Source organism: Sander lucioperca, chromosome 24 (assembly GCF_008315115.2).
Source record: "Sander lucioperca isolate FBNREF2018 chromosome 24, SLUC_FBN_1.2, whole genome shotgun sequence".
NCBI lineage: Eukaryota > Metazoa > Chordata > Actinopteri > Perciformes > Percidae > Sander > Sander lucioperca.
This window is the reverse complement of record NC_050196.1, coordinates 12,251,799-12,395,977: the sequence shown is the minus strand read 5'-3', so window position 1 is coordinate 12,395,977 and position 144,179 is coordinate 12,251,799. Positions and strand designations below refer to the sequence as shown.

The 144,179-nt window shown below is 40.2% G+C and overlaps 5 protein-coding genes across 19 annotated transcripts; 2 read left to right on the top strand and 3 right to left on the bottom strand.

The window, feature by feature from the left end:
* Positions 1-32,290: 32,290 nt before the first annotated feature.
* Positions 32,291-36,886, bottom strand: LOC116044804 (homeobox protein engrailed-1-B-like). Of its 2 annotated transcripts, none has more exons than XM_031292283.2 (2): positions 36,018-36,886; positions 32,291-33,037 (listed from the first exon to the last, which is right to left on the bottom strand). In XM_031292283.2, the coding sequence occupies exons 1-2, from the start codon at positions 36,547-36,549 to the stop codon at positions 32,703-32,705; spliced, it is 867 nt and encodes a 288-aa protein (XP_031148143.1). In that variant the 5' UTR covers positions 36,550-36,886; the 3' UTR covers positions 32,291-32,702. The 2 variants fall into 2 exon arrangements, with proteins under 2 accessions (XP_031148143.1, XP_031148145.1); XM_031292285.2 differs by having other exon boundaries at positions 32,291-33,025; positions 36,018-36,884.
* A 15,083-nt stretch (positions 36,887-51,969) lies between these two features.
* LOC116044824 (complement C1q-like protein 2) lies at positions 51,970-55,555 on the bottom strand. Its single transcript, XM_031292325.2, has 2 exons — positions 54,641-55,555; positions 51,970-54,002 (listed from the first exon to the last, which is right to left on the bottom strand). Exons 1-2 carry the CDS (start codon positions 55,238-55,240, stop codon positions 53,823-53,825), a joined length of 780 nt encoding a protein of 259 aa, XP_031148185.1. The 5' UTR covers positions 55,241-55,555; the 3' UTR covers positions 51,970-53,822.
* A 5,717-nt stretch (positions 55,556-61,272) lies between these two features.
* Positions 61,273-73,804, top strand: LOC116044614 (metalloreductase STEAP3). Of its 7 annotated transcripts, none has more exons than XM_031291943.1 (11): positions 61,273-61,353; positions 62,252-62,494; positions 64,127-64,393; positions 64,521-65,045; positions 65,171-65,332; positions 67,891-68,174; positions 70,683-70,773; positions 70,983-71,087; positions 71,375-71,492; positions 73,424-73,486; positions 73,622-73,804. In XM_031291943.1, the coding sequence occupies exons 1-11, from the start codon at positions 61,288-61,290 to the stop codon at positions 73,693-73,695; spliced, it is 1,998 nt and encodes a 665-aa protein (XP_031147803.1). In that variant the 5' UTR covers positions 61,273-61,287; the 3' UTR covers positions 73,696-73,804. The 7 variants fall into 7 exon arrangements, with proteins under 7 accessions (XP_031147803.1, XP_031147796.1, XP_031147801.1 ...); XM_031291937.2 differs by lacking the exon at positions 70,683-70,773 and adding an exon at positions 62,047-62,103 and having other exon boundaries at positions 61,290-61,373; positions 67,891-68,163; XM_031291938.2 differs by lacking the exon at positions 70,683-70,773 and adding an exon at positions 62,047-62,103 and having other exon boundaries at positions 61,336-61,353; positions 67,891-68,163.
* A 1,153-nt stretch (positions 73,805-74,957) lies between these two features.
* LOC116044839 (secretin receptor) lies at positions 74,958-81,188 on the bottom strand. Of its 2 annotated transcripts, none has more exons than XM_031292365.2 (13): positions 80,955-81,188; positions 80,779-80,878; positions 80,236-80,349; positions 79,613-79,719; positions 78,442-78,551; positions 78,221-78,353; positions 77,875-78,028; positions 76,969-77,029; positions 76,791-76,860; positions 76,442-76,533; positions 76,004-76,142; positions 75,860-75,901; positions 74,958-75,769 (listed from the first exon to the last, which is right to left on the bottom strand). In XM_031292365.2, the coding sequence occupies exons 1-13, from the start codon at positions 81,021-81,023 to the stop codon at positions 75,584-75,586; spliced, it is 1,377 nt and encodes a 458-aa protein (XP_031148225.1). In that variant the 5' UTR covers positions 81,024-81,188; the 3' UTR covers positions 74,958-75,583. The 2 variants fall into 2 exon arrangements, with proteins under 2 accessions (XP_031148225.1, XP_035854683.1); XM_035998790.1 differs by having other exon boundaries at positions 80,236-80,322.
* Positions 81,189-81,449: 261 nt separating this feature from the next.
* Positions 81,450-100,423, top strand: cfap221 (cilia and flagella associated protein 221). 7 transcript variants are annotated; one of them, XM_035998769.1, is made up of 25 exons: positions 81,450-81,669; positions 83,086-83,263; positions 83,491-83,591; positions 84,089-84,175; positions 84,294-84,389; positions 84,617-84,717; positions 84,905-85,008; positions 85,979-86,138; positions 87,973-88,102; positions 88,453-88,567; positions 88,783-88,894; positions 89,249-89,336; positions 90,832-90,921; positions 91,445-91,540; positions 92,016-92,103; positions 92,391-92,482; positions 92,807-92,887; positions 93,633-93,740; positions 93,884-93,976; positions 94,113-94,198; positions 94,366-94,432; positions 94,709-94,809; positions 98,450-98,569; positions 98,675-98,785; positions 100,191-100,423. In XM_035998769.1, the coding sequence occupies exons 2-25, from the start codon at positions 83,134-83,136 to the stop codon at positions 100,318-100,320; spliced, it is 2,487 nt and encodes an 828-aa protein (XP_035854662.1). In that variant the 5' UTR covers positions 81,450-81,669; positions 83,086-83,133; the 3' UTR covers positions 100,321-100,423. The 7 variants fall into 7 exon arrangements, with proteins under 7 accessions (XP_035854662.1, XP_035854667.1, XP_031148158.1 ...); XM_035998774.1 differs by having other exon boundaries at positions 81,478-81,600; positions 93,890-93,976; XM_031292298.2 differs by having other exon boundaries at positions 81,478-81,600; positions 98,480-98,569.
* Positions 100,424-144,179: the final 43,756 nt, after the last annotated feature.

The window sequence follows — 144,179 nt, the reverse complement described above, 5'->3', positions numbered from 1 at the left end:
CTTCCAGCTCTAAGGCTTTACAGATGTCACTCTCAACTCCTCTGCTGCTCATTGTGCTGCAGAGGAGCATATAGCCAAAAAAAATCCAAATTGATTTAAATAATTATGGGCATGAGAGTAAATTCAAACCCACCAGCCACTACAGGTACACACACTTCTCCAAGCAGTACCTGCATCTGCCCATCATATAAATATCCCATTTATACTTGGGTCGATCTTATAGGTATCAAAAATCAAAAAAGCCTAATTGAAAAATTGATTGAAATCCGGTCGTCCAAACCATCTTGAAAGTTGATTTGAGATGCATTTTAACCAGATGTTGAAGAGGTGTAAATGCGTCTGTCTATCCAAGTCACATGCATAACTTTTTCTCCTCCAACTGCAGCCTTTCCCTTGTCACATTAAACAACTGGAAAAAGCGACTCCAGCATGCACTGGTGCAGAGAGACACTGACAGAAACTGCACCATCACCGTCTGCAGAAGATCAAAGTTAAACATCTGTCGCCTCTTTATCACAGACTCCATATCAGCTCTGGCCAATAACAGTGTTTGCTGTGGTTATGAGTTCTTCCCATTCTGACTAACACTAGCATCCTCTGCTAAAAGTGTGGTTACCTTTTCATAGCAATTATGTCTGAGGTGCCCTTAAGCAAGGCCCTGAACCTCTAATTACCTCAGTGGAGAGCTCCTTGGTGGAGAACAAAAGACTTTGAGCAAAAGAAAAACTTTGACAAAAGAACATGCAGATTCAGCAAACGTTTCCAGTCTGAGCTAAAGGTGTGTTGCTGTGTTTTCCTCAGGGTACTGAGATTAAGAAATGGGACTTTCGCCAGTGCAATACAATCATTTTTATAAACCATGGTGAGGACTGTCAGAGCTGCAGGGTTCTGCTCAGGGATGATAAAGCGGGATAAGGTGAGAGACCTGACCTAGTAGCCCAGAGGAAGGGGGGGACCATCATTAGTGTGGTACCAGGAAGGTTGTACACTTGACCTGACAGCCCTCGTTGTCCAGATAAGAGTGAGGGATGAGTTTCAGATCATCCTTCCTTTTCCTCCTATTTTCTACAGTGTCCACTCTAAAAACTTTGCCACCAGGTATAAAAAGAAACAGAAAAATAAGAAAATGTAACTGCTCAGATTCTGGCCACTCTGGCTGCAATGTTTAACTGGCTCAACACTTCTTCATCTCTCTCCTCCTCCTCCTCCTCCTCCTCCTCCCCGCCCTCCCTCCCTATCCCCGGCAACAGCACAGAGTCTTGTTAAAAGACTGATGTCTGCCCCAGTTTAACTAATTAATCTTTCTCAACTCAAGAGTGTTTCCTAAAGGCCCCGCAGAACCCATCAGACCAATGAGGGATCACACCTGGGTTTTATGGCGGAGATGCATCACTTTACGTCAGGTGACAAGAGAACATTACACAGAGAAATGCCTGTGTTGGATTTTTTTTTTAATTCCTTTTACTGAATATCTCTGATATTCTACAGTGCTACACTCGAGTTTGGGTTTAGAGATGCCTGAGATCAGATATTGATGTATATGAGGTACTGTTCTGTTAATCCATGTATTAGTATACTGATAATTTACATGATGAATTATATTTACATAATCTGTGATCTGTGCTTAATTTAAGTACAATTCTGAAAATAAATTCTATGGGGTGTCTGGTGGCCTTGTGATTAAGATGCATAACATATGTTATGATCACAAGGGTTTGATTCCAGCCGGGGACCTTTGTTGCATGTCATTCGCCTTTTGTTTTTCCCATTGTTTCCTGACACTTCTCTGCTGTTCACTGTCGAAGAAAAATACCTGGACATTAGCCCGTTTCTACAAACTGGTATAATTTTGATCTCAAGTTACATACATCTGTCCAGCCACCTTTAAACTGCGTGTCGCAACAGCAACTTTGACCCGGGAAAACGTGAGCAGATTAACCCAAACGCTATATTTTTCAGCAAGACATCCCAAGGCATACCCAGATCAGCTTAGAGAAATAACCCCTCTAGTGAGTTCTGGATCGGCACCTTGGGTTTTCATCCTGGTTGGTTTTGGCCAGGTGGTGTCCCTAGTAGGTGCGCAAACCACATCAATTACTTTCTCAAAAATCCTTGTGTGAAATAACCCAGTACCAAGTTGTATCGAAACTTCTCCAGTCAAACGATACCTACATTTAATCCTTTATGTACCCAGATCTATAAAAAAAAAATCACTATTTGTGTGGTTTTTCTAGCAGCCAATCACCGCAAGCTTTCTTCGATTTAATGCGACTTGTGATAGGCCCACTACCACAGCAGCTACAACCTATACAGTCTGTATGTGTCTGTATGGGTTTGTAGTGAAGTCGAGCACAGTGTATTTGACGGATTTGCCAGTTCAAAGTACTGAGATTCCACCATCCAAAAGTATGGCTAAACTACAGACCTTTGGCGTCTGATAAAAAGAACTGTATAACAAACTGATGATGGGTATCGAACGAAGTAGAACAAAAAGGTATCAAATGAGGTACTCCATTGGTATCAGTATTACTTTAGGGGAACTGGTATTGGTACTGGTATCGTAATTTATAAGTCTCACTGCGCAGAACCCTCATCTTGGCTGCTTGTATGTGCAATCTCATTGCCAAGGCAGGAAGTAGTATCCTATATGTAGCGGCCAGTGGGGGTGTGGAGGTCAGGGTGGTGGATGTGGGTGTAGCTCCTATGACTTTCATGAATGAGAACTGGAGTTTGTGTCCCACAGACCTGTAATTAACCCTGATCTTTCCCTAACCTTAACCATACCATAGTTGCCATGTGCAGATATTACAGAAACATTGCCATTGGAAAAAAACACATTGTATTGTATCTATGTCATATCATATCATATCAGTGTTGTTGTCTGGCGGTTTAGACCATATGTGAGAGTTGTAATAAAGACTTCATCCCCATGGTCTGATACAACAGCCTGCATTACTGCAGCCAATGTACTTAACCAGCCATTAATCTGACTTGGACAGGTTTCCTCTTGTAAAGACATTCTTCATCTGACAACTCTGGAAAAAGAGTACATAACGAAATACAATTAAAATATTAGCTTAAAGCCTTAAAACTGCTATTTTATGTCTAGTATTGTGACAGTCTAACTACAGCAAATTAATCATCATGGTTACACGTGCAATTTTACTTACGCCTTGGCACATCAGATTGGATCTTGGCTGCATTGAGTTCCTCCTGTATAAAGGAAAAAAACTACAGGAAACACTTCTGTCTCCTTGGGAACGTAAAAGATAACAACAAAAGCTCCTCTATTTTTACACAACTCTCATTTATATTGAGCATCAAAAGTGAAACCCCGGCCAATGCAACCTCCTCTGAGAGGATTGACAGCTCATTGTTGCATCCTATGTTGTGTGATGGATTTTTTTTAAAGGAAATCTGCTGGATTGCTTTATAAAAAGAATGCTTTTAGTGTTTCTGGCAGCAGAAAAGACGTTTATACCCTGGACGAGTTGCAACATCCCATCCCACAAAAAAGAAGGGGATTTATGGGAAATGTCGTCTTAATGCGGACAAATCTCTAACACTAACAAAATCTCTGTCATAGATCATCTCAACCATGATCTCATTTGTTTGTCACTATACCCAGATGTTACAGGTAATTTGACAATGATATATTTATGTTATTAATTACTAGCATTAAAATCTGACCTTTTGAACATGCAGACAGTAACAAATTATGTCTTTTTCATCATAAATCCAGAATACATAATGTTGCTTCATTGTCTGGGCCAGGTAGGACTGTCTGTCTGCAGGAGTATGAGCTCTTATGTCAAAGCTTCATTAAGTCCTGGTCCATGCTGATTGTTACCAGCTGTACTCCAACATACTGTCTTTGTGTGTGTATACATGCATGTTCATTGGTTTGTAGAGTCAGTGGAGGTTGGCTGGTGAGTGAGTTATATCCTGCAATGATCCATTGAAGGTCCTGGAGAGGAGGGGGACAAGATACTCTTGATATGTCCTACATACCATGGAAATGTAATGCCAAATAGCATCCCTTATGATTTTTTTTAGAATGACATGATATAGAATGTAATGTCAGTGTGGGAGCAGCAGTACAGTAGGAACCCAGACTTTCCCAGAGCGTTTACGGATTTAAGCCACAAACTCTCAGGTCACAGTGAGGCAACTACTGAAATTTGGGTAAAGGAGAAGTAATAACAGGAAGAGCAGATACATTTACTGGTGAACTTGGCCCAAATAAAAACATGAGAAAACTCATGTTCTTTATTTAATAAGTGGAAATGTCTACATTCTCTATACTTGTTTGACTTCATCTAAGATTATATTTTTATTTTAAAAACAAATAGGGAAGAATTTAGAATTAAATATGTTTTTTACTTTCGAATTTAAGATACCTCCAGCCAACTATTGTATCTGTCATTTATATGAATGTAACATGCATTTAGAAGCATATTGTTTCTGCCGAGATGCTGAAAAAAGCACAAAGTACTTTGTGGTCTGGGAACTGGAGCAGGAAAGTGGTTTAGTGGTTTGACCGTTAGGCCACAGGTTCAACCCATCACCAGCTCTGAGTGACATATAACCCTTTGTTGGCTGTTAAGATAAGATATACACATGCACACATGTTTGCACTTTAAAATTAAAGTTTTAAAGAAAGCCATTTGACAAAAGAAGGTTTCAGTAGGCACATTGAAAGAGGATACTGATTTTGCGAGTCACATTGGGGTGTCCTAAAAGCATTTTAAATGAGAATACATTTGGTCCCAGAATGGATCCCTGGGGCACTCCAGAGTATACCGGTGTGGTCACCAATGAAAACAAAGCATCTTCAGTTTGATAAGTACGAGTTAAACCACTTCAGGGTAGTTGTAGAAATAGACACAGAGCTGAAGTCTATTTATCGGAATAAAGTTGTCAACTGTTGCAGACAGTGGTATCAGAATGGAGCTTTCACCTGTATCGGTGCTTTAAAGATTTTTGGATTTCTGTGCATTTTTTAGTATTTTAAAATACTGTTTTGTCACACCAGGAAGGGCCCATGGAGTTAAAACTCATCTGTGGGGGCATGAGCAACAGCGAGTGTGTTTACATACTCACTTGTATCCTGGTTATGTTTTACACGTGGAGATCTTATCCTGGTTTCAGAAACCAGGATAAAGCCTTATCCCAGTTTTGAGAAATCTAGGTAAGCTACCTGGAGTACTAGAAAAACTGGAATAATGTAGAATGTAAACACCTTATCCAGGTCCAAGACTCAAAACTGGATACTACTGTGCATGTAAACGCATTCAGTGTCTGCTGCTAAATTTGTCTAAAAAAAACAACTGTTTGAAATAAAACGGTTTCAGTGGATGATTCGATAGGCGTTGGCTGGCACGTTTCAGAACTCAGTTCCATGTTGATTTAATAAAATCACACCTCGTCCTCAGTGGGACTCCCACTCTCTCACGGTGGATTGATCCTGACCCTAACTTGACTTCCAAAGTCAATAAACAGCTAGCACATGCTGATGAAGGAGAAGTGAAACTGTTACTTTTGGCTCCCTGTTCTCTGCTTTGATGTGAAATCACTAGAGGACCTTGGCTGATAGACTAAATATATACAGACATCTGCACCTCACTTCATTCGTGTTTTATATTCTTTGCAAACATGTTATTTTTTTCTTTTACCCGCAACTGTGGAGAGAGTCATGGTAGGCTAATGAAAATCGGCTGTCGCTCCATGATTGATTGCACGAACAGCCAATTGGAACCCTGCTTGCACAAAATTGGTTTCATGTAAACCAACAGTGGCACTGCTGCTTCTTCATTTCATTAAATGTACTAGGGCTTCAATCCTTTTTATCCATCACTTGTATTGAATGAAAGACAGCCAGACAGGATAGCTATAGTATAGATTCAAAACCATGTGTGCAACAGTGCAAATAATTCCACTTTTCATCAGAAGGATGGAGAATAGAAGGGAGAAAGAGAGCAGAAAAACAAAGCATGTGCCAGATGAATTAGTGAAGTGTATATCATAGAAAATGACTTCTTTACAAAGCGAGGGTCATGTACCTGTGCTGGATTTAAGAAGCTTCTATGAGTTATCATGCTATCATTCCGCGCTGTCAGTGCCTTTATTATTTGGAGGATCAGTGACGCTTGTATTATATTTCACTCCTTACTCCTTTCGGGAACCTTCCACTGCAGCCCTGCTGAGCCCACTCATAACTGGGGGAGTTTTAGGACTTCATAAGTTTTCCTACAGAAAAGCCACAAGACTGATTTATCTGTAATCTTATCCTATGTCTTTATAAAAGCCAGATCTGGTGCATTGCAAACTGTGCAGTCAGGCTCGGAGATATATGATATAAGCTGCGGAAATGACAGAGTCCCCTTCTAAGTAACAGGGGTACAACTGAAGAGATGAGCTATAGTAGGCTCTGTATGATGGGCAAAAAGAAAAGACACTGTAGGTTCTGTAAAGGTGAACAGTCATAGGACAGAAACTGCACTGACGTAGAGTTGATAATGTTTAAATAATAATGGTTAGACCCAGAAATTGTCGTTTTTGGAAGGTTACAGAAATTGTTGCTCGCTGCCTCCCCTAATCAGACGTTGGAAAAGTGTGGGGAGAGGGTATCCTGAAACTATTTGACCACCCGACAGGCAGTTCTGATGGCGTATACTGGCCCCTTATAGGCCCAGCCAGTAGATCGTTGATGTGATTCTTCTCATGTTAGATCAGTCTGTAAAAAGATTTTTTCCCCTCACTGTACACTGAAAAAAACTTCATATGACTGCAATAATAATAAGTTGTGTCCCTCCATTTGTTTATAACAGTCATACATGCCGTCTGCATGGATGAATAAATGAGTATCCAGCACAATGCTTTACGTACAGCGTATGAGCAACGTGTTGTCATCCTACTGTATGCTATTGCAGTGTTAAACATAAGATCTGCAATGAGTCTCTATCAAAAAGATATTGAAACCGATGAGACAATTCATTACACTTCATGGTCATTAATTAAGGCTTTAATGGCAAAATAAGTTATACAATCCATCATTGATGCAGCCTGTGAAAAGAAAACACTCTTCTTCCTTCGCATTATCACTTTCCCCCCTCATTGTTGCTCTTACTGCTCCCTCTTGTACACCCGGTGCCAAATATTGCATACAAATTGTGTTGCATATCATTGAGTTGGATTTGGTGAACATCTGCCTAATTGCTTTACAGCACTAAACAAAAAAAAAGGGTTTACTTTGCAGTTGATAGACTATTTTATTCCACTTACAATATTCTGACTGTAGAGTTTCAGCATCAAAGTGGATATGTGTTCTTAGCTTGTATCTTTTCGCTTACTCTTTAACAGTGTAGACCAAGCGAAAGCGAACAAAATCGATCATAGTGCCTGTGCCACTGTTTATGTGACTTTGTGCCAGGCAGCACTACATGCTTGTCTCTGTAGGTATTGTCTTTTAAAAGGGGAATCCCAGAGTCTGGAATAATGATATTCTTCACAAATTTTACAGCATTAAAAGACAAAACGTTCCCCCTCATTTGCATAATATTCTTTTTTTCAACTTTTGTACCATCCCTTTCCTCATGTCGCCAGTCAGTCCCATGTCGCCTGCTAACCCACAATGCCTTGTGAAGCAATTCACCCGCATCCAGAGGGGCGAACTTCTCGTGGGACCTCACCACAAAACAAATGAAATGTCACCAGAAAAGGGCTGAGATACTGACGGAGCGCAATATCAACTTCAGTTGGTTTATGGGAAACATGGTCTTCATTTTAAGGGAAAATGCAGCACGTACAGTACGCTGTTTAATAAAACAAGAAATTTGAATGATATTTGATCCTTGACTGTCAGTTGGTATCATGACCTAGTAATATTTTAGTATAAAGAGAGACAGGAAGAGAAACACATGCAGACAGGGAGCGAGGAAGAGAGCACACGAGAGAGCTGAATGGAAGGGGAGGGGGGAGCTGTAGCGGGTCGGAGTATCACCGCAGCGTCAAAGCCAAAGTCAGATCAATTTATGCTGCTAAATTCTTCAAGGCGTCTGCTGAAAGCTGGAGGGGGGCTGGGCAGCGTGCTTGTTTACCGCTGATGAGAGATCATTTCAAATTCTCTGTAGCAGGAGTCACCTGATAGTCACTCATACCAGCATATGAAATATTGGGGCCACAACGATCACAGTGGGACTCTAATGACATATCAGTCTGCTGCAGTAGCGAGGCTACTTGTATACCTTGCGGCTGGATGGGTCAATTTAGATCACGTTCAGAGTATAAATTAATCAGGGAGCTGGGGGAGAGAGTTTCAATTAAGGAAACCTGGATTGAATTGTGCTTGTCTTCTCATGAACTTGTATGTAATTTATTAATCTATCTTTATATGGACAAAAAAAATGACCTTAAATCATTTTCCCAGCATCAAAAAGAAGTACCATAATTTCCATTATGAATGCATGCATCTGAGCAAAAATATATAGTGCAAAGCCTAAGCTAACCCACGACCGAAATCCCAATCCATAAATGCTGTTTTAAAAGAATGCATGAGAAGCGGTGCGTCGACTTATCCCAAATGCAGATGTCAGGGCAGGCTTTCTGCTTATCTGATCTGACACATAACATGGCAGATGTATCTGAGCAGTATATGGCATGAGACGGGATATGAAAATGACTTTCTCATTTAAATAGTATTTGTAGTGTCGACCTTTGTGTGTGTGTGTGGGGGGGGGGGGGGGCTGCTGCTGGAATATGCTCTCCTGTCTTGGGCGACAAACAAATTGACGTCTGTCAGCAGACTGTGGTTAAACTGAAAGCTCAAGGGAGCAAAACAATTGTGTTCTGAGCGTTCAAAGTGTAGTTGGTGTGTGACGGCATGTAAGCTTGGCAGGCGTCCGGTTACAGGGTGGATGCTGCGGAGGGTTGTTTCAGAGCAGTGACTAGTAAAGAAATCAGGGACGGACTCATAGTAGAGTCATTGCATAGAAACACACTGCAATAACTGCAACATGGCTGCTGTGACTAAAAATGTTAGGTCAAAAAAGATTGAAGCATTAGAAATTAGAAACATTTTGATGGGATATTCTGAGCATCAATAATGTCAAAGAAAACAAATCTTGCTCTATGTGGCATAATCATGTTCTAAATTTTGGAACTGCACTTCCCATAATGCTTTGGGAGATGCAAGCAGGATATGCAATGTGACCAGTCGTTGGGCTTGGTGTGGGTTACACCAAGGGGGTAAGCTTCTCCTCACAACGCGTACCTCCTTTGGTGCCATTTTGATGCTAACAAGCACTCACCCCCCGTTAGCATCCCATTGACTGCCATTCATTTTGGCGTCACTTTGACAGCGAATAACTTCACATCTGAAGCGTTTAAAGACTCTATTTGTCCATGGTTATTTCTAAAGAAACACAACAATGTATTAAAGGCTCCATTACCTTGTATCTCACGTTATGGCTCCGTAGCAGACGTTTTTGTAAAAATAGGCTAACGATTGTGTCATAACCACGGGACTTACTGTCGCATAGTAGAGGAATTACCGTGTAGTACAGGAGAAGCTCGCAGGCAGTTTTGACTTACATTAGCTGTTTAAGTTTAATTACTAATGTTAACTAGCATTTTAGTTAGCAATAATTAGCCTGTGTCCATGTTATCTCCTTACGTATACCTGTACGCTCTCCGTCTCTGCAAGATTGGGAATGATTGAGATTTCTCTCGGCACAGCTATCAGATCACTTCCAACTTTCAGACAGGTTGCTCACGTCACATTTACGTCGTCTCTCTCAGTTGGAGGCTGCGCAGTAACGCTCGGCGCTCACCGGAAAAGTGCTTCTAATATCCTTCACTGGTCGTCCAGAGCAACGGGATCTGTTGGTCCATTCTATATACAGTCTATGTATTACACCTTGAACCCTGACTTTAAAAAATAAATTGACCAAATCAATGCAGCAGAGGCTGATCTATCATGTATTTTGGTCCCTAATATGTGTCAAGCTTAATAAAAAAAAAAAAAAAAAAATGGTTGCTCCACTTTACACAATGCATCTTTCTTTAGGGCCTTCCTCTAGAGTCCTACAAACTCCACTCTGCCTGTTAGGCTTTCTAATAATCTCTCTGTGCTCAATCCGAGAATACTCCATTATGAGTAAATTTCTCTTGACAAAACTTCTCCAGAGCCACAGAATGACTCACTGTCTTCAGAGTTCATTTTTATTTTCTTATGCGAGTGGGTGTTTCACATGTGATCAGCTTCATCTCTGGAACTAGAAACTCTCCAGATAGTTTGTCCTACCACCTCTTTTTATTACACTTGACCAGCAGAATGTGGACTAAAACACATGTTCCTGATCACAAATCAGAGTCCATTGACAGCGATTTGATGAAGACGCAAACAAAGTGTCGAGCTGAAGATGTGAGTGACGCCGGGACTGGGCGAGGCCGTCCCGAGGGTTTGGCTCGGCTCTGCTGAGTAACACACACTAAAGAAGACATCGCTCAGCGCTGGGAGCACTGTGTTACACAATGATGAGAAGCCAGAGAGGGAAAATGGAGAGAAAAATAAGAGCTAAATAGAGAGCCCGAGCTGATGAAGAGGGGGAAATGAGAGCTGGTTAGAGACTGAAGACGTGAACTCTGGCTGAACCCCCCCCCCCCTCACTCTGGCGGCCTCCGTCGCAGCCTCAACGGGATGAGGCATTTGGGTACAACTCCGAGAGCCTGACATCAAACCGACAGCAAGACATGATATCTTATTTTCCTGAGTCGCGCTGACACAAATTCAGCTCTCCACTTATTATTTTCTCATGCCTGTAGTGAGAGAAGAAGTAGCGCACGGAAAGAAGAACTCGACGACAGTCGTCTCCCAGATGTTCATGCAGTTCCTTCACTTTTATTTCAAATAATTTGCAGATAGTTTTCCTGACGGAGGATAAAGACGTTCCCCCTTGTCAGAACTCTTTGCTTTTGATTGAAAGAAATCCTTGACCCACGAGTGCCTTCAAATTATGCCGAAGGAACACGATTGCATGTGCATGCAATTGTATCTGTCAATCTCTGCGTGAATGTAAGACATGTGGACAAGCCTTCACCATATATATATAATCCAGTATGCGTGTGTGTTAGTGAGAGGGCGTGAGAGAGAGAGAGTATTGCAGCTTCACGTCATTTGCAGTCTAAAGAGATGAAATTCATGTTCAAAACATACATCGCACCTAAATTGCCGTAATGGGCGAGAGGTGCCGATTGCCTAATCTGTAACATCTGACAGCGACACATTTTTCAATTTGGCTCACGCCAATTCGAAAGCAGGCGCAGGGCGGTATCGAATTGTCCTGATCCTGCGCCAACATGTCACCTTTCTGCAGCTGTGCTCCCTTGCCTCGCTGACAGGAGCTTCAACAATTAAAGCTGAACAAATAAATGGCTATCACATCGCACAGGGAGGTGAAATTGGCCCACTTCAAGCATATCAATCAGAGCAGATGTGTGTTTAGATAATGGAAAGACCACAGCAGGGCATGCTCCTATCAAGAGTTTCAGAGCTGGAGTGTCCACTCGAGTGTTTTCTAGAACAGCTGCTTCACTGTAGAGAGAGTATTGCAGCAGAAAGTAGTTTCATCAAAGAATACTTTAAACTGGTCGGTTATTAATATTCAAACTTTCCAGCAAGACAGCAACAGACTAATGGCATACGTCAGGTTGGTTTTTTGGACTTTTTGAATGCCATTTGGAATACAATATTAACAACTGATTATCGAGATGTATGTATGTGCCATGGTTGGAGAAATTACTTTATACTACCCTTTTTGCCATACAGTGTAAGCTATGCCGTTATTATCTCTGGCTGTATCAGGTCACTGTGAGAAAAAGTAAGATCAATGAGCAAGACCACTTTATGGTAATATTGGATTTATTTTAAGATTTTTGCATTTGTTTAACAAAGTACCATGATCTGTAAGGTATTTAATTTGTTGGAGTAGCCAAGAGCAGACATTTCTCTCTGGTTATTTTAATTCATAAACGATGGATTTTTTGTACTACATATTAAAATACATATTAATAGTGTAATATAAACTTAAATATAGCCTACTGTGCTAGGATTTTATCACTAATGCCCACTCCTTCGACCACTCCCTGCAATATTTTTAAGACTTTAACCTGCATTCATTGATTTCTTTTGGACACTTGGGGGCAATGCAACAATTTGTAAATATATGAAATAGTATTATCTTATAAAGTTGATATGTAGATTGCGTTCTCAAACAGTGGGCATTGATATGGAGTCATGTTTCTGCCAATCTGATCAATTTAAACTACATAGTCTGGTGCCATTTTTCTCAGGGTTCATCACCTCAAGTGACCCTGCATTTCAAATCCTTCTCGTACATGCAGTACTTACATTTCTGACTTATATGCTGCTCTCTGCCGTGGCCACAAAGTATGTTTGCCATCCAGCTTAAGTAGAAACAGTTAAGGCCTAAGCAGCAGCAGCATCTTCGAGCGCTTTGCTTTACTTCCACAACTGCACATTCCAAATGGAGTCCCGGCTGGGTAAGAATGCGCGTGGTGCTTGCCAAAAACGAGGAGAATTAGCATAAGTGCCATGTTCGATCCATCAGAGGGGGACTCATATGACTGCTGGTCCTTATCCCATCCCACTTTTGGCCTTGTTTGCGGACGAAGTAGTGAAATCAGAGAGAGGGAGAAGGGAGAGGCAGCCTGTTTAAGTTGATATTTGCTTTCAAAGTAATTTGGAGCAGATTTTTTGGAATCAGTGAAAGGGCTTCGTTGTAATTCCCTTTCATGATCATCTTCTATCTCTGAAGTCACCACGGGGCCTAAACAGCAGCATAAGGATGCCAGATGGATTAGAGGGCTTCTCTCTTTCTCTCCCTCTCTCCATCTCTTTCCATCGCAACATGTTTTGTGTACAGGGATCCAGAAGGCATATGACAGAAGACCAAATCACACTGGCTCTTTCTCACTGTCACTCTTTCCTTCCCTCAAAGTAACTTACTCTGACATGTGTTTTTTTTTTTTGCTCCTGGGGCTTGCTGAACTGATATCCTCCTCCACATAGTGACTTGCTTAAATAGTCGCTGGAAAAGGATGACAAACAATTGCTAGGGGGCAGCTATTGGTTTGTATTAGATCTTTTCCTTTTTGTTCAATTTATGAAAAACAGAAAAGCATGTCATGCTTTTACGGTGGACTCCAGTGCAACTTTGATTTCTTATGGCTGACTTGAAGTCCTTCTAAGCTCTTATCGTGTGGTTTTGCTGCTCAGTTAAAATATAAATAATTTCTAAATATTAACATTTAAACATTGAATGACATGCGTGCAGCAGCAGGAGTCAACACTAATGTCTCCGCCATAACACGCATTGCTACCAGCCACAGAGAGGGTTACCCGGTGGGCACTGGGGTTAATTCCTCTTTACCCACAAACTCTATTTTAGACAATGGATGCCAGGCACACTTCCTTTAAAACAATAAAAGCTGTTCCACTGCTGCATTGCATTTGAGGAACATAAGTGCTCATATGAGAATTGAAGAAAAATAAAATCAATAATGAAAAAATCTTGAAAAAATGTTCCACTGATGTGTTTCATTTCAGCACTTTTAAAACTATATTTAAGCTCATAGTTAATGTTCTCTTTCAGAAACAACACTGACTTATTACTGATGAGCTGTGTCGTGCGTTAGATTGCTCCACATGGTGAAACATCCTCCCCCTGAATGACAGCTGGAGGTAACATGTTAGGTGCTATCGTGGAAAAAGTGGAGCGCCCCGGGTCGGAGTCATCTGCCTGGGATCTGTTGGGCTGGTTACGAGGATCCTCATAAATATCTCTCGCCAGCTCATCAGCTGCATTGCGCACCATTTTCCAGCCCAGGGCCTGAGCTGTGGGCTGGCGGAGACGAGCTGTGATGGATGCAGTGTGGCACGGTCACTCGCAGCGCTGAGGGCCACACTGATAACACCAGAGTGTGTGTGTGTGCAGGCCAAGGACAGTTCTAGTTTTTTTTTAATATATTTAAAGGAATAATTAGACATTTTTGGATACACGCTTTTTCGCTTTCTTGCAGAGAGTAAGATAACAAGACTGACACCACTCTCATGTTTGTACGCTAACAAACATGAGAGAAGCTAGAACGAGGAGGCGATAAGCTTAGCTAGCATAAAGATTGTAAGCAGGAAAAATATCTAGCTAGCTCTGTCCAAAGGGAAAGAAAAACACCCATTGTTGTTTTTACATTTTAGTTTTTGTACCAATGAAACAAATAAGATATATCAGATTAATAAGTGCGAGGTGCTGGTTGACAGATGTGTGTATATATATATATATATATATATATATATATATATATATATATATATATATATATATATATAGTTTCCAGTATTTAAGCTAAGCTAGCCGGTTGCTGGCTCTAGCTTCATATTTAGCGTACAGACATGAGAGTGGTATCAATCTTCTCATCTAACTCTCGGCAAGAAAGTGAGTGAGTGCATATTTCAAAATGTTGAACTTTTGCTTCCTCAGTTGGAACATGCAGTACCAAGTGTATTAAGGTTTTGTAACTTATTTCATGAAAAACATGCAAATTTTCAAATCGTTTGGCAGCAGGAACATAAGGGACTGGAGGGTTGCCAGTTTGAATTTGCTTAGAAATTGAGGGCGGGGGGTATTGCATGAGACATGCTAGTCCCTCGCCGTAAAAAAATACTAACACAAAGCCCTTGAGCAAGAAATAGACCCATGGAGAAGTCCTGAGTGTGAGTGCAATGCAGGTATTTCCTCAAAGCTGTTGCTGTGAAAATGAATATCCTCTAAGCTGACATTCCTGTTTAAATGCAGGCTTACAAAGGGAGAATGTTAATGCGACAACCACTGCATGCTTGTGTCGAAATGTATTTGCTGCAGAGACGTCTCCCCGGACAAACGTGAAATCTTGGAGTTGGTTGCCATCCTTCCTGTCATGCTGCTTGTAAAAGAATTATTCGCTGCAGTATCAGGCCAATGACATTACAGCTGTTGTTAGCTGCAGTGGTCACACACGCTCAATGAGAGGTTTGAGAGGATCCTGTTGCTTTTTGTCAGGCTTTGTGTTGGCCTAGGTCAAATGGCGGAGCACTGAAAATGTAGAAGATTAAATAGCTTGTAAGCCCAAATTGTTCGAGTGAATTGGCTGACAGCTTGTGCCAAAATAGCACCTGCGGCCAGTTTAGCTGCATGGATGTCAATAAACTGCTTGTCTCTTTTAAGGCTTACCATGTTCCTGCGAGGGAAATAAGCATCAAATTATGAAGTGGCAGTAGCTTCAAATAAAAATAAAAATAGATTGGGAAGGTTGCTCCGTAATCTCTGGCGAGGTTTTCCATGGTTTGCCTCGTCCACCACCACCTCACACCTCCCCGGCAGCTCGGCCTCACCAGGTGGTTTGACTTTGCAGCCACTTTTCCACTTTGAGGACTTAATGCAGACACACAGGCCCATCTGGATCTTATTAGGCCCATGGCTCAGCCACCTAGGCCCAAAAACATAACACCAGCTCAATCAGCTGGTGCAGGAGGCCTCCAACGGACAGGAAGCTAACTGGAAACCATCGAGGGTTTTAACGTTGCTTCTGGAAAGACATCCACTGTTTAAATCAAAAATCTTAACGGATTTTACAAATACCTTTACATTTTCAGCCATTTGGTCCATTGTGGATATCAAAATATAGATTGTAAAGTGCTCCAAAACACATGCACTTTGTTGTAATGTAAGAGGTACTTCATGTCCCATTTGAGGCCATTCATACACACATGTAATGTGATATTGAGTCAAAGTCCATCACTGTGGACTGCTCATCTCCTTATGTGTGAAAGATCAAGCTTTGTGCAGATGGTCTTCAGGTCAGGGAGGGCAGTGCTCTGTCTCTCACTCTTTCACTGCCTTTCTGCTGTGTCACACCCACAAATACAGGCTGCTTTAGCCTCTTGCTGACCTGGCCTTAGCATGTTGGCAGTTCATATAGCATATGGCCCTCCTGGTAGTGAGTTTGTTTATGCATTTATTTTCAGTTCTGCTGAAAAACGAATGCAATATATTAAAATAATCAAGTTAAAATATCTTGTGTGGCCTTATTTTGGAGATGGAAGTGCCAAAAACTTAAAAAAAAAAAAAAAAGAAACAAACATGAAGCTAAGCATGTAGATATGTTCTTACGTTGTTACTAACTTTGTATTTACGTATATGCATTTAGTGAACACAACTGGATTTTTATGATGGAAATATTTTTAAATTTTAGTTTTGGAAATTGTAGCCTATTAGATTTTATAAGTGATTCCTTAGTCCAATTTGGAGGTGGCTTTCTTGTGGGTGTGAATCAACACAGTCTGGTCTGAGTTTTTTAGCAGCTAAAGTCTGCTCCGAGGGCCTTTAAAGGCTCCGAGGGTCTGTGAGGTCACTGAAGGCTGAGTCGGGCTGAACAGAGAGACATCTGTCCAGGCCTGGACGGATTTCACGCTTCTGGACGTCCAGATGATTTAGGCCCTCCAGGACTACCTGCTGGGAGCCTCTCCTAACCTGTCTAACCTGACACAGATGGATCCCCACGCCAGCACTGAACACACACATGGAGAAACACACACACACACACACACACACACACACACACACACACACACACACACACACACACACACACACACACACGTGAGGGTAAAGACGAAGCAAGTGTGGACATATAGGAGCAGAAACATACATACATACAGAAATACTCACATACACACACACACACACACACACACACACACACACACACACACACACACACACACACACACACACACGTACAAAGCATGTACACTATAAATAAACATTTTCCACAGACAGCCAAACTGACGTATGTCATACCACGCAGGCATTACTGAGTAAGCACAAGTAGACATAAAAGAAGATTAAAGCTTGATGATCTTAGAACTTTAGATGATCTCCTCTGGACATAATAGCAGTCAAACATTGATACAGTCTTTTAATTGGTTTTGAATGCAATTTAATTGTCTGATTTGCTGTATTCGTCAGATAGTCAATTGCTGTTAAAGAATCGACTGATTACGTATGCCAATTACATCCAATCAGTATTTCAATCATCATTGTTCAATTTCAATACAATTTCAATTAGCTATATTTTGACAGCGCATTCTTGTAATTTATCTTAATGGGAATAATAAACAGTGTAGTCAGTGATAGTGACTTTATTTATTTTCACAGAACATGTTAAATAAGGCAGAGTAGTACTCCTAATGACCACTAACCTGATCTAAAAGTTTTTTTTTTAACTTTTGACTACTATAACATTAGTCTATATCGACGACGATTCATTTACGGGATTGCTCCGGTACCGCCGGAAGATCCGCTGGATGTCCGTCACCTTCCGCCACCTTCCACTTTCTTTTTGTTGCCGTTCTAAACTCCGGTGGATTTCTGAGGACTATCGTTAACTGCTCCTCAGATCTCTGCAGGGTAAATCCAGACAGCTAGCTAGACTATCTGTCCAATCTGAGTTTTCTGTTGCAAGACTAAAATAACCTTTGAACGAGCATATGTTCCACCAAAACAAGTTCCTTCCCGAAGCTATTTTGCAGCGGCACCGTTATTGCGTCCAGCACATAGTGCCGCCCAAGACGATTGTGATTGGTTTAAAGAAATGCCAATAAAATGTTTTTCTCCCATACCGGAATTCTTTGTGGATTCGCCAGACCCTCCTTTGCAGTGCTGTGGAGGAAGGTCTGGCAATGCGAGACTACTATACAGTCCCTCCAGAAAAAACGCGATTATGCAATCGCATAATTCAATGCATAATCAGCCAAAGTCCGCATATTTATGCTGATTTCCACGCAAAATATGCGGGGCTTGCATGATTTCATAATCCCGCATTTTCATTGCAAAAAAGTCACATATATCTTAGCAGAAAGTTGAAAAATGTTGCGTTTACTTCACACAAGAGCAGTCATTTTCCCCTTTTACCACGGGAACATTATGAAGTGACGTAATTACGCGACGTGAACATCATCGAAAAGCTGCAAACCCCGCGATGAAGCCATGATGAAACCGCAGTTTTTGCAAGTTCCCGCAATTTTTGCAAGTTCCCGCAATTTCATCGCATAAAATTGCATAAATATCCCACATATTCCATCGCATTTTTTAAGAAAACGTGCCGCATAATCAAGGATTTTTGCCCGCAACAATCACAAAAAAAATCATTTTTCTGGAAGGACTGACTATAACATTAACATTAGCAATAACAATTCCGTTTTCCAGAACTTCAAAATGTTTATATTGTACAGTAATGTTTTCTATTACATTTCTATTGTATTTTCATATTTGTTCTTATTATGGCTCTTACAGCTTCACTGGCTCAAAAATACTTCATTAAATGATCAAAACCCTAAGCGGTTAGCATTTTATGTTTTTAAAGAGAAGTTATATTTGATATTTAGTCAAATCAAAAACCACACATACAAAAAAAAAATGAAGATTCTGATTTTCTTTTAAAGGCTAACCAAATTTGTCCAGTGGGACTGACTTCCTCGTCCCAGTTGTCTCTCCTAATTCTGTAAAGCGGGGTATAAACTTTTCTCTGTGGAGTGGCATGGATCAGCAACATCTGGCCAGGACATCAGGGAACGCCTCTCTTTCTCTCTAACACACACACACACACACACACACACACACACACACACACACACACACACACACAGATTAGGGCACACTGGTCTCAGACGTGCACTCCAGTGAGCGTGAGGCTCATGAACATCTGGCTTCCCAGACTTCCCCTACAAGGAATCAAGTTTTTGGTGTTTTTAACCAACTGCCTCTCATTTCATTTCTGGTTCTTCTCTACTGTCCATATATGGACAAAAGCACTGTTGTCTTATTTAACATCCCTTCCTTCTACACTGCAAATAATATTTTATATCATCATTTCAGAGGCGTATGTGATTTTGGTAAAACTTTCTAATTAGGCACGCTTTTCTAAATGCCGACTTGATCAATAACATAACATTTATGATTGCAGACTCCATGGCTTATTAGAAAAGGAGGAAACCTTAACCTGACACTTTAACCTAATGACTTTATTAGCAGATTTAAATGATGACTTGATTGTTGTTAGCCTTTATTAATGACATTAATACTTATAACTGCAGACCTGATGGCATTATTGACTTGACTGTTAATGAGCTTTTTCAGAAGCTGGCAACTCAAAATGAGTTCTTACTAATATATACCTACACAGCATTAGTGAATGATTTAATAACATTAATAAAGACATTAGTTGCAACTTAGGAACACTTTATTGATGGGTGTCTTATTATAATAATGGTTGAGTGATTATTTTTTTTTGTTACAAAAATAATTTTCAACTGTTTACGAGACAGCACTTCTTCACGCAAAAATGATTAGAAATTCACATGTTTTCATACTAATCGACCAGCTTTTGTTGTATTTTCACTTGAGTGTATACAAGACTATAGAGTACCACAAATGCATTCACCCCCAATTACTCCCCTGCTTAATTCATCAGCTTAATCTCGTTTGGAGTCTGTGGGGCCTATTTGGGTTTCTTTGTGAAGCGAACGAGCCAAATAAGCAGTGTGGAAGCGAGCTGCTGTGTCGGTCTCCTCGGGGAGCGCCTCGCTTTCCCATCAGCCCATCAGGGGCCTGTTTCTACACACATTAGTGGTTAATTATTATCAGCCCGCAGCCATAATGAGCGCTGCATCGACCTGTGGCTATATGTGTGTAGCAGTAATATTACTTAATGGAAAAAAACAATCAGCCAGCTCTTCCCATTGAGCAGCTTAAGGAGTTTGCACAGATAACAGTCGATTTGGTTCGAGAGGAAATAGCAAAGAGAATTTGTTGTGTTTGTGTATATGTAGAGGAGCACTAATGGGGATTTCTTCTTTTCGCCAATTGCAAAATTGGCCATTTTTCATTCTAAGAAAATAATCAAGAATACTAAACTTTGTAAATGTTCATACATATTCTACAAGCATGAATATACAGCATGTTGTCAATTGTGTGAATATTCTATGCGATGAGTTGCAAGGCTGTCAGCTTTACTTTATTAAGTAAAAGTTTACTTTTTACTTTTTACTGCCCGACTTATTACTCTTCACTCAGAGCAGATTCATTGCTGGTGTTAGTGTAGATGAGAAACGATGAGAGAAAAATGAAAAAGGTTTATAAAATCAACATAAGTTGAGCCTCCTAAACCCACTTTTTAGATACCAAGACTGCCCTGCTTGCCTTCCTCCACAGATCTGTGACTCGGCTCAGTCAAAAGTCAGTGAAACTTCAAAGAAGGCAAAATGTGGCCTGACTTAACACTATAATGAAAAACTCTGGCTTTTCACATCTGTCTTCAAAGACTGATCCAACCAAGAAAAGATCTTTGCAGAAAAAGAAAACAAATGCAAAATGTGACTTCAAATGTAGCCCTGCATGCTATTATTATTATATCATTTGTGAAGTCAGGACAAAGTTTCTGCCGACTGACTGTGAACGTGACTGGGCTGCTCTTCACATGCCAGTGATCCATTACGGCTTAGCTGCCCATCAACACCCACCGACTTCTATTCAATATTATGACTAATATCATCACGTATTATTATTATTATTATTATTATTATTATCATGTTCAAAATCGAATTTGGTAAGAAAAGTATTTTTCTCCATTTTCAATTTAATTTGACCTTTTTTATTTATTTAGGTTTATGTTTAATGATAGGCAGCTGTCATATAAAAAGCCAAAATGTAATAACGATAATATGTTCAAAATAACAACATAATAAGTTCAAATAAAACAAATATTTTACTCAACTTTGCTTAACTTGACCAGTGGAAAGTACATTTACTCAAGTACTGTAAGAAAGTACAGTACATGTACAATTTTGAGGTACTACGTGAGTATATCTATTTAATGCTACTTTATACTTCAACTCTGCTACATTTCAGAGACAAATAATAACTTATTCCACTACTTGTAGTCCACATCATTAATCAGACAGCTGTAATAACTTCTCACAATACCATTTTACAAAGTAAATACGAGAGAAAAGTACAGAAAATGAATACAAATGTGTGCAGCAAAAACTTGAAACAGGTTTTTTTCCTTCTCTCTTACCCCCATCACGACCCCTCAGATTTATTTTGTGGCCCTTTGGAGGGGCCCAACCCCTAGGATGGTACACACTGGACTAAACTATCTTACAGTATGCACTGATGCATCAGCATCAACAATCTAATAGTAATATATATATATATATATGGGGGATGTATTTCTGCAGAATGAGTACTTTTAATACTTTCAGGATATTTTGCTGATGATGCTTTTACTTAAGTATATTTTGAACTTAAGTGGATCTGAGTGCTTGTCCCACCGATGACTTGGCTCGATTATAAATACAAACCCCCCACACTGACATGCTTACCGGTATCACATGTCCTTCCTTGGCAGACTGTGCTCGTTGTCACCCCCCCCCTCTTTTGAGTTATACAAAGAAAAAGGCGTAACAAGAATGCTATTCTTACACATGGCATGATAGAGCAGCGTCACACTGCTCTGAAGTCTGTATTTGTGAATGCCTGTGGAGACGTGGGGGAAAAAAAGCACATGTACACACACACACACACACACACATGTGTGTACAAGCTCAGATTCCCGTCCACCAACCAAAAATGGCTGGCATTTAAATTAGCCTTTGATTGTTATTTACAACACACTTGTCATAACACTGGGGTCACGTTCCTCTGCTGGCGCTGTATTTAGCTATTAAGAAGCCTCTGAGTATTGTTGTCATTCTTTACTGAGACGCTAATGCTAGGAGCGGGCTAGCCTCTTACTTTGTGGGTGGCAGCGATGAGCAGTTTAACAATCCGTTCCTAACATAAACCATAATAATAACTTTTCTTTCTTGAGACATTTGATTTGATTTTTTCTAACTTGTAACAACCGAAACAAAATATCGTTTATCAGTTTGTTCTTTTAGAGTGTTGCTCAAGGGCACTTCAGCGAATGTTTTGGGTTAAAAATCACTCTAAAGTCACACTAAGTTTTGTCTCTGTGCGTCTGGTTCCTAGCATATAATAGCATTGCACGAGGTCATCCATGCACTGACACATATCTGATCCCTGAGCAGCTGTTAGCGTCGGCTCATCTTCTGTCGACAAACATCTGCGCTTCATCTCCACATTTGACGGGAAATACAGTGCTTCAGCTCCCTTATGCTCCTCTCTTTTCTCCCTTCTCGCTCATTCCCGCTTTCTCTCCGATGTTTGTTTTTGCCCTCGCAACCATCTGCTCCTGATGTTATCTGGAATACTGAGTTCAATGCACAGAAGCAGGCTGAGGCGAGAATTGAAACACATTTAGTTGACGTTTGGATCTGAGCGTCTTGAGAATGCCCCCCAAAACCGCTAAAGTTAAAAATGTTATTTGTTGTGTTGCAACTTCTTGGACATTGTGTCCGTAGGGACATCTTTCACATACACATGTCTTCCACGTCTGAACTTTCACCCCTTTTGATTTGACACTGCCCAACATGCAGGTGTTCAGCCTCACACCTGTTAGCAAGAGGTGGGAAAGCAAAGACGCACAACAAGAAATACACATGAGTGCTCCTTACACCAAAACACTGAAACGCTGAAGACTCATTTTGTGGTTTAAAAAAATATATCCAACTACAGATGATTCATTACCACAGCAAAGACACTGTATCATTTGGCTGAGTATTTGAGTAGCGGTTGAGATTAGCATTCCAACATTACATGACAACATTATCAACATTTTACAGTGGCAGATTTTAGCTTAAACAGGCCTCTTCAGATGTTAAAAGAAGCTAGTGTTGTTGCAGCAGACACCATAAAAAAAAAAAAAAAACCTAACCTAAATGTTGTCATATGTCATTTTACACTTAAAAATTGACTTGTGAATTGCTTATATTGGCCGATAAGATCAGCAATGTCTGACATAAGTAATTAATTAGCCTAATTAATTAAAATGCTAGATCACTTGGAGTTTGATATTCTGTGAGTTCATCTTCTATACTGTTTCATCAGTTATCACCAGATTTGTTGGACAATGTAGAAGAAAGCTGACTGATGTTCCACAGGTGTTATTTTAACCTCATTGTATTGAAGCCTGGCACTGTGAAACTGACAAGCTGAAGTTAGGGGCCGTCTCAAAATTGCATGCAATTTTTTCCATCAGATTTGTATCTGGACCTCTTTCTTTTGAACACACAACTTCCTTTTTCAAAATATGGGCAGAGCGCTTATGGGCTTTTTTTTCCTCTTTTCTTTAAATCACAAACACCTCCCGTTATTACAGTAGATACACAACTTCCAGTTTTTAAAGTAAAATAATGCTATGTGCCCCTGACTTGTGTTATCCCACAGTCAAACCTCTCCTTTCTATTTTTATCTTATTCCACATATTACTATACAAATCATGCTTTATTATCTAATTAGAACACTAAAACATTTTGCTTAGCTACCTTATTTAAATATTATGTTTTGTATATCTTGTAAAAAGTTCAACTTATACATGTAGGATACATGTGGGGAGTGTAAATGGCAGTATAAGTCTATCTACTTTAACTACTGTACTTCCTGTGTAGGCCCTGCCCACATCTGCTATAAATCCAAATTCAGATTTTTCAGACATAAACAGATACAGATAGTAGCATTGGGTTACACCGCTAACTTTTATGCATGATTCAGAACCTCCAAAATAGACAGATGAACCGCTCCTTACGTGTAACAACATAAATGCATTTGCTGCTTTACTGTGTAAATTTTAACTCAGGAAAAAGTAGAGATAAAAATATAACTTTATAACTTAAACACGTATACATGCATGATGTGTGTGGTGTCGCCATGGACGAACACTGGGTTTGTAATATCTGAAATCATAACTGCAAAGGGGCTTCATTGCATAATGGGCACACGCGCACGCGCACGCCCACACACACACACACACACACACACACACACACACACACACACGTACATGCCGGCAATACAGGATGATGAAGATGAAACACATGCACACTGAGAGACCGATGTCAAACGCAAACACGCATGCATGCACGCACGCACGCACGCACGTGCACACACACACACACACACACACACACACACACACACACACACACACACACACACATCCAGATGGACAGACATACACAGAGTTATGCTTTAGATGGTATGTAACAGACCACACATTGTGACGGCTGTGTGTTAAAACAGTTATTCACGGTCTCGCATTCTGCTGCCCAGATCCAGAGATGAGTTACCCTGGTAACCTGAACATCTGGCCTTTGTGTGTGTGTGTGTGTGTGTGTGTGTGTGTGTGCGCATATAAATATTAAAAAAAAACTATTGCACTTAAAATCATATTATGCTTATGCATGAATTTACCTAATTGTCCACTAAATCAATTGCTCTCATGCAGCAAATTGGATAAATTGTCATAGGTGCAGCAGCCAGAATATGGGAAGCTTTACAGTCTTTTGTCAAGCGAGGCTTCATAAATAACTTAGACTTCCTCCTCTGGACGCCCGCCAGTGTCTCTTCGCTATAATACTCACGAGCTTCGCGGCTTTCTCCGAGCAGCCGACTGCAAAATGGACTGCCTGCTCTTGACCCCTGGTGGAGTTCAGAGCCATATTTAAGGTAATATTTCTGTAAGGAAGAGCTAAGCATTCGGCCACCCTCCTTCCCACTGCTCTGTGTGTGTGCATGCACACGTGTGTGAGTATCACACATCAGGTGGAAAATGGAAGCTAGCTGTAGTTAGCCTAGCTTGCCAATTTAGTGTTAGCTGTTTCCCTTTCATGGGTGCAGATTCTAGTGATGGCAAAAGACCAGACTGTCAAAACTCACAGCACCGGGTAGTACTGTGACCTGAAATGGTCCAAGGGGCCAAGTATGAGCCGGCAACGTTGACCCCCGAAATCAAATATAATGACATTGTCAAACGGTACCAAAAATTCACACCCCTTGGGAAACACTAATGTAGGGAGTGCTATTAATGCAGAAAATAAATACAACCTAAATGTTGTCTTTTTAATAAGTATAGGTTTGACTAAATAATACACTTAGTACAGTCAAAACAGAACTTAAGGATCTATGTACTGATGTCTCAGCAAACATGTATTCATTTAAAACAAACACACACACACACACACACACACACACACACACACACACACCTGACAGCGAAAAGTCTTCCCATACACCGGGTGGCCACAGAGGCCCCACGCACGGATGACATCAGCGCTCAGCCTGGAGAAGGCCATGACAGCCGTATGTAAATTGAATATGACTAATGGCTTCCCTGCATCACCTCCGCGCCGCCGCGATGAAAGACACGGCGCGGGACAAGGAGGAGAGGGAGATCTGCACAAGCCCATCCGCTTTTGAAGTGTGAGAAGAGGCTGAGAGGGTAGCAACCAGACAGACAACCAGCCATTGTTTCATCTTTTTTTTCTTTTTTTTTATGATACAAAATGAGGCCACAAATAGTAATTTAAACTAACTAAAATAACATACTAAAACAGCAAACAGGTCAAAGCTAGTGGGCCGTTGTCACTCAACACAGAGCTACATACTAAAGTGGACATGGGTGGTTGTGGTGTCTATGTTCTCATCACTTTGCGGCCGAGTTGACCGACATGACAAAAATGCCGTGCATTGCCTTAACAGCAAATCCCCTTACATACATGTAAGGGGGCAGCAGATGGGAGTAAGTAAAATTCTCATCGATGACCATCTTCTTTACAGTTTTTGGTTTCCTCAAGTGTAGTGGTTCACACACACACACACACACACACACACACACACACAGAGTAGAAGAGAGAAAGTGACAGAGGCAGTGGGAAGATAAAGTGCTTCCACATGTGGAAGGTATGAAGAAGAGGCAGAGGTGCATGTGACCACCCATACAACAGGGGAATCCCAGGTGTCCTTGCCTTTGTTCTCACTATGTTTCTGTGCGTGTGCGTGTGCGTGCATGTGTGCGTGCGTGTGCAGGCCAACTCACTATGAGAATTAGTGTAAGATGTAGGCCTACATCGAACACATCATTGTATGGCCATTTACATTCATAATGTCCTTTGTTTTTCATTTCTTTTTTTTAATGAATAATTCACAATTCTCATGACAATAATTTCACATATCTTTCCCTTGTACTTCTGCACCTCCATGTTGTTTTTGCAATCATATGTCTCACACTGATTATTGTGCTGTGTGTGATGACTTCTTTTGACCCAGATGAAGCAGATTAAAAAACCCATCGCCAGCGGCTTGGATTGAAGTGTTGCCTGCCACATAGCTGTGGCTGGAGATGCACCGTCATTTCCTGACGCATGCTTTTTAATTAGAGCGGAATAACTGTCCTCAACTGTGCCGCCTTCTCAGTAGCACGCTATATATCGGAAAATTACATCCTTACGTTCTGGAGTTGGCGGAGGAAGTGTGAGTTCACAGGGACCCAAAAATGTTTTCATCCTTATGTGACATTGATTTTAACATTTGATTTATGTTACTCCAGTGCTTCTTAATATGAAAAACAGACTAAAAACCATTGGTGTAAAGCAACTAAGTACATTTAGGTACTGTACTTGAGTACAATTTTGAGGTACTTGTACTTTACTTGAGTATTTCCATTTTATGTTACCTTATACTTCTTCTCCACTACGTTTCAAAGGGAAATATTGTACTTTTTACTCAACTACATTTATTTGATAAATTGAGTTACGTTACAGATTTAAGTTATAAATACAAAATATTATCAACAAATAGGAGATGATATATTATTATTATAAATTAAGCAATTAGCCCCACCTTTACCAGTTGCAACATTAAAATCATAAGGGCATAATTCTATAGTTATAGTCCAATAGTTAACATTAATTATTCGGAAATGCGCCATTCTGCATAATGTTTTGATGCTGATACTTTTGTACTTTTACATGACTAAAGGTTTGAATGCAGGACCTTTACTTGTACCAGAGCATATTTACGCTGTGGTATTACTTCTACTTGAGTAAATGATCTGAGTACTTCTTCAACCTCTCCTAAAACAATCTCTTCATGCAAAACTCCATAGACAAATTGCAGTTTTTACAAAGAAGGAAACCAGCCTTTGAATGGACAATGGACCCTTTGAAAAAGGAGGCTTGGGGAGCTTGACTTTATTACCCAAAAAAAGCATCTTCATATTCATAGACCTTTTGTTTTTTATGCAGTTCATTTCTTTACACAAATTCAAAAGTTTCCTCTCTCTTTTGGCCTGAACAAGTCAGTTTGCATTACATACAGTATGTTAGTGATGCCCCCCCTCCACCATCTCCACACCCCACCCCCGCAAATCACCCCCTGTCGGGCAGAGTAAACAAGTGGCGCTGTGTATATCCTCCATGTAATCTGGATTTAGCTCGGTGAGATCACGGCTGTTGGAGCAGAGAGCCCCCTGGACGCTCAGCTGCATTGTGGGAGGTACCCTCTCAATGCCACCTGTGTGTGTGTGTGTGTGTGTGTGTGTGTGTGTGTGTGTGTGTGTGTGTGTGTGTGTGTGTGTGCGTGCGTGTGCGTGTGTGTCTGTGTGCGCACGCGTGTGTATGAGTGAGTGTGCGTGTGTGTGTCGGAGATAGTCCAGTTGACAGCCCAAAATAAGTCATGAGTAAGAACTGATCTGTGTACTCCTGCAAACACTCAGTGTTAAATGGTTTGAAAATCATTCTGCTGATTGGTCTGACATGCATGCTGCCCTCACACACTGCAAATGTTATTCCAAGCCAAGTGCAAAGAGGACTTGACCCCTCATTGGTTCACAGCCAAACCAATAATATTTGAACAGAGTGGTGAGCAACACTCCCTCGTCATCCCCAAGTCAGAGCTGGGATTTATACTTTTTTTCACATTATATTTTCCTTTAACCTTTTAGAAAATTCAGCTGCATTATAAAGTCCCCAACTCAAGGCACGGTAACTACATATTTGGTCAAAACACTGGACTCTGACCTTTTGGCGTTTTTTAGAAAATAGAAATTATTATGCCGTAAAAATGTATACTACAGATAGTTGATTCAGAGTTACTTTGGCATTTTGTTCAAGCTAACAGGTGCTAACTGGCTAAATTTGGTAGCAGTTGTTTGAGCTTGCTATGTTAAGACGCAGGAGGCTCGTGATTGGCTGAAAGGTGAGAGTGACAACACCGCTGCCATGAAAAGTGACATTAAGAAATAAAATGTGTCATTAGGAAATAAAAGCTGTACTCTGTCTGACTGAAGAGTCTGAGCCCAAACAACTGACACATTCCATTGTTTAATGAAACAAGTGATTGCTGTGTTGCATCATCCAGCCGGTTGAGGCGCATAATGTCACTTGCTTTATTTTCTAGATGTTAGTCCAGGGGGGAAATAAATACATAAATAAGAATAGCTTATTCTTCATGCAGCGTGCTTACTTGCGACTGCTTTCTGTTTGTGCACAGCGTGGCAAATTGTGCGATTTTGTATGCGGTCGCAAATCCAAAGGGCAATCTGATGTGGGACCAACTGGGCACCTACAGTCCTTTAGGAAAAAAGTTGAAGAGACACGAGGACCTCTCTCTGTCTCCCTCCCTTCCGCTCCCCTCCTCTCCTCTCCCCTCTCCTCCCATTTTGGAGGCAGCAGCTGGGAAGGAATTACTCTAAACTTCTCTACTTAGCACCCACCACCGTCACAGGGTAGTGATCTAAGAAGTTTTGTTAAATGGGTCTCTGTGTGTGTAAGCACACGGTCTCCTTTCCTGCCTTTCTGCACATGCTTGTATATCTCTGCATGGGTGCATTTCAGTGTGTGTGTGTGTGTGTGTGTGTGTGTGTGGGTCTTTGTCTCTGTAGCTACGATTGTTTTCCCCTCAAAAAGCTTTTCTACTTCCGTGTATTTCCCAGCAGTGAGCATCTCACAAAATAAACACTCTAGTTTGCCTTTTTTTTTTTTTTGATTGACAGGTGGTTAGTCTGCAGGATGATGGGAACCCCAGTTTGTGTACTGTGTATATCTTATAATGTTACAGCTGGAAAACCAAAAAAACATGGTGATATACAAGTTTGTCTGCTGTTGCTTTTTGTGCCTCTCAAATGTTCTTTCCATATGAAAAGAATCGTATTTAGTTCTTCCTACCTTCAGGTCTGTAGTAATGCATGGGTTACACACCTAAAGCAGTCTTTGCTGCAGTTTGTGGATATTATATAACATTGTTCTTGGTTGAGGCTGATAATGCTCGGTTTTGTGCATGTGTGCTACCTGCTCTGAATCCAACTCTCTCCCCTTTAAACGGCAGAGATTTCCAGTGTGTATTCTCCTTTTATTGCTTTAATTTGCATATAAATTAAATCCATATTGTGCCTGCGAGGCAGACTATGCTAACTATGCAAACGATCCCTGGCTTTTCTTTGTTTTACAGATAAACCCTCGGCTTCCTAAATGACAAGGTGGGAGGGGGAGAGAGAAATCCTCTCGCTGTTTCATAATTGTATGAATTTTAAATACATTGTTATGGGATCCTCTTCCGCATTCACAGCAGGGAATGAAACTATCATTATAATATTAGAGCTGTAGGGTTAGCTGACCGTGAAGAGCCAGGCAGCCTCTTTACCTCTGTTCACACATGCAGGCCAGATGGCCAAAGAGACTAGATTTAGAAACACATTAGGCCTGTGTGTGTTTTCTAAACATAATGAATCTCTTATTTAATTCCTGGAGACAAGAACGTGCATTACAATTACTTTAAAGTGTCTTTTGTGCAAAACACCCTTTGTGGTGTACAGCATTTAAACCTATAGTTTATTGTTTCTGTGGCATATAAATACACATTAGACCCACAGATATTTAATGTTTAGATTATATTAGATTTTGTGTCAAACTGAAATCAAATCCTATGAATATGCATTCATACATTTTGTGAATAGTGACATTAAATTATTCCTAATATTGCTGTAGACCCCCAGGAAAGCCCCAGGACCCCTGGAGGTTTCTACTGCCGCAGAGATGCTGCAGGAAAGCCTTTATTAGACAGTTCACCTGCACCAAGGCTTGGCTCTGCTGCTGTCTGCTATTCAACATGACAAACAAGAATCCATGCATGAACTATGAACTATTTAAACAAAATATAATTAGCTTTATTATGGCCCAAATCATGTTTTTTTTTTAAGCCCATTGTTTACTCATTTTTTTGTAATTTAAGCTTTTTTCTTGACTGTTTAATTCCATTTTGCACCCATTAACATTTGCAGTATTGTCTACTGATGGTTGCTTAATGGCATCTTGAGATGTAGGCCGTCTTCATAAATAGACTGAATAAATGAATAGGGTCATTTCTTTAAAAAGATGAAACGTTAATTAAATCTGAAACCTGACGAATAACCTGTCTATATAAACTAACAGCAAGTCCCTGGTTGGCATTATTGAAATCAATTATTAACATGCTATGCTGTGCGCTTATTAAATCTCTGCTCTATAGGCAGAGTTGAACACAAACGCAGCAGCAGCAGCACTTGAAATAATTAAAAAGCCTGAAACGCGGAGGCCGTGAACTCCTCAGCTGCAGACCTCTGCAGGCTTGTTAGCTCTTAATTAAATAATCAGATCTGTGATCAGTTGTATATAAGCGTTGTAACAAACAGAAATCATATACATCACGTCAGTCTGTGTGGCTGGTTTGGAGCACAGTTGTGTGTGTTAAAAGGTTTGCCTCGGGTTGTTCAGACGACACCCTGCCACTTCAAACGTGCTCCTAGTCTTTAAAGCATTCATTTTTTTCACCAAATAAACAATAACATCAAGATAAGAGCTCTCTTCTGGCATATTTATATGTTAGGGGAAAAAATCTGCATTATATTATCATGGCACAATTATTAGAAGATTTCAAAATAAGTCCTGACCTCATGGGTCATTTGCATTTTAAGTGTATAAGAAATTGTATACAAAAGTGTATACAAAATTACTTGTTAGGAGGGACGTTTTAGGATAACAGGGGGCTGGGTTGGGACTTCATATTTGCCTAAAAATGGGAAGGATTGCTCCCATACTGTACATTGAATATTGGTCAGAGCTGAACTGGATTTAGGCCTAAGGGAAAGTGAGGGCAAATGACAATTATAAAAGCACCCCTAGTAACTGACCTATAATAGCCTCCTAAATATATGTCTTTTACCACATTGCTGGAGATTATGGGGATTAAAATGGACTGTTTTTCACACCAGTAAAATTAAAATTACGTGAGTGTTTGTATATGAATGTGGTGTGTTTTCCCCTATACCATCCCCTTAAAAAAGAAATAAATAAAAACCCTTCCGTGCCTTGTTGAAATATTCAATAACAGTTATGCGGTGCAAACAACTTTCACATAATCAGACAGTGCTGAGACCCTTAACTTTGTCTGCTCTTGCTGACCTCGGAGTACACACACACACACACACACACACACACCATGTCACAGAGTTCACACCCAGGCTCTATCAAACCTGAACCTGAGGTCACATAAGGCCAAACAGGCCACATGTATCCCGTGTTTCTCCCTAAAGCAGAAAGACTGAGAAGTACACTGACAGGTTTTTTTAGTAAATGTATTCATTTCAGTAAGGCTCCTATAGTCTCTGAGTGAGAGTTTACCAGGGATGTTGAATCTTGTAAATGCCCAGAATATATTAATAGGTGAAATGTTATCCATTATGGAGAAACAAGCAGTGTCTGATTATAGGGATACATGAACTGTGAAACAGGAACTGTGGGATTCCTTGTGTGTGTGTGTGTGTGTGTGTGTGTGTGTGTGTGTGTGTGTGTGTTATATTTTTGTATTTCTGTCTCTGCCCCATCTCAAATAACAAAATAATAAAACATTTAAGAATCCATATATGTTTACTATAAAGAAAGAATTTAAAAGCCTGTTATAAAATACGGGTTGGTCCTTTAAAATTACTGCGCTGAACTATATGTTGTATGTTCATATATAGGCATGTGGGGAAGTCCAGTTCACGCTAGTTCTGTGGTAGAAGTGACAAATTATAATACAAAAATTATAATAAAACATTTTCTCCTTGTTCATGTAAATTATGGTATTAAAAATAAGTTCCTCTAAACAAATGATCAGTCATATTGAATAATAGGTTTTAACATTTTCCACCAAAAACGATGTTGAAAACGAATGAAAGAAAGAAAAATGTAGTCCATATCTACCGTTCTCTTTCTTTATTTCAGACTACATGTGAACATATTAAAATCTTTGGCTTGTTTTGAGTCTGCGGACTGATGTGTTGAAGGAAAATGTGGCGCAAATATGGGGGACCACAAAAACCTATCGAGCCAATGAGACATCCTAGAAACAATGAGACAGACAGAAAGGAACCGGGTGAGAGATGAAATTAAATATACTGTATACAACATGATAACTGTTTGGCTATATAAACTTTAATAACGATCGTTCATTCATATAATTATGTCCGTATACTGTTACCATAAACAGAAATCTGTGTTTTTAAATAGCGTCTCCCTCACTTCCAGTTCATTTTTTCCCCCTCTCCATTATGTCCAAAAGCCAAACGAGTCAGGTGGCGGCCCTCAGCAGCAGGGGAATGTCCGGGCCACGTTATTCACTGTCCTCCTTGTCCTCCTGCACGGTGGTCGTTGAATGGTTGTACAGTCCTTGGGCCATGAGCTGCAGGGCCAGGCCGTTCTTGTAGCCGGTGGCCTTTTTAATCTTGGCCCTCTTATTCTGGAACCAGATTTTGATTTGGGACTCGTTGAGGTTGAGTTCCTGGGCCAGGGCCTGTCTCCGCTGCTCCGTTATGTACCGGTTGGCCTGGAACTCGGTTTTCAGTCTCTGCAGCTGCTCGGCTGTGAACGCTGTCCGGGGCCGCTTGTCCTCCTTGGTGCTGCACTTCTTCTTTTTCAGTTTCCGTGTCCTTGGGCCTGGCGTGCAAACAACAATGGAAATAAAATATTTATTCTACTGCTGGACCACGAGCACAGTGTTACACACGAGGCGCACTGCTCCATATGATCACATGTGGGTTCACCAAAGTGTCCTGATGGAAATGCTCTATAGTTTCGATCATTTCTTTATTTTTCCACTATCTGCTTGACTCTTCTTCAATATAATATGATCCAATTTCGATTAATTGAGTTTACATCACCATGCCATTGGCCTGCCTGGCATCGTCCTGAAACTAGGATATAGGAACCATTAAAACATAAAGCTATTCAATGTCGATTATTTTATAACCTTTAAAACTACACACATATAGCTGCTAACTCACTGCAGTGTGTAGGCCAACATATAACAGAAACGGCGGAATCATTTTATGTTTTTAATCATTCATATTAAAATAGGCTATATTTTAATACGAATGGCGTTTTCCTCCGCCCTGCACGCAACAGCGATGTATCATTGAGGTTGCAAAGCCATACACTGACGCGTGATTGTTAACAACAAATCAGCTAATATTAACCAATAGCCATTGAAGTTAGGCCTCTTCAGGTCATATGTGTGTTTATGACTTACTCTGATGTGGAAGATAATTAGCAGAAGAAAGACACAATGCCTTCATACAGACAGTGTCCAATTACACAACTATCCAAATTAACTTTGGCTCGGCAATTTCCTTATGATTTTTAAGAGTTGGTTTGTTGCGAAGGGGAAAGGGTCGAGAGAATAAATGTTGTCCTCATAGTTGGAATAAACGTGTGTGAGGTGTTGGTGTCTGGATGTGGTACAGGCTACATTAGATCCAGGCGGGCCGTTGTGTAAAGTCTAGTTCAGGCCCGTGACATCTGACTGGATCCCTCGCCAAGACAAGCAGCAACCCGCTGCCACGGTTCAGATGGAATAAGCTGCTTTTAACAAAAGTCCCATTGCAGACTTCGCAGGTCCACTTCACCGCCGTTTTCTTTGCCAAAAAAAAAACAAACTTCCATATCCTGTTTTAGGCTACAATTACTGATATCCATCGTTGATCCAGGCGCAGGATAACTTTATCATAAATGGCTGTAGGGCTGTGCTGACTTGTGGATAAATGTTGCCGAAATGCATGCATCGAAAACAGCTCATGTAAAAAAGTGTACCGGTAATCTAGTCACACAGCTATGGAGCAGGATTTGCATTGGATCGGTTAATGTGGACATGGTTAATCTAACTGTCCACATTTGTGAGTGAAGGCGGTGATTTTAAGATGCTGCAGGTCATGCATTGTGCAGCCAGAGCCCAGTGATTTAAGATGGTTGTTATTTTAATACAATAGCCACCACACATTTAAGAGAGATTCAAAGAAAGCAGTAGGCTATAAACGTTATACTATCCTCCCTCATGCCGTGTAGATCAAGGAAAGCTACAAAAAAAATCAAATTAAACGGGAGGGCATTTGCCTTTCATCTCTTATCACTTTAACACTATCATGACCATGAAAAGCACAAAGCCATTAAAAACATCATCACCATCAGGGATAGGCTATAGCCTAGTGTAAACTGCCACGTCATTATTTTTTGTTTTCAAACATGCATAGCCTACATCAACATTATTCTTCATAATTAGGTGTAAACGATGAGGTCAGTCACTTTTAGAAAATTATACTAACGAGGAATTCGGACCTCATTCCGTGCTCTTATAATTGTTATTATTTAAGAACATTTCTTTCAGCTGTAAATGATCGAGCTAATGTATTTTAACCCTCCAGTGATGTCACCAAGCACCGAATGCATCGTCTGGACCAGCTGACATCAGCTGGCAGTCACAAAACCATTCAGGTTCAAAGGCAACAGGATTTGGAGTGAATCAAAAATTAGTATTTAGTAATAGCCTATTGTTTTGTATACTTTCATTATTTTTTCCAAAAAAAATTACAACAATGGCGGACATCCTGACCCACTCCAGTGCATCACCTTTATTTAATATAGTTTTAAAACGACGTAAAGTCTGAACACTGGAGGAAACCATTTAAAAGACCGCATTTAAAAATGAGCACTTCATTTCATTTATTTGGGTAAAATAGTGTATTGTAGGCTGGTGAGGGTGATGCTGTGACGTTGTTTGATAGCATTTCAAAAGTCATATCAATTTCATATTTGTATGATTGAACTATTGTTTAATATTGCCGTAAATTATATTGATATAAATGATATATTGATGATATTTCTGTGCGTGTTTTGAGCCATGTAGCCTAATGCTTTTCGTCATACATGCAAAACTAATTTTAATTCAAACAGAGGAGTAGCCTACTGCTAGTTTAGCTATGCTATTTACCACAATTATCACCTTTCAATATATTTTATATCTATTTTTGGGAACATTGCTGTCTATGCTGACGAAGAGAGAAGGTCAAAATACGTCTCATTGTTCTTACCCAACGAAAACAAATGTGCACACAGACGCATTATTACTTAAAAGTTGAAAGCACAATGTGATGAATTTGCACATTGAATTGCATTGGAAATGATGTCGATTTCTAAGCTGACTTATTGTCTATGCCATTAATAAATACCCTGTAACAAATATGAGACACTCTATCGCAATAATGTGCTTCTATATTTCTATCTGTGTCTTTGTGTGTGTTGGTGTGAGAAAGAGGCGTAATGGGAATTAGTAACAGTTTAGACACCTTATGCTTCCCATGTACACTCTATTTTTTATATTCATAATCATTTTTATTTGGTAATGTCTGTTTGATATTTTATTTCAAAATGGCTTTTATAATGGCTTTTTAAATCCTCGGTTTTAATTAAAGCCACACTGGGAAGTAGTATAGGCTACTACAGACAAATACAACATTGATATGCCAACCTTAAGTTCCCTCTCATAGAATAACTGTGAGGTTAATATCCACTAAGGAGTTTAATTATACTTTATAAGACAGGGAAGTGAACTCAACACCCATCAGGCGGTATTCGGGGACTACTACTAGCGCCTTACCAGATGAAGGACGGTCCGAGTACCGTGTACAGTAAACCCAAGCTGGCCACAACATCGGCTGGCTTTCTTTCGTTATGGCCGGAGATCCTCCATTGCTGCCACTCACAACCATAATTGACGAGGGGCTGTCTGCGTATCTACCGGACCCGTTGCTCGCCGGTTCGCCCTGTTTCAACGAGTTCTGCTTGGACGAAGGCGAGGAGGACGTGGACGACGAGGAGGAGGGCGACGAAGAAGTGCTGTCGCTGCTGCAGTTGGAGTCCAGGCAGAGGCTGCCGGTGTGCGGCGGCGGCCTCGCTCCAAGCGGGTTGACGTTTTCTCTGCCCGGCGTCCGGTCGCGGTAGCTCGGCTCCTTTCTGCAGCCGAAGTCCGGCCGGAGGATGTTGTCTATGAAAAAGTTCGTGGTTCTGTGGGCCTGCTGCGCGGCCTGGTGGGGTAAAATCATGGGAGGGGATGGGAGGTTTGGCGACAGGGACATGCTCTCCTCCTCGGTCGAGTCCCGGCTGCTGTTTGGCTCTTTTTGCTCTTCCATTGCTGGTGATGGTGAGAATTGTCGGCCTCTCCACGCCAAACTCCACTTGTTGCTCGCGCTCCCGCCCCCTTCGGTATCCAATTTAGACGGACAGCATGTAAAAACAAGCCTCCTCGCTAGAATAAAACAAACAAATACCTGTGTTAATTTTTAATATCACCTAGAGCGGCGACATGTCGTCTCCTAAAACCTTCCGAGACCTGGCATAGCGAACAGCTCCACGTTATAACCAGTGTTCCTGCTTCTCTCCGGTGCAGCATAATATCTGTGTATTCGCTCTTCCTAAACTCTCCTAAAACCGTTATCTCCCCCCCGTGTGTTTTTTCTTTCTCTTACACCCAGACGGAAGCACGTGTGCGCGTACACACGTGCAGCAGACCAATCAGGTGCGGAGATCGTCCCTGTCACAATTGACGACGTCCAATTAGGGCTCGGGGAGCGCTGCGAACTATACACGCGCACACATAGCCCGCGCGTAGTTCGATCGATTTTGGTGAGGGGCACGTGCATGCACATAGGCTATACACATGCAGCAAAATAAAAACAACAGCGGGATAGCCACCATTATAAATGTTACATAGGAGGACAGAAAATATGTTTTTTTCATTTAAATACTCATTCTAAAATCAAGTTGTGTGTTTTATAGACTAGTATTAATTTAACCTATGCTACATGGAGATTTTTTTATATGAAAATTATTAAATGACAATTTTTATTTTATGATAATATATCTTTACTTTAGACTCACAAGAAGGTACATAGCAGAAAATACTCAAAAGCAATATATAAAAATATACATACATACACAATACAATACATGTTTTTATCAATTTGATTTTGTTTAAGCTAATTTAACACCTGCAGGCACGTTACTAGGCAGGTGTTTGGATGTAGATTGCACCCTATGTTTCACAGGCTTTGAATGCTTTTGAATATGCTTGTGTATATTGTTCACTGGCGTCAACTAGCGTCAAATATTCCCCAAATTAAGGTAATATTTGTACAAAATGTTGATATTTTAGAGAAAGAGAATGAGATATGGGCCCTTTCAAATCTCAGTAATTAATGAAGCTATAACGTCTCTAAAAAGGTAGGCCTATGTGGTTATTTTCACCGTCACTGGCATTTTCTTTTCATTGGCCTTTTATTGTCTTTCTTTCGCCTCTGCCTCTTCTGTGTAACGCATTTAGGCCAAACATCCAGATTTTGGACATTTCTTCAAAAAAAAATATAAGCGAAAAATGAAGTTTTTAGAAACACAATGAGGCGTAGAAAGCACGAATATGTCCCGATAAGATATAGGCGATAGGCCTAGTGGTTTTGTAAAAAATCTCCCGAATCAAACTGCCTCCAGGCGCTAATTGGCGATTTGAAATAATAATATTAATAATCATAATATAGCAACAGCGTGCAAGTGGGGACGTGTTGATGTTTAACATCGCTGCAGTGAAATCTTTATCCCACAGGCCGGAGTGGGAAGCCATGGCTACTTAATTAAATTCCAATTAGGACAGTATCAATATGCTGTTTAGCCGCAGCTCCATTGTGGGTAAATGAGCACTCAGTCTGCTCTTATCTGGCGCAGCAAAGAGAGGCTCCTTGAGAGGGGCTGCAAAAGATAATTTATAGCTTTTAATTAGTCTTCATTCCGCCGGATCAGCCCGGTGTTCATCACGGGCAGCGGGCTGAATAAAACCCGAGTCAAAAGCGCTGTCACCGGTCCCTGGCAGGGCCCTTAATCAAAGTGAAGCAGGGGCCGCGCTACAAGCCACGTAATTTCCAAGGTGCTGATAAAGCTTGTTGAATAATAGCGGGGGCCCTCGGAGACACCATTTACAGAAATGACTTTATTGACGGCTTAACGTTGGTAATTCATTTTACCTTTCATGTATTGGGAGCCGGATTTGTCGCCGTAATAGGATGATAAATGCACTGACGGATCGCAGCCCCGGTTTTATTGAGTAGCCTATATACTGCTTCAGCGGCAGGTACACACACGCACGCACACACACACACACGCACACACACACACACACACACACACACACACACACACACACACACACACACACACACACACACACACACACACACACGCGCGCACACACACACACACACACACACACACACACAGTGGTTTATGATGAGGCTCTCGTTGAAAAGCTGTCTGAAGTAAAGGCATGGCAGTGTGTGTAGACTGCACCATATAGCTAACATATAAAAAGAAAACCATGTTTTCAGGCGGTTCACTGATTATTGTTTCCTGTGTGAAGGATTAGATGAAATAACGCCAAATGATGGAAAACAGTCTTTACAAACAACTGCTCTATACGTTTGATTTATTATCTTTTTCTTATTGCTTTTGCCTTCATCCTTGGCTTGTTACAGGTCTAAAAAGAATGGCCCGACATGAAGCCTACACTCCTGTAACACAGTGCAAACTATTTGCTTCCAATTCTCTTTAATTAGCCTAATTGAATTACCTCACTGTACTTTGTTTACCCATTCCTATAGATGGGCCTACTTACAGAGCTGTTTAGCATTTTTAAAAAGGTAGCCGAATACAAGTATTTTTTTAATAATAAAAAAAGGCATTAAGTTTGATATTAAAAATAAAACAGGTTAGGCCTATACTGTTTACAAAAGCCAGTACCAAGGATACAAATGAAAACACCTAATGTAGGGACATACTGTATACAGGGGCCGCGGTGGGGTCTAATATTTAGTCTTAGCCCTGGTAAACACATATTAACAAATATAAGAGGATCAATAAACAAAAGGCTGCATTTATAATCACCAATATGGTCATCTGCACAACAGTGATTTGAGTTATGCTCTGCGGCTTCTTTTTTTGTGTCCACAAAATTCAATTATTGGCTCATGTTCACTCCAAGAATGCTAATGTCTCACACACACACACACACACACACACACACACACACACACACACACACACACACACACACACACATTGTCAGATGGATTCAAAATGTTTCAGATGAAAATATATGATAGTCTGAAGAAAGTTGTGAAGCTTTGGGTGGCTTCTGTTTTGCAGCACAGCTACAGCTGCATGCCTGTGCTACCACCTAGTGGGGGAATATGGGAGATAGTGGTGCTGCAGTAGCCTACAGAGAGTCTTTATTCAGGAAGCTGTGGAAAGTTCTGCACATGTGTTTTAATGTTTTTATATTTGTTGTCTTCAGTGAAAGTTTACATATGCAGAGGATGTGAGGTGAGCGGAGGTTTGATACTCACCTGTCTGCACTAGAAATTCAATTCAATTCAAACAACTTTATTTATCCCTAAAGGGCTATTCAATTTTTCCAGTCAACCAGTCACATGAAAAACAAACAGACAAGAATAAACACCATCGCAATCATTCAATCAACCAACAGTCAGTAGCAGCAGGTCAACAAATGGGAAACCCAGGCAAAAGCAGCAAAGCGCACACAGGTTAAATAAATAAATCAAGCTAAATTAAACAAATATGCGACCATAACTTAAGTAGAGTAATAAATACATAAATCGAAACATTATGCTTCCCCAGAATTACAAGCTCTGAATGTTACAGGTTGCTGCCATCAGCAGCATTTAAGAGCCTAATGGCAGAAGAGATGAAGGAATTCAAATATCTGTTGGTTTTACATTGGGGGGGCAAGATAGCGCCGACCTGATGGCATTAAAGAGAATCTACAAGAAAGAACATGGTCAGAATTACCCATGATTCTCTTAGCTTTCTGGACTACCAGTTTCTTCCAGAGGGAGCTCAGGTCTGGAGTAATCTAGTCCAGAAAGACAAATAGGATCTTATTCAGTTGGACAAAACGTGCATTAAATAAGGTGCTAAATGCAGATAAAGATGATCTATGTTCGGTGTGTGTGTGTGTGTGTGTGTGTGTGTGTGTGTGTGTGTGTGTGTGTGTGTGTGTGTGTGTGTGTGTGTGTGTGTGTGAACCTCTGAACTCAAGCATCCACATCTGGAATCCCAGAGAGTCAATCACATTCGTAGAACTTTGGCGACATCTAGTGACTCTGATGTGTAAGTGGCATATATGCATTTTGACCTTCACTTTGGACATGAAATTTGTCATGCAGACGCAAAACACCATATAGAGTAATAACCCAACCAATATGCAATCGAAATGAATATTAGGTTTGTTTAAACAAATGTTTTGTGTTGTTTTTACTTGTAGGGAGAGTAAATAGGAAGAAAAGATGAATAAATAAAACAAGTTCTAAATAAATTAAATACTTTTTGATGACATTAAATATTGCTTTAGGCTAGACTAACTTTATTTGTATAGCATCTTTCAAACACAGAGGCTATTCAAAGTGCTTTACTTGACATGATGAAATACATTACAACAACATTAAGAAACACAATAAAAAAAACAAAAATATCATACATAAGAAAATGATGAATAAATTAGAAACAACACTTAAGTTAAACATTTTTTTATAACAATCAAGTTTCATTTTTTATTGAAATATAAGTAGACCTAAAAATACTCACGCGTCTCCTTGAGTAAAATTTAGATTTCAAAGGATATTTTGTCAAATAAGATGCATTCACACATTTCATATGCATATCCAAGTCCATTACATAATATTTATGTTGTGACAATGACACTCATTTCTTTAAAAGAAATATATATGAACTATATGTCAACTGGTTGAGTCTTCCATGTACAGCGGCAAATTCTTCCTTGCAATACCGTGCTTGTCCACTAGATGTCAGAGTAACGCAGCTGAAAAAACTCACACTGAGGCTGTTCTCACCGTTTTACTATAACTCAGGAGATATAAAAACAAAGGGTAGGAAGCACAGCAAGAAGAAGCAGTAGTCGGTGGAGATGCAAACAGGATGAATGGGCTCATGTAGAAACGTGTCTCCTCCTCCATAAAATCCAACAACAAATGTTTCATTTAAATGGGCTAAAAAAATAACTTACGTTGGTGTAAACATGTCAGAGCTATAACGTCAAATATCTCAACTCGTCATCTAAACTACAAGAGTGAGTAAAAGCAGTTTCTGATTAATAGTGGCCATCAGCTTCAAAATGGTGAACGACTCCACTGTTTTACACTCTTTCATCGCATGACACAACTTATTGCCTCAAGTGTCACATTTAAGCAGATTTGCAAGGCAACTGTTAAAGAGATATCACAAACAAGTATGAATTCTCAATTGTAAAACTCTCAACCCCATCACTTTCTGCCATAGTATTGAAATGCCAGCAATGTACAGAGGACGTTTTGTGATGTTTGCATACTAAGTGATGATTATCATTCACTGAGTCTCCTCTCTCTCTCTCTCTCTCTCTCTCTCTCTCTCTCTCTCTCTCTCTCTGTCTCTCTTCAGGTTCAGGCTCTCTCCAGTAATAATACATGAAGGGCTCCTCTCCCTCATCCATTAATCAGGAGGGAGGCTGAGGTAAAGGAGGGCTGATCTTTGGCCTTCACACACACACACACACACACACACACACACACACACACACACACACACACACACACACACACACACACACACACCTAGCATTAATAAGTGAAGGGATATTAATGCAGATAAATAATTAAGCTTCGGGGGATCTCTTTAGAGTCCTAATGAGAAGAGGGGGACAGATTGCTCCTAAGTCTTATTACATCTTGCTGAGAAGTTTGTGAAAGCTTAAGGTGGTGATAAATGAGCCCCATTTAGTAATTGGCAAATTAAATCAATGTTTAACACAATTGTGTTAAACATCGATTTAATTTGCAATTGCCCATCTCGCTTCGTGGTGTTGCTATAAAGCAGAAATGTAGATGCTTGCGGAACAGCTCTAGGGATGGCAACATAGGCCTGTCGGTCACCTCAACAACTTTTGGATGGATTGTCAAACAATTTTGTACAGACATTTATTCATGGTCCCCAGAGGATGAATCCTGTCAACACAGTAATTTGACGACGTTGGTCTATTGTGTACACACAACATCTATTTCCTGTCTGTCTGTCCAGGGAGAGGGATCCCTGCTCAGTTGCTCTTCCCGAGCATTCGGCCATTTTTTCACCGTTAAAGGCTTTTTTTGGGGGGGAGTGTTTCCTTATCTGAAAACCAAGGGTATAAAGGAGGGCGTCGTATGCTGTACAGATGGTAAAGCCCCTTGAGGCAAATTTTTACTGGTACTGGTAATGCAATGAAATTAGGGCTGGGCAAGATATCGATATTATATCGACATCGATATATGAGACTAGATATTGTCTTAAATTTTGGATATCGTAATATCGTGATATGACACAAGTTGTCTTACAGTAAAGTGATGTCATTTTCTGAACTTAATAGACTGTTCTAGCTTTTCTATTATTTGCCTTTGCCCACTTAGTCATTGTATCCACATTAGAGTGCGGATCGGCCCACATTTTTCTGTCCGAGCCCGGCCCCCGTCCGACATAGCAGTAACCGAACCCAGCCCGAGCCCGACAGGCATTAAGATATTTATGTCCGAGCCCGACACAGTTAAAATCTCGTTTTTTTTCCTCATACTAATGACACATAAGTTTGTTTGTGTGGAAAGCTTTTATTAAGCAACTGTAGGAAGGCATTCGGAAATGTCAACAGATGAGCGCATCAGTGCACACGGGGCAACAAGTGCACGTTAACACAGGCACGCACCTACATAATAAGCTTTTTTAAATTTCAAATGTTCAATGCCTTATTGCGCTGATGTGACCGAGCCCGACCCGAACCCGAACATCATTTCTAAATATCTGTCCGAACCCGGCCCTCGGTTCGGGTATCCATCCTCTTATCCACATTATTGGTGATTATTTATCAAAACTCATTGTGTTAATATTTTGTGAAAGCATCAATAGTCACGCTACACACTACAATATCGCCACAGTATCGACATTGAGGTATTTTGAGAAAAATATCGTGATATTTGATTTTTTTCCATGTCGCCCAGCGCTAAATGAAATACGATCCAGGAAGTCTGAGTTGGAGTAACAGATTCATGCATTGAAAGGCTTTGTTAACAGTTTGTATTGTAACACTCACAGACAGGATTTTACAACTCTGGAAAACTATCAGGATGGCAATCGTTTGATCTTTATTTCGAACAATTATGAGATTAACAGTAGAAATATGGCGTTCACGTTACAAAGTAATCTATCTGCCAGATACATGTATGTGACATGAGCCGTCGGACTGGACTCATTCTAATGAATGAGGAGGCTGTTGGTCTGAACGTAGACCACTTGTATGGAAGCCATCATAGAGCTCCGTCTCTGCTCATGTGTCTTTTGAAGTCCTTTATGGTTATCATGTCATTTTGCATCACATACGAGTGTTTTTATGGCCTATTTAATGGGACACCTCAAGGAGTTCCGTGCAGTGGTGGAATGTAACTAAGTTGCTAACTAACTAACTAACTTTTATTATAAATTAAACTACCAAACAATATAGACCTACAAGTCCAGCTGAAATGATGAGACGATTAAACCCAGACCTGTTGGGATTGTTTCCAGTTTCTCAAATATGAGGATTTGTCTGCTTTGAATACTTTCAAAACTCTGTTTATTAGCATTTTTTTTCAAGAACAACAATTTTCAGTGCAATTGTGATTTGTGTATAGGACAAAAATAAAAAATAATAGTAATAATTAAAATAAAATAAAAAAGGGACAATGAAGCATGTATAAAAGTAAGACGACTAAGTATGTGCATGGCTACATATATACACATACATACATCCACACACACACAGACCTAAATACACACATATATTCACTGCACTTATACAAAAATATTATTGTATAAAACAGATGCATATAACGAACATAACATGGTCTTCATCGTTTCTTATATAACAGGGATGACTGCATTAGTGCCACAGCCCAGTCAACGAGGAAGTCATAGGTGCAAAAATAAATAAATAAAAGAATGACAGTGGAGCCTATGGTGCAGAGTTCAATGTTAGAAAGTTAGAACAAGGGCAGTCAGCTTCACTGAGGTACATTGTGGAACTGTAATGTTTCTATGTGGTTGAAAAAAGGCTGCCAGATCTTAAAGAATTTAGCTGAGGATCCACGTAGCCTGTGCTTAATTTTTTCTAGCCTACTAAAATGGAGAGCATCTCTGATCCAGGACTCAAATGAGGGAGGAGGAGGAGACTTCCAGCGAAGTAAGATTGATCGTCTTGCCGAGTATTTTTACTTTTTAATACTTTAAACTTTTACATTTTCCTGATGATACTTACACACGTTTACTTAAGTAATATTTTCAATGCAGGACTTTTACATGTAATAGAGTATTTTTACAGTGTGGTATTATGGATCTGAACACTGCTTCCACCACTGTGTACGTGTGACTGAAGGGGTCTTAGCGTGTGTGTGTGTGTGTGTGTGTGTGTGTGTGTGTGTGTGTGTGTGTATCCTCATCAGCCATGCTGCCTGGGGCCACTCTAACCTTTCAGTCGACACTCTGAGGATCGTCTCTCTCTCTCTCATCCAGCATCCTCGGCCTGTCACCATCATCGGCCAGAGGAGAGATGAAAGATATAGTCCTCATTGGCTTTCTTACAATAAAAGGCGCCTGCTCCAATGACTTATTTCCTTAACCTTTTATTCCCCTATATTCAGAAATGACAGATTGCATGACACAGGGATTAGAAGAAGCTCCCAAGAGACACGGTGATAAATTAATGCTATCTCGGATAAGTCTTTATCAGATTTGAAAGCAGACAGATGACGGCCATTTTACACAGTTTGAGTGATCCAAGGGAAATAAAGCAATCTGAATGAATGGGCTGTTAAAATGCATATTCTCCGGGCTGGAGACATATTTCATCTCTAAGTGACTACGTTTGGAGTTAGAGCCCTAACCCTTGACTTTGTTGCTATTACTTAATAGCAAGCAATACGTGTAACAGAAAGACCAAAAGAAGAGGTTTAGAAATAAGTTCAAGTAAGATACAAATTATCTTCTGTTATGAGGTGAATAGTGAACAGATTTTAAAGGCTCTAAAACTTCTGCCTCATGACAAGCTGAGGGAGATGGCAGGATATAAATAATGACGATATAAATGTGTGAGAGAAAGAGGGGATGAGGAGACGGCAGCAGGCAGGGAGAGGTGGATGATGGTTGACGGGATAAGGGGAGTGTGTGTGTGTGTGTGTGTGTGTGTGTGTGTGTGTGTGTGTGTGTGTCTGTGTGTGTGTGCGTGTGCGTGCGCGTGCATGTGCATGCATGCGTGTGTGTGTGTGTGTGTCTGTGTGTGTGTGTGTGTGAGAGTGAGTGAGTGAGTGATCTCTGCGTAGGCTCTTTTAGCCTCTCATTATGGCCCAGGCCCCGAGAACAAGACAGCGATGTGTTTCTGACAGCTATGCCATTTTCCTGCCTGCCTGCAAATCATCTGTGTGCATGTGTGTATATTCTTGTATTTCTGGCTATTATAAGATCAAATGTCCTCACAAACATACTGTAGAAGTGAAGTAGCCTAAGCCGAAAACATTAAAGATGACATTTAGTGTGAGGTAGATAAATGTAGGTTTGTTGTTTCAATAATTAGAATGAGGATCAGGTTTAAGTTTTTTAAGGGGAAAGGGTTAAAGGAACAGTTTGACATTTTGGATAATGTGCTTATTGCTTTCTTGCTGAGAGATAGATGAGAAGATTGGTAGGGTTGGGCATCGAGAACCGATTCCTACTTGGAATCATTTCAAAAATTACGATTCCAGTAGAATCGTTTCTTTATTGGAATCGTTAGGAATCGTTTAGAGGATTTGGTTTCAAATCCGATCATCACTTCCCAATTTAACATGCGCAAGTTTTGGTTTCCGAAGCGGCCAGGTGCTTGTTGTGTTGCAGCCTTGGAGCACATTAAGCAGCACTCTAGTGGGGCTTTATTTTACATTGAAAAAGCCCTGTAAAACTGCAAACCACCATTGAATCAAAATAAAACTTTCCTCTTATTTGTGAAAATAAGCATTTGACCTGTTTCAACCCCTCAAAGAAACGGAGTCGAGAATCGATAAGAACCGGATCGGAAGAGTCGGAATTGGAATCAGAATCATTAAAATCCAAACAATGCCCAACCCTAAAGATTGGTACCACGCTCGTCTGTAGGCTGATTACTGAAATATCAGTGAGCTTTAGAGGTGTTGCTAGGCTAGCTGACCCTCCCTGCTTCTGGTTTTTGTGCTAAGCTAAGCTAAGTTAACAATCTCCTAGCTCTAGCTCCACATTCAGCAAGAGCGGTATCGATCTTCTCACAGAACTCTTGGCAAGCTATTCCTTTAACATTGCAGGGTAATTAATTAAACGGTGACATAGATACAACAAATAGGTACAACAGTGTTGTAGAAGGTTTCGATCATTTTGCATAAAAATGAAATCAAAATAAATGCAATAGGTTTGTCCATTGCTTCAGCAACAGCTGATGTATATACAGTAGAGTTAACTTCAGAAATTCCAAGCATAACACAGATGACGTGTGCAAAGTTCAGGTCCTTAATATTACCTACAGAGAAGATATCTTGCCTTGCATCAGGGTGAAATATAATATAATTAATTTTCATTAAGATTATGGGATGCTCCTTTTATTTTGGCCAAGGCAGGCACATTGGGTCTGCAGCTAATGGTTATTTTCATTATCAATGAATCTGCTAACCATTTTCTTGATTAGTTTATTAGTTGTTTTCTCTAAAATTAAAATGCCCGTCACAATTTCTCAAAGCTCAGGTTGACTCATTCAAATATCTTGTTTTGTCCAATCCACATCATCAAAAATTAAAATATATTTATTTTATTAGTATTATAGAGGGCAAAGAAAAGCAGCAAATATCCACATTTGAAGCCGAAACCAGAGTTTATTTGCATAGAAAATGACATAACAATGGATTGATTATTAAAATTGTTGCATTCTCAGCATAGCTCTCTCGATGATGTTAAAATGACTCAAAGAGCGGCTTTAAATCAATGAAAACCACCTTACTGACTGCCACTGCAGCCTTTAAGGTTTGTGTCATTTCAAGTGTTTCAGCAACAACAATAAGCTGTGGCACTATAGATATCCAAGAGAGACGACTCAGTGCTTTTTTTTTTAATGATTCTCAAGTGTGCAGCATTTGACAGAAGATATGTTCATGAGCCTGGAAGCTTATCGCCTCTGCAAAAGCACCCACAACATTATGTTATTTGCCAAATAAGCTTAATCCTGCGTATAAACCTCCAAGGAGTCATTTGTCTTTTTTGTGTTATTTTATTTACTTCTATGAGGGGAAAAAAAAGATGTTCAGTCTGCTTTTTTACTCCCTCACTGTATTCCGTTTCCTTCTCTATAACTCTCTTCTCTCTGTTCCCCACATCTTTCCCTCGTTTGGCCGATTAAACCACAAAAGAGATGTCATTTTCAGAGTGCGGACTGACAGATGAAATGAGTCAGCATTTGGCTGAATCATTATCCAGTATATGAATACTGAAAATATATTCCACTGAAGCAAAATACGTATGAGTGTGTGTCAGTGTCGGTTTCTGTGTTTGCTGTGTATTGTTTAGGTTCGCTCTGGAGACGTTTTGGGGCATAGACAACTGACCTGTCACAATGAGATCTTTTTTTTCATATGCTGAATGGATAACTTACACTGCCATACATACAAATGAAATTAAATGAAAATATGTAGCAAAACGTATTTATCATCCTCCATATACAGTCAAAAGTATACACTCCATTACAGGTAAATGTCCTGCACTCAAAACTTTTACTGACATAGAAGTAGAATTTGTATCAGCCAAATGTACTTAAAGTAATCAAAAGAAAAAGTATTAATTTTGCAGAATGGCCAACTGTCAGTGTTATATTATTATTGCTGGGGCATTAACACGTAAGAAGCATTTTAATGTTCCCAAAAAAATTAGACTACCCTCCCTTCAGCAAAAGAAAATTCAGACTACCCCTTTTCTGACCCCCTCTCTCCAGCTATACATTTCCGTACAGTCCCTTAAAACTCAGTGTATTCCTTGTAAAATGATCAAATACAGTTTACCAGGCAATCAGACAGTCATTGTTGATGTACACAGTCACATCTTTAATGCACCAGCTCCTCAGTTTTGCCTCCTTTCTTTTATTTTCCAGTTAGAATGTTCTCCTCTCCCAGCTCTGGGGTTTGCGAGCACACCGGCTTCAATACGACTCATACAATGAACAAAAGAGGAAGATAAGCAGAAGGTTTTTAGGTGTCAGATTCGTCTTTCACCCTCGTCCCTTCGTCCCGTCCCTTCAGATGTCCTTCTTTATATTTTACTCATGCCACGCTGGCATTTGCATCTCAGGCATGAGTGTTAGCTCATGGATCAATCATTAAGGGGAGAAAATCAGCGCAGTGAAAGAATGAGGAGAGGTTTTAAAAATGTCCCGATGATTGACTGCCTGTGCAGAGAGCTTGACGGCTGCAATTTTACATGTCGTTTCGGCAATCAGGCACTTTCTGAAATCAACTGAGGCAGGCTGCTTTTTACTGCTGGAGACACGCGTTTGGGCAGAACACTGTTGTGTTTGGGTGTAATTATATAGACTCTATATTCACAGGGTTTAATTGAAAAATCATAGTTTACTGTTGTGACGGCGGCATGTACAACAGGCAAATCACACATATAAAACCTTGCAACACATGCTATCATTATTCTAGTATGCTCAGATTCTTGTCAAGCTGCATTCCCCTGAACATAATGTTCAAAGTGTGTGTGTGTGTGTGTGTGTGTGTGTGTGTGTGAGTGTGAGTGTGAGGCCTTGTCCCACTTATCTCATCCATCAGAGAATTTCACTACTCAGTCTGTCAGTCAGCAATCCCTCACCTAGACGAGGGGGATGGATGATCATCTATCGTGTTGTGTGTGTGTGTGTGTGTGTGTGTGTGTGTGTGTGTGTGTGTGTGTGTGTGTGTGTGTGTGTGTGTGTGTGTGTGTGTGTGTGTGAGCATCCGTCTGGCAGCCGGTGACACTCACTGCTGTTGATGTCTCAGTTGGTGTCAGCAGCTCCACTTTTCATCCTAAATGTGTCTGCAGCGGGGGCTGAGAGCCTTTACAAGACCATCATGTGTTTGATCTTTAACAGTTTAAAAGGCCTCTGCATGGTGACATCATCGCTCCAGCTCACATATCCGAACATTTCCTGAACAATGATCATCTCAAACAGGAAGTGAGTCAAGCCTGGTTATAGCATAAAAATACAAAATACTTAAATGGACTTTAAAGCATGTCCAATCTAACCCTAACCCATCTTTTCACTTTGACCATCTTTATTTAACCATTTTATTTATTTATATCATCATTCACATTGTGCCTTCCAGTCAAAAAGCGTCTTTCCATTTGTTCAGCTGTTCTCATTCATCATGCGTCACTGTGATTGGCTCTTATGTTTCAGGATGAGACCAGTGATGGGACTGGCTGACAGTGTATTTGTTAATCACCCCACCCTCTGATCTATATTCCACTTCAACCCTTTTGCACTTTGCGCTGCTGCACGTACTTGAACCAAAATCGCAAATGTGCTTGAAGACGTCCACGCAGTCCGCGCACCCAAGACCTACCACTTTGCACTCGTCGTTGCGCTTGCACGATCAAATTAGGGCCCAGTATATTTTGCAATGAACAACAGTGTGATTGCATTAAATGAACATATTAAGATCATAAAATGAACAACAATCTAATATACTTATAATATATAATTAGATATGAAAAACTAGGAAATTGGTGGAAATGGAAACAAAAAGAAAACCCAACTGTGTAAGATAAGGTCCTCCAGGAAAAAAAATCAGAAGTGCGCACAATGTGGATGATTGAAGGTATGTAGAGTCAGTGCCAGGTTTATTTTTGCAGTTTGCACTACTGATAAATGCACAAAAAATGGAAAGTGGTGTAACACCTTGTTCAATGTTTAAATCAATAAGCTAAAACCACCCTATATTAAGTTACAATGCAGAGCCCATAAATGTGTCTCTGTGGGTTATGCTCACTTCAAACTCACCACCTCTATTGTAAAGATTAGAGAAACCAAACCAAAACCATACAATCCTAAAGAAATCCAGAACACGTTCATATGCAAGGTGTACACATCCTGGGCTTTTACCATATATGCACATAAACGGTACCTGTTTTTGTTTTCCTCGAGCAGCTGAAGAATAATACAGTCCCCTCTGAGAAAGAAAGAGTTAGCTTATAGAGTGCAGGAAAATAAGCCAACATTTTAATAGAGGTTTATCTAACCAGACATGCTAATATTTGTTTTCCATGATTTCCATTTAAATTGACAGGGGTGGTGTGTAAACAGCTGTTTTGCGTGTGTTCCTGAGGGGATGGGATAAAAAGAAAAAATCAGACACATACAAAACAGCCATCATCTTAATGAAGGCTTACAGCGATATTTGAGTCTGGTAAAGCATTTGCAAATCTTAATACAAGTTAATCAGAAGTGAAACACAGGAGCCGGCAGCCACCAGCTTCTATACCCAGTTTTACATCTAATAATATATGAACATTGCATGCTATTTATGTTTCCTCACCTTACCACACCATAACAACTAAATTAGGACTCCCCTAAGCAGCATTTTGCTAGCAGTCTGGTGTCTATTGCCACTAAGACATCTTGCTGTTTTTCAAAATAAAAGCAAAGTAACAGAAGTGATGGTTATAGCTGAGAGATGCATGTCACAGATGTTTATTTTAAATATATTACATATTCTTACATTTTGTCTTATGCAGCAGCTCCATGTAATGACTTAAAACTAGGACTGCAACTATTATTTTCCTTATCCATAAGACTGCTTATTATTTTCTCAATTAATCAATTTAATTATTTAGTCTACGAAATGTCCAAAACAAGTGGGAAAAAAATACCCCTCATTTTATTTCAGAGCCCCGGGTGACATCTTTAAGTTCCTTGGTTTGTTATGTCGTATGAAAAACAAAAGCAGCATTATTATTTATTATCAAAATAGTTGCTGATTAATTATCTTCTGAATTGATTAATAAACATATAATTTGTTAATTGGCATTTGCAACAAGTAGAATGTATACTCTGTAAGATTTTTTTTGAACACTAGAATAAATATGTCATGTACTTAATACAATAAAATGTGGTTTTCAGTACAAAACAGACCCGTCTGAGAGCAGAATGGCGTCGAGGCTCACTGACTAAAAAATGTCTGCAAGCTACAGCGACACAAAGGACATTCAGGGAGGCACCTGGAACCTGTGAGCCAGAGTACAGGACACTCTCTTGCCACAGTCTGTAGGCTACAATGCAATGCAACGCATTCAGACAGGCAGCCTGTGGAACCAAATATGAACAGACAAATATATATATAAAAGCAGATTGCTTGCAGAAACATGTGGATCTGTCAGATTAAACAAACAACCATTGGATTTTCACACAAAGCAAAAACGTTTGTAACACAATATTTATTTGCATATATGACAACAAAATATAACCGAGTCAATAACGATGCGAGACATCCGTTTGTACTTTTCATGTGTGGTTATTGGGTTATTTAGTGAAACATTGAACACTACTCAAAGCACCATGATTTTGCTTGCTATAGATATCAAAATGGCCTAGACTTTTTGCATCTTATCTAATGCATTTAGAATGTGTTCCACTGACCTTCGTCACGTCAGACCATTTTAACTGATCGTATCTTCTACCACAGCTTATCTAGTTAAGGTGCGTGTCGGGTGAATTATGGAGAGAAAGGTGTACCTGTTGAAGTTGTTGCTCCCATTTTGCCATGAATACTGATGATGTGCTTACTTGTGGGCGATAAAAAAGACAAACTGGAGAATGAAAGTAATTCATGTGGCTGTAAGTGTCAGTATTTTAGCTCTGGTCGCAACCAGAAAGTGGCACGTCCTCGCATCTACGCAAAATATTTGGTTGTAGAAGCTTGATGACGTCTGTGAACTACTGTAACTGGCAAGCTAACTACTAATATGCTTGCCAGCCTGGAACATGCTAGCGCTAGTGAGTCACAAAAGCTTTCTGAGCTTCTCTGTGCTGTTTACTCCCCTTAGCATTTTGTTCCAAGCTAGCTAGCTTACTATCAGTCCCAAGCTTGTTAGTTTCGTCGCTAACAGGACAGTCAATTCACTGTTTAATTAAATGACGTATTGACTCCTGTCTCATAATTCTCTGCAAAGAACATCTCTTTTGTGAAACCGTTTATACTCCAACAGAGGAGGTTAAATAAAAGTGGACGGTGCAACACAGCTACGAAGCTACTATAGCTTCCTCCATTTTGGACTCTTCGGCTTTCTGTTCCCTCAAACGTTTACTGTTGGTCAGTGGCGCTAAATGTTCACGCAAGTTGAACTTCACGTGAAAAATGTATTTTACAACACGTCCTCATACCTAAACGACAGAATAGGTGGTTCTCAAATGACCACCAAAACGACATATGACCGTTCTATTCAACATTGTGAAACAGTTGCAAATTAAACACGTGGTTAACGTTGTGAAACAAAACTACTTGTTTAAGTTTAGGCAACAAAACTACTTGGTTAGGTTTAGGAAAGATCATGGTTTGGGTTAAAATAAGTTTGTCATGTAACTTACGCCCGTAGGGTAAAATAAATCAACGTTGATTTTTGGTTTCACACGGGACACGAACAGCAATCTTCTGAGGGAAAGTAAACTGTATTTGTTTGACCCATACCTCCTCAAGCGGACTTAAATTTGTCCCTCTTTATACCACGTCACCTAACTTCCGCCTTTGCTCCCGCCATAATTACTACGGCCAATAGAGGTTGCTGCCTGACAATAAACATAAATATGGGTCGTAACAAGCTGCACACACAGACGATCTTTATTTTTTGGTGAGGAAGGTCTGGTATTTACCCTGCAAAAGAATCCACTGATCATGGTGATTCCACTGAAGTTGCCATGAAATGTGTTGTGCTGGGGGCTCATTTCCCCAAAAGCATTTTAGAAATGTGTTCACCTTCATTCAAAGGAACTTAAGAAACATGATGCTTTCTCAGCTCGGAGCATGTACGGGGTGTTACTGTAGGTCTGCAGTATTAAGATTCATACTCTGATGACAGTAGAGCTGTTGACCTTAAGTTAAATCAAACACATATACAAAAGGTCTCTCACTAAATCAACAGAACATACAGTTGCAGATACACCTGTGTGTCGTGGCACCTATCTTCAAAATAGGAGAAACATATTGGACCATATACTTCAATGGAAACAGTTCTTTAGTGGTGATTACTGTCCGTGAAACCTGCTGTGCTGCGTTTAGTCGGGGTATAAGATGAAGCCAGAGAAGGTGCTGTACTTGTTGTTGTTGCCTCCGTGAGCTTTGCCGCCGTCCAGTTTGACGTAGATCTCGTCTCCCGAGTCCAAGTGCAGCACAGCGCTGTTGCTGGCGTAGTCGTAGTTCTGGTCTGCATCTTGAGCTATGGCACTGGCTCGTACCTGGGGGGGGGGCATTAGTTAATAACAGAATAGAAATAGAGACTGAGTAGAAAAGTTCATCTATGCCTGGAGGCAAAGTGAAACAGCAGTGGTGCAGCCTCAAAAATAGACACTCAAAGGGAAAAGGAATGTTGGGTAAATTAGGTTAAAACCACTACTAACCATTATAGGATAATGATAAATAATAGTAGGCTATAAAATAAAATTTGATCCAGACACTTTTTGAATTGAATCGCCTTGCAGCATCTATAATGTTAAGATTCATGTCTGACCCCTCATGCAGCTGGAGCTGTTAACATCTGCAGGAAGCACTAATTCAAACAGGGTTTACACACACAAACAGAGCATGCACACTGAGAATAGCAGTTATATAAGTCGTGTTAAGGAGAATAACAGATCGAGCCTCAGGCGATGTTGTGCACTTTTTGAGCTATATGCATATCTCAGTTGATTTACTGAGTAGGTTATAGGCTATGATAGTCTCTATTTAAAAAAAAAAAGACCAATTTTTCTCCTTCTTTTCTTTTATAAGTGGAAATGTTCCCTTAGATGTTTTCACAAGCGAGTCAAAGTGTGGAATTGGTTTCAAACTGATGGTCGTCATTATTCTTCCTATTGCTCTATAGGTCTAATCTTACCTGTCCGTTTTTGCACAAGTCGGCCCACATGCTGGTCCCGTCTCCTCCCCGCATCAACACATGGTAGGTGAAGAAATAGATCCCGGACACATGGCAGGTGAACTTCCCGGTGCTCGCATCGTACTGGTTCCCCAAGTTTGTAATCACGTCGTCAAACTTTAACACCTCATATCCCTCGTGTGGGTTCTTCAAACCGACGTAGAAAGCGATCCTCAAACTGTTGGCCGTGGAGTTCACACCGTCCGTCTCGCCGTTCTCAGACCCAACAGGTCCTGTTACCGCGGGGAAGGCGAGTTTACCGTTGCCGCGCTCACCCGGTGGCCCCCTCGGACCCGGGGGTCCTGGTTCTCCCGGCGGGCCCCTAGATCCCGGTTTACCCGGTCGTCCCGGCTCCCCGCGGCTCCCCTGCGCCATCGGCGGCTGCGGAGCGATGCCGTTTACGTTCTGGATCACCTCCATGGCGGTGGCGCCTCCCGGTTTTGGGGTGTACGGGTCGCAAACCATCCGACAGGTGCCCATCATTTCGTAGTAATGAGCGGAGGTGTCAGAGGTGCGGAGCAGCAGTAACGGGACAGCGACGGCCAGAGCCAGCAGAAGCATCGCGACGGCGGTCAGCACAAGGACCAGCCAGCACCTCCTCCGCGTGGCTCGGGGACGAAAGGACGAGAGGAAACCCGTGGAGCCGCTCTGGGGGGGAATTGTGACGGAGGATAGGGGGGTCTTTTAGGACGACAAAAAGAAAAAGAGATTACGTTAATTGAGTGCGCATCCCTGGTCCCAGCTGTTCTAATTGGTGGCTTTGAGCCTCTGGGCAGCGGCTGTGACCGGGGAGCGGGTGCGCGTCCTGGCTGGATGGATAGTTGCGCGCGGACAGCGGGGTCCAGCTGCAGCCAGCTGTGAAAATTACTGAGGATAAGACCGGAAGAAATGGGATGGGGCCTTCAAATTAAAAGTAGATTAAGGACGGGTTGCGCTTATGAAAAGAGAAAATATGTAAAAATAAAATAAAAATAGACATCAGTTACATTTAAAATTGTAAACTATGGTGTTAAATATGCACGGTTAGCGTGCAGATCAGAACCAAAACTGCATTTTTAATAAGCATTAGGATCTGACAGGGGCGTAGCACATAAGTCTGGGCCCTGTAGAAAGGCATTCTCTATGGGCCCCTCCCCGCATCCACAGCTATTCATTTTAGCATTTATTTGGGGCCCTCCTCACATGAGGGACCTGGGTACTCAGTCCCCTTTTCCACCCCCAGTCCAACACCCCTGGGATCTAAGGCTGCACTGTCTGGGCCACATTTATCATGTCTTCCATATAATTTGCAGTTATATGTCCCCATGCCAGTACATTTACTCAAGTAGCCTAGTATAGTGCAATTTTGAGTAATTATATCAATCAATCAATCAATCAATCAATCAATCAATTATTATTGAGTAATTGTACACTTGAGTACATTTTGCTTTATATTTCTATTCCACTACAATACAGAGGGTCAATTTGTACTTTTCACTCTACTACATGTAGCTTATTTGACAGTTATTAAGTAGGATCTTTGCTAAATTAATATTTTAAACAAAACGTGATCAGTTTATAATATATGATGCATTGTGATTGATTAAACTAGCCAAGAGCATGAAGCAGTTAAAATGAGCTGCAACCAGGGTTCAACACTAGCACCATTTAGCAGCCAAATGCTGGTAAAACATGCAAGTGGCTGGTAGATTTGCTTCACTCACCACACAATGGTAATCTACTGTTCAAAATTAACTTGCTGTCCACCAGCCAAATGGCTAGAGGACAGCAAGTTAATTTTGAACCCTGACTGCCACATGAAAGTACTGTGCATCATGACTAATGATTCAAGTAAATGCATAATTCAGTATAAGTAATGTTTCTGTACTTAAGTAAAACTTTGAATGTAAGACTTTTACTTAGTTTTACCTCTACACCAGGCTAACCACCAAATCCAATTTCAGGAAACATAATTATTGGACAAAACAAATCAGATTGCCAACAACGGTTTTATTTTTAAATGTGCAACAGGAAGTCCTCTATTTCGGTTTGACTGACTTGACAGTGGACCAGGTACCGCCAGAGTTTAAGTCTGCACAATTATTATTCAAGATGGCACTAAACATTTATTCATCAGTATGTATAGAAAAAAAATCTAAATCTTACACTTGAATGTATCAATCCATGTGTATATACATAGCCTTAAAATGCCAAATGATTGCACATTTATCTCACAAATCTCAACGGTAGCCTATGGAGCTCTTTATGTATGCATTGTTATGGGTGGAATAAATAAGAGGCCAAAATTACCATGCAGTGTATTCACACAATCCCCTTTTGGAAATGATGGTTTTAGAAAGAGATCCATACATTTTTCAGGTACATGATTTGGGATTTGGATTTATGTCTAACCCATCTAAGATAATGATAAGTCAGTGTTGAAAATGTATTTGTTTTCAAATCTTTTTGGGTGTTATGCAATCCATTATATGCCATCCATAATCACATCCAATAGACTCCCCAAATCAACAGAAATTAATTAAAAATGGCAAGAATTGTTATCATGAATTCAGCTTGACAAAAATAAGTTAAAGTTAAAGGTTAAAGTCATGTTTAAAGTTGTGATAACAGCAACTAAACACATCCACATATTTGACTCAGACCATGACGGGGTCTTTTCAAAGTCAGAACCAATGGCTGAAGGCAGGTTCACTATAGTGACATCAGATGACCAACTGCACACATACACACATGCAGACAGAGGGGGAGCAAGAAAACCACACGAGGGTGGGGGGCAGATAATATATGCAGGAAATGGACCCGAGATGTCTGACGGCTGTCGACACCTTTAGCTCCAAGCTCCCCAGCTGAAGGGACACATTTGATGTCTTGTTTCGCGAGGTGGAGCGCCACAGGCCTTGAATTTCAATTCTCCAACAAATTAAAATTCTTCTTGTGCACAGACAGTCATTGCTCTATTGCATACAAATTTGTCTTAAATACATCTTTAGCCTCTTTTGTTTATTTACCAGTGAGGCCACCGTGCACTTGTCCTAGCCGTGTGGTTTGAGAGCACAGCTGCTGAATAAGACTGCTATTAATGCCTCCCATTGGTTATTTCCAAGGACTGCAAGCTCGATAAAGAGAGACTTTGCTTATTGGAAATAAAAGCATCTATTGATTTTGTCCTAAAGCTCAAAAATTCCCCACGACGGAGCTGAAATACTTCAAAAGTGCAGGGTGGGAACTAAGCACCTGGAATTAGCGCACAGGCCCCACATCCACAACAGAGGCTTTAGAGCTCAAGGCGGTGCTGAAAAATCTTCAGAGGCCAGAGACAAGGCTTAGCTGAAGCCCTACAGTCACACTGCAGAAGCCTACCCCCCTCCCCCCTTTACACCCCCTAAGCAATTTCAACTCGTGCTCAGCTCAGCTTTAACTCCCCAGAACACGGCTCCAGCCCGGGCCGCTCATGTCTGAAGGTGAGAAAGAGCACGAGAGCTCGGTCCAAAATGAAATTGAGGGTTTAAATTTGAGGACAGTCCTTGGCAAAGCTGGAAAATGGACCTTTTTCACAGCAGACATTTTGACTTTGAAATTGATAACCTTAAAGATGGCTCAATTCTATCAAGTGTCCCAGTAAGCTATCTCAGTGAGTCAGCATGAACAATACCAGGGACTCATCTAAGTGGAATGCAGCCATCATTAATGGTTTTGAATACACCTGTGCTTTTCCTACTATGACATGTCAACATGTCTGCCGTGAAAAAGGTCTATTCAATTAGAAATTGTCATCTACCGCAAAAGACAACGCAAGAATCATCTGCAAAACAAAAACCCTGAACATAAGTATGCAGAACACAAAGAACATTGTGCTCCCCGACTCTGCTACGTACATGACTGCAGAAATGACCTTTACTCAGGATTAGTACAGTGAACTGTATCTTTAGGCCATGGTGAACCATGCACGGCACACTGTCCACATTATGCACTGCAGCTGCTGAGATTCTCCTACCCCGGGGCGCTGCCGTGCTTTTAATCACACTGCATGTTAGTGGACTGCTGTGTCACGAACCATACGGTGAGACAAATGAGTCAGTCCATCATCAGCTGCATTTAGACTTTAATTTAGTGAAATCATAGAAGTATTAACAGTAAAAATGTACTTTAAGTTAGAATCTTTAAGATTTCCATGACGTGTAACCCTGTTATTCTTTCTACAATACCCATCAAATGCATTCAGTTCGTATCTCTCTGTGTAGTTTTTTTTTTTGGAAGTGGCAGAATCCGCCATTCCCGTTCTGGATTAAGATTGCCTAGTTAAGCATGAGGCGTTCACACGAAAGGGTATCCAAAGTATTATGGCAGAGTTGCCCTTTTAAGAGTACTATATGATTCATCTTATTAAAATTATTGATGCATAAACAGGCAAGTATCATTTTAGTGTTGTAGCTTGTCGAGCAGGATGTCATTTTAACTACTGAACATTCTGTTAAGTCCATTGATTGAAGATAGGAAAAACTGGCAGCAGATGAAAACATCAGATGTGTTTGGAGCGATGAGGAGACTGTCACCTTCCTCTCATTAATACCTAAAACAAATGTCATATTTCCATCAAATTTTCTACATCGTTTTGTTTGTTTGGCGTTTGACTGCCACTCTTAATTATGTCATCTTGTTGCACCCTCTTCTACTGCAGTGGTTTAATGGCACTCCACTGTAGAGTTAGCGCAACCAACCATTTATCTTGATGTTTCCAACTCCTAATATTTACCTAACAGTAGTGGATGGAAATGTGCGGTCATTTTACATTTTCTTTCGCAGATTTTCTGGAAATCTGTTTAAAATTTGTTGGCAAAATATACTAAGGATTTAAGTTAACACTCTGATTCCATGACTCAGATATGATTGCAGATAGTAAGTAACTCCATGAGCTCATTTATGTGTTCATCAGTTGTTAGAGTCCCCTGGAAACTCCTTCTGTTGTGTAACTCAGTTTCGTTTTGTTCCATGCAACTTGCAGTGTTGCATCATTTGCTTGTGTTTTGTGTATTTGCAGACGTTTCCTTTAGTTGCAGGTTTTCTGAAGTCATAAACCTACCTCACCTGATGGAAAGACTTGAATCACTCTGATTTTACTTCAGAATGAATTATAGGTGAAACGGTGTCATTACATCCATTTAGGAATAGCAAAACATACTGTACTGTATTTACTCAATGTGGGAAACTTTCACTGAGCCACAACAATACAGCGGTAAGAATTTGCAACATCAGCTCCTGTCTTAACATGTGTCCCTAATCCCTGATGAAAAGCACTGAAGACATCTCCGCTCTTGAAAGCACAGAAACAAATGTCTTCCTCCATGTAACATTTTGACAGTGAAGCCCTGTCAGATGGTAACATGGCTGTACCTGTCCACCTCAGGCTAACCGTTTATGACTGTGCCTTTACTTCTCTGACACAATATTTCCCATCCAACTCTCTAATTGCTGGGTTAATGACAATCTATGAACCTGAAATCAGGAGGCTGCAGGAAAGGTTACGATACCTTGCTGTATGCTCATTTTTTACATCACATTTTCAATCCACATCATCAGGCTTGTTTTAGGGAGAGTAGAAAACTGAAAGCTGTCCCCACTGGATCAGAATAACATCAATGGTTTGACTTGTAAGAATAATGGCTTACCACACCAGGGGACACCAGTAATCGATACCTATGAATGAAAAATCTCAAAATCCAATGTGTATGTCAAGGACTGTAACCTTAAGCGTTGTAAACAAACATGAGGCCATGGCCGAGGGAGAGTGAAAGAGAGGGTGGCATGCATGCACTGTGTGTGCGCGCTTGTGTGTACGTGGTGACACTGATGCAGTGCTGCGAGCCAGGGGGATTCAACCTTTTGCAAGTGGCAAAGGCAGAGATGATGAAGTCATGTTGACAGTGTGTGACCCGCGGTGAGACTTCTTTTTAACACGATTTTGTTTTTGCTTTTTGGTTCTAATCCCACGGCCAGTTTATCAAATACGCCAACAGCCGCAGATGGAGTAAAGGGAGAAACTACTATTAAATCTCCGTCTCTAATGAGACAATATGAAAATGATTACATTTTTCTTCTTTTCATTTTCCAATAGATAGATAGATACAATGCGGTGTGAAAAACCCAATTAAACCATTGTTATAACAAGAAGAAGAGCAAGAGTTAACAGACGTGTAAACATGTCTGTGAGACTGCTTTGGGCCAAATGTCAGGATGCCAACATGCTGATTTTTAGCAGGTACAATACTTACCACTTTCGCCATCTACATTTAGTGTGTTAGCATGCTGACAATAGTGAATTATCCCCTTTTAATAATGTGGGTTGTACACATAACTGCAGCCTATATAAAGAGGTTGTGTCACTTTTCCCCCTTCCTGTAAATCACTTTGTAACCACTGTTTTTTAAAAGTGCTATTTGTGTTCTTGTCGTAATGTGAACAGTCTATTATGTGGCTTCTGAATAGATTCCTAGATCATATTCATTGTATTTCTACATTTGTGGAGCCCACGTGCTCTCTCTTTCTCCCTCGTTTTTATCTTCTGCACACACGTGGAGGCGTGGCTGGGGCGGGGCTTTGGCTGTTGCGTCATGTTATCAGGAAGAAACGCATCAGTTTACAGAGAGCGGAGAAGCGGGCTGAGTAAGTATCTAAAAGTAGGTAAAAAAATATCGCTGTAAGTACCAGCAGAAGCTACATTATGTTATGTAATCCATTGCTTGATCCAAATGTACACTGTATGTTTTCCTTCGTCGTGCTGTGAATCGGGAGAGCAACTTTATTCGGAGGTTAAGTCTCCACGAGTTCAGTCAAGGACAACAAGCAAGGTGGCGTCTGAAGTTTTTCTGTTATGAAGAGAATATCAATATGGATTTCTTGCAATTTAATCTTGTATCGCTAGTCGGTCGGCTTTAATAAATGATATAACGTTACTTGAAACGGTTTCTGAAGAGTCGCGGCTTTCTTGTAAATTCGGCACATAGCCGGATGATAACCAACGCAGCACCTCTATAAAAAATACATTAGACTATTCCCTTTAAGGGTGTATCGAACTTAACAGTGGAGTTCAGAATGAAGTGTTGCATGATTGGCAGACTTCTTTGTTAAACCTGCGTGGTTTTTATTATATTAACAGTTTGGTATCTCATTTTGAGCCATCTGGATAGACTAGTTACAGAGTTGGCTGTTACTGTCTTCAGGGTGTGTAATATCCTATCCAGTCCTATCTATTATTCAGACACAACGATGATGGGAATCCTAATAGCATCCATATGGCAGATAGAACTGCATTTAATACTGCATGTTTTACATATTGTATTACTAATAATAATGATTACTTTTTATTGTATGTCCCATGCTGGATGAAAAAGCAAGCATCTAAGGTCTAGTCCTAACAATCTGTGTCTGTAAGTAAATAAGTAAATATTAACATCTTAATGACTAATAAAAAGTGTTTTTTATTCTCCTTTTCTATTTATGTCTTGCATTTTAGGAACAAGTAATGCAAATAAAATAAACATAAACCTAGTTAATGACCATTTCTCTTCTCTGTAGGTTTGTCAGTGCATTATGCCTGATGAGATGTCGAGGCCTTTAATCCGAGGCAGAGGTGAAGGAGGAGGCTCCAGACATCTTGAAGCCTCCATGTCTGAAGCTGGCGCTCCAGTGATTGGCATTCTGGGTACGGGCGACTTCTCCCGCTCATTGGCTAGGAGGCTGGTGGCCTCTGGTTACCAAGTAGTGGTGGGGAGTCGAAACCCCAAACGCTCTGCGGCTTTGTTCCCTGAAGAGGCCGAGGTGACACACACAGTGACACTGACACTAACATTCACACTCACCGTGTAATTGGTGTTTTGTTTCTCTCCCTATGGTGATAATTATATGTTTACTCTGACTTTATCCACAAGGCATAATAACTGTTGTTACTATCCTGAATAGATGCCTAATCTGAGTGTGAGTCAATTGTGGTATGGGAACAGAATAAAGCAGTTTATCAGGCATTTTTAAAGTTTCCACTTCTATCGTCAGACTTGTCAGACAGTCAGTATTGGCGAATAAGGAATCCACAAGGATTCTTATAAATGCATTTTTTGTCAATTCGGTATCAGCATCAGATAATTATATGATATTGACATCTTCAAAAGATAAATACATTCCTAGCCATTTGAATAAAAATGTGATGAAGTTTATTCTAATTCACTGGCCACTTGTTTAGTTGATCACATAATCCTAAACTGCATACTATTACTGTGTCATGTTCCTCTTGTTATTATTATAATGTACTTTTACATGTGCATCTACTCCTCCTGATGTGAAGGAGGGCTGGGCAATATGTCAATATTATATCGACATCGATATATGAGGCTAGATATCGTCTTACATTTTGGATATAGTGATACATAGAAATACAATGTAGTGATATGACACAAGTGTTGTCTTTTTTTATTATTTGCCTTTACCCACTTAGTCATTATATCGACATTATTGGTGATTATTTATCAAAACTCCCATTGTGTTAATATTTTATGAAAGCACCAACAGTCAACCCTACAATATCGCCACAAAATCAACATCAATGTAAGTTTGGCTTATTTAAAGCTAATGTACTTGCACTTACTTCTTGCTGTCCGGAGTTTGTACCTTCAAGGTTGAAAGTAGGGTTGCACGATATTGACAAAATGTGATATTGCGATATCGATTATGAATATTGCGATATCGATATTAATTTCAATATTTTTAAACTTAATTACCAAAGTTACGGGAAAAGGCATCAAAATAGATTCATAACAAATACAACACGAGGTTTATTTCAACTGACTGTCATATTGGACTGGTCCAACATGAATAAATAAATAAGGACCATGTCTACAGAACAGGACATGTTTTACTGGTTGGACAGTATAAAATATATAAATAAAGAGAACAGGACACAACTTTTCTTTCGCTTCTGATTCGTTCCGTTTTGTTGTCTCTATTTCTTCACTTACACTGTCTCACTCTGTCGAAATATGCACACGTGGTACGCTCCATAGGGTTTGTCCCGTGGTGGACCTGTACGCTGACGCACACTAACATGTGCAAGTGGCACGGTAACTGGCCGATGAAATGATGATCATTACAGCGTTTCAAGCGAGCTCTAAATCAAACAACTCAGCCACAAAGCCAACAGACGGGACGCAGCGCTCCACAAAATAAATAAAGTATTGCATACTTATCGCGACACTTTCAATATAATATTGCGCAACGTGATATCACCATAACGATATTGAGTCGATATATCATGCACCCCTAGTTGAAAGCACTTCATTGGAATGTAATATAATGTAAAAATGTAACTATGTATTTAGTCAAAAATTTCGTGAGTTTTTTTTTTCTTCATATCGCCCAGTTCTAATGTGAAGTATAACCATTTCTATCTTTGTCTTCCAGGTGACCTCCCAGATGGAGGCAGCCAGCCAGGCAGACCTGGTCTTTGTTGCTGTGTTCCCCGAGCACCACTCCACGCTGGTGGACCTGAAGCCGACACTAGCTGGAAAGATACTAGTGGATGTCAGCAATGGTTTGAGAATCAACCGAGACGGGCCTTCGAATGCCGAACAGCTGGCCGACCTGTTTCCAGAGAGTTCTGTAGTCAAAGGGTTTAACACCATATCAGCCTGGACACTCCAGATGGGACCTCGGGATGGAAGCAGGCAGGTAGGTAGATTCACGGAGGCCCAGTGAAGCTTCTGACTTCAAATGAAATGTTTCCTGAAAGAAAAGAGGATGGAGGAGTCCAGATTTAGGGACTCTGTGAACTCAACCTCATCTTTTTTTCCTCCAGATTTTACTGTGCAGTAACAATAGCAAGGCCAAGACCTCGGTGATGCAGCTCTGTCGCAGAATGGGCTTCGTCCCCGTCGATATGGGCCTCCTCTCCTCTTCTCTGGAGATCGAAAACCTCCCCCTCTATCTATTCCCCTCCTGGCGCATCCCAGTCCTCTGCACCCTGTCCCTGTTCATCTTCTTCTACACGTACAACTTCCTCCGGGACGTCCTGCAGCCCTACGTCACAGCGCATAAGAGTGTTTTCTACAAAATGCCCATCGAGACCGTTAACGTCACTCTTCCCTCCGTGGCCTTGGTGATGTTGGCACTGGTCTACCTGCCTGGTGTGTGTGCCGCTTTCCTCCAGCTGTGGTCTGGCACCAAGTACAACCGCTTTCCTAATTGGCTGGACCGGTGGCTAACCAGGAGGAAGCAGCTTGGACTGTGTAGCTTCCTGTGTGCAGTTCTACACGCCATCTACAGTCTGTGCCTCCCCATGAGGAAGTCTGCCCGCTTCAAACTGCTCAGCTCTTTTAAACAGGTGATAGAAATAAGCAGAGGAATGTTTTACACTCTAATATAAACCCTGACTGTCGCAAAAGTGTAGTATATGCAAAACACCCAACCCTGGACACAGGATTTAGTTGTTTATTGTGTGATGTCCAGGTGAAGGAGGGGGAGGACTTGTGGATTGATGAGGAGGTGTGGAGGATGGAGCTGTACCTCTCAGTGGGCATCATGGCCCTCGGGCTGCTCTCTCTGCTGGCTGTCACCTCGCTGCCCTCAGTAGCCAACACTATCAATTGGAGGGAGTTCAGCTTCATACAGGTACACACACACACACACACACACACACACACACAGTGATGTACTAGTTACATAAAGAAACAAGAAAAGTAGATCTGAATGTGGCCCCACTGAAAGTCCTTTTTTCTATGAATATATACTGCAACATTGATGGGTTTCTATTCTTCTTGGATGCAGGGTAAGAGACAGATAGAATTAATACAGAATGATGGCCAAAGATTGACAGACAGTTATGACACATAGACATACAGGTAGAATTAGTCATCACGCTGATGTGTGACAGACGCACACTATGTGTCCTACATGCTCACATGTCACATACAAACACTGTGCTGGCCCAGTTTTGGCGTTAAACTTGGGCTATGACAAAGCCATCAGGAGTGTTGTGACTCGGTACACACACACACACGCACACACACACACACATACACACACGCACTTGGGCTATGACAAAGCCATCAGGAGTGTTATGACTCGGTACACACACACACACACACACTTCCTCCTTCCTTCCCCCTTCGTGGCCTCCATTTCTCCAGGACTCGCGGTCCGTCAGTGCTGCTTTTCCCTTTCATCTTTCCGTTCAGCTAATCCGGTTGCTGTCAGATTAGTCATGTGTGGACAGCCGGAGCAATAAAAAAGCAACTTTCTGCCCAGCGCATCTAGACTTGCTCCCTGCGTGTGTGTGTGTGTGTGTGTGTGTGTGTGTGGCTGTGTGTGTGTTTGTGCATCAGTCTCATACATGATTTACCACAATTACACGCTAAAGGTTCTTTAGGTGTACTCCCTAAAGGCAAAACATTGTCCACTTGACCTGTATATGTTTTGATTTTTGTTTTTTTAAAGTTTAGCAAATTGATAATAAGAAAAACGAGCCACAGCATTTGTATAATATTGTAAACCAGAGATGTGTTGAGCTTGTGTCCGACTCATTGTATTTGAGCAGTTTCTGACCACGCATTAACTGTCCCCTCTGTAATGTTACAGTACAAGACGCCTCTTTTTTTGGTCCCGTTACTGATCCTCATTATGTAAGACATGAGGTCCAGTTGCAGTCTCGACTTATAATGCTCATAATCACTTATTTCTTGCCGTGCTCTTTGTGACACCAGAGAACATAATGGGGTTCGGTAAAGTGCAGCAGGACGTGCTGTCAGTCCCAAGACTTAGATTTCCCTATGTAGGTCCATGTAACGATGATGATGCAGGATGACATCATCAAACTGTCAGGCCATATGACTTAATGTTTACAGCTCTTGGTTCGTATGTAGAAAAAACCGGACAAGAACTACAAGGCAACAATGTATAATTTTTATTTTATTTTTTTTTTAGGCCAAAATGATTAGTATAGCATTTTGTGTTTTTTTTGTTTTGTTATTGTGATTACGTACAAGAAAAACCATAACAACGCAAACAGTGGTCTCTACAACACATTGCCATCATATGACAAGTTTTACTTTACAGAAATGGCAAATATGTGCGGTGGATTAGTCTTAAGTATATATATATTTATTTATATATTTATTTATTTATATATATAAATTTATTTATATATATTTATATATATATTTATTTATTTATATATATATATATATATTTATTTATTTATTTATATATATATTTTATTTCATAATACTAATTATGTATTACTTAATTATTTCCTGAAACAGCACTGTAGGTTTAGCTAACCGAGGGCATGTAGTGTATTTGGTGGGGACTATTTTCAACAGCAGTTTATTACAGGTTCACAAATATATCCACTTTAAATACCACAAGATATTTTTTTCCTGCATAGATGGAGACACACTTGTTGTACCGATAATAGACATTTTCACGGCAGACATTTTGACATGTCAAAGAAGGTATAGCTAATCACATTGATAATTGGATGTATCCCATTTAGGTGAGCCAGTTCCAGGGGTTTGTATGGTACACGCTGGCTCACTGAAGAGGACTAACTGGAACTGTTAATGTCAGTGCTTCCACCCTTTGACGGGTCAAAATGTCTGCTGTAAAAAGGGTCTATTGTTCAAGTACCACAATCCCCCAAATTCCCATTTGATTCTTTAGAGATACCTCGGGAATGCTTTTGCTATTGCTATCAATCTACAATGATTATTTTGCTGCTTTTTTCCTTCTTTTTTTTAATTGCTGCCGTTCCGCTGTAATAAAATGTCATCACTCTTGTCAAGTGGAAATAATTATGATCTGCTCTGCCCAGTTAGTGTGCGTTAAAAAGAAAACAAAAGTGTATTTTTTAACTCCTGACTCCTATTTGACTCACCCTGGGAAGTTATTTTTAATTAGTGGGCCCTGTAGGTACAGTATATGGCACACACACACACGCACGCGCATACATAAGTGGGGTTGATTCAGGTCATGAGTGGTAGGTCAGTGCGTTTCCTCAGGGTCTGCAGCCGCCTGTAACACAGTGAGCTAATGTAGTGGACTGTGAACTGAAGATGAGTCACTTCAAACCATGAGGGCCATACGTATATATGGAGGACAGGACGATTGCATTGATACATTGTCTTCACTTCCAAATGCAATCTGTGACCTCCTTCTTTCACCTCCTGCAGTGCACACTGGGTAACTGTGCCCTGTCCATGGCCACCCTCCACACACTCCTCTTCGGCTGGGACCGTGCCTTTGATCCGGCCCAGTACCGCTTCTACCTGCCTCCCACCTTCATACTGGTCCTGATTCTTCCCCTCACCGTCCTGCTGGGCCGCCTGGCTCTCTGTGTGCCCTGCGTGGCCAGGCGGCTCAGACAGATCCGCCGCGGCTGGGAAAAGAGCAGACACATCCGCTTCACCCTGCCGGACGACGACTGCCGCAATGGGCTGGAGGATGTCAGTAATGTGTGAGAAACACACTGTAAGGTGTGTGTGTGTGTGTGTGTGTGTGTGTGTGTGTGTGTGTGTGTGTGTGTGGATCCACACAAAAAGGTGTGAAAGTAGAACTCTTTTATGTGTGCACTCATGAATATAAACACAACTCACACAGGAGATAAATGATTTATACAGCCTTGGAATGTATTGAAGGCTCCTCTCTAAGTCCCACTGCGAGATTTCAGAGGTGCGTGATCTTCTTTTGATCAAATTAGCCGGTAGTTCCTTAGAGATATTTGACCAGTAGAGCTGTGGTCGTCAACCTTATTGCACTATGCATCGTCATTAATCAGTATTTAGTTATGCTTTACTCTAATTTATTGTTATGTACACTAGAGTGCGGATCGGGCCGCATTTTTCTGTCCGGGCCCAGCCCGCGTCCGACAGAGCAGTAACCGAACCAAACCCGAGCCTGACAAATCCGTTTTTTTTCTCATACTAATGACACATGTACGTTTGTTTGTGTGGAAAGCCTGCTTTCATTAAGCAACTGTAGGAAGGCATTCGGAAATGTCAACGGATGAGCGCATCAGCACACACGGGGCAACAAGCGCACGTTAACACAGGCGCGCACCTACATAATAAGCTTTTTTAAATTTAAAATGTTCAATGCCTTATCGCGCTGATGTGAACGAGCCCGACCCGAACCCGAACATCATTTCTAAATATCTGTCCAAACCCGGCCGGTTCGGGTATCCATCCTCTACAGTACTCTATTTGAAAAACTGTAGGAGAACAATATTAGCTTCTGGTTTAATTCATGCAAAACAGTCCCTGTTACACTTCTAATGAACCTGCTGAAGACAGTACATCGGAGTTTTGCACAATTCCATAAGTGAGTATTTGAAATATGATTTCTTGGCTTGTGCATTCCTGTTGGATAATTATATTTTCTTTTTGCACTTCAGGACTTCTACACCGATTTTTTTGTCAGCCAGTCTTCAACATAGCCCAACATTGTTATGAGGTTTTTCACTGGCAACAGTGTTTAATTTTGCTTTAACAGCTTGTTTTGCAAAACTTGGACAATTTGATGTGCTGTAATATTCATTCAAACTGTTCGGGACTGTATAGAAATTATTGGGGTAGGGAGGGAGTAGGCATTTTAGATGATGTACCCCAATTTAAATATTTGATGTCCTCCACCATTACACAAATTAGAAGTGTTGAAGTAGCAATTACCAAATGTACGGCAAATGATGTGTACCTTTTTTATATTCTAGCCATTTTTGTGTTAGAACCAAGGATTACTAAACGTATAGCACCTGTTTTATGCACAAGGAAATGTATTTTTCCTATGCAAAGTGATGTATGCAAAGACAACTGAAAGTGTCTTGGTTAATGGGCTGAAAACATGGGTCCAGAACTGAAAAAGAATTCAACACCTCCCTGTTTCTGACCCCCCCCCCCTGAATAATTTCTGTACAGTCGCTTACCCAGGTGTTGTTTATGAATTGTTCCGTGCCAACTGAAAAACCCAAAGACTGAAGCTGAAAAATACTGCTGCTGTAGCTGCCACACTTGCTGCAATGTGTTGGTTTGCAACGTCTAGTACAGACAAGTGGTTACACAAGTTTTAGAAAATGATCATTGACACATTGCCTTTTTGTTTTGTTTTTTTCTATTACATGGTTACAATGTAATGTTGTGCTAACTGACCTGCTGATGAAGTACCCATCAGCACACATTTGACTTACAAAAATATCAATAGGCTGTTACAGAACTGTTTTACTGCTTTCATTATTAGCATGAAAAGCACAATTTTCAGCTGGTGTGTGTTTTATAATACGAGTTTGTATTTTATCAGTTTTGTGAATTTGCCAAAGATGATTGTTATCGTTACGTGATAGGTAGTAGTTGTCTGAATCTAAATGACTATGTCAAAGTAGTGTACTGAAATTTAAGCAGTTTATAACTACAAATGCATGAATTGAAATTATTCAAATGGAAATTTCGAGAACATAGAATAAACCATTTTGTTCTACTATTCACTATTGTATTGTCTTAAATAATGGGACATAGATTTTTAAATCTTCATGTTAGGATTTCTTAATTGAGTCAATGGCTGAAATAACACTAACTATCTTCACTGTTTAAAAGATTATATATATGTCCACTGATAATGATCAAATGAAATAATTTAATCTCAGGCCGAACCCAAAGTGTACAACAGCAATGAACCCACCAGATCATGAAATATGTGGATGCTGCCATCTTGTGGTGGAGGAATATTCTTTTCCCCTGTTTTCCAAAGATAGAAACTTTTTCTTTTACATGAATATGTACTTTGGAAAACACAAGTAATAAGAGACGTTTTGTTTTCATACAGCTCCGTCAAAACAAAGTCAACAAGTCCTGTTCGGGTGCATAACATAAGTAAAGGATTAAATCTGTTCTTGCGTCGTTAAACAAAAAAAGAGAATTTCTTGTCAAATATGTGAAAGAGGCTAGACGTTTTGTTAAAAATATCTGTTTTGCAGTGCTGCAAGTGTAACTGGAAACCCCCGGTGTTATCTGTCCACTGCGTACATAGTTGTGACAGAATCTTGTTTCAACAAAAATGAATTGAAGGTAAGTATAAGGAGTATAATTATCTTACCTTGTAAAATACAAGTCATGGCAAGTGTTAAGATATAATGTATGACATAACTTAAATTGTCATATCAAACTATATTGTTCCCTTTATAATTAAAGAATTGTTAGTGTCTAGCAATTGGTCTTTTGCTGTCTTCGCTGGTGGTGTGGCCTTAAGAAACTACCTCCCACTTTATGCTCCTCAGCAAATCCCAACCCAGAAAAAGGACACTATTGCTGAACGAGTTGGACAAGCAAGGTGCAGCAACAGCAGCAGCAAGGTGTGTCAGTTTCAACCGGCAGTCATGAATGTAAGTACTCTTCTAAATTTAAGCCTTCCCTACAATGTTTCCTAGAAGATTTATGGGACTATTAAGTTATCTCTCAGGGATGTTTACTTATCCAGATTCCCAGGGAGGTTGTTACGCAGCAGGAATCCCTCCGCTTAGCTACGTGTAAAGTCTTGTGTAAATGTAATGAGGCGATGAGTTAGATAATTGAACAAGAGTATAAAAAAAAACAACCCTATTTTGCAAATAAGTAAGTCTAGTTATAAGAAGATGTCTGTATCAGCTTGTGTTTTCTCTGATCCTATCAGGAGTCCTTTGAGCAAGCAGTAGAGGACGTGAAGATACTGAAACAAAGACCTGGCTATGGAGTGCTGGGTGAAGTGTATGGTTTATATAAGCAAGCCACAGTCGGCGATGTTAACATAGGTGAGTCTCTGTAGCGCAAACGTTTTCTTAAGGTTTCTAACATTGTGGAATTTATATGAATACACACAAAACAACCACTTTGTGTTTTTGATGTGCTCTGAGTAATCCAGTTCTTATGGAAAGGGAACCAGCAGGGTGTGGTGAGAAAGAATGTGGTTTGACAAGTTAGGTGTCTGTGTGTGAGAGACCGGGGTGTTACAGTAGCACAAAATTCTGTGCCCTGTAGAAAGGAATTTTCTATGGGCCCCTGCCCGCCTCCACAGCTATTCATTCTAGCATCTTTTTGGGCCCTCCTCACATAAGGGCCCTGGGTACTCAGTCCCCTTTCCCCCCCAGTCCGACGCCCCTGGTGAGAGCTCCCATGACTGATTTACATGAAGCGGCTTATTAAAAAAAAAAGCACTATTATGAACATGATTATTCAAAGCTAAATTTCAGTGATGCATTTAGTACATTTTACTCACACACAGATTCAAATTATAGATACAAAATAGTTGAATTGAGCTTCATCGTGACCAACTGCAACAGTAGTAATATTCCTAAATATATACAGTACTAGCAAGTATTCTAGAAATACGGAGGTCTCCAGTCCTGGATCCCTACTCCTATCTATAAATGTTTTAATGTTTTTAATTATATGCATTTTTTTTGTATTTAATCTATTAAGTAAACGGTTCAATTATTATTTTGTCTTCACTTTTTGTATAACTTTTATTTCCCAACATAAGATCTACATGGTGGGGAAATACTGAATCATGTATTTACTTATTCATTGGTCTAAAACTATACACATTTTTAATTTGTTGACTCTTAAAAATACTACAGTCAGCCTATAAAATACCCATCATGTGTACCTTTTTAATATCCATCCATCCATCTTCTTCCGCTTATCCGGTAACGGGTCGCGGGGGTAGCAGCTCCAGCAGGGGACCCCAAACTTCCCTTTCCCGAGCCACATTAACCAGCTCCGACTGGGGGATCCCGAGGCGTTCCCAGGCCAGGTTGGAGATATAATCCCTCCACCTAGTCCTGGGTCTTCCCCGAGGCCTCCTCCCAGCTGGACGTGCCTGGAACACCTCCCTAGGGAGGCGCCCAGGGGGCATCCTTACCAGATGCCCGAACCACCTCAACTGGCTCCTTTCGACGCGAAGGAGCAGCGGCTCTACTCCGAGCTCCTCACGGATGACTGAGCTTCTCACCCTATCTCTAAGGGAGACGCCAGCCACCCTCCTGAGGAAACCCATTTCGGCCGCTTGTACCCTGGATCTCGTTCTTTCGGTCATGACCCAGCCTTCATGACCATAGGTGAGGGTAGGAACGAAAACTGACCGGTAGATTGAGAGCTTTGCCTTCTGGCTCAGCTCTCTTTTCGTTACAACGGTGCGATAAATTGAGTGTAATACAGCACCCGCTGCGCCGATTCTCCGACCAATCTCCCGCTCCATTGTTCCCTCACTCGCGAACAAGACTCCAAGGTACTTGAACTCCTTCACTTGGGGTAAAGACTCATTCCCTACCTGGAGAAGGCACTCCATCGGTTTCCTGCTGAGAACCATGGCCTCAGATTTAGAGGTGCTGATCCTCATCCCAGCCGCTTCACACTCGGCTGCGAACCGATCCAGTGAGTGCTGAAGGTCACAGGCCGACGATGCCATCAGGACCACATCATCTGCAAAAAGCAGCGATGAGATCCCCAGCTCACCAAACTGCAACCCCTCTCCACCCCGACTACGCCTCGATATCCTGTCCATAAATACTACAAACCGGATTGGTGACAAAGCGCAGCCCTGGCGGAGGCCAACTCTCTTTAACCTTTTTAATAGTAGAATGTAATAGTATAATACTATATAAACTGCATGAGTAGTTTTGACACTTAAAGTACATTATGTTTCAGTTGTTTCAGTTATTGACGGTTGCTTTTACGTCCACAGGGCGTCCAGGGATATTTGACCTTGCAGGACGAGGAAAATGGGATGCATGGGAACGAAGGAAAGGTCAGATTTACAGAACTTTTTATTTGTATATAAATAACATGAAAGATTATATGCAAAACATAAAACTGTTGTATTTTACCTTACATGGATCAAAAAAAACTAACTGGTTTTCTTGGTTCCATTTTGAACCAACAGGTCTGTCCAAAGATGAAGCAATGGGCGCCTATGTTAAGTTGGTGGAGGAGCTGAAGAAGGAATATGGGTTCTAGAGTCTGTTTCTCACAAATTATTTGGTACCGTAGCTTTTTCAACATCACATTTCTTACTTGTTCTCAATAGTAACTCAAAATTAAAGTCAGATTTTACATGCCGCTCCAATCTTTGGTACTTTGTTACTGTGTAAAGCGTGATTTACGGCTTCCGCCGTAGCCTACGTAAGTGGCCTGAAGTTTATATTTGTGCGTTGGTGTGTTCATATCGAGCTTACAGACATGAGGGTGGTATCGATCTTCTCGTCTAAGGCTACATCCACAATAATACGCGTTTGTTTAAAAACATATCTTTTGTCCAGAATTTGGAGACCTTTGGAAACGACGACATCCGTCTTATTTGTTACATACCCTTTCAGTAACCGTTCCACCTAGTCATCGGTCAAAGCTAATATACTTACTTTTCGACATTGTTGTTCTTTCTCCAAAGCATTTTCAACTTGTACATCCATGATTTTCAACTGCAGAGTAATGTTAGACAATCTGCTTTCTGTTTACACCGGCACGCGCAAGCCCAGTGTATGCGAATGGTCATGTTCTATTTCGTATAGGCTTCGCCTTCTAAGAGCTGTCGCTATTGGGTAATCCCTTCGCGTAACTATCGTGATATTTGTAGTTTGTGTTGACATGTTAATATGGACGGAGATTAGTTCTGCTGCGGAGCCTAAACTCTTGTATAGACGAAGATCGTTTTTGTTTCAAAAAGGTGTTTAAAAATGAAAACATTAGTGTGGATGTAGACTAACTCTCGGCAAGAAAGCGAATAAATGTGTTTCCTAAAATGTAAAACTATTCCTTTAGGTGCAAATACAGTATACGTTTCACAAAAACATTTTCAATTAAGAGCATCTATATACAGGACTGGCTATCAAAAATGAAGACTTGTTGTTTGGGCCTCAGGCTGAACTTGTTTCTGTTGACTAAATATCCAACAGGCTGTAAATATAAATAATAGAAGTACCTGTCAGTATAATGCACCACAAACTACAGCCTCCAAAGTGAACATAGAGTTGAATCAACACCTCTCATTTTTGTTTGGTTTTACTACGCTAAAAGAGGAATTCCACCAATTTTATGCATCAAGATCAGTTTGCACGTATTACAGTGTAGTGCTCAGTTGTCTGTCACGTCTTCTGTAGCTGTGGAGATTCGTCAAGTCTAGAAAAAAAAAAAATATATATATATATATATATATATATATATATATATATATATATATATATATATATATATATATATATATATGAGATATCATAGTGATGTCATCAGGGTTCTCAGACCGGCTTGAGACTTCAAATTCTTACAACAGAAGGCCTGTGTTTGAAAGAAATGTATCAGGGTTTACAAAAAGATGCTGTCGAGTTGCATTATGGGGAATGTAGGATCAGGTGTTTTTCGAGACAAAAGAGGCAAACAACAGGATAGCTTAGCCTCTGCTTCATAAATTCTTTTTTTTTTCTATCTGTGTCATTCAAGTCCCCAAAACGTAATGGTGCAATAGTAAATAACTGTAGTACCTCCTTTTAAATTGGTATTTAAAAATGTAAGTATAATTTATTTATATAGCGCTTTTCACAGATAAAAATCACAAAGTGCAAAAAATGTATATCTATACTGTATATGTGACATTTGAACATCATTGCCAAATTCATTTTAATACATATAAGAAGAACTACAAACAAGTGCACCTGGCAGCTTACTAACTGGGTATCTACAGTGCATTTTACACCCTTACGTCATCAAGTAAAAACACTCCAGGGATTAGAAAAATATGCATTTGACAGTACCACAGTATTAAACACCCAAGCTGCAGTTGTGTACTAACTGGCTGTCATCCGTTACTTATATTGACGACGAGAGTGAGAAAACGAGCCAATCCCAACTCTAATCACATCTGCACAGTATCCACGGGGAGCCCACTGGCTGCCGGGCTGCCTGGAGAGCAGGGCAGCAGGGAGACCTGTGTTTGGGGAGAGCTACTGTGGCTGATGGAGCCGTGATGCTGCCAGCGCCGACTGGGGAGGTGCCGAGTCAGCCTCCACCTCCTCCACCTCCTCTGAAACTCCTGCTGCACCTGGAAAATGTTGCACATTATAGATCCTACATTTGCTTCACACTTTAACTTTTGGGAGCTTTGAGTTTAGTCTCTAACTAGCTACCTTACCTCTCCGTTAATGAAGCAGTAGAGCACAGCGACCACAAAACCCTTTAGAGATGTGAGGAGAAAAGGTCGGTGAGGGTAGTTTGATTTGTCATTATTCTGACTCGATTAGACGTTCTATCTCTCTCATACATACACCTAATTTACCTGTGTGGATGACAGAGCCAGCTCTGCAAATGTCCATATCTGAAACACTGAGCTGCTGACTTCAACGGGTAGGAAAACAAACAGGATGTAATGTAGACCAAACAGAGCCACCAGAAAAAAAGTGGATTTGATTAGCCTCCTGGTGAAAGAAAAAAAGAAGTATTTTTAACCATAAAATGTTTCGTTCCAGGCATTGACCTTCTGTATTACAGTATGTCCTTGTATTTGCATCAGTCCCTGTTAAACTGACCTGCTTGTGTTTGTATTTTTACTCGGATTAACAAAGCAAATGGGAACAATTTTTATGAGCTTATCTAATGCAAAGTACATTCCCGTTCCTCAAAGCCTCTGCTTTTTCACATGTAAACCACTACTGGCCTCAACTTTACATAACAGATACGTATATAGTATAAATCCCACAGTGTGATCACTACTCACTTGTACTGGCTGAATTCATTCCTCTGTGCAACTGGCATTCTGAGTTTGTTCACCAGTATCCTCAAAATGCCCCCAAAAAAGATGAGATTGATCTGAAATGAGTAAAACACTATTGTTATACTATTTTGTCATGCACGTTGGTCAACATTTTGGGAATAATGCTAGTTTGCTTTCTTGCCAAGAGCTAGAAGACAAGATTCCTCCCACTCATATGTATGAGAGTGGTATCGATCTTCTCATCTAACTCTTGGCGAGAAGGTGAATAACTATATTCCCCAAAATATCAAACTCTTTTTTTATAATGTTTTAAAGAATGGAATTTAAGTCAAAAAGAAAATAAAGTTTTTACAGATATAGTCAGAAGAACTGGTACTCGAAGAATCCACCAAATCCATTCATGTTTCCTGGTTTCCCAACAGCTTTGGCAATGAAGTAAGAAATCGTTTTCAAATGACACACTTAATATATAATAAAGATAATATCAAAACTGCAAATGAATGAGTGAAACCAATTGTTAGTCCCCTTACCCTTCGTCTTCATAAAAATACTTTGCGCATCCCCAGGAGACAATAACAATCAAAGGTAAACCTGTGTGATGAAATCAATCTTGGGTAAATAGAAGCAAAGACAAAGGTGCTATATAATATTTCAAAACATTGTATTTCTGCAACTTCAAACTAGCACTGTGAGGCCATATGAGTAGTTTCCTAAGTGTGAAACAGTTAGGCCTCCTGCACACTGGATGCGTGGCGTGAGCGTGTCAGCTGCGTGGCGTGTCTGTTTTTATTTCGGCTCCCATGTTAACAGCTTAGAGCTTGTACACTGCCTGCGTGACACGCATGTCTCAGGCGTGCATGCTAGAAATAGGACCAACGCGTATTTTTCACGCGACACGCAAGCGTATTGGAAGGGTTTCCAGGCACAATAGAATACAAAAAATGTTTATATGTCATTTTGACACGAATACATATTAATAAATGACATGTTGATGTTTGAAAGTCTCTAGGTTTTGACATAAATGCAGATATAAATGTAATTTAAAAAAATAAAAATAAATAATTATCAATTTTCAAATATTGCACCTGTCAATACAGAACGAAATATTCTGTATTTCTATTTTGCCGTCAATACTGCCAACGTTGTCTTTGCTGTTATCAAATCAGTATATATGTATGTTTAACATTTCATTTTATCAATGGGAAAGGCTAGCAGCAGCAGCGGTGTGTCACAGGTTTCTGGTGTGAAAAGACATAGAAAACGCCATGCAACTGACACGCAACAGCAATGCCACGCTCACGCCACGCAGGCAGTGTGCAGGAGGCCTTAAGGTATAAGGTTAGAGTACCATCAGATGTTATGGCTGATTTATTGCATTCATGTGACTTTTGTTTTTGTGTGAAGCAAAGAGAAAGGTGCACTTGATTTCTCCCTACCCCAGCTTAGGACGATGTACCAGGCGAGGTGTTTCTTCAGGGAGAAGAAGGAGCGGCTCACCAGGGTGAAGAGGAAGTGACCCTCTGCCAGAAGCCAGCTATAGTTTGCCAGGATGGAGTAGTTGGAAAACATCAACACCACCTTACATGCCACCTGCCGCACAGAAAAGAAGGATGTGTTAATCAGACACTCCTATGTAGGTGTTGAGGAAATAAATAAGAACTTTCTGTATCTGTATAATGTAGTAGATTAAAATGAGTATCGGCTAGTAATGTAAAAATGCGACGGTATGACAAAAAAATGGGAGGGTATGACAAAAAAAAGGGTCCATGCATCCATACATACAGGGTAGTGGTCACAGTGATAGAACTCTTCATTGGTAAACAGCAGAGAGTCTCTGATGAAGATGAAGATGGCTCTCAGGATGAAGGAGATAAACAGCTGGATGTGAATGTGGTTCCTGGTACAGTGCAGCTTTCTGCAGAAATAGTAAGATTCAACCAATGCATTTCACACTAGTCCTAGTTGAAGGAGAGAGAAAGGGCTATGAAAAGGTGTTTCCTCACCTAAACAGACAGAATATGGTGACAGCGATGGTGAGGGAGATGAGAGAGAGTGTGTATCCGGCTGTGTACATGGTCTTCACGTAGGAGAAATACAAATGGGAGTCTGAGGACTGAACAAGGGAAAGAGAGCAGTGCTGTATCACCTTCAAAACAGCATGATTTTACAATATACTGCATCTAGCGCTCCCAATAATTACAAAGATTACAATAACAGCCACTGTGTGGGGACTTGAGAAGCCTAAGGGAAAGTTTTCTACTTGTTGTACTAATGTAAGAAAATCCTAATGTTAGCTACAAACGTATTTATAATACAATGCAGATAACTGCCCAGTAAAACATTTCACTCTTGTGTGTGGCTTTTTATTTCTCTTACAGCTGATTTTTTACACCAAAGATTCTTTAACCCTCTCATTCTTCATCTTGCATTGCCAGACCTTCCTCCACAGCGCTGCAGAGGAAGGTCTGGCGAGTCCACACAACATTCCGGGATGTTTATTTGCATGTCTTCAAACCAATCACAATCATCTTGGTCGGCGCTAAGCGCCAGACGGAGCAACAGTGTCACTGCAAAATATCCTCGGGAAGGAACTTGTTTTGGTGGAACGTGCTCGTTCAAAGGTTGTTTTAGTTGCGCAACAGAAAACTCAGATTGGACAGATAGTCTAGATAGCTGTCTGGATTTACCCTGCAGAGATCTGAGGAGCAGTTAACCATAGTCCTCAGAAATCCACCTGAGGTTAGAACGCCAACACAAAGAAAGCGGAAGGCGATGGACATCCGGCCGAAAATGAGGGACATCCGGCGGAATTTCCGGCGGCACCTGAACAATCTCGGAAATGAACCGTCGTCGATATAGACTAATATTAACTTTCAAATAGTATCTTATTTGCTTGTATACTTTTATGGCAGAAAAGGAAGTGATGAATCTCAAGTATAGGGACCCTACTCTCTTCCCATTGGCTCACAGACCTAAGTATGCATAGAAACACTAGTTATAGCCATACAATTCTTTCAATCGACATATGTTAAGCTTCTCCACCATCTCAAGAGATACAGTATGTCTGTACTCGGATAGAAGAGTACTCTGATAATGCAAAACTGGGTGCGTTGTGCTTCATAGCTTTCTATTAGATAAACTACACATAGTGTGTGCATATGAGTTACCACCAACCTCTCTGAGAAAGTGAAGTGTCTCATTGAAAGTGTAGCCACATGCAACTTCATGTGGGACGAGAGGGTCTGTCCAACCACTGGCAGTGCAGTTGCGATGCACTTCAGCTGCAAAACAGCAATAAAAACCTGCATCTGTCACTGTTGTCTGAGAGTGCATTTGAGCCGGACAGAAAAATGAATGTATCCTGGAAAATAATGTCTTATGGGGATGTTTTTTCAGGAGTATGTATAATGGCACGTAGATCTGTGTTCACAAACTTGGATTTATTGGACAGTAAAAAGCTGCCAAACCATTACTTTCCCTTATCAGGTACTTCAATAAACATGTGGTTCTTTAGATAAATGATCATCTATCATCTTCATCTCCTAATATACGTAGCACTCCAATGTGTTACACAATGTCTCTGTGTGCATAGGCTTTTTATGGCTAAATGTTTGGATAGACACCCTGAGAGGGAAAACATGTCTTAATCCTCGATGGAAACAAATCAGCTTCCCGGCAAATAATTAACCAGTAGATAGATATAGATAATGGGTGACAGATTGTGTGTGTGTGTGTGTGTGTGTGTGTGTGTGTGTGTGTGTGTGTGAGTGAGAGAGTGTGCAAGAGTAGTATCTCACCTTCGGAATTGAAAAACTCTGGACATGGCTGAGAGACGGTATCTCCAAGAGAAGCAGGAGGCCAGCAGTTCAGTTCATCCCACATTCCTTTACAGTGTACACTTATATTGTTTTCTTCAATGATGGAACAAAAATTACACATTTCTTTTCATTTTATTTGCTTGGATTCTACACAAAACAAAGTCAATAATAATAACAAATGAAAATAAATAAATATATCTGAGTAGATGTTTTAGTTGCAGGATAAAACACTACAAAACCACCATATCTGGATGAATCTTGATCCTTCAGTATTAAATGCATTCTGCCTCATGAAAGTCTTGGATTTCAAGGTGCATAATGTTATGGGACCACTAGATGTCACTAAAACATCACGTCAAATTTCTGTAAGTTAAAAAAAGCTTAATTCAAAGATTTTATTCGTTTTCGGAGATCATCGTTTCTTTCAACGGAACGCAGCAATCTCGATTCATTCAATATTATTTAAAGTAAAAGATAAACAATAGGTGTAAAATACACAATTTGGAAACTGTATTGACTCACCTGTTGCTTTTTGTGACTTAAAAAGTAGCTGATCTGTCATGCACTTTTCCTCCTCTTTCACAAGATGAACATGAGGATGACACCATGATGACGATTTTGCCTGTAAATAAGGAAACGATAATGCACTTGTTCTTAACATATATAGATTCAAATCAAACATGCATCTATGTTCTCACCTGGGGTAACAGTAGCATTCCAATAAGTCCAACTTTTTTCATTGTGTCTGACGGGTTCCTTTTTTCCATCAAGATAGGTACCTAGGTCCAGACCTCAAGCCGCATATCTGATTAGAATGAAAAGCAAGCATCCTGCCATGCAGCAGATATGTGAAGTCTGAAAATCAAACATAGGCCTCTTTAGAGTGTCGATAATTATGCACATTATTCCTTAGGACAATCTGATAAGCGCTTATCAAGGTAGTTATACTACAATCAGAACTTCCTTTCGGGACTTTCAAAATAAAGGCTTCATTCATGGGCAGGTATAGGTATGACATCGGTAAGTATATGTAATCACAGAGACGTGGGATCTTTGGTACTATTAAGGTCATAGCACATTTTTAAAATATTAATCTGTTTTCACTGCACACCAGTGTTTGTACTCTATGCTTTTATTTTGAAGGTAGTATGGCTAGTTTCTGGTCTTAATTTTTGAAATTGACGTGGTTTAATGACGCTTGCATCCAACAAAGCTTATTCGCACACAGGACGTTGGTTCCGCCCCTTGAGAGCACAGCGTCACTATGGCAACGGCAGTGTTTGAGAGAGTGGGGTCCTTTCCGTTAACAACGAGAGCTGCAGGTGTCTAAACGAAATGCTTCTGGTATGAAAATAGATGGAGTATGGCTGTTTTTTCTGTACAACGAATTGCAACCCATTGTCTAAAACTTAAGTAAGTTCTGAAGTGCCATTGTTCAAAAGGTGTTTCATCAGAAGCGGAGAAAACTCATGCAATGAAGCGTCTATTTTAAGTTTACGCTAGCATAACGTTAGTTAAATGAAGCTAACAGGTAGATTAGCTAGCCTTATTAGCTAGCTAGTTATCTGCCATTCGGTAGCCTCCTTGCTAACTTAGGTTTGTTACACGTTTAGCTAATAATAATAGCCAACTGTTAATATCATAAATTCTGGTGAGATTATTATTCTATATCTTCTTAAAAATATGTAACGCCACATAAAAAATAAAAATGTACTGTATTTTTAGAATTATAAGTATATATATAATTTTTTTTTTTTTTTTTTACAGGCAGCACAAAAACGGTGCAATTAACGTTATTCAGACCTGTTCACTTTTTTCACATTGTATGTGCTGTATTAATTTCCCCCTCTTTAATCTACACTTATAATATCAAAGCAAAAACAGGATTTTAGAGTTCAAGACCCTAAACTATGACATTGACTTGGCACTCAGGTGTTTCCCATTTCTCTTAATTATCTTGGTGTCTCCACCTTCATTTGACTCCACCTGATGTCAATTTAATACCCAAGAAAAGTCAGTGCTGTAATCGCTGCCCAGGTGCTTCAACTAGCTAAGTACTGAGTTAAGGGTCTGAATACTCTGTGTCAATGGGATATTTCAGCCATTAACACTCAAGACCAAGGGGTCTTGAGTGTTAATTGAGGGAAAAATTTAAATGATTTTAACATTTGGCCTCACCAAAATAAATGAGAAAAAGGGAAAGGGTCTGAATACTTTCTGAATGCACTGTATTGCAAAAGTGGAGGGAATGTGAGGCTACTTTCTACATCTTCATATCAACAGTATTACAGTACATTTATATATACTCCACATCATATGGCCACATCTGCTGTCCTCATGCCTCCTTGCACCATGCCTAAGGCCCGTTCACACAGATTAGCAGGGACCCTGGGCGTCTTTCTTTTGGTGTTTTTCAGAGTCAGTAGAAAGGTCTCTTTACTTTCCTAATTTTCTTTTAACTGTGACCTTAATTGCCTACCGCCCTTAAGTTGTTATTGTCTTTTCGACTGTTCAACAGGTGCATGTTCATTCATTGTTTATGGTTCATTGAACAAGCATGGGAAACACTGTTTAAACCCTTTACAATGAATATCTCTACAGTTTTACAAAAGTATCTTTAAAATACAGTGTCCTGAAAAGGGGTGTTTCTTTTTTTGCTGAGTTTATAAGTTCTAACTACTCAAGTGAATTCTCTGACGTAATAACAAATTGCCCACATAATAGTCTGTTGTCCTTCCATGTCTCTCCTCTTGTAGTCAGATTATAAATTCATACGTTTACCAACATACTATTTCCCAACACACTGCTGTCTCCTTCTCTGTCCTCCAGCCTTCTGTCATTTCTCTCATGAGGAGCCAGAGCTGACCTTTTGCCAGGATGGAGCTGGCCCTCTCTGCCCCGCAGATAGTGCCAGAGCCCCTCAGGAGGGGGCCCCCCCTGCCTCTGAGCCAGCTGGTAGAGGAGAGCAGGAGCACAGCCAACATTCCCAATCATCTACTGGAATCAAGTACATAATAAGCATGACCTCTGGAACCCTCTGATAGGGTGCAATAATACTGTTTTCCTACTGCCAGCAATGATACTCAGTATTCATCCTTAGAGTAATATACTGTAAGGTTTAGATTTTTTTTACATATGGAAAACCTCTTTGCAGATGTGAAAAACCTGCATTTTCTGTTTGCATTCTCTGCAAAAAGCTTATTACATTTCACTAAAGTTTTTCCCCTTGCATAGAAATCTATGCCAAACTGAAAAGCAACACCCTGATCCAAGCAGAGCCCCCAGTGCTTCACTTCAGTGGGTTTGAGCTGGGGAAGGATTACGTAAAGATCCTGGTGAGGAAAATACTTTTTAATGTGCTTTAAATGTCTAACCAGTCATTTTTCACTGTCCCATTCACAGGCTACAGTGGGCAGCTAACTTACTGATTGTGAGTTATTTTTAGAAACTATTATCAGTGCGTAGACTGTGCTTGATTAAATATGGTAAGGTTAAGGTGACTAGAGCTGAATGCAGCATTCATAGCTTTAACCAGGAAGAGGAGTGTTGTACTTGGTGTTATGCCAAGGCGTCTGTTTGGGTTTTGTAGTAGCAACACTGTAGTATGATTTTGATTTTGATGTTGAAGTATTGAAATAATTGTAAACATCCTATCCCCACAAATGAATATCATTTGGTTTCTATCTAGGATAAATTTGATTTAATTGAACGGGCACTGATTTTACTTTATATATGAGTGATGAAGCACTGGATGTAAACACCAAAAATATGGAGCAAGTGCACAAGTGGATGGAAATTAACTATTATTTGTCTTCCTCTTCATCTCCCTCAGAAACTAATCAACATCTCATCTGAAGTCATAAATATTCATATCATTCCCACCCAAACCAAGCACTTCCAAACAACTTTTACCAAAAAGGTATGTTTTTTTTCATTACAAATTGCTGACCTAAATGTAATATTATGACTCCACCCTTCCCGTAAGTGCAATCGATGTTTCGGATGATTCAACCTCGTTCCATCTGTTTTCCTTCAAGTATCGACTCATCCCAGGCCTCGCCTACACACTGAATGTCAGGCTCTGTCCCAATGAGTGGCGGTACTTCTATGACTGCATTCGGGTTCACTGCAAGGTTAGGATCCAACAGTTTGTACGCCACTGTGGACGCAGCGTTCCTGTTTAGTTTACACTTAAATCGCTTGACTCTTTTGACTCAAACAACCTTGAGAAACAATTCCTACTTGCTTTAACTTATCTCTTTTGATGATACGTTTCCATGTTTACTTCTCTTATCTCTTCTCTTATCTCCATATCTTCTCTCTGTATTGTTCATTCAATCCACCTACACCCTTTTCTAAGGGGGAAGAGAACCTGTTAATTCCAGTTCATGCTTACCCTGTCATCGATGACCTGCAAATCCCTCCTCGTATCAACCTATCAGCCGTACCACTTGGACAAAGGTGTGTGTGTGCCAGTGTTCACTGTGTGTGTTGGGATCTTCAATGGACTGTTTTTTGACCTCCCATCTGCCGAGGGCTTGCCTGTCTCTTTGTATTCGTCCATACAACCAACCATGCTTCCATTCACCCATTGATGTCAAATCATAATAATAAAAAAATCTCATCTCTTTTTCCACCTGTCTCTTAGTGTTTGCCATGCTATTCCTCTGAGATGCAGCTGCCCCATTGACTTTGAGTTTCAGGTGTACATTATTCAGCCCCATGAGGCCTTCACCATCCATCCCCTTACAGGTATGGACTAGTGACATTTTAATTTTTTTTAATTTTTATCAACCTGCCTTTTCATTGCAGTGCACATCATTTCTACAGTACATTGTGTCTTTTAAAGATGACATGTAGGCATTTCGTTTTACTCTTTATGTAACTGTTATTTTTGAATGTGCCTTTAAGGTTGAATAATTTAATAAAGTTTTTCTATTGATAGTTCTCATTTAGCCTACCAGATTAAGAATGTAACCCATCAGGAGAGCAGGTGTGCTGTGTTTTCTCAAAAACTTGGACTGGTTGTGTATTAAACAAGTCACAACAGAACTTTCCACACACGGACACTAAGCAGTATTCATGCTCTGGCAAACATCATAACACATGGCGGAACCAGCACTCAGCATTTGAATTACAGCGGCAGTTTTACATTTGGTACAAACCTGGAATGAGAAGAAGAGATCCAAATGAGTTTCTTATTTTGGAAGTGCTTTTTTATGTTTTGTCATTTTTCACACACACACACACACACACACACACACACACACACAGCTTACAATATAAAGACAACCATTGTTTTTAATTACTTTAACCGTTTGACTAATTTTAGTTAACAATTTCAACTTTCGATCCAGTACTTTTGGTTAACTATTTTAACTGTTTATCTAGTTTGCTTACAATTTAAAAAAAAAAAAAAAAAAAAGAAATCCAGGTACTTTTTGCAAACAAGTTTGTCCAGTACTTTTAGCTAACTATTTCAACTGCTCATAGTACCTCTTCTAACTATTACAAGTTCTGCTCGCCTTGCTAACTAGTTTCCACTGTCGGTGGCAACAGGTGGTGTTCAGGTGTTACAACGGACTTAGTTTGGAGGGCATTACTTACTGTGCGTTTAGCAAATTGTCGCTAAACACACACAAAGTAGCCCTGGTTGGAAATCACGCCAAATATATACACATAACAGCCATGTATCCCTATTGTCTTCTCCTTGTTCTTCCAGGTGTGATACCAGCCAATGGTGAAGAGAAGATCATTGTGACATTTAGTCCTTTCCAATATGAGACCTGTCAGGTCACCATCCAGCTGGTCATCTCACAGTTCAACACCCGACCCTACCTCTGTACCATCACTGGGAGCTCCGCACCTCACCTAGCCCTCAGGTAATCAGAGTAGTTGATTGTTTAGTTCAGCACTTAACCCTTGTGTTGACTTCGGGTCACATTGACCTGTTTTCAATTTTTGTTTTATATCAGAAAATATGGGACGTAGAAATAAGCGCTGAAAATGTGTAGAAGAAAAATGTAACGATTCAAAACATTAAAAAAAGCAAAAACAAACTGTGAAAAAAAGGCGTCAAAAACGTCTTTCCAGTTTCCCCACTGGCATTAAAGGCACACAGATAGCAGTAGCTCCACTGACCAGGAACCAGCAGAAATAATTTAAAGGCCCTGAACACCCACACAGGTGTTTTGAGTTAATCTGGCTGATTAGACCAGGTGTTAATGTGTTCAGACTGATTGATTGACATCTTCCTGAGTTTGTTGTGAGCGTTGAGCGTTCAGCTAGGGGTGGTGATATGTTTTTCCTGCCCTGTAACACATCTTGTTGTTTTTCTCCCACTATGCTATCTCATCCCTATGTGTTATCAATACTCTAATGTTGCTTTTGCTCACTCCACAAGTTCACAGCCATTCCATCGGTTCCATTGACGTCTTCAGCAAGTACACAAGCCCGTTTGGCAGCACATCACAGTAACACCAAATATTGCTGTTATATAACAGCAGTGACTATTTAATTTATGTGACATACATAGGATCATTAATATACTGTATGTAACTAACGTAGTTCTTCCCCATGGTACTTAACTGAGTCTTTGATCGGGTGGAGCCTTTCCCTTCTCTTCTTGCTGTCCAGTAGTGATACCAGCTCTTAGGTTGTTTGCGCAAACTCAACTAACTAACTACAAAACTATGTGGTTCATTTTGGGCTAACAGCATGCACCCAACTGGATTAAAAGATAATGAGCTTGTGTGCTGATTTTTTTTTTTTTTCAGCCAGTATAAAACCTAATGTTTAACTCTGTTCCCATGAGAAAGAGGGTGCTATCCATCACACAGCAGTAGCTCCATCCACTGCACTGTCTTGGTGTTATCTCGGCCAAAAGTTAATAATTCATGAAAATAGCTTGGTAGCTGGTGCAGTGATATCAAGATATGCCTCCCGATGGATGTTTAGCATATAAAACATTCTCCCTCTGTTTGTTGTTACCCAACAATGGAACCAAATAAAAGATGAGATATGTTGCAATTGATAGATTAAGAAATATATGCAAGGGCCAATGTTTTTCCAGCTAGAACCAATGCCTGATACTCTCTTGTTGCTTAGTGTCCCCTGCCTCACTTATCTGACTCAGATAGATAGAGGCTATTCTTAAAATAAACACAGTGATTAAATTAATATCTTAATTTTAATATGAGTTTGCTTCTATGTTGCATTTTCCATCAGTATGATCAATCTAATACCTTGCAATAAATCGTTGAATAAACCTCGTAAATCTTTGTATTGCTGATAATATTGAGCTCTTGTTGACACTGTGTCCGACAAGTGTTAAGTCAACTCTGTGTTCATTAAAAAGCCGAGCTTAGTGATGCCCATGATGTCCATATGTAATGATATAAACACCCAATTTAGAGGCTTTCTCACTCTGCTGCGGGATCTGATCCTGGACCTCCATCAAAAATTAACCAATTACTGTGCTCGCCACCACCTCCCCACTGTTTCATTTTGTCCCATCCACTGTGTTTGTTCATTCCGATTTTTCGACTAGCAACCTAAAATTACTTGCAAAATGTCACTTGCAGTCAAATTAGTGTTCTATACTGATGAATCCATTTTGGCTCTTACTAATGGGTGCAATTCTGTCATAATAAAAAAAAAAAAAAAGATTTGCTCCATAAAGTGCACTTTAATGTGCTTATTTTTCCTGCATGATAGCGAGCTGGGAAGAAAATTGGGGCATGGAGATGCAGTGCCTGCAGAATACAAAAGACCTTTACCTGCCACCCAAGTGCCCCCTCGCAGCAAAACCAAATACAGGTCGACCAAGGAGGCTGACAAATCAAAGGTAGGTATGTAGTTCAGTAACAAATGTAAATTGTTTACTTAAATGTAAAATGGACGGAGATGAAGAGGTTAATGAATTCATTCTTATGCTGAAAATAGTTATGAAAGGCTCTCTTGCTTCTTAATGAATGCAGAGGCCTTAGTGTAAGTGCAATGTACAATGCTTTTAAGTCTCTTACCTCAATTGATCCATTTTCAGTTTTCATTTTTGATAGACAAGAGAAGAAATAACCTATTTGTTTTAGTCTTTTGTGGATGGCACACAGCTTTTTTCCTTTTTTTTTGATAATTTATTGCAGTGGTATGTGTTATCCTTCATTTCTTGCTGTTATTTCTTTACCTGTCCTCAAGACATGGAGAGATCTGGCTAGTGTTAAGCCTCCGGGAGATGTCTGTACTCCTGCAGGGGTGGCAAAGATGCTGATCAAAGACACGGATAAACTCAGCTCTAAAGACCTGAGGGAAGGTAGATGCCACCCAGTGGTTTTACTCTTTCAGTGGTTGTAGTGTTTTTGTGACATGCATGCCACTTCTGCAAACCAGTTGCTGTAACTTACGGATAAATGTTGTATTAGCGTCCTGTTCTATTCTCCTTTTGCACTCTGTCACCCTTTCTATTTAAGATTATACGTGTAACAAACTATGGTTTTTTTTGTTCTGTTTTGCCGGTATCCCCTTCAGCCATATCCTGTGGCAGCATGGTTGGCCCGCCAAACAGGCAGATGAAGGAGGCTCTCTTCGTAAAAAAGGTTCAGCAAAATGTGAAGGAGGAGCAAGCCAACCACCTCAGATGGTAGGTCAAACTAAAATGTCTAAAAGTTGAACGACAAAAAGGTATGTTGTAGTCATAGATAGAAGCTATTCTGGTAGATCTTACAGAAATAGCAGGGCGATAGCAAACAAAAGTCAGTAAGCATGCAGGGGCCATTGAATATTTACTTAATGTTTTCTGTACTGAAAAAGAAATAATGTTGCTTCATTCACAACTGGAAAGAAATAATTGAAATCTAAGAGGGAACTTACAGCTACATAAAAGAAGATTATTTTTTTTCACGTATATTGTTTTTTTTCAATACATTGTTTTTTGTTCTTCAAAATGACAACTTACTTAATTTACTAACTTAAATAATATGTATGTTTAATTCAGGCAAGTTCATCTTGGTAAGGACCCTGTGTCAGAGCACAGCAGGAGGCAGATAGCAGAGGAGAGAGAGATTGCACTACATGAATACATGGTAAGATAGTTCTTTAAAGTGGACATAAAGATAGCAGTCTGCCCACTGATATTCTTACAGCAAGTTGTATTACAGAAGGTTTAATCAATAGTAGGAGCTTTTCAAAGTCTGACACTGTGGGCACCCACACACAAAAAAACTGAGACAACTGCGGCCCCCAACACCCCCATCCTGTTATTATTCTTTGCTTTACTTCGATTCAAGAGATTATCATGCTCTTATAACTGTACAAATACAGTTGGGAGGAGCAAATACCCTGGAGGACACTGACCCTCAAGGACCAGAACTGAGTACTGGTTGGAAAGTATTATCTTATATAGTCAGTGCAGGGCAATCTGTGCAGGTCAAATCCTGATGGCTAAAAATCTTGTTTTAGTAGAACAGATTTTTCTGGCCTTTTTTCGTGTAAGGCGTTTGTTTTCCTATTTCATTCAACATGACATTTAGCGGATGGGTTGGCAGCTAATCACTTTTGCTAGACACCATATGCATAACAATGGCATCATAACCTGATTCAGTTGCAGCATTATTAGATCCACACTGTGATTTTGATCGTTTCATGCTGCCTCTGTGACTGATTTTATTGAGTCACAGAGGAAAGATGCAGACTCAGCCAAAGTAACATCAGTTCTGAAATATGTGTGTGTGTGTGTGTGTGTGTGTGTGTGTGTGTCTCCTTAGAAAAGTTATTTGAATAGTTGACAGAACTCTCACAGACACTTAACAGCACTTCCTCCCTCATCTCCTCTCCACCTGCTCTGTTTATAATGCACACATGCATCCTCTGCTACACACTCTTCATTTACAGCCTCATATCACCACACTTTGGTATTTTATGGGGACACTGTTGTTTTTTTATGATAGGATGGGCAGAGCTATTATCTTCTTTATATTCTCTTTGGAATCTTGACTGCAGGCCAGAACTTAAATAACTCGACATAGAAGCCATCCTCCTCTGTTTGTATCACAGTGATGGTTTAACAGCTTTGTGACATTATCAACTTTTATCAACCTATGCTGCTTAAGTGTTATTACAAGAATTGGGACAGTGACATTAGGTGTGACTTTATTTGTTTTTGTCAAAACCATAATGTCATTGTCTAACACAATTGCGATACCCATAAACAAATGACACCATGCGCCACAGGATTAGTTGTCATGGTTGCTATTGTTTGGAGAAATGAAGACATACCCCATCACGCTTATTTCTTCCTGTGACAAAGAGACTGTTGCCTCTTCAGCCAAAGGATTTGGAGGCGTCCTTACTATAGCATATAAACATGTTGGAATATTTTTCTTCCATCATCCTTGCACCATCTGTCATTGCCAGAACTCTGAAGGGTTTAGCAAAAATAGAAATAACAGCATCTAATTTTTTTGCTTCTGTGCCATATATCAATATCCTTATATATAATAAGTTTTATTTTTTTTATTTTTATTTTTTTTTAGCAGATTCCATTACAGACCTTCATCATGCTAACTGATTTTGTTGTAGGTCCGAAGAGGAGATGTAAGACATGAGGAAGACTTTGCTGCTGGACAACCTAAACTTTCCTCCAGACGAGTGCTTTGTGAAGCAGGACAAGTAAACCTCTACTGTGCTGTGTTCACTAATCTCCCAGATAGACTCAGAACTTTCACATTTCATGCAGCTTCTGATAAAGTGGGACTTCCCTGGTTGTGTAAGCTGTTGTTTTCAAATAGATCGTCCTATAATCACTAGATTTATGATCACGCTTAGTCTTTACAGGTTGACTTGCCTATTGGTGTACATGATTTAGTTACACATGTTTGCAAGTGCGTTCCATATATATCGCTACCAAGTCATAATACATCTGGATGATACATTGTCTTTTATTCTTCTTTGTAATAAACACCTGGCTCTTAATGGTCTGAAATTAAATGAATCACTTGCTTACAGCCCGTCCTGCAATTTAATTCAATTCAACATTCAATTTTACTGTGCTAATGTCTTTTGTTCTTTTTAAATACTCCAAGCTGAGACCTCGTGAAATTTCACTTAATGGTCCTTTTCATATGCAGTCAGTGTAACGAGGCCAAATGAGCATATGAAAGTCAGCAATAAATGTCTTTCTAACCTCTTCCAGGCCTGCGAGGGAGCCCCATCCTTCCAGTTTTACTCCAGTTTTCAGTGGGAGCTGAGACAAAGAGCCCTCAGACTGTTCCAGCAGGCGGCACGCAAGGTACACACACCATACACATACTGTATAGGTACATGTGCAAATGCATACATGCATACGCATGTGCTTAAATGCACAAATACATCACACACATACACACGCCTTCCTCTTCCCTCAGGAGAGGGCTAGTGTCCCTGCGCCCCTGTCCCTTCAGTTCAGCCATGTGTAAACTCACACTAAATGTATAATATTCTTTACAGCACAGTCAATTTCCCTGGGTACACTGAGTGCATTCCAGTAAAAGCAGAGTCATTTGACATGGCTTCTTAAAGCCACAGGAAGAGCATGCTTCTCTTTGCCTAGTTGCAAGTGAAGCAACGGTCATTTTGTTTCTCGTGGAAAAGCTAGAAAACCTTCTTCTTTCTTTAGTTCTTTATGTGTCACTATGTCCATATACCTTTCCTTCTGAGATTCAAAGAGGTAGATATGAATGACCAGTAACTCGCAGTAACACCCTGTACTCTTCTCTCCCATCCAGATAGTGATCCGATGTCGCATGAACCGGAGACTGACCTGTTTGAAGAAACTGTCAGGCAGCATGAAGAACGTGCCCTTGGCAAAGAAAGGTTTTGATTATCCTCTAATCTCCTCATTCAGAAATAATCTCATTATGCCATGTCACTAAAGCATGCTTAATTGAATGTATTCCTCGAGGTAAAATTGAAATCCCCTCTGGTTATTATGAGCTTCTTAGAACATACGTGCATGCCTCAGGGACAAGGCTATTTATGGTGCTGTGTGAATTTAGTCATACATTGAATGTTGCAACATTTCTCACTAACCCTAAAAAACAATGATCTATAGAAATGTAACTTTTTAATTATTAACCATCTGACCTTCTGATCTTTTTCAGTTGAAGAGGAGACGACTTGTGATCTGAAGATCTCGCCAGACACAGTCTTTCCATTTGCTTTCTCCGTTCTCTCTAATGAAGACAACCCGCTGGTGAGTACATTACATAACTTGACCACTTCTTTGCAAATCAGGTTGTCTTGTTAAAGCCTATTGAAATCCACTCCTAAACTACCTAAATTGGTTCCGACATATGGAGGATGACAAATGGCTGAAAAGTGGCAATTGTCCTGCACACGAAACAGTTTTCTTTCATTATTTCCCTTGAAAGATGTCTTTGATCTAGCTGGGGAATCAAAGAGGAAGCTCACTTTCCCGCAATTTGATTAAATCTCTAATTTTCCAGATGCCCTGCAGAGAAAAGGCCTCGGTGTTCAATTGAACAAATAATGCCATTTGTCTCCTTGATATTTCTAGGCTCACAGTCATTTGGACACGTTGCCTGTGGACCCTATTGATGTGACTGTGACAACACGTATTCCTTTCTTCAAGCTTCAAGTAGGTATTTACTGCAGCACCTGGCCATCTGAAGATCACGCTTCTAAATCAACAGATGTGTAACAAACAGCAGTGGTGGAGAGTATTTAAGTACATTTACTCAAGTACTATACTTAAGTAAAATTTTGATGCACTTGAATTTCACAAGTGTATCCATTTAATGCCACCTTATACTTCTACTCCACTACATTTCAGAGAGAAATATTGTACTTATTACAGACACCTAAAAACCTGGACTTAACTACTGAACTGCACTACCTGAAGTAGTTAAAAGTAGCTTAATCTTGACCAGCTACAGTAGTAAAATGCTACTTACACATAGCTGCAGCAGTATTAACAACCTCATTATGTAATAATATATAAGTTACAGGGGCCATTTTGCTGTGAAAAAGTAATTTTACTTTTGATAATTTTAGTGAATTATACTTTACATGTACTTTAATAGGATTTCGAATGCTAAACTATTACATTGTTGTTGTGGTACTTTTACTAAAGCAAATGTTTAGAGCACTTCCTCCACCGCTGCCATAACAATGGGAAATGTGACAATGTAAAAACACAATATATTTGATGTATTCTGTGTTGACTTGATAACACATTTCATACTTTGAACCTGTGACCTCGTATTTGAATGTCGATATGACATGAATGCAATATTGTTTCATCTTAAAAGAGACTAAGAAGAAGCCCTTTGGCTTTACAAATAGAAAACTATGTAACCATATTATTTATTTTGTCACTCTAGGTTCCCCAGCACTATAAGCTTATGGGCTACCGGCCTGTGTCAGCCTGGGAGGCATTTAACTCCTATACGCCCACTACTTTGGCCAGACCACTTCGCACTGGAGCTCTGGTAACTATGCAGCACCAGGCCTAAAACACACAGAGTTCGCCAATATGGGAGAACGATATTTATTCATTTATTTCTTCACTCATCCACTCCGATCTACTTACACTTTTTAAAATGTCTGCTTCTGTGTTGTTATCACTTTCTAGGACGAGCTGGAGGATGTGAAGGCTGCGTGTCTCTCCTTCAGCGCCCCCGAAGCTTTGCTCAGACCTTTTCCAGCAAACCCACTCAGAATCTTTGTAAGGCTTTCATTTCTCTTTATTGATCCAAAGTCTGAAATTGAACATTGAGTGTGTTTCTGTACATGATGCATATTAGTTTGGCAGTATATTTAAACTACTATTGTTCCTGTGTTTATCACATCATGTGTTTTAGAATCCAGCTCCAGGCCTGCAGACCTACAAGCCCAGCCCTAAATACTTGGAGAGTGACCTGGAGTTCCACCTCTGCCCTCTGCCCAGGTAACAGCAACACATCAGTGAATACATGTTGATGGTAATATACTGTAAATCTTTGTTTTAGTAAAAACAAGTGTTCTCTGTGCTGACTTTTGATAATGCCCAGCTATAGCCCTGATTATTCCCTGACCAAACCCAGATACTTTAAAGAAAGTGCTTTCCGTATGCAGGTACACAATCCCTGAGAGCAACATGTGTGGCAGAGGGGCACAAACCCCACACACTCTGGACCGCAAGGTAATTTCTCTTCAGAGACTTTGAACTTTGTGAGTTTCTTTGGGATGCTTGAAGCACTTGAACCAAGTTTCAGTACATTATCAGTATCACTTTGATCATTTTTGGGTATATACGTAGAGGCGTTGTGTTGCTGGACGAAAGGGTCTAATCATTAAAACAGCCATTTTTGATTTGTGAGCAATCCCTTTGAGTTGGAAGTTAATCTGAAACTAGCTACTGTTTTATATCTAAATGGACTGATGCAGACGTGGCTTCTTTTTTCCATACCAACAACAGGAAGTGATCACAGAGATCATGACATGGAAGGATTTTGATTTGATTACCTCGAAGTGTCTGTCCAACCAACCTGCTCTCACCAGTGACTGTGCCCCCCGCAGGTAGGACAGAACTAAACTTAATCACTGTGTACAGTTAGGGCTGCTCGATTAGGGAAAAAATCATAATCACAGTTATTTTGGTCAATATGGAAATCGCGATTATTTAACACGATTACTCATTGACTTCAAATCCAAACTGTTCCCAGACAAGCGTGCTTCTCTCCCTCTGCCATGTTCACTCGTGCTGATTTTTAAATGCCACCAGAAACCACAAACAGGACCTCGCTGACTGTTGGCTGAGTGAGTTTAGGCTTCGGGAAGTGTGCGTGTCATTCAAAAGACAAAGCAAAATAAGAATTAATTTACAAACGTAATGTGCAAAATAATTGTTTTTCTCGATTACATTGTTTTTGTGATCGTTAGGAGCTGAAATCACGATCAAAATTCAATTAACTGCACAATGCTAGGTACAGCATCAAGTCGTGCCAGTTCCTCCTTTACTGAACAAGGGAGTAAGAGTGCATTCATAATGTACTGACAACAGCCACCCAGAAGTTAAAAGACAGGGTATAGTCACCTAGAGATTCCCATGTAAAACCGCAAAGAAGCTTCAACTGGACTGTTGTGGGATGAAAAAGTACTAGTATATGTTTACAGTGTGGAAAGTGGCTGTTGTTCACTTCCTCTGTCCATATCTTTCCAGCTTGTGGAGGAATTTGAACTTATGACCGTGTGGTCGCAATCACTTCATTGCTGTTCATCTGTAGATTTACTGAGATCCTGTTACTGTTTGTAAGACGCAGGCTCATATCACTGCTTCAGCAAGCGGCCACTTGGAGTAGTACATTTATCTTCTTGGAGTAAATATTTATCCTGTCAAATTGCCATGACAAAGCTTGAATATTTAATAGCTTGGCATTCCATTTATCATCTCACATGCAGTATTACAGAAACATGACTTCTCGCCGTCTTCCAGTATTTTGCAGTTTTTTGTATCAAATATTGGATCTGAATTTCATTTATTTTTTGTTTTTTATTGATATCCTATTAGGATTTGATAAAGCTATATGGATGCTGTGCACTAGATTTGTTCTACTTTTTTATATTTTTGAAATCACAATCTTGAGTGTTGAGATCAGTTTTGTCCTTTAGGTGTTAGAACCACTGATTTAATAAACACGCACGCACGCGCACACACACACACACACACACACACACACACACACACACACACACACACACACACACACACACACAGAAATGTCCACATTTCAGTAGTTTTGGATTGAAGTTGTGTGTGTGTTGATGCCACTGCAGTGATCTGCCATCCTATTTTTGAGGAAATAGTATAATTACTGTTATACTAGACACCAGGGCTGTAGTACTATGTTTTTCTGTTATCTTGGACTTGTCTTTGACAATATACTATATATATATATATATATATATATATATATATATATATATATATATATATATAGTTCAGTTGTATACCTCAAGTGAAATACCTTCTGTGTGTGCAGAATCTAGGTCATATTGAGGCAAAGAGCTCAGCACACTGTCTCCACTTACACTGTGAAATAATGATTTATTCAGTCTATAGCCTAAATGGACAGTGAATAAATTATGATATTTTGATGTAGTATATATATATACTACATCAAAATATCATAATTTATGGCGGCAGCATGTGGCTGTCCCATGCTGTGCTGTTCTCTATGCACCCTGTCACAACGAATACCACTCGGTATGCAAAACACTCTGTCCCTGACCCAAGGAAATAGTGTCATGTACTTTGTAATTTGTCTTGCATTATAGACACTTAAAGTTGCAGAGCTGATGAAGCAATGTTCCCGGTGAGATCTAAAACAATTTCATGTCCTTATTTGAAAAGATGCCCGAGTCACTTGGGCAGCCGCTGTTCACATGATGTTCGTGTGAATGCGTGGGTTTGAATCTGACTCCACTACAGCTCTCTCCCCTCACCTTTCTGTCTACTTCCCATTTCTCCTCACCTTCCCTGTGTTACATAATCAGATGCCTGGCAAGGCATAGTATTCTCTTTATGCCTGTCAGCACTGATCTGTAGGATAACTGTAGATATATTCTTCTTTTATCATGCAAGAGATGAATTTCCCCCAGCCTCTCTGCTCAGACGTTTTAAAATTAATTTCTATCACTGCCTCGGCGGTTGCATTCACAGCCTCTCTGGTTATCTTACAAACCCAAACAATACTATGTCAGATGGCTATAATAAAATATGAAAACAACCTTGACAGCAACTTGACAGCAACTTGACAGCAGGAGAACAGGAGAAGTGTTTTTCTTATACACGATGTGTGAATGAGCAAAAAAGATTCTGTAAACTACCAAACTTTAAAACAGTAACTCTACTTATTACAGTGCTACTGCAACTAATACCCATAATACATGAGAGTTTGATTGAAATGCCTAGGTGTGATTTTGTAATTTAGTATTAAGTCATTCATTACAGCACGCTGTAATGGTTTAAAGCATAGAATGTTTAAAGTCCCCTGATTATTTTTTGTAATAATGCATCAAATGACTGTGAAAACAGTGTGCCTGTGTGAAAGGGGTCATCGCTCATAGTGAAGAATCTATAGCGAATGATCAGCCCAACCTGCAGCTCCTTTCGACTTTACAGAGCTTTATAGCGAGTTTCAGCTCATTGTTTAGCTGTCCAACTGCAACTTTACTGTTTTCATTCACTCTCACCGCTCTCACCCCGTCGCTATGGCCACAGCAGGTAGCTGTTTTCAGTGAAAAATCTCTGATAGGTTTATCAGAGATTTTTCACACTTTGTACACTACCTGCTCAGCAGCAAAACTGCAGACACAGTTAGTGAATCGCTGGTGAACATAGTGAAGCATTTAGCAGCTAAAGAAGCAGATTTTTCCCTCAGGAGTTGGTAGAGACCAAAAACATAGCTAAAAAGGAGTGGTATTGGGGGTCTTTGGTGTTTTTTGCCCCCAACGTCTCCTCCCAGGCAGCGTGGCAATAGTTATGTTTAGGGTTAAGGTTAGGGTTAGCTGCCTGGAAGACGCCGTTGGAGGCAAAAACACCATCGAGCGGTATTGGGCTTGCATTCATCAGCTGGACATAAACTTGGCTCGAAATGAAGCGCAATGTTGCTACATAACTGCTAAATTGAAATCAAGCAACTGTTTGCTAACAAGTTCGCCATGTTAACTTAAAAGGTGATTGCATGTCAAAGTTTTCCACTGCCCCAAAGTGGCCGAACAAACCTGTTCCTGCAGGTTTAATATTTACACACAGTAACTGCAAGGTGCAACTTGTGTAGCTACATGAGCTGGATAACTCACAAAACTAATGTTAGCTTGCTAACATGTGACCTGCTTAGACTGAGGAGTAAAAGAGGTGATATGGAATATGGTGGACATGCTTAATGATGTCTCAAAATTACTCAGTATACTATACTTTAAATTGCAAGTTTCTGTTCAGAGCCTAGGGATGACTCTAAAAGCAAACCTGTGGCTTGTCAGTGCTTTCATTCTATTTTGTGCCCGTCAGTGGTATCAACTTCCACTCTGGAGATCTTTTACCATTCCTGTTCAAACTGTGATTTCAAACAACCCTAAGCAGTCCTTTCATCTAAGTGAGATGGAGTGGATATCTGACCATTATCTTGATTCGGTAATATGTAGTCTGGCTCTTCAGGGGAAACGGCAGTATGTGTGTCCACTATAGGTCTGTCGACTACAGCACAGATATACTTCCACCTCCTCCTCCTCCTCTTACCGGCCCTCCAGATGATCTGGCACCACTAATGGACAATCCGTAAGCACATGCAACATTGACATCAATTGATCTTTTTGTTGGGATCTTTTTTCTAGTAAGATTGCTGCTTTCATGCTCAGATTCTGTGCGTTTGTCTGTGTTCAGGTGGGAAGGCTCAGGAGTCCAACTAACACCAGAGATTATCAGAGCAGAGTTCTTGTCTGGGGAAGCTCTGGTCTCCAATAGCAACCTCACCAGAGCAATGACAGTCTGCAGGTACGTCTACTGGCATGATGTGTATAAGACAAAGATTACTCATGCATTCAGTAGAGATGCAGAGATGAAATGATATTTAGAGTTTTTTGCCACAACAATTTATTTACATGAAAGAAGCACATCCTGTGCAATAAATAAGATGAATGTTAGACACTGAAATTCCAGAACATGTTCTTTCAGTTTTAAGAGGGGGGGGAGTCCTGTAACTGAAGAGATAAGCCAAACATCAAGTTAAATAATGTGCAAACCGTGTACCTGGAAGTCTTTCAAACAAAAGATTTCTAGAAGCAGGAACACTCTGCAAGATGCTTCTTTTTCATAGCAATGACAAAAAAAATCAAACTTATTTCCGTCATTATCTTTGAACTAATCAAGGTGAAAAGATGAAGAAAAATTATGTTTTTCTGCACAAATGCTGCATTTAACTGTGTTTCATCATTAGTTTCTAGGAAAGTATTACATTTCCATTTTTCAGATGGACACTAGCATATTTTGACATGAATACACAATGTGGCTAGGATTACTTTAATTTGAAACTAAAATGTAGAAAAAAACATGATTTTATTGCTGCATTTTAGTCAATACTGTTAAAGAAAACCGGGAGCTGATTGACTCAGAGACTGAAGAAAGTTCGGGAGGCTTTGATGACTTACGCAGAAGCATTTAATGAATCTTGATCAAGGAGAATTATGAATAAGCAATACAGTTCAGTCACAAAGTAGTGTCATGTAGTGCCATCCCAACTCTGAAGCGTCTGCATTTCCAAGCAGGTATTTAACTCATGCTGGAGGTTAGGAGTTACCAAATAAGGACTTTTTTCTAACCTTCAATGTATGCAAAGATATTATTGGCACCGAAAACACACATGCTTACCTAAATCATGTTGCAGATATCTCAGCACATTCTGAGGTCACAAAGTCAGTCTGACCATAGAAGAGGGTTCACTTTATCTTATAGTGGGTGCGCTTGTCTTTCCAGTGTGTCTATTCTGTATTTATGGGGTGTAATCTAATCCCGGGGACCTTGGGTGTCAGAGAGAAACAGGCAAAACAGTCTTCTGTGTCATGAAGCTGTTACGTCACAGTCATCTGACGAGAAAGGGAGTTGAACTATTGCTTGGCCCGAGACAGGTTGTGAGATAGTGTTATTAAGATGGACATGTTGGTGCCTGACCTGAATGTGACCTGGGGCACCCCTGTCTCAATTTACACAGCATGCGTTCGTAAGCTGGAAATTCTACCACAAATACTAAAATCATCAATACTGCTTATTTGAGCTTACATCAATAGTGGTTTAGATACCTTATGGTGAATGGTGAATCAGGCTCTAGTTTACCGATCAGTCCTTTTAACCAGTTTGAATTCCTCAGTTCCTCCATCTGTAATGTTAAATTGCTCTGTCACAGGCACCAGAGGGAGCTTCAGATGGAGGCGACCTACAGGTCTGAGTTCAACCAGATGGGGAAAAGAGTGATGACCAGGCTGAAGCAACTTGGAGTCACTGACAGTACTTCACCAGGAGAGGACTGTGGATAGGCAAAACGCCCCCACACACTTCCAGAAACACCTTCCAAATAGGCTGTGTGCACACATATATATACACACACTCCCACATGAATAAACGCAACCGCAGAACTACGAAAAACATGCCCATCCTACTCACCTATACGAGACTCTAGATTGTGTGCCCTGCTACTTCTGTAATATAATACCTGGTAACTTTCTCGCCCACGTATAAGCCTCCCTCCCACCTACTCAAATTTACCAGTAAGCTCTCCTGTGTTCTTACAAAGGCTGGAAATTCGTTTTCCTTCAGCCCACACAGCTCCATATATAAGCACAGAAAAAGTATTTTCTTACGAGCTACATCACATTACTGACAACTACATTCAGTTAAAAATGATAATTCTGCATTTCTATGCTGTAGTTTGTGGTGTCTTAGAAGCAAAGTGGGACTGTGATGTCAGTGAGCAACACAACGCTTATCACTATTAAACTGTATGATACTGCAAACAACAGTGTAATACTTGGTCTTTTACAGTTAAATATGATTGACCTTTTTAATTTAAATGTCTTTGCATTAAAAAGGTCATTCACATGCCATCCATTGCTTTGAGGCTTGATTGTGGTTTTGGATGAGATTTCCAAAGTTTGAAATGCTAATTGGTGTCATCAAAAGTAACACTAGGTTTTAATATGTATTTGTTTTCAGCTTCTAATTTGTGTAACCTCTCACAGATTTGTTGCCATTAGCCATAAACATCAGTTTAACATTTAAATGTTCATTTTTATGTGGTTGTAAAAAGAAAGCTGCTTAGGTCAGAATGTAATTATCAAAAGAGCTGACACCCTGCGGAGCTCACTGGGATGGAGTCCTGTCTGCTCTCACCCCTAGAGGGGGCTCCAACTCTGAGTTTTACAGTTAGTTTTCCACATGTATTTGTCATTCAGTGAATGTGTGTGTGTACCCACTTAATGGCAGTGTGCTTTAGAAAAATACACTAATAGGACATTGCTCTTTTCAACTGCCTTCTATAGACAAAAACACTCACATACATGCACACACTTTATAAAGAAGGTCACATTTTTTAGACATGGGGTTGGACCCATTCAGGAACACTGAAGCCTACAGTCAAACTACGTCACTGTCAGAATACGTGTCGTGACAGTAGAGGGTGGCTTCTAAAGGACAGAGCGTTCACTGCAGCTTAAAAAGAAAGCATCAAATTGATGAATTAATTGTATGAAAGCACATGCCATTATATGTTTGCGAGTTAGTATAGAGACCTGAAATATATGCTTCAAGGTACTCAATACTATAGCTTCATTTAATTAAAGCCACAGCAATGATATGCATTGAATAAGTAATAGTGTAATAATAGTAACAGAAATGTGTGGGAGAGAGACATTGAATGTTTGATGTGTGTGAAGAGACGGAGAGAGAATGAGGAGATAGTCTATTTTAGTCAGTTTGTATAATTCATTCACACAGTAGTCCGCATCTACCATTTCCAGTAAAAAAAAATCCATATCTACCTTGGTTTCTTTTACAGTTCACTTTACCGTAAAGCTTTTGATCCATGAATGGCCATTCTTTACTCCATCCTGATGATGCGAAACGGTTACAGTAACAACCGTGAAAACAGGAACAGTTTTGCTTCAGCCAGCCCATTTCACCCCAATAGAAAATAGCCTCGCCCAATTGACATGTTTCGCCACAATGACCTGACCATCCTGAAAAGTCTCAAAAAATAGGACAAAACGTAAACAAGAAGTCATTTGTGCGGCAGAATCCGCCTCTAATGCTGTCTCTGAACTCATTCAGACACTATAACTCAAACCAACAATAACCTACAGCAACAGATGCGATTGCAACTTTTAACAGAATCCTTTTTCCCCATCCCTATCTCTCCCTTGAACCCACTCCATCCACTTGCAGTCGCCCCTCTTCCTCGCAATGGTTTTTTATTTCGCACATTTCACTGAATTACTCCCTAAAACTTCCTGAGAGAGGATTTGTGTTGGGGGTTTTGCCTGAGTAATGGCTCCTCAGAGATACTACATTTTTCCAGAAATTATTTGACTGGCAACCCAGCAGCTTCTGTCAAAAGCTGAAATACATTTGAACAAAATCCTTTGCATTGTCCATGTTTGGACTGGCTTCAAGTAGAGCTTTGAATGGCTTCAAGACGGGATTTGTTTAGCCTTGAATATAAAGCACTACCTTTTGGGGCTTTTAAAAGGAATACAACCTATTTCCTAATTGTTTTTACAACATTTTGAATTGATGTCTGGGTATTCAACCAAAGAGAGAAAAGAAGGAAGGAGAGAGGGTTTATTGAAATGTGAAAGATGGTCAGGTCACTATGTATGACAGAGTGGGAGCCAGTGAAAAGAAACCTAAAATCTCCTTAGCCTTAATGCCATGTCAGCTGTATCGACCATAAACAACTATAACAATAGTCCTGACATCTTCTCGACTATTTCTGAACATTAGCTGAGGGTCGTGCAAATGTGGAGTCTGCTCTACGCGTTGTCCTTGATGACAGACAGGCATAATGGCTGTAGCTGTGGCAACATGCCCTGAACTATTGGCAGGGCGGAATCACTGAAAGGCCTATTTAAATCAAGCGATGCAGCACTTCTACTTCTGTCAAAATTGGGAGCATTTAGGGGCCAGAAACAGCTGAGCCGCAACAACACGGACATGTCTCTGAGTTGCCCTCTGAGAAGCTACAACACGTGAACTCTTCTTGGGCGATGCAATTGCTACTGCTTTTACAACTATTTACAATAAGAGCTCCAAAGGTATAATTTAATACAATCACTCCATCAAAAAGTTTCTTCAAGACTCCCTTAGCAGATACTAGATGGCCAGTATTTTTATACATGTTACACTAATGACCAATATCACATATAATATTTTTTAATCATTTCAATAGGCCTACAAAGCCAAAACACAGTAACTACATATTTGGTCCATATAAAAATGCCAGAAATGATTTTCAAGAAAACAGCAGTTTAAAAAGTAAAAAAAAAACTATAAAGGCTGACTTAAGCAAGAGAGCTACTGTACAATCAAATGAAAGCTAGCTGATTAGCTAGCCTTAGCTAAACCTAAAACTATGTTACTACTTATTTTTCTCAAGCTGTTTATTGAAACATCACACAGAGGAGGAAGAGTTATGACCAAAAAGTCGTATAAAAAAACATCCAGGCACTCCAGGTTGGTTACAAAAAATAAAAGGCCTTTAATTGCAAGACATTTAAAAGTACACCAATGCGTGTCGGCTTAAGCCTTCCTCAGGGTGTAGTGTGGTATATTGATTTAAAACAAACATATACCGTGGTAACTCAATTTTGATATTCCACATAACTAAATGAGTCAGTTGCTACATCTAATCATGGTGGAAGAAAAACCCCTTGTATACCCATGCTAATGCTAAGAGCAGTATACCATCTCAGCTTTGTCTAGTGGATTTCTTTCTATTTGATGTGGTTAAGATACCTTTAACTCCCATATTTAAATATGTTAAATTGTAAATTAATTTGTGATAATTGAATTCCAATAGATATTAACAGTAGATGAGGCAAACTAACATCACGCAAAACGGATACATTTAATTCTTAATACTCTATGTTCTGTAATCAACATAAAGCGTTTCGTTTTAAACAAAATGGACAAGAACGCCTAATGAAGATTTGATTAAGTTTATTTGTAGATACAGCATTTTCCCCTTGCATTCTGTGACGGCGACACTCATTGCATTTTTGTAGGTATCATGGTTACTTGGGGTAAAATAATCAGGCTTTTTTTCTGTTGGGGACATATCTGGTAGAAAGCCTTTCAAATCTATTTTCTTACAGTGTTCAAAGTGAGTTTGACTTTTTAGAAAATTGCTATAGTCACTTTCCAAACCCCCCGAAATCTAAAACGATTTTGCGGTCTTGAGAAAATAAGTAGCCAGAATCTCTGCATCACATTTGGATCCACAGTGCTGTGTGATTTCAAAAATGATAATTTAGAGTCTTTCTCACTTTCAAAGTTTCTTTCTCCGCACAAAATTCCGGGATGGGAGAAAAACGTGCTCTGGTTTATTGGTATTTCTTTTAACCAATCACAATCGTCTTGGGCGATGCTAAGCGCCGGACGGAGCCACAGTTCCGCTGCAAAATAGCCTCGGGAAGGAACTTGTTTTGGTGGAACATGTGCTCGTTCAAAGGTTGTTTAGCCGTGCAACAGAAAACTCAGATTGGACAGATAGTCTAGCTAGCTGTCTGGATTTACCCTGCAGAGATCTGAGGAGTCCTCATGAACCCACCGGAGTTTAAAATTACAACACAAAGAAAGCGGAAGTTAACGGACATCCGGCCGAAAAGAGTGACATCCGGCTGAAAAGAGTGACATCCGGCGGAATTTCCGGCAGGACGGAGCAACCCCGGAAGTGGAACGTCGTGGATATAGACTAGTGTTGGCTTAACCAAATCACTCAAACAACGGTGCACTCGTGTATGAGTATACCTTCAGGAAAAGCACTATTTAGATGGTTTCTTTCAAACCCTACCTTTATCTAACAGGATTTACTCCAAGAACCTGAAACTCAGACCACAGAGATTACTGCTGGGTGTTTCTTAGGCTTAACACCACATCTGAAGTGTAGATGACTGAATAACAGGAGGATCCAAATAGGAAAAACCAACAGGCAGATGTCACAATGCCCAACCACAGAAGGACTTATACTCTGGATTATCAGAAAAAAAGGCTAAATGGAATCTGGGTACTCTTAAGTACAATTTTGTAGCAAGGTTTGTTTGCTTATCCATCACTGTGTAAATAGCCGCTTTCTGACCGGAGGGAGTTTTGCAGTTCCTAGAACATAACGTTCCTAGAACCCTTTTTTTCTCTTGTTCCGACTGGACCAATTTGGGGATTATTAAGTCCCTCTGGCCGCAGTTCCTTTAACTCTTTCAGCTCCTACTTCAGGGCAGGGTCTTTTCCCTGTTCCGCATAGTGGTGGTTAGATGGCTGTGATTATAATAGCAAAAGGTCAGTTCCTATGGCCACTTGGCCAGTGTGAATGCAAATGGAAAAACCGGTTTTGGGGGAGAGTAGTTAGTTCCTATAACTACGTTACATTACATGTCATTTAGCTGACGCTTTTATCCAAAGCGACTTACAATTGCTATATATGTCAGAGGTCACACGCCTCTGGAGCAACTAGGGGTTAAGTGCCTTGCTCAGAGACACATTGGTTGATGTATTGCAGTGGGAATCGAACCCGGGTCTCCCACACCAAAGGCATGTGTCATATCCACTGCGCCATCACCACCCCACGTTCCTGTAACTACTTGGTCGGAAAGAGGCTAATGTCTATGAGCTAGAACTCTCTGCTGCATCAAATAATAAGTACTCACGCTATCTGTACATATTGACTGCTATAAAATTGAAGCTATTTTAAATTACTACCGTGATTCTTTAAAAAAAAAACAATGCCAAAGAAGACACTTACAGTAGGCGTAGTAGTTGCTTGAAAACGTATCCACCAAGTGGCACTAAGTACCCAGAGCTACTTTTGCTGCATAAGTGAGGCCATTTTGTTCACTTTTTCATTGTCATTGTTCTTTAGTCGGTCTAATTAAGGGTATGATGGACCAGAAATAGATTCATATCAATACCATCAGTACCATTTACAAAGATACACTATCCAATAATCTCAATTTGGAATACTTGTCAGTTTGATTGGCAGTGAACATGGCTGTCTACAGAAAGAGCCATGCTTTAATTTAAGGTTGTGAGAGGTGTGCAGTGTAGCATAAAATAGGCCACCGACACAAAACAGGGACCACATAAATCCCCCTGACATTTCTGCGGACGGAAATACAAATGTTGTTTTCTGATGGGGAAAAAAACGAACCGCAAATAATTTACCATTTTTTGTCAAAGAGAGTGGGCCGACCTTGCCTTGGGTTATTCTGGAGCCTGGATTAAAAACCGTGACCGAGTCGAGGTTGGCTGTAGATTCAGCAGCTGTCAGGATTGTACTGTCACTGGATTTCATGGTTCAATTTTGTTTTCCATTCAATTCATTTAATAGATCTAAACATTCTCTATTCTGACCCTCCTTGTCAGAGATTACAGAACGTTTATCTGTATTTCTTGATCTCAGTTGTGCTTCTGTATAAAAAAAAAAAAAAAAAGATTTCCCGGGCAAGGAAAGTGGAGCTATGGTTAACTTTTTTTTCTCTTAACGTTTTTTCTATTTAAGGAATAGCTTTACAACATGTCGGGGTCAAGACCCAAATCACTGCAGCTTGCGGCCATGTGCAGTAGTTCCCGTTACCTTATTAGAGAATTTCCTGTTCTCCTTGCATCATATGTGTCGCACTCTTGTGAAATTGCAGGTTTGTCAAAATACCGGCACCTTACGCCCTTGAGACAAATTGCTATTTATTTCCAATACTTGGTAAATGAAATGAGGCCAACAGGGAAGCAGTGAGAGGGATACAGAAGAGAGAATGAAACATACGTAGCAGAAACTAGCAGCACACATTACACACAAAAATACATTTCTACTGCCAAATACTATAATAATAAACCTTATGTAGCACTTTTATTAATGTTTACAGAGTGCTTTTGCAGACATTTGAGGTGACTTCAAATTATTAAAAATGTTAATCTAGTTTACAAGTTGAATTTTTGTACTTGCAAAGCAACAAAACAACATAATTTCAGCAGATATTTCAATGGATAGATATACAGCCACCTGAAAGAAACTGAGATCCGTGGTGCATCTTTCCTTGTCAAGATGTCAAAATAAAAGCCTGTAGGGTTTTCATTTCTAAATGGGATCCAGTTACCTGATGTCTGAACATATATGTATTACCTAACAAATGATCAGTGCCATCTAGTGACTTCAAATTAGGAAATGTAATGATCATAATGAAAAGTAATAAAGACCAAAAAACTGGACTCTCTTCATCATTTCAAATCACAACTTAAACCACATCTGTTTAGATTAGCATACTACATAACTTTCACCATATCCTCCTTGATTTTATTGACTTAAATGTTTTTAACTATTTGAAGACCTAGATTTTCCTTACTACTTGATTTTACTATTGATAAAATTGTTGTGCTTGTATTTATGTTTTTATTAATGTTTTGTAAGGTTTCTGTGAGTGTGAGGCGCAAACAAATAAAATGTATTATTATAAAGGATGTACTATAATGGAATCAAACAATTATAATCCTTTTGATAAAAAAAAAAAATGTGTGAAGACAGAAGACTAGACAAGGCATTTTTTAAAAAAAAAAACGTTGCTCATGGAAATTGCTTTGGAAATTTGCAGTTTAATAATGTAAAATAGGTTGTGAAATACGAATACTGAAAGAAGTTGAGTTGGTGATTTAAATGGAAGTTTCAGTTGAAGCGTCAGCACTGAATGAAGTTTAAGTAAAGTTGAAGTGAGTAGAATGTGTGTGAACAGTGGAAGCTGGGGAAATAAGAGTTTTTTGTTGTTCAAATGGTTTGTAGTGTCAGTTGAAGTGTAAGCAATGACAGTTGAAGAAAAAGAGATGAATGCAGTTGAAATGTAAGTAAACTTGTTAAAACTGAAAGCAATTCAATTGTCATTCAAAGTGATGAAAGCTTGTAATGTTAGCTGAGGACTAGTCTATATCCACGACGTTCCACTTCCGGGATTGCTCTGATTCCACCGGGTGTCCGTTACCTTCCGCTTCTGTGTATTGGAATTTTAAACTCCGGTGAACTACGGTTAACTGCTCCTCAGATATCTCTGCAGTTAACCATAGTCCAGACAGCTAGCTAGACTATCTGTCCAACCTGAGTTTTCTGTTGCATGACTAAAACAACTTTTGAACGTACACATATTCCACCAAAACAAGTTCCTTCCCGAGGCTATTTTGCAGCAGCACCGTCGCTCCGTCCGGTGCCTAGCGCCGCCCAAAACGATTGTGATTGGTTTAAAGAAATGGCAATAAACCAGAGCACGTTTTTCTCCCATCCCGGAATTCTGTGTGGACTAGATAGACCCTCCTTTGCAAGGCTGTGGAGGAAGGTCTGGAAATGCGAGACTAGCTAAGAGTAAGAGATGAAAGCACTTGAAATGTCAGTCGATGAGTAATAAATGAAAGCACTTGACACATCAGTTAAGGTTTAATAGATGAATGCAATTTAAATGTCAGTTGACATCTAAGTGGTAAGTAGTTGAAATTTTAGCTGAGATGAAATCAATGGAAGTGTGAGCACTGTATTCAGTTGAACTGTCAGTTGGCATTTTGAAGTTTGAATTAATTTTTTAGGAAAAAAGAAGGTGGAACCTTCTCCAAAAATGTCCATAATAATACACTTTGTACTTTGCAAGTACACTGATTATAATTAGTGGGATTTTTTTTCAATAGCACAGTATCATTTTCATGTTTCTACAATATCCGTGATAGCCCCTTTTAATTAGGGTCATTAGAGAGACGTGAATGCCACTGACAGGGTTAATCCTTTCCAAAGAATAGGAGGACAGGAGAAAGAAACACTGTTCTTATATCACTCTTGGTCCTAAAGCACTGCTTTCAGTGCCATTGTAGTGTAGGATAATTAGGAAGCCTAAGTGGTCTTAACATCGGTGGTATTCAATAAAAGCCAACCCTCAGTAACTGAAGTTGACTGCATACACTGTTCAGCCATTTGATTTTAATACACACACATGTTCACAATAATACCCAAGAGAGTCACCAACACTTAGGGACTCAAATCGCTCCACTGGAGAGACATGAGGGTTGTATTGCTTTCAACATCAGTTACCGATGCATGAATGCTGTAGGACAAGCTGTTTTTGTGTAAGACACAAAACAACATAAGACAATCAGAAGGGTGTTGACTAGCTGCTTGTTTACCACTAATTAGCTTAGTAACCGCAGCATAAACAGTGAAGTAAGCTTTACAGACTCCGAGCCATCTATCTAATTACTGAGCTAGAAAAGCCCATTGTAGCCAACAGTATTCCCAGGGAGTGTTTGTAGTACTACAACACGGTTACTTTTTTTAAATCATTATTCATTCTCATTTGATTTCTTTGTATGCAGGTTAGTTCCTTTGAGATTGGGTTAGTTTTCAAGGGAGACCAGGTCAATACACGAAAATGAGAGAAAACAGGGTAGTCAGTGGTTTTGGGACAGTTGGCTTGATCAAAACGGTCTGTTTATCCTGCTTGACATAATTACTATTTACCTAAATATTACTGCCTAACAGACACCATTACATTTGTCCATGCTTCAGAGTTCATACTGTTTATTTACAGTACATTATTTACCACTGTTGCAGACATTTGAATTGTTCAAAGAGTTAGCGTGTTGCTGCTGCACATTTTAGTCCGCCTCAAGAAAATGTTCTATCAGATGCTGATCTGTGTTCAGTTTTTTTTATTTGCCTCGGTCTCTAGTATTGGTGCATTACTTTTGTAACCACGCCGAGAATGTGTGCAGTTAGTTGCAAGCGGTTATTATCCACACCACCACAGCATGTTAGAAGTGTAACAACAAAATGCATTTGCTGAAAATGTGCCAGATGTTGCTGCTTTCAGCTGCTGCTGTTGAAAGAGTGCATGTTGTCAAGATAAATTAAGCTTAAGATACGCAGATGAATTTCAATCACATATTCAAAGCAAGACATTTCACCGTTTCAAAAGTTTTAAGTGCAACCACAGTACTCTGGGTGGCTGATTGTGGCACATTTTCTTTCCCTAACCTTAACCATGTTTTAAGTGTAGTTGCCTAACGATATCTTAACCATATTTTATATTCCATAAACATGATCTTAGCCTAACTAAACTTTCCCATACCATAGTGGCTATACACAGATATTGTAGGCAGCGATAATTTAAAAAATGTTGCAATTGGAAGTAGAAAGATTATGACCATAGATTTATAGTCAGTAGTTTATATGTGCATGTCACCCAATTTTGGTTGCAATTGCAAGATTCAAGAGTTACTTAATGTCAAATGCACTGTGTACTTTATTTAATCACACTCATAGGGAATATTAGGTTTATAAAGTTTATTTTAATATGCCGTGCCCTTGCCATGGCTTTATATTAGCTTTGTTTTCTCAGGGTCAAATAGGATATTCAGTTCAAAGGCTTGTCTTTCTGCCTCACCTTACTGACAGCCACCCTCCAATAATTTTGCGACAAATGAAGTGGCTCTACTGCTAATATGAAATTTTCACTATGCTCCATTACACATACCCAATGTGACAAATGCACAGAATATTAATGAAAATCACACACTTTACCATACTCTTATACAACATGTGTTATAATGCTAATACTGTGTAAAACAGACAAGTTATATTCCCCAAATTAATTGAATGCATCATCTGATCTGCTGATCATCATCGAGAGAGCACGAGGTCAAATCCCTCGTAGCGGTGATTGTCATTGCAATCACTGATCCTTAAAATGATGTGAAAAATAAACCCTTGTCAGCTCAGGCACATCTTGGTTGCATGCCTGGTACTAAAATTACTATTTGCTATCTGTTTTTATGTCTGACTCCATTCCTCTCCTCTCCATCTGACATGTTTTGAGCAACAGATTTTCATTTTAACCACCGCCAGATTTGTGGCTCCTGATATGCACCGGGCATGCTGCCGTAATCAGAGATCACAGTGCGTTTGTTGAATCTCCGAGCCTTTTGTAACTACACTCTCCACCTATTTGAGAACAGGCTCTCAGTAGAGACACATGTAAGAAAATCATTGGAGACTTAAGCGCTCTCTACTGTCAAGTTATATTCAACTTGCCCTTGATAAGTATTCTTCCTTATTCTGAACTCTATACAACTCTAATATATTTCTATAATTGATTTTACAGTAACCAAAGCAATTTATTTAATAGACCCATTTCCTCCTTTTAAGTAGCAGCAGCAATAGAAAATTGTTCCATCTACCAAAAACAGCCAAAATCAGAGGTAATTACAGCACAAATTGTTTATCTCCCATCTGTTTAATTGTTTAGGCGTCTGTTTTCACAAAATGAAAGGAGTTTGAGCACACTGTGGTTACAGCGCAGCGTATATAGTGAAAAATAGAAGCTTAATGTTAATGTTTTTACATTGTGCTGTCAAACTGTGTTCCCATACAGCTTCAGTAAACACACCACTCTTTTATTTTAGCAGGAAATCTAAATTGAAAGCAGCAAATAAGGCTGTAAATTATTTAACTGTAATTTAAAATAAATGGACTTGGCTGCGTTTGGAGCATTAGCCCTCCTTGGCTTTTGCACAAACTTACTCACCAGAATGACCCGATGCCAGATTTACTGCTTACTTAAACACAGCTCACCAACGTAGATGAGCTGCACTACAGTATATGGATACCCCCTGGGGTACAAGTAAGGGTAATCACTGCTGTAGAGGCTCCAAATAGTCTCTGTTTCACAAGAAGAGCCAATTTATGAAATAAAACTAAGACGAAAACATGGCCACACATTGGAGAGCTACTGTTAATATACGCACTTTTAAAAGTCAAAACAAGTTCTAATAATTAATAGTTTTATTTCAACATGAGCGAAATTTACTGGCTTTCAAGCAATTGTGTATGTGTGTGACACACACAGAATTAGTAGTGCCCGCCTCAGAATAATCACAGTAAAAATGTTGTAAATTGAGCAATACCATACATTATTTACTTCTCTGTCAAAATAAGATTATTCAGAATATGGTGTTATACTTTACTGAGATGAAAAAGTCTATAAAATGTGGATAAGAATCCATGCCCGTGAGGTTTTATGTGTGATGGAGGGATAGAGCGAATAGCCCAGGGAGCAATAGCCCAGGGCCGACAGTCCCTCAGCTGATTTCATCACCAAAGGCAATTATACCTGTGTATTATCATCTCTAGATATCAACAGGCTACCAGACCAATACTCATTTCATTTAAATGATGCCTGTCCTCTCCTGTACTGTGGCATGCTGTTACAGCATGCAAACACCACAAGCCTATATTACCCAGTATCCACTAAATCTTTGCAGAAATCCCTGTTCTGCCACGTTTGCCTCCATAATAATGTATATCTATAATGATTATCAATAGTGAGATTTTCATAAGAAAGTTACAAAACTGCTTAACAGCTGAGAAACATAAAGAACTGACCGGATGACGTGAGATATGACAAGACAATTAAATGAATCAGCAATAATGTAACTAATGAATTCATGCAGTGAACAAAAGGAATGTGGAATAAATCCAATAATATTGAAGGTGAAATAAGGCAATAAAGAGGCCTTGACAGTAATATAAAAGTTAAAAGAAAGAGTATTAGTATAAAAGACTATTTTGACTCTGCCAGCCTGAGTTTTTCAGGCAAGTTGGTCTCACAAATAAGGAGAAACAACCTTGAAATCTATTATAAAGTAGGCAGCCAGTGTAGTCATCCTAACACATGGGAGATATAGTTGTATTATCTAAATCCCTTCTGCAGCATTCTTCATTAGAACAATTTTAAGTTGTTGTTGTTTAGTCGGGTAAACTGTAACTACACTTATACATGGCCATATTCTACTGCTCTTCATACTATTCATCCTGCACATACAATTATTTTTACTACTCTTATAATGAGTCTTTACCCCAAGTGAAGGAGTTCAAGTACCTTGGGGTATTGTTCGCGAGTGAGGGGACAATGGAGCGGGAGATTGGTCGGAGAATCGGCGCAGCGGGTGCGGTATTACACTCAATCTATCGCACCGTTGTGACGAAAAGAGAGCTGAGCCAGAAGGCAAAGCTCTCAATCTACCGGTCAGTTTTCGTTCCTACCCTCACCTATGGTCATGAAGGCTGGGTCATGACCGAAAGAACGAGATCCAGGGTACAAGCGGCCGAAATGGGTTTCCTCAGGAGGGTGGCTGGCGTCTCCCTTAGAGATAGGGTGAGAAGCTCAGTCATCCGTGAGGAGCTCGGAGTAGAGCCGCTGCTCCTTCGCGTCGAAAGGAGCCAGTTGAGGTGGTTCGGGCATCTGGTAAGGATGCCCCCTGGGCGCCTCCCTAGGGAGGTGTTCCAGGCACGTCTAGCTGGGAGGAGGCCTCGGGGAAGACCCAGGACTAGGTGGAGGGATTATATCTCCAACCTGGCCTGGGAACGCCTCGGGATCCCCCAGTCAGAGCTGGTTAATGTGGCTCGGGAAAGGGAAGTTTGGGGTCCCCTGCTGGAGCTGCTACCCCCGCGACCCGTTACCGGATAAGCGGAAGAAGATGGATGGATGGATGGACTCTTATAATGTTACTGTTTCTGCACTACAATGGTACTGTTACCACACTGCACATAGTTGTACATACTGTACATATCTGTCTATATGGTTCATACTGAATATCCATTTCTTATAATAATACACTGCATAATATCTAATTATTATTATTACTACTATTATGTTACTGCTAATACACTGCACATATTTATATTTAATTTATATTACTCTAAACCACCTTCTGTAAACCAACTGTACACTACTGTCTACACTGCACAATATTTCTTGTCCTTTCTATACTTGTATATCACATTGCACTTTTCTGCTCTTTTTGCACTTCTGGTTGGACGCAAACTGCATTTCGTTGCACACTGACAATAAAGTTGAATCTAATCTAAAATGAAGGATTCTGATAATTCTATCGAACTGATTTAGCTATGGCCATTTTCACTGCTTATGTTACCGTGAAATCTAGGGCCAATATAATTGCCACACCTCGTTGCTGCTAAGTGGCATCCATTATAATATGACCCACCTGCCTTGTAATTATGCTGTTACTCAGAGTTGACGCCCAGGTTGAGTCCAGGCGTATCAGGTTGTAGTTGTGTTATGTTCTCCACCCGCCGTGTACCCATTCTGCTCTCAGCGCTTTTCTGATTTATTTAAAGATACAGCGGGTGTTACTCGCGAGCTCCTGTCTCCGTGGCCTCAGGCCAACGCCGCCCAGCTACAAACGAGCCAAACCAGCCAACAACTTGATTTAACCCTGGCACTCAACTTCACTATCGTCTAATCTGTGGAGTCAGGTGATGATGGGGAGCTCAATCTTGTGAAGCTACACACTTAGTGGTACATTTTAGTGTCAGCGCGCATACAGCCAGGGGGGACCTCGGGCAAGAGAGAAAGTGGTTAGAGAGGCCATGGAAAGGTCAGAAAAGCCAACGCAATAAAGGGCAAAGGAAGGAAATGAATGTGCTGGCAGTGTCAAGGCTGTCTTTGGACCTTTTGTATGTGGAATTTGTCAATCATGCATGCTGTCGCTTAAGCACTGAAATTAAAGAGACAAATGTACACAACACAGCTCTACATGCATGTCATGTATTAGTTTAACACTGAATATTTCTAAAGTGCAGTTGCTGTTGTTTTTCAGTATGGAATCCTGTCTCATCCTGATCCCAGATAAATGTCCATTGCATGCACACACTGTTGTTACCCATTGATGCCACTTTTTTAAATATGTGGAATATTTTCAATCAAAGTGTGCTTTAGAGCTGCCTAAGTGGGATTTATGCTGCAAGGCTTCATCAGTGTGTATGCGCTCCGGGAAGGATTAAGGCCCATAGCACAGTTTTAATCTCCGATACAGATTATGACTCGGGTTTCTACGAAAGGCTTCACTACTGTCAGATACAGTACCAGTGCTAGTAAATGTCTATTTCAGGATTCTTCGTGCTTGCCTTTAATTTGAGGCCAGCGCTTTCAACATGGGGATTTTTTAACAACTTGATGTGCCAAAGACAGGAGAGGAGTGAAAGATACGAGGCATTGTCAGCGCTATCTTATTTATTAACACGTTCTTGTTAACAAGCTCCTGCAGCAGCCTCAGGGATGAGACTTTCACACATTCACACACCCACAGCTGGAAGATGTGCACCATTACCAACCACTAGCCTATAGAATCTTGAACTGATTTTGACATTTTATCAACTTGTTTTCAACAACTATTATTCTATTCAATTTATTATTCATACTTCTGAAAACTGCTCTGTTCATACTGTTTTTTCTGCATGAGAAAATGCTACTCACATAAAACTTTCTCCTCAATGCCGCTGGGCAGCTCAGTCTGTGTTTTGCCTTGCTCAAAGACACGTCAACAGTTTTATGCAGCAGAGAGTGTTATTCATTCTCTCCACCTGCCCAGGTTTCCCCTGCCTCTCCAGGGCTTCAGACCAGCAATTGTCCTGTCACCAGCCCACTTTTCCAACCCTCAGGCTCCCAAGTCACGGTCTATTTCCTGACCGCTTACAGAGATTTGCTGGTTGGATAGAAGTGTACTCAACAGGCTTTCAGTGCAGGCTGACCTACTGGCTTCCATAGCTTTCATAGCATGGGCAGAAATATTAGCTAATGGTTGGTTTGCTAAGCCAGCGCTTGGACAACATATTTAGCAATTGCCTTACAGTACCTACAGTATATGGTATTAGTTTTAGTTTTCATTGTAGTGCGTTTTATGTAGCTTTCCTGTGTAGCACTGTTAGAGTACTTTTAATATACAATATACATATCTACAATAGACATTTTGTACAGACATTCATGGTCCCTAGAGGATGAGGCGTACAGACTTTTCCTCCTGCTTCACCATGAGGTTCACATTTGTGGTATTAGTGAATGTCTCAACATTTATTGGATGGATTACCATGAATTTTGGCATGTTAGCGTTGTCATCATCATTGTTGTTAGCATGCTGATGTTAGTATTAAGCTCACACCATTGCTGTGTCTAAGTACAGCCTTACAGAGCTGCTAGTATGGTTGTAGACTATTGTCTTGTTTTTCTTTTTCAACTAAAATATGAGTACAAAATGTGAGTACAAATTCTCAGTCCATAGATCATACTTGAAGCACATTTACATGCTAAAACTAAAAAAATGTAAGAACATATTTTTTGGTTAACATGTAGACAAAATCATTTTGTGCAGTTTGTTTTCTTCCAAAGTTTCCTTTCCTGTGTGTGTGTGTGTGTGTGTGTGTGTGTGTGTGTGTGTGTGTGTGTGTGTGTGTGTGTGTGTGTGTGTGTGTGTGTGTGTGTGTGTGTGTGTGTGTGTGTGTGTGTGTGTGTGTGTGTGTGCGCGCGCGCGCGCGCATAACTGAAGATGAATTTTACCACTCCCATGTAGTCTGAGGCAACCCTCCATGTCTCCTAGTAGAGTGTAAATGCACTCAGTGGGTCGCTTTAGCCTACATAAGTATACATGTGCACACGGCTAGTAATAATCTGTCTGCTATCATCAGTGTCAGCTATGCTGTCGAATCCCTCTGGGATCACACACATGCATGTACACTCAAAGGCACGAGGGATGAACGACACAGCTGCTTGGGAGAGAAAGAGAAGGCTGGGGATTACTAAGGGTTACCCTCTGCTGTGTGTGTGTTTGTGTGTGTTGTGTTCTTGTGGCTCTGTATTTATGAGGACCAAATGTCCTCAGAAGAAGAAAACGATTTATAGTTTGCTGATTTTGCTAGTCGTCCTTGGCCTTTCTTTGTCTCTCTCCCTCTCTGTCTCTGAATTTGTGTGTGTGTGTGTGTGTGTGTGTGTGTGTGTGCGAAAGGCCTTGACATGTTAGTGTAATGTGCATTGACCCACCCCATTGCTAACATCCATCAGTAATATTTACTGCATGACACTTCAGATAAACACCTGATGAGATAAAATATTGATTTCCCTACCCCACCACACACACACACACACACACACACACACACACACACACACACACACACACAGGGCCCCCAACCTAATACAACTAACCCCACAGCCTATGTCATAGCTTCTGTGTACTTTAAAGTCATAGAGTATGCAGTTCAAATGATTTGTGTGTGGCCAATGCACTAATTTATCACTGCTTTATTTCTGTTTTCAATATTCTCATAGAGCAGACAGCTAGAGATACATTAGAAGATGTATTTAACTTTAGGAATGCTTCATTTAACTATATTTCTATGGAACAATTGAGAAACAGGTGGAGGTTATTGGTGAATCAACAACGGCTCACAGAATTAGGGCTGGATATTGTTAACATTTTTTCGATAATTTTATAAAACAAAATGAAATTACAACATTACACATTACGGCACAAATCTTTTTATTTATTTTACAGCTCTGCTTAATTATGTGAGCCCCGTCTCTGAGCAAGGTTTTCCTGCGAGTCTCTATGAAGTGTAATGTTAGACAGCCAATCAGCAGCATTATTAGAACTTGGTAGAAGCATGCTGCATGCTTATTGGCTCACTGACGATGACATTTACTCCTTATGCATTGAAATTGGGCATTGAATGATAAGGCATTTTTCGATCCTCAATACTTTAAAGGCGATAAAGGTAGGTCGGTGCCTAAAAGTATTGAATTCAGTACCCAGCCCTACACAGAATTTGCCTACATGTGTTTTTTGTGGATTTGGAAAAGGCTTTTGACTGTGCCCAATGTATCCTATGGGAGTACAGACATTCAGGGGCATTGCTGCAAGCAATTTGATCCCTCTAAGCAAAAATTGTTTGTCTTTCCTCATTGTAACAACCAAGGGGTATAAAGGTGCAGCTGAGGTCTGGAAAGAGTCCAGTTCAGTTCAGTGAGATTAAGGTTTTACCTGCTCTTTGCTGATGACACCGTCCTCCTGGCTTCAACTAACTGTGATCACTGATGTGCATTGGAGCAGTTTGTTGGCTGGATGTTTTGAGGATCAGCACTTCCATGTCTGAGGTCCTGAGGTCTAACTCATATGACGAATGAGAGAAACAAAAGAGATTGTTTTAGTGTTTCTTTTGTTTTATTTTACCTTTATTTTTTACAGGTCACAAGTCATTATAGCTACATTGTGTAAGAATTTCTCTCATCTAGCGGTGAAATTGTATATGACAACCAACTGAATAGTACTTTCTAGCCCTTTCTCCTACGGTGGCCGAACCCGAAATTAGCTCCATCCATCGTTTACACGCAGCTGTTCTAGCCACTCCAATATTAACTTTGGTCTTGTTGCTTTGCGTCGCGTTGTTGTTTTAATTCTCTTTTTCGCTTCCCTGGCGAGTAATCTCCCCCTTGCATTCGTCACGGTGCCAATAGGTGTAAGAGGGCGAAATGCGGAGGTATGTCCCTCTTTGGCTAATGTATTTTAAAGATGGAGGCGCTACATGGCTGTTGTCATTAGAGCAAGTCGCTCGTATGTATTCTGAATGATTCTGAATGTCAGATTCTACACTTATGAGAATACTTTGATTAGTTGGTGGAAGTAATTACACATGAATGAGTACATATTTGTGAAAGAACAAAGGGGTTTTTGCTAAGAATCAACTAAAAAAATTACACAATGTAGGTTTAAGAACAGGTTCTTATTTACAATGGTGGCCTGACAAGTGACAAAGTCACTTAGGGAAAGGGAGGAGGGCTAGGAACTAAAATACATTAGACATATATACAGTTTAAAATGACATAAAATACAATTTGAAATACAACACAGCCAGCAGTAAACACATATACCGAGAGAAACACACAGGTACATGGGAAGGAAGCTCCCTGTGCACCCCCCTTTTGTAGACCTGCTCTGCTAATTTTGTTATCACTGCAACTTGGCTAAATAGCAGCTAGAAATTGGATTGAAAAGATGCACCATATTTTTTTATATTACCATATACAGTATATACACATCAACAAGACTAATAATCTACAGCCACACTAGCAGCTCTGCGAGGCTGTACTACTTTGGCTCAGTGGAGCTTTGAGCTAAATGCTAACATCAACAGGCTCACAATGACAAAGTATAATGTTTACTATGACAATTGTGCTGGAGTAAGGACTTCTCCAAAATTATTACAGCTGTGTTTTGCATGAGTTATTGGACATAATTTGGAATGATGATGGCGCCAAAAGTCGGGATCCCCCAAGGCATTAGGATAGATTGTCTGGGAACCATGAGTGTCTGTACAAAATGATGTGGCAATTAATTCAAAGGTGTTGAGTTATTGAATCTGGATCAAAGTGATGGACCCAACGACTGACATTGCCATCCATTAAGCCATGCCACTAGCATGGCCAAAAATTCACAATTGCTTTTTTGGTACTGCAGACAAGAACGATGGGCTTTAATGCCCTTTATGGATCACATATTGTTAGTTCTGGAGGCGACTATTGAATTTGCAGCCTCTATTTCTCAAAACAGGGCCTGTGCTGGACATTTTCAGCATTGAACGTCTTTCTGCCCTTAAAGGTTTAAAGCTATGCAGAAAGTCTTTTGGGCAGTCATGCCAGTTACATGGTGGAAAATGATGTCATTTTCGGTGTGAACTCACCAATATGTTGAAAACGACCCAAACAATCTATACTACGGTTATGTATCTTTAAGGGACAAAAAATAGGTATAGATGCATAGAAAATAGAGACGCTCATATTTATTAAATACTGAACCTCCAGTATTGCTTTTTCAAATGCATGGCTGAAATGCACGAAGCAATGTTGCCAGTCAAGAAACGGTAGATACACGTTGCTTTACACACAACCCAGTCTCACGGTAGTTCGTGAAATGGTCACGTTATTTAATCTATTTAATCTACACGGGCACGTTTTTGTCGTTTTTTTCGTGGTGGCCAGCACGAAAATGTAAACTAATGTATTTCAGTGGGAAGCATATGCTGTGATCACAGCACGACTACGGTAGCGAGAAGCATGAGGTAGGAGGTTGGTTGGGGTGGTGGATTGGTCAAACAACACAGGACTTTCACCCCGGAGACTGGGGATCGTGGCCCGCGTGTGGCTTTTTGTTTCCCCGTTGTTGTTTTCCTAATCACAACCGTCCCGTTATTGTCGCGCGTCCCCCGTGGCCGTGTCCCGGCGCGTGACGCGTCCAGGGCATGAAGTTAACTTTTTTGACCACCAGCCGCTGTGGCAGGTGGATTTTTAAATCCACCTGCCACAGGGACTTTTTACCAGCCAGTTTTTTTTTGCGTCATAAAGGTGAAAAACAGGAATTGCTGTGTCTCTATGATCCTATCCTGTCCTATTGATGGTAGCCTACTTGTGGACATTGCGCCGTCATCACGTGCTGTAGTAGGGGGGCCCGACTTGATAATCCTGCATAGGGGCCCGGTGTTGGCTCGTTACGCCACTGCATATAAGAGATGAGATGACTGACAAAATCAGGAGTAGCCTACGCGCACCACAACAACAATAAAACACTGGTGAATGCGCACCATAACACATGAATTTTTTTTGTATAGTTCTTAAAAATAAAAAAAATAAATAAAAAGGAAACTTGTTTTGGGGAGAATAATACTTATTACTATTAATTAATTACTCTGGGCTGAGATTAGATAAAGGCTCAGGATGCTGCAAATGTTGGTATAATATGAAAACGGCTGGTGGATTTAAGACACAAAATAATAATTTATTGAATGAATGAAATATGAACATATCTGTCATTGTCAGTGGCTTGTTGATCTTTACATTGTTAGTTAATTTCCTATCCTGGCCTGGGACACACATTCATACGGTTTAATAAAGTACTTATTGGACTTTAACTTATTATTGCACTTACAATAACGAGTGTAGCTGTCCTCAATTTAGGTCATCCTCTACGTCTCATCTGCGTTTTTTCCTGCATCCACCGTGTGCATTTGTGTGTGATTGTGTGTGTGTCTGTGCGTGTGTTTGTGTGTGTGTGTGTGTGTGTCTGTGTGTCTGTGTGATTGTGTGTGCGTCAGTCGCGGGGGTAACAGAGCAGCCCCGCCCGCTGCAGACAGCCGACTGATTGAAACAGCAGCCGCTGACTTTATAGTGAAAATCGTTCCAGCGTACATTGATGTTAAAATGTATACAGGTTGGCAGGACAGTCTGAAATGTTTTGCATGGTCTTTCGCTGTAAGTTTTGTTGGTAAATGTGAGATGTTCGAGTCACACACACGTCTCGTCTTCATATCAGAAACTAGGAAATAAAATACCAGTTCTCACTCCGACCGCTTGGTCAGTGGCTGCACGTGGGACTGCTGGGATTGTGTGAGTAATGAAAATGCGATAGGGGGCCCTGGCTGTCAATCAATGTCTTCCAGTGATGCGGGCCCCTGATTGTACCAGGCCCGTAAGCAACCGTGTACCCTGCTTACCGATAGTTATGCGTCTGAATCACTCAATTCTCATTGGCTACCCGCCAATGTGGCAGGTAGATTGACAGTGTTACCCGCCAATTGCAAAATTCACCTGCATTTGGCGGGTGGTCGGGTGTTAATTCCATGCCCTGGATGCGTCCTTTCCCCATTCTTCTTTTCTTAAACCCAACCTCCGCTGTCCCGTTGTTGTTGTTGTTGTTGTTGTCGCGTGTCTCCCAGAGACCGCGGATCGTGTCCCGGGGTGTGACGGGTGCTTTCCTGTTCATCTTTTCCTAAACCCAACCTCCGTGGTTCCCATTTTGTGCTGGCCACCACGAAAAAAACGAGAGAAACGTGTTCTTGTACACGAATCAATAGATTAAAAATAACGTGACAATTTCACAAACTGCCGTGAGACCGCGTTGTTACACGTGCTACTTACACGTGCTACTTACACCTCTCACCCTGCGTCTCATGCTGTATCCACAGATCATGTGAACATGACTCATTCAGCTGTATTCTAACTACTGTAATTCACTCTCTCTGTTTAGTACACAATAAGCTGTACAAACATAGAGCTGTTTACCTTAATCGTTATCCGTAGCTTGCCAGTGCTAGTCAGAGCACTGAAAATTGCACCTTAGAGACCCCACTGAGATCTTATAAATTATTTTCTCCAGGACAAGCCATCACTATTAAATAATTATTTCCACCATAATTGTACAGGGTATAATTATATTGGGTTTTTGACTACTAGTGGTGCCATGGTGCAATGTTTTGATGATTGATTCCCCATTATGTTTGTACCCCTTGCTCTACTAGCAAGAACACAAGGACATGCATGTCGTGGCGGCTGACGCGATACACATTCCTGTACCAACAGTTTCACGCTACAGCCCTGATAGTGGTGTTATCTTACCTTAGTGTGTCAATGTAGCAACGGCAGGGGAGAAGAAGCCAGGCTGTAGCATTAGCTTAGCCACAATTGATTGAACCTGCATTAACTGCAGTTAACACTGATTACTCACCTAGTTGAAATAGTGAACGTTGTTAGCAAACAGTTGCTTATTTACACATCTGGCAGGTATAGTGCAGCATTAGCATTCATTTGGAGTCATTTTTTGACAATCTGATGAATGTAAGTCTTTTTTCCTCAGTTTTAGGTCTTCAGTGACTAGCTGGTGAACATAAGGAATTGTCCTTATGTTCACCAGCTAGTCACTAACTGTGTCCGTCTGCTGTTTGGTGCTGGACAGGTAGTGTATAGCGGGTTCATCAGAGCTTTTTTGCTCAAAACAGCTTCCTGCTGCTAATGGAAATGACACTGATGAGAGCTGTGAGAGTGAACCAAAACAGTAAAGTTGCGGGGCATAAAACCAAAACAATGAGCTGAAAGATGCTAAAGAGCTGAGGGGAATTACACAGTTGGTTGATAATGCTCGTTGGTTCATCATTATTAACAACACTGTTTAAGCTGAGCTAACTAGCTTAGCTGCTTATAGCCCCAGTTGGTTTTAGTGAGAAACCCTGAATGCAAACACAATAAAAAAAAACCCCACACATTTACACTTTATTGTGAGATGAGATGCCAACCTCCTCCTCGTGATTTTGCAATCAGAATGTTATGCTTTGATACCAAACTGATCATTTTGAGCTGTTTGAACATAAAACAATTGCTGCCCTGTATCTGGCGAGGACACTTAATCAAGTGAGTAGCCCTCCCCTTTACCTCAACAACCAAGATCAAAAGCCCTTGATCAGAGCACATAAACCCTGCTCAATTACCAGCGGTCAAAATAAACCCTTCCCCTGGATAAATATGAAGTTTAAATCAATGTATGCTTTGCTCACTTCAAGTGGAAGATTCTGTTTGGGGTGTACGCTCTCCAGGGTGTTGCTTTGTAACACCAATAAGGCAGACTCTGGCTCTGTAATGAGCTGAGAAACTGCATCCCACTCTCTGGTTCTCTGGTGGCTGGAGTGTAACAGCCCTCATGCTATTTTTTGACCGAGCACTGAAAATACATGTCCGTTCTGCTCAGCCAGGAAGGGAGAGGACAACAGAGTATAGTCGCACTGTGTGCTCTGGCACTGGGGCAGCTGACAAGCTCATGGCTCGGGCAAGTGTTTTCTCAGACAACATTCCCTGTGAACATTTGATTTATTTCCACGCAGATGTTCCAGGCATAACAAATACAGTCGCCCACTGTTTACTGTCTTGTATGTTCAATAAGGCATTATTGTTTGGAGGGTTTAGCAGCACCAGTCAATTATCTTCAAGTGAACTTGACAGCGTGCCTTAATACAGTACATACAGTATGGTAGGTACATTGTACTGTGTGTACCATAATTGCCTATGAAGAGAGGGTATATTATTATACATATATATTATTATTTATATATATATATATATATATATATATATATATTATAACAGCTGCCCATATCATTTAACACTTTCCTGGAGTGGACAGTGGAATTGAATAAACTGGTCACGTTCTGTGTGTAACCTGACATCTAACCAAAATAATTGTTTCCTGAATGTCAACCGAGATTCTTTTTCTTTTTTCCACATCCACTCATTTTCATTTTGGACATTTTGCCACTTGTTATTTATGCTTTGGCTTGCTTTCAGGGTGAAATAGGAGTTTCAGCTCTGTCTGCACAATATCGAGTTTTTGAGAGAATTGTTCCTGCAGAAGCAAGGCTATGCATGTAAGTGATGACTGCAATCTGTTCAGTCTTGTTCGCTGGCTACACATCAGCAGCTCATGGCGGCTGGTGAGAGCGGGTGGGCGAATGAAACGCAACAGCTGATGTTTTTTCATGATCATGATGCAATCACAGCATAAAGTGGGTAAGCACATCATCAGCAGCTCAACAGACTTTTTTATTTAGTTATGTACTCAGCAGTTCAGCCTGTAGGCGCATGTTCATGACTCCACAGCACAGGCGGGGAATGCTGTACATATGGGATCCTGCACAGGCGTAACCTGTCATCTCCAGTGGAGGAATAAACTTTCTAAACAGCTTTAAAAAAAAACAAGTGATTTTTTTTTTCCTTTTAAAAACAATTGCCGCCATAAATGTAAACCTAAAACAGATGGACATTTTTCTTTGTCTGTTTACTTATATTCTGTGGCAGCTGTTGCTGTCTCTTCATTTTATTCATTTAAAAAAAACATTCTAAACAAACTGCAGTTTTTTTTTTTTGTTTTTTTTTTAACAAACACTGCAAAAAGCTTTAATAACCTGGATGTAGACTATATAATTAGGCACAGTGTGGCAAAACGAAAAGGTTTTCTTAAGAATTAAAGCTGCAATTATCAACATCTGATCACTCGTAGTAACAAACCCTCAGAAAGTCATCACTCCATGCTGCAGTTCACCTCAGCTTTACGGAGCGTTTTAGCGTCTTTCAGCTTCTTGTTTTGGTTTTCCAGCCTGCAACTTTTCTGTTTTGGTTCAGTCCACACCGCTATCAACAGGAATCTGTTTTATTATCTTAAGTATGTTTTTACCTCATAATGGATAAATTAATGTTTTCAAATCAGACCTCAGAGTGTAACACTTTGAATGTGGTGGTGTTCTGTTAAAATATTCTGGATCGGTCCTGCAGAAATACAAACCAAGCTTTGGCAAAGCAAGCAGACTTTCGCTGGAAACTAGATTAATTGGCATTTACTTTTCCCCAAGCACCAAAGCAGCATATGACAGAAACATGGAGTGCACCCAGTCATAGCACCGTATTCCAAAGGTTTCCAATGACATTCTGATATGCAGTGTTTCCTCCTGCCAACTAGAATGAGCAATTAAGGCATGCTGCACTCAAGGAAGACAGGCGGCGCTTGGCAAAAATCACACTATGGCTCAACCTTAAAAAAAAGAAGCAATTAACACCTGCTCTCCTACCCTCATTCACCCCTCCTGGCTCCCAATAATTAATTTCAAAGCTCTCACTACCCCATTAAATCCAAAAAATACAAGCATGTGTGCATGTATGTGTTTTTTCTCTATGACTCATTCACTTTTCAGCACATAAACACACAAGAACAATTTTAAAAAAGAGAACCCTTTTTTAGCCTATGTTCTGACACAGGCCAGCACAGAACATGTTACAGCTGCATGTTCTATTCTGACTATGTAGTTAGACTCTGAACAATCCTCCAGCTCTCCTCCAGTCTCTCACACACACACACACACACACACACACACACACACACACACACACACACACACACACACACACACACACACACACACACACACACACACACACACACACACAGTGCAGGAAGGACTTTTAGCTATTCCTGCTGCTTCCATTACAGACCAGCAACATGGTGCATTTGCTGATGCACTACACTTAGCGGCAGAAAGGTTTTTGCTCGCTTTCAGTTGAGAAGAAGTTTGGCTAAAGAGGTAGATTCAAAGTTCACGAATGGACCATATGGAGTGTCTAGACTGTCTATGTGTCTGATGTTGCTGTCTTGGGATGGAAATGCAGAAAGTAAATTAGAATCAGAAATTTCACAGGAACCAAGGTAGCTCAGAATACCATGTACTCTACCGCACTCATGCTGTCAAAATTTAGCCCCTCTTTTGCCTTTTCCTATTCTTTTTTGTAGGAAGACATTTATCGTAATTGCTTTAAACTTTAGAACTTCTGCATTAAAGACAACACTTCAGTAGACTTACAGTAGGACTGCTGGGAATAAATCAAAGCTTGAAAGGGAAAAGTCACCACCTTTTCTGTGGATGTCCAATCAGTGTTGATGGTAAATGTAGTCAATTAAAGCAATTAATTCAGTGCATGCTACTCTATATTGACCGAGAAAGCTGTGTTCTGTTTCTGTTGGCATCGGAGGGCAATTTGAGCAAAGGCACCACCAGTATGTGTTTGCTCTCGGCAGCTCAGGTTCTGGATGGTTGCCACTGCCCATATCCTCCCCGCCGCAGCCTCTCTCTGCTGCATTTCTTCGGTAGTATACTCTGGCTCGATAAATACGGCTGAATAGCCGAGTCAGCCAAAACACTGTAAAGTCCTCCTACTTATCCATCTGTCAACCTTTTGTTGACAGATGGATAAGTAAATCTGCACATATTTTTTTTGTGTTCAGTTCAACTTGAACTTTGATCCAAAAAAGTTTCGCCCTTGACCAATAGCAAGCTGTCTTGACAGCAGAAATACAGTTTACAGCCTGGTACAAAAACGGTTTTGGTCTCTATAGCTTCATGACAACTGTACGAGGAGTGATTTTTTTAAAAAAAATTTTATAACACCATATAAGTTATATTAAGGCTTAATGTTGTGCCTACATTAAGGCCATACATTTTTTGGATTAGCCGGTTAGGCCAGGATGGTGACGGCCAGAGCCTCCAAGAGCCGCCCACTTTGAGTTTCTTTTTGGCTCTTCGGAAACCTATGTGTGACTTCACGGAGACTACATCCAAATTTTATTTCATACCCTCTATGGGTTAGCTCTGCATCAACAGTAGTTAACCAACTTGCCCTGCGATTGGTCACTGCATCCTTTGATAACCAAAGTGTAGACGATGTGTGGATTAATTTAATTCTGCCTCTTTCTGGCGTGACCAGGCCTTCGCACTCCAGTTGTTATACTGATTAAACAAACAAGATAAAACTTTAAAATGGCTGGTAGGCAGATTCTGTTACCTTTAGACACCAGGCCAGGCTAGCTATTCCCCCATTTCCAGACTTTATGCTAAGCAAAGCTAACTGGCTGCTGGCTGTAGCTTCATATTTAATGAATGATCTTTTCATCTTAAAGAAAGCAGATAAGCATATTTCCCAAAACGTCAAACTATTCCATAACCATTAATTACTTTAACTTTTGGATACCCTCCAGTTCTACATACTTAAAGCATCAGCAGTTCAAACAAATCAAACACGTCTTTTGTGGATTACTGGCCTGAAAGCTGGTGTGTTACAGTTGGTTAAACAACATCCTTTAACACAGCAGATGTAAGTGTCGGTTATAAAACTTTGAAAAGGAACATGAAAACTGTCCTCTAGTCGCCTTGGCTATTAAGTTGCCTTTGACTTCAGTAAGCTGCCCGCTCTATTCAAGTTTTTTCTGTGATGTTTTGGGCACGGGGCAAATTGTCTTACACTTTTGTTTGTCTTTGAACCGCAATGATGATTTGATGTGGATACAGATAAATACAGTTGATAGATATATGGATATAGATAGACAAACAGAGAGAGAAAGAGAAGAAGAGAGGGGCCTTCCGTTCTCTGCCCAGTTGAAGGTTGGGTAATAGCACTGAGCCTTTCAGAGGAGACATGATTTATTTAAACCAGTTTACATGAGGGAACAACATCACGCAGTTTGCCACTCTTCTAATTCTTCTTCCTTTTTTTTTTTTTTTTTTTAAAGTAGGGGTACCTCCTCTAAAATCCAAGCTCAAAATAAAGATGGACAAGCCCTACTTTTTAGATCTGTCCTGTGCTGCTGCTGTGGCGTCATTCTGCTCTCCAGAAAATTAGTCCTGCTTCAGTTATTTTGCATTGTTGAATGAAACTGGCCAACCGGGGGAAGACAATATAAACAAAAGGCAGTGAAATATGCAGAATGAATAGAGAACCCACAAAAACATAGCAGATGAACCGAAAGAGGTACAAGAGAAAATGAAAACATGTATCCAAGAAGCAAGTTGCAGACAGATGCAGGTCAGTTGTGGGTGCCTCCCAAGTAAAATCTTCAAATACCTCATTAGATTTTTTTTCTCTTCCAAATTACAAAACTGTCATGCTCAGTGGCAGATGTCAGCCTCAGACTTGGCAAATGTATATCCATCTGCTCACGAGGTTTACTTCTTTACATATATATATATATATAATATAATATAATTGCACTCCAGTGTCCCTTTTTGTGGAGATTGAAGGAAAAATACATCTTTATGAAGAACTTGAAAGGGGCACTACAAATACAAATACAGGCCAGTTTACTTGTTATTGATAGTACGACTCCTTTGAAGCTTGTGAAAACAGCTGTGTTGTGTGCTCAGAAGGGAGCTTTCTAAAGTCTGAGGAAATAACTGGGATGATCAGGGCCATCTTGAGTTAGGCATGAGAGTTATTAGGGACTTAAAATTAGAATTTTTCAGCCTCTGCTGCACCAATTTTGACCATTGTTTTCTATTTAAAACTATTTCTCTTAAGTCTCCTAACTTAATAGTAGTGCAAATCTCTTTAATGAATCTTGTAAAACTATTAGCTTCTGTGGATTTACCTTGTTCTGATGGTCCATTTTGTGGTGTAAGTTCTTTCCAACCCAGCTAAAGACATCTGCAGTGGAAGTGCCAAGTTTGGGTGTTAGCAAGCACAAGTACCAATTTCTCTACTGTCAGCTTCAATTGACCAGAATGCACTGAACTGCACAGCAACAAGAAGTGTGGTGGTTTCCAAAAGGGCCATGAGTATCACTTCTCCATACCAAAAGCTCTCTTCTCTTGACATTACTAATGCAGTTGCTATGTAATCCCTCTCTCCATGCTTATGTAAAATCCGAAAAATTCATACAGATTCATACAACAAATGAGTTAGAGATGTGTAAAAAAAAAAGTAGGTAGAAGTAAACACTTATACGTAATACTTCCAGGAATGTGACAAACATGACAAAGTGGTGATATTCGGTGTGCTGCATTGTTGAGAAACCCTGTCCTCCATTCTGACATGCCCACAAACAGCTTACAGGCACGCACATAAACACACAAAACAGGCTTTCCCACTAATTATCCTCTTTTTTTGCATCAGTGCCACTTAGGAGCTAAGCCTGATTGCACCTCTGCATGATAAATGCGCTTCTGTCTAAACTGCTCTTCTCTTAACTGCTTCTACTGCCTCAACTTTCTCTATTAACTGGCTTGAACAAAGAATTTGGTTATTTACCCTCTACTGGCAACCGAATGGTTAGTGGCTTAATTTTAAGGCTTCGATTAGATATACGCATTAAAAATGGATCAAATGACTAATGTGTAATGAGAAAAACAAAAAGGTGACTCAGTCCAATAAAGGCTCCACGATTAATCGTTAAAGGATGGCAATCTCGATTCAGTGTGTTGATAGTGTTATCCGACTTACGTTCAGTACGAAACAATCCATCTTCTCACTTCTACTGCTGTGTGTGTGGAAACTAAAGCAGTTATGGCAGGCTATTTCCATCACGTCTAATCTGAGTTTTGGTCACGCAGACCCTATTTCCTCCAACTCCCAGAAACCATTATATTACTGTGGGTGATGGGGATATAGATAGATAGATAGATAGATAGATGTTAATGTTTTAAGAACATTTATGAATTCAGTTCTTTATTTTGCCCGCAACATTAACTTTAAAAAAGCACCAAAGAGCTGTTTGCTGGTTTCAGAAGTCAACTAATCAGCCTTCCACCACAAAAAAGTTTGAGCTCAAGACACAGTAACGGTTCAACCATTGCAGGTCCCACAGGCAATGATTCAAATTGAATTTAAAAAGCAATTATAAAACATCTACAGGAAAAGCACCTCTTTACCTTCAGAGTGATTCGTCCATATGCTGTTATTTATTCCCTATTGTTTTTCTCTAACTTTTTTTCCGCCAACTTTCCCCCCTCAGCCAAGCGTAAAATACATTTAATTTCCATGAATTAGCAAGTTTTTTGAATTTCTCAAATTGACTCAGGTTTCTGTACACTATTTCAAACTTGTTTCAATTTAGGCTATTTCATTGTACAAATTCAACAAACAAGCATGAAAACAGTTGAAGGAAACCTTTTTGGCATCAAGGCTTCACAAATTGGCCCCTGCTGGGTTGATAGGGTGATCGAGATAGCTGAAGCACATTAATCTGTCAACTTCTTTGATGAACAGCTAAGAGGGGGTAACATCTTTTTATCTTTTAGTGGCTGGATTTGAAATTGCATGGAGGAAATAGCTGGCTCTGAAAGGCTTTCATTGCTTGCTGAAAAGCAATGTAAGGCTAGAATCTGTTTTGAAAAGAGAAAGCCTGTAATGGCACATTTTTTTGCACCCACATTTTTTGTACTTTTTTTTGCTATGGCTACCTTAATAGGATAGATGAGTTTTTTCAGGACTAATTCTTCCTAGCAGGGGAGTTTCTGTGTTCAGACATGCTTTCCCTAAGCTATCCAATCAGCAGGCTTCCCCTGTTTACTGCCAGCCCTTATCTCTCTCTCTTTCTGTCCTTCCTTCTCTGTCCATCTTTACCCCCCTCCCTAGCTCTTTCTCTCCCTCCCTTATCTCCCGCTAAGACTTTTCCCTCGCTGCCATCGGCCTCGCTACTCTCTTCAGCTCTATTTTGGTTTACTCTCTCGTCTCGCTCCTGTTTCCCCCTTCTCATTTTCACCCCAATCTCCTCATTTACTCCCATTTAACCCCCAACACTTCCTCTACATCCCCCGTGTACACACAGACATACACACACATGTATCTCCATTGTGTCATCTGTCACTCATTACTCTCACAGCAGGAAATGTTTGATCTTCACAATTCACACCAAAACTTTCTGACATCCAACTTGCATTAATAGGGTAGGAATCCTCCAATTCTTGATAAATGTAATAAGAGATCCTAATTTTTCATGCAAATGACTCGCTACTGTACGTAATTAATTACTGAAACGTCATGCTGTTTCCTTCAATCACAGGGAAAAACGGCTTTGATTGTGTTTTTGGAGTTTGAAATAGACTATCAGGCCTGACTTATTGATTGCATCAAAAGAAAGCATTCTTTGAGCTGTCAGTCAAAACGGCTTGTCATGTTAACTTACTGCATACTGCATTTCTTTATCAAGCCAATGAACTTGTGATGTTTGAAACAACTGCACATTGCAAACCAAGGTACACTTTACCACAACCCTGCAAGGGCCAGCAGTATTTCACCCCTTCAGCTGTATAGGACAACAGACCTCTGTACTAAATATCAGAGAAGTGCGTGCCTGCCCTAAATCTCACTAATTAAGACATTAATTAGTTTATTGTGCGGATTAAACAAACAAGATATAACAAGTTAAGTCTATTCTTGTTTTTCCCCTTTCCAGTCTTTCTATGCTAAGCTACGCTAACTGGCTGCTCGCTGTAGCCTTACATTTAACAACATATATGAGAGTGGTATTGATGGTCTAAGTCTCGGCACGAAAGCAAATTAGTGTATTTCCCAAAATGTCAAACTATTCCTTCACAGAAAAGAAAAAAAAGGGCATAATATTTTTTTCAGGATAGTTTTAAGGAATCTTAATATTATACATCCTACCTTTGTAGAAACTAATCCATCTAGCACTTTGTTGGAAGGCAGAAGTTTCTATACCAGTTCCAAACAGCCACATTTCAAGGCAGGATGAATGGCCACAGAAAGGGGCTGTACGCGATTTAAAAAAAAAAAAAAAAAATGTAAACGGAATAGCTGCACACTCTTTCTCTTGTCTGGTTTTTTCTTCCAACAAGGACTGCCTGGAAATGAATTAATCCAAACTTAAAACACAGCTGTACTGAGCTAAGCATCAGATGAACCAGTAACACCTTGTCGATGAACACTGGTTCACCTTATTGAGTGTAAGGAACCCTTTCACCTTATTTCACCTCTGGTCCAGTGTTGCTCATATCTACAGTGCAGCTTCCAAGATAGATCATACAGCCAGTCTGTGTTACATTTTTTATGTAATGTCACTTTTTTTCAACTGGTAAAAACCCACTCTCCTCTCCGAGGTTGTTGTTTGGCATTCTGGGAAATCCCAAACCATAATAAATTGATCAAGAGTAACTGAGTTTGGATTTTCTGTTAAGCTACGTTGGGGACAGAAGCTCATGTCTTTTTATATTGGCTACATTTTGACGTCGACCTTGAGTGAAAAAACCTGTATCCCTCCAAGGATCCCATCTAACCATGAAGTTGTTTTTTACTAAAAGCCAGCTTTTCTTGTTCTCTTACCCCAGCCCCATTCATGAGCAGTAGTCAATTATACTATCGATCAAGAAAAATTAGATGATAGTAAAGAGATGGAGTAGCATTAAAGATTAAACTGCTCGTCCTGTGAGGGTAATTAGTCTTCAGAAAGGCTCTAAAGTTGTCGAGGCCTTAAGGCAAAAGAAAATGGGGCTATACAGGCTACATTTAGCCTGGATATTGTATACACTAAATCAATACACACCAAATGTGCCAAAAGTTCGTCGAGCATTCCTATAGAATGATGTTATATGGCGTTTTGACCATTAGGCCCTGTAATAATTGATAATAATTAATAATAATTACTTTTATTTCTATAGCACCTCCCAAGGACACTTGGACACATAATTACAGTGGCTAAGCTAAGGGAGGTTGTAGGCTGTGGTAAACAGGAGTTTTTTTAAAAATGTCCAGGTATGTAGCATTTCGGATATCGGCAGGGAGGGTGTTCCAGAAGGATGGGGCTGCAACACTAAAGGCTCTGTCTCCGAAGGTACAGAGTCTGGTGTGGGGAATGGAGAGCAGGCCAGCGTCTGAGGGTGTATGGATGGAGGAGGTCGGAGAGGTACTGTGGGGCCAGGGCATGGAGGGATTTGTAGGTGAGAAGGAGGATGTTATATGTGATGCGAGACTTAATTGGGAGCCAGTGAAGGTGGATGAGGGATGGGGTGATGTGCTGCCAGGTCTTGGTGTGGGTGAGGACCCTGGCGGCAGAGTTTTGGACATACTGGAGCCTGTCTAGGGTTTTGCTGGGGACCCCAGACAGGACTCCATTGCAGTAGTCACAAACGGGAGGTCTTATATCTACATTGAATCTGTGTAGTCTAAATAACATTGGCTGCCCCGGCTGGCTTCATAGGCAATATATAATATATATAGGCATAACCCTTACCCAAACATAAATTGTGTCCCTTCACCTGCCTTATATCAGAAAAAAAAACTTTGTTTTATTATGGAGTTCTCTTACCTGCACACAAACACTCTTTATTGCTTATGAATCCAACTTTTCATTTGTAAGATTAAGAATGCGTTATTTCTTATAAAATTTGCATTTTTCCGCTTTAAGTTATTTAAGTTAAAATGTGAATTGATTCTGTTAAAAAGAACTTTACCGAAGCTAATTTAAACAGTAAAATATGTTGCTGACTAAATAGTCTGAGAATCAGTAACTTAAAGGATCAACTATCCTCTGATATTTTGCAGTTCCTTATGGTGCTCAACACAAACTATGGCAGCCTTGTAGCAGTTTAGCACTGATAATTGAATAAAACAGCTCTCTAGTCCCAACAGAAAGTCTTGACCTTTGCCATATGTCATCTATTTCATTCCCCATGTTGTCTTGCGCCATTAGAAATGCAGTATTGAAATATTCAACATTCAAACAAGCAATATGTCTCCTGCAAGAAAGTATTCAATTGCTTTTGAATATCAAGTAGGTGAAAAGGCATTCCTCGTTGTTTTTAAATTAAAAATGTCATGATTAATTTTTTACACTCACTGATGCACTTTTTCATAGATTGCTGTTTGCAAATGTGGTTTACGACCACATTTGTAGATGTTGCACTAAAGGTCATGTAACTTAAGTGATTCAACAGCAGAAAATGAGGACTCTCTCTCACGCACAACAAGGTGTGTGTGTGTGTATAGTCAATCACAGGATTACACACACCTCTCACCTCTTAGATACATGTGTACACTGTCCCATTCTCCATGCATTGTTCCAGCACATACCCCCACAGGGGTATCCGGGTTATGTGAAACTCACAAATCAGTGCGTGATTGATGTGTGGTGTGGCTGTGCAGGAACTAAAGCGCTTGATTGATGTAGCACACCAAAGAGAAAATAGCAGGGTGTTGATGAGGTGTGTCTACAACATTGAATTTTGTTGTCATAAAATAGAAAGTATGGTTCGGCATCTCAGGCACGAGTGAGACTCCATCTTTTCTTTTTAGTTTGGTACCTCAACTTTGAAATTTGCATCTCTTAAAAAAACAAACATGCTGTTTCCTTATCTTTTTTCATCCCTGTAATTTCCCAGTCTGTGACAGTCTTATTAACATGTACTGTAATGATAGGGCCATTAGCCAATGCTGATGACAGTGGTCAACCTTGATGCATGATTTGCACAATGTAAAACCCACTTTGCTCCCTTTCTCATGCACACACTTTTCTTTCCTCCTGTTATCGATGTATTTAATCGGGATGCAGCAGATCCGAGTAGAGGCTAAATTACGGCTGATCACGGGTCTGTGCTGAACAACTCCCCATTCAAGAGGGTTGTTTCTTCTGATGCAGGTGCACCCTTGACCAACAGCAGGCTCTTGTGACCCAGAAGCTCATTTACATGGCTGAGTCATATGATGTACATGAAAGGAAGTTCTTCGTTCTTACAGTTCCGCCTTTCCTAATGTTCTCTACCAAAAATATTTTGTATCTCCAAAAGATAAACTTGACTCAGAACCCTTATATCCATATGATGGTTTTTGCCAACAGCCTGAGGCTGTAACATGAAACAGCCCGGGAATTGCTATCACCAAACCCACCAGACTCTGTCTAAATAAACAGTAATTTTATCATCGTAAAACACACTTTATTTTAAGTCTAAAGAAACAAAATAAAACTGCCAAAAGCCGTCTTGATTCGTCTTTCCCCTGTTCTAACAATCTCCACTCTGGTTTGGTTGAAATAAACCCTTAATTCACCCATTTACATGTCAAAATATGCTGGCTTTATACATGCTAAAAGTATTGTTTATTTAAATGGAGTCTGGTGAGTTTGGGATGGCGATTTCGGGGCTGTTTCTGATTAACCAAAAAAAGAATTGTCCCTTTAATAATAAGATCTATCTCTGTAGGGATCCTTTACATAACGCTGCCGGTTGCAGCGTTCTCGCTCAATACTGGACCAATTAAAAAAAAAAATGTGTTCACATTAGACACTTAGTTACCAATGCATTGGAAAATAGTGTTAAAAATACTAGATTACCCTTTAAAGGAACATGCCAACTTATTGGGACTTTAGCTTATTCACAACTTTTTCCTGTTTACATGTTGTGATTTGTATAGTCACAGCGTGTACAAATAACTAGGTCATATGAGACACAGCCATCTTCTAACCGTATACATACTGGGAACTATATTCTCAGGAAAGGCGAAGCACTGCTACTTCTGCTACTTGGGCAGAGTGATTTGCTTGCAGCACCTGAGAAGCCCCTTGGTAAGGAGCAGAGAGTAGCAGTGCTTCGCCTTTCTGAGAATATAGTTCCCAGTATGTATACAGTTAGAAGATGGCTGTGTCTCATATGACCTTGTTATTTGTACACACTGTGACTATACAAATCACATGTAAATAGGAAAATGTTGGCGTTATTTTGTCACTTATTGGGTGCAGTAGGCTAGTTGGAGCCAGTTACCTCCAGGATCTTGGCTATGCGAGGCTAGCGGTGGGGGCGTCAGACAGAGTTAAAACACGCACGGAGATGAGAAGGGTATGTATGGACTTATCTAACTCTGGGGGATACGGTGAATAAGCTAAAGTCCCAATAAGTCGGTGTGTTTCTTTAAGGTGTGGAGAAACCTGTGGTGTATAGACAAGTATATCCAGTATAACCACTTTATGTATGTTACTTTAATAGGGTTATTGGAACAGTTTTTGACCCCTGCACATACCGACTACTTTGACACAGATCTGTAATGACCTTTTATTTTTGTACACTCAAAATGCCCATCTTTTTTGGGGCACTATTTCCTGAATCAATCATCTGTCATTTCACATTAATTCTTTCAAGGATTCTTTTATCCAGTTAACGTCGTTTAGTTTTGTCAATTGAAATCAAAACCACCAATATATTGTATATATAGATATCCCTGGGATATATCCACCCACTTCTTCAGATGAAAGCAAGTGAGACATGACTGTGTCACCAGCCAATTTTCATGAACACGAACACGATCTAAGAATATTCCTACGCTGCTGTGCTTATATATTTATTTCCACTACTAAGATCCTGCAGCAGCTCAGGGATACAACTTGTCATTTCTTGCAAGATTTCACTAAAGGTGTGATTCTAACATCACTGACACACACCTGCTTGTTCGACTCACCTAGCACTGACAAAATAAATAGCAGAAAGGCAGCGCTGCTCCCTGGGAAATGACATGCAACTAACAAGATTTCACCTCAAAGTCTGCCATCTGGAGTTGCACATGTTGAATTAACAACAACTGTGATTATTGGCTGAAAGAGCTGTAGGAAGGCACGTATGTATGCACTCAGCTTTTTCACCTTTTGTGCATGCACATTTGTGTCTTTGCAGTTAACCAAGTGACAAGTTAGTTTTGGTTAATGGCTTTTGATTAAACTTTCTTTTGAGGATTACCACCTGCTCCCACATACAAGATACACACACATACATACATACGTATGCTCGGCTAACGTGGAGCTGACGTTGATGTGTTGATTTAGTAGCTTTAACATTCATACAGGAGCAAGGGCAGAAACAGTAGAAAGAGAAGAAAAGGCTGAATACCCGTCTGATTGGGTTATAAATACTCTCAATGGGGTCTCTGCCTCATAAAGATTATCTGTAGCACACAGAGCACAGAGACAAACAGTGCATGTTTGTGGCATTGGTGTGTGTGTGTGTGTGTGTGTGTGTGTGTGTGTGTGTGTGTGTGTGTGTGTGTGTGTGGAAGTGACAGAGATATAGAGAGACAGAGAAAGAGAAAGGCAGAGTGTGCATTCAGAAAAATTCCTTCCGGAGTGTGTTCAGCTTGCAGGGATGAAGCCTGAATATTTTATTTGACTTGAGCGAGCTCAAAAAAAGACACACACACAAAAAAAGAAGAAGAGGCTCCAGCTTCTAAACGAGTCGGTGTGTCTAGAGGTTCTCCACTTCACATGATTGCACCCTTCACACATCTTATATATGGATTCTGTGGCGTCAGTCCAATTATGCAATCATGTGCCTGGAATGGAGGCTTTAGAAGAGCACTCCAATCAATACGGTGGGCATTTCAGCCCAGATACCTATGCAGGAGTAATGTGTTGCATTGCTTACACAGATATATACTGCCCAACATACCAACTGGTGCAAATGACAAATCTCATGATGTGGTGGATCAGTGTCTCCTGACCCATTTTGACCTGACCCCCTGCCCATACAATGTCTGTGATTGACTGTTTGCTAAACACCTTCCCTGAATAGCAATTGTTCAATCATAGCTTAGCAACCATATCGTAACTAGGAACAACCTGTCAAGCTTTGTATTTCTCCATAAGGGGGCTGTAGTGAGGGACATGCTAGTGTATTAAGAGCATTGAAGTAAAAAAGGAAGGACAAAATACTCGCAATTCAGCCAGCCAGAGAGCGTGAACACATTTTCAGGTCAAGTAGACCAGGTTACAGTAGGCTAGCTAGCTACCCTTTTCACTGGTGCAATTTGTCTGTTTTGTCTGTTTGCCCAGACTGATCTCAAGAAGTGGCGTATGTATGACACACCAATTCGTATGTGTGTTATCGTTGGCGTGTTATCAAGACGCATAACCGCTTTTTAGCGTGTTTATCAACACCGCTTGGCTTCCATTGACTTACATTACTTTGCGATTGCGTGTCAATTTACGCTGTAGCGAGTAGTATGAAAGGCTGAAAATCTGCATAGGGAGGTTGGTTTGGGTGGTGCATGGGTCAAACAACACAGGACTTTCACCCAGGAGACCGGGGATCGTGTCCCGCGTGTCACGTTTCCTAAACCCAACCGCCACTTTCTTCTTTTCGTAAACCCAACCGTGCCATTGTTGTCCCGCGTCCCGTTATTGTTTTCCTAAACCCAACCGTCCCGTTCTTCTTTTCCTAAACCCAACCCGTTCGCCGTGATGCTAATTCCTCGAGCCGTCTTTCCTGCTCGGTCTCTGTGTCGCTCTTACACTGTTGCCCCTGGCAACCGATAGCATAGGATCCCAAAATGGTGGGCCGGCTCAGACACCAAATCGTCACGTGACAGCAAGCTACCATGACGTATGTCCTCATTCTCAATACGGCGTAGACATACACGTGGATAGCTCAAAATGCAATGTGCTGTATACGGCGGGCGTAGATATACATGCAGATAGCTCAAAATGCGTACAGATAACACGCCACTTGGCTTTAGAAAGTAGCGTGTATGTTTACGCAAAGTCATGATGACACGTTGGTTTTCTATTGTCTCCATTTTATGAGTCCCACTGGAAGTGTGATCTAAGTTACACTTGTCTGCCTTTATTTACCATTTTCCACTGTATTAGCTTGTCCCAGTGCATGCTGGAAAAGCTATCAGCCCCCCCCAAGACCCTGAAAAATGAAAAATAAAGTGAAAATAACTTTCTCCTAAATTCCTGAAAACTTGACTGCTAGTAGATGAAAACCTTTTCACACAAGATTAAAAACTGTGCACAGAATTTAAAAAGCATCGTGATATCATGTCAAAAGGGAGGAATCCAGGTGCGTTTTGGAAAATAATTTCAACCCCATGGCCCAATTGCTGCTCCTCTGAACATTGTACCCCTGTAGTATTTTTGTCTCAGGCTTCTCTTCTGGCATCTGGTCTTGTCCTCTCCTGAATCCAGAGAGAGCACTCTGCAAGGTAGCAGCTGCAAGAAGATTGGTGTTGATTCTGCCTCGGGTTTGTGTTTCGCAGTTTGCTATTTCAAATGCAAATAAAAACCTCAGCAGAGCGAGAAACATCACAGCGTAGATCGGCATTCCACCTGAAGTACGCCAAATTTCTAAAGGCATTTATGTGTAAGTATGGCAGACACAGGGGATGCCATGTAACAGAAGTTGGGTGTAAAGAAAACATTCTGTTCTTTGCCCCACGTTGCTTATCCATTAAGACACCCACTGGACTAGCTTGTATAGTGTTTCTTCAAGGTCTGTTGTATGCTTCAGATAAAAGCAAATCAACATGTGCACTTAAAATCCTTTTATTCCAGTGCCATGAAAAACATGGGATGGGTGGATGGATAAGAGGTCAATCCTAAGTAGGACCTTAATCGCATTTTGGTTTTTGGCTTGGCTGATTTATTTTTGGCCTTTAAAGACAATTTGAACGTCTTGTTTTAAATCCTGACTTTGGCAATCCAGCCAATTCAGGCTTACACCTAGAGCCAAAGGCATCAGTGCTTTAAAAGTGAAAAGTTATATCATAAACATGATGTATTTACACCAATAGCGGTATCAAAAATATCACAAAAGCCTATCTCAGGAGTGTGAGCGCCCGGTGGTGACAGCTGGTGGATGTGATGACTTTGACTCAGGTTCCCCCCTCACAGGATCCAAAATGGCTAACAGAGTTGCCACAGGTGTTTGGACAACGGCTGCTCATTTCTCTCACTCCCCTGTAATAATAACTGTGATGGTCAAAGGATTTTCCCGGAGCCACGGTTTTGTGTGCGCAATGAAACAGGAGATCTAACTGAGGAAATGACACAAATGACAGTTTTGGCTTTACAATTCTAAAGTTAGTATTGGGAAATGTATGTTATGTTTTGTTCCTCAATTCCTCAAACGATAGGATCCATATCTCTTACTAATTCCCTTTTCCTCCCATTTTTAAATCCAGGCTTGGAATTGCCTAATTTGAAGTAGGCATTCCCCAAAATTGAAGAGAATGCACAATAGTACAAGTATAAACTGGGGAACCAAAAGCCACCTGTATCATGTGGAAAATAAACAAATAATAAATTCAACATTATTTTTGTTTGTATTCCATGAACATTCTTTATTTTCATTTGACCAGAAAATGCTGTTGGATTTGATCGAATGGACCGGAACAGATATATAAATTGGGTTAGCGGATGATCCTGACAGTTTTTTGTTTTAATCGCAAGATTTCCCCTCGGAAAGATGGAGATATATATCTGTGAAACTATTTTGGTCTGATTTCCCCTGAGCTTCTATTTGTTACTTAAGGCACCCAGACCGAAACAGGATGCATCTCTAATTGAGGTCGTCAGTGGTGGGCATTGTGAGATGGAGCCCAACATTCTGCACCCCCCCACCCTCCCTACTCTCTCTCTCTCTCTCTCTCTCTCTCTGCTGCGTTGTAAACATTTCTGCATAAGGCTGAGAGTCAGACAAACCTAGCCAACGATCAGATTTCCCTGGAGTTTCCATTAATGAAAGCCCTCAGATGAGGCCCAAATGTTTTACGGGTTGAGATATGTTTGTGCATGTGGCACATGCCTTCATCCACTTTGCAATTTGCAGCTATAATGAAACTGACATACTCTGTTTTCATTTTTAAACTCCTTGGAATATCAGATTGCTTTATTTAGACAGGCGGGGTATCACAAACACGAGACCTACAGTATTCAACACGATGATAGTTTTACACCACCACTGAGCAGCTAAAGGTTAACAGCCTTCATCACATTAATGGTAGTCTCGCTTTGCCAGACCATCCACATGCTGCGGAGCGGAGGAGGGTCTGGATAGTCCACACAGCATTCCGGGATGGGAGAAAAACCTGCTCTGGTTTATTGGCATTTCTTTAAACCAATCATAATTGTCATTGGAGGCGCTGTACGCGCCGCACGGAGCCACTGCAAAATAGTGGTGCGAGAGAAAACTCAGATTGGACAGATAGTCTAGCTAGCTGTCTGGATTTACCCTGCAGAGATCTGAGGAGCAGTTAACCATAGTCCTCATAAATCCACCAGAGTTTTAAATTCCAACACAAAGAAAGCGGAAGGTAACGGACATCAGCGAAAATACATGCATCCGGCGGAATTTCCTGCAGCACCAGAGCAATCTCGGAAGTGGTACGTCAAGGATATAGACTACATTAATGGTAACTTTTTAAAGTGGTGTCTTTTATTTTGACTTTCACATTTACCCTCTATTAACAATTAAATATTCTCTGCCCAGTTCACATCTGTGAACGTCTGATTCTTTGAAGCTACAATTTTCTGCGTCTGTAGCCCTTGGGCTGTTGCCACCCATCCACCCAGCTTTGATTGTTGTTTTTTCAAAACCAGACAGCACAGATGATTCTCAATAAGTAGGCCAGGTACCTGTGCTGTGCCCATGGCCCATGCAGATAAGTCAGTTTAATAACAATGACAATATTCCTGATGCTGTCACCTGAATCATTTTTAATGATTTTAACCCTACTCAACCGTCTTGTGCTTGAAGTTGTTTCAAAACACAGAGATTCATTCTTGAAAAGCTATTTGAGTAATGTCAGGCCTCATATTGTTAGAGCATTGCTGTGAAGTGTCCATTAACACTGGCAGACATAAGAGTGCGACAACAACCATTCATGCGGCAAACTACGCAGACACGCAGCAATTTGTGGCATCAATTATGGATATAGAGGAGAATATTGAAGAGCAGATGTTTTTCAGTAACATAAAAAGCTGAAATTGTTATTTGTTTGAATAGCTGTGCTTTCTTGTCCTTTTTGCTTTGTCTACTGAAGCACATACAGCAACTTGATTCCTGCCCTGTATGCCACAGTAGAAATAAAGCGACAGATTGCCATTGCACACATTTATGTCTAAGGAAACCTGTTATTAATAAATAATTTCAACTAACTTTTTTTTTTTTAAAGCAGTATGTATTCAGGACAGTAGCTAGGAGTTTATAAATACTGAGGTCATGAGTCCAAGTCCCCTCCAATTCCCCCGTCGAAGAATTTTGATCAGACATCAAAAATAAAATTTATAAAATGTTCTATTCATTTTGATTCGTCATATTGTCTTTATTCAGTTAAATGCCTAAAGCCAAAGCCTTCTCTGTACTAATCAGGAATACAATTGTGGTTTGGAATGACTGAAGCATGTATTTATCTATTGGCCTGAAAGGATTTAATATAGTAGAATCAGCGTTTAAAATACCAAATGTGTGTAAGTTTTGTTATTTTGTAGAATGTAACTCCTTTCCATTTGCTAAACCCCCTAAAATATCCATTGAAAAAAACATGACCTCAGTGTTCCTGTATATATTTATTTAAAAATGATGTTGTATGAATATACAACAACATATACAAAACGTTGAATGTATTTCCTTTTTTTTGCTGAGAATTAGATGAGACGATTGAAACCACTCTCATGATGCTATGTTAAATTTGAAGCCACAGCCAGCAGGCTTAGCTTAGCATAAAGACTGGCTCTGTCCAATGCCAACAGTGACAAAATCCACCCAGGAGCAAGTCTAAAGTTTACTAATTGACATGTTGTATTTTGTTAGTTTAATTCGTACACAAAACAAAGTGGAAAGATGACATTTTTCAGTTTTACGGAGGGTTTTTTCAATTCCGGATTCTCTATTGTTCTAGTTACCGGTGGGCTGTTGGGTGAGAGCGCTGTTTTCTGCAAGACATTGCGACACATCTGTACGTTTTCTCGGCACTGTTTTGAGTGTCTTTAATAAACCGGTTAATGCGAGAACTTTACTCTTAAAATTTTTTAAAAGTCAACATCAGGCTGCTAGCAGAAATGGATAGATAATAGTTTAGTTAATTAAATGAAACCTCAGATCTCTAAGCTTGAGATCCATGAAAATCAGATCTTTTTGAATTGAGTGCATTGTATATATCAAACATAGGCTGTGATTTAAGCCAATATGTGTTGTGTTATAAGTGATGATACAAGTGCAGTAGTTTAATTTAGATTTTTACATTTCGATATAATAATATTATCGACACAAAATATCTGTTTATGTGAATGAAGACAAGTTGAATGCCTTCTGCCTTTGCTTACATACTCTCCACTATCTTAGATTGACTTAATAGCTCCCGATAGGATCCATTTATTAGCAGGTGATTGGCTTAGAGGTATCTTATCTCAACCCTGTCTCCTAGAAGTTACGTTATGTACAAACTAATTTGCAAGAGCAAATATGTTTTGAAAGAAATGCTTTATTCTCCAGATTAAGAAAATAAATCAAGAAAAGGCTGTAAAAACCCCACTGTACGCTACCTGCCCAGCACCAAACAGAAATCAGACAAAGTGCTTGTGAACAGAGAGGATCAGCTAGCAGCTAAATACCCAGTTATTTCCTTAAGGAGTTGTTAGAGACTAAAACAAAGCTAGAGTAAATATTAGATCATCAGGTGGACAGAAACACGACTCTCGTTTTGCTCGGTATCTGCTGTATGTAATAGAATACCCCCCCACATTATTTAAATTCAGTATCGGTCACATAACTCAAAAAATACCAAAGAAATGTACCATGCCGTTTCAGACTTGAGAATATTTGGGAGTGCTATCAGCTTTTCACAGACGCAATTTTCAGAGGAATATTATAAAACCTAAAAGCCTGCCCTCTATTATCAAAGTGGCTGTAACACCTCAGCTGAAACAGGGACTGAAATGCCAGAAAACACATAAAAAATTCCCCAAAGTGTATGCTTTCAACAAGACAATTCACTGTTATGGTAATAAAAAGCTTAACCTTTTTACCTCTAAGGGAACCAAGCTGCCCTATCCTACTGGTGGATGTTGTTGGTGCTGTATGCCGCCTGTGAGAAGACTGTAAACATACAACAAAACTCAGGGCTGGAAAAAATGCTGCAAGCTCCTGTACTGTAAATTTTCAGGTTAAAACAAATAATGTAATTTATTCTTATCTACAGATAATTCTCCCCAAAAGACGCTAGAACTGATCATCACTGCAGGACACTCCTGCACTTTTTGCTTTTTGTTATGAAGATGGAAATGCATTATTTATTGCGTTTTAAAGGTTCATTGTTAATGTTAGAAATAGTAGTTTGAGTAGAGATCACACTTGTGGTTCATTTTTCTCTGACCCACACACACACACACACACACACACACACACACACACAAC

Coding starts and splice junctions, on each gene's coding strand:
- LOC116044839 (XM_031292365.2), bottom strand. CDS start 81,023: ATGGAAAAAAGGAACCCGTCAGACACAATGAAAAAAGTTGGACTTATT. Junction 76,861..76,968: donor TATTTTTATGAAGACGAAGG/GTAAGGGGACTA, acceptor TCATTGCCAAAG/CTGTTGGGAAACCAGGAAAC. Junction 76,143..76,441: donor AATGAATTCAGCCAGTACAA/GTGAGTAGTGAT, acceptor TTCTTTCACCAG/GAGGCTAATCAAATCCACTT.
- cfap221 (XM_035998769.1), top strand. CDS start 83,134: ATGGAGCTGGCCCTCTCTGCCCCGCAGATAGTGCCAGAGCCCCTCAGG. Junction 85,009..85,978: donor CACCATCCATCCCCTTACAG/GTATGGACTAGT, acceptor TTGTTCTTCCAG/GTGTGATACCAGCCAATGGT. Junction 92,104..92,390: donor CGTGCCCTTGGCAAAGAAAG/GTTTTGATTATC, acceptor GATCTTTTTCAG/TTGAAGAGGAGACGACTTGT.
- LOC116044614 (XM_031291943.1), top strand. CDS start 61,288: ATGTTATCAGGAAGAAACGCATCAGTTTACAGAGAGCGGAGAAGCGGG. Junction 65,046..65,170: donor TGCTCAGCTCTTTTAAACAG/GTGATAGAAATA, acceptor TGTGATGTCCAG/GTGAAGGAGGGGGAGGACTT. Junction 70,774..70,982: donor TCAACAAAAATGAATTGAAG/GTAAGTATAAGG, acceptor TATGCTCCTCAG/CAAATCCCAACCCAGAAAAA.
- LOC116044804 (XM_031292283.2), bottom strand. CDS start 36,549: ATGGAAGAGCAAAAAGAGCCAAACAGCAGCCGGGACTCGACCGAGGAG. Junction 33,038..36,017: donor CTCGGACCGTCCTTCATCTG/GTAAGGCGCTAG, acceptor TTTCCATTGTTG/TTTGCACGCCAGGCCCAAGG.
- LOC116044824 (XM_031292325.2), bottom strand. CDS start 55,240: ATGCTTCTGCTGGCTCTGGCCGTCGCTGTCCCGTTACTGCTGCTCCGC. Junction 54,003..54,640: donor ACTTGTGCAAAAACGGACAG/GTAAGATTAGAC, acceptor CCCCCCCCCCAG/GTACGAGCCAGTGCCATAGC.